Consider the following 144,179-nt stretch of genomic DNA (forward strand, 5'->3'; position numbering starts at 1 on the left):
GATTGTCTCCAACACTTTAGGTTTGGTGAATTGTCTCATATTCTTACACAAACATTCTATGGAAATAACAGAGAAGACAGTAAAAAATAAGCACAGCACAATAATACACACACCAAAATGAAAATGAAGATTCAGAGCCATGAAAATCCTAACTTTATTTCAAATCTAACTTCAAGTAATATATTTTCTAATGTTTCATTACATAATTCTGTATCACTGCCATCTTGACATCTGTGGCTCAACACCACTTACTTAACCAGTTCATGGACTATCTCTTGGGAAAAGGAAACTACCATTAGTCTTTCCTCAGAGGTATGTTTCTTCATTCATGACAGGACATCTGTCAAAATTAAACATTTTTCTTTTTACTGACATGATAACCTGGCATTGCTGATCATCTGAACCAACACACCTAGAATCTACAAAGACCCTTCCAGAGCCAAATGTCTAAGTCAACCTTTTCTAATGAAAAATTATGAAGCCTCCATCTCATCAACTACTTGCCAAAGCACTCCTCAAAGCAGTAGCAGTCTTTTCTCAAGTCTTTAACATTTCTGAATTTCACAAATTCTCCTGCAGTCAAGGAATTTTACTCTCATGAGTTATTGGATTACACACTATAGGGCAATTCTCTTATCTTCAAATTCTTTTACTTTGTGTACACAAAATACTAATTAGCTCTGAAATAACTTTCCATATCCCAGAGGCCTAGAGTTTTATCAGGTAGAGAATGGATAAACACTTCAGGGGAAATATAACATTTTAGGGTGAAGCTTTAAAATGTGTGCCAAACATCAAAATCAATGTTTGTCAATTTTTTCCTAGCATTTACACAGCACACAAGCAAGATGCTTCCTCTATGTATCAAGTATTCATAGAAGAAATTTAGCTACCAAAACCATGTAAAATAATGTCAAAGGGGTTTGCACAAGTAAAGCACACAGGCTACAACAGGTGAAATGCAATGCATGTTTTTAACATACCTACAAATGACGTGCAAGCAGGAAAACACTCCTCTGTTCAAAAATCACATTTCCTTTACATTTCTAGCATTAATATTCTCTATTTACACTTCAACACTAAAAAAATATATTTTGCAGAAATGCCTATCAAGGAAATAGAACTTAGAGTTCCCCTTAGGGACCTGATCTATAGGTGGCTCTATGCACACTATATATAAGGCACGTAAGCAGTCTTTGATATTTGATAGTCAACATTCATATAATTTAAGTTATGCATGTGTGTAACTCCCTTGCTGTACATGCTGTTTTGATCTCAACTCCACATACCAATAGGAGCAAATCAATAGCATAACACTTTATCTAAGTATTCCACACATCTATAACATCTTTCATCAAAGGATCTCAGACCAAGAAATAACCCTTTGCAGTCATATTTGTAAAAATACAAATATAAATATATGCTAATGTGAAATAAGATAAGATTTCCCTGAAGGTGCTAAATATGCTTTGGAGAGAAAATATTTTTCCCCTTTTCAACATTGCCTCATCTATTATACTGCCTCAAGCTCTATGTTCCCTATGACACTATATTGACTTGGAAACCACTGTCACCACAGAGCAAATACTTCAAGGCAGCTGCTGTGCAACAAAGATTGAAATAGTGAAGATGTAATTCAGTCTAAAAGGACCATGTGGAGGGCTGATCAGCCCTCAGACTTAGGCAACAACTAGAAAATTGTGAAGAGCATAAAATAAAATTGGCACAAGATTATTTTTTCTAGTGATCAATCAGAACTGAGATAAAATATCTGAAAAAAAATAAGCATGCTCTCCATGAAGCTTAAGACTTTGAGATCTTGTGCTACAAATAGCAACAGACATGCAAGATAAAAATTGAAATTCTATCATTTGGAAGACTTCCTTCTTTAGATAAGGAAGGAACCTGTGTTTATTTCTGTAAACAGTGACTTCTATGATTTGAGACAGTTATTGGTGACTTCAGGAGAGCCAGGACTGCTATCCTACTTGAACACAAAAATTGTCTAAAGAGAACTGGCAATCCACTTCCTTCCTTACAGCTCTGGATGTTCATTTTATGGCTTGCCACCACTGAAGTAATAATTTATATATCTGGATGAAATTAATGAAATACAATCCTGCAAACACAAGGTTCTGGTTAAATGCCTGCAAAACTGCTCAGAATGCTACAGATCCCATGTTAGCTTCAGGAAGGGCTCTCAGATTTGCAATATTTTTATCTTTATGTTGTCTTTTATAGATCTTGGACCTTCATAACCTTCATGTTATGGAGTTTTTGTAATTTTTCTTTTATAATTAACTTGCAATTATTCCCTGATTGCATGCATTTCCCTTTAAAACACACAATAGTGAACATTGCTGCTTGTCAGGAAAAGGCAAATTCATTTTATTTTGCCTGCATTAAAAAAATGCTTCAAGACTTTTGAAAAAAGGACAATTTCTCAGCTAAATCACATCTACAGAAGACTCAATTGGAATTTTAAATTAAGAAATTTTATTCTTTCACTAATTTTTCTACAAAAATCTTTCAGAATGATATCTACCACTCCCATAACTTAATGATCTCTGATAACCCTGTTATGAGTTTCAGCCAAAGAAACAGAAGATTTTTCCTCTCAGCAGTCAAATTGTCAGGTGAATTTCACTACTGTAATGTGATTCCAATTTGTACATATCTTCTTGCTTCAATAATAAAAAAAAAAACAGAAAAAACCCCCCACTTTTCTTTTCAAACATATGATTGGCATATTTACTGCATAATTGCAAACTACAGCTGTGGTTTCAGATGTTATAGCCCTGCACAGAAATGATAGATTAGCCTGCTCTTTACTTGCTTTGAGGTAAATGCTGCCTCTGTCCCTTTTTATCCAGACAAAAACTCTGCAGAATTGTTCTTTCAAGATGTGTGAATTTACATTTTATCCACTTCTAATGTTTATATATGAGTATGCATATGTATGCACAGCAACTAAAATATTAGATTGATTCAATAAAAAATGTATAATGGAATGGAACTGAAGATAAATTATGTATTCACAAAGTGTCACTACATTCAGCAAGTGCTTCACTGCATGTTACTAACAAATGAATATTAAAAAAATGTAAACCCCTAAATCCCAGTCTTCTTAACTCATGGTAAAACATAATATAAATAGATAAGAATGTTAAATATACTATTCCTTCCATATCATTGTCTAAGAAAACAGAAGAAAAAAAGGAGCAATGTCAGTAAGAAGTTCAGTATAACCAAGAGCCCAAGAATTTGATGGGCTTCTGGAAAAATTACCTGGTGCTATCAACACAAGACAAGAATCTTTTGACTCCATAGGAATGGTGGAAAGCATGAAAACATCTGAAACATTTGATGCTCAAGTGAAGCCAAAAGCAGCTTCAAAGTGCTTTTTGGCTCTTACAAATCTTACAGTCTCACCATAATATACAACAGATTTGATGACACTGAAGTCTGTATCCACCAAAGTCCATCCATCAAATATAATTTATTCTGGATTGATCAAGCGTAATATCCCTAGCATAGTAAGGAAAATGGACTTCAGAGCAAGAACAGAACCAAACTGGCATATGTCCATTCACAGAAGAAGTTAATATTAATGAATGAGATGAAGTGGGGAAACACTGGCTGGACAAGAAAGAAGGTACTGGGCACAACAGATTGTGGGTGTAGGTGAAGACATGTAAAACCACAAAGTCAAGAAGGAAGAGGAATATCTGAAGGCTGTCTTGATGTTGGGAATGTCTTACTTACCTACTCTTCAGAACTCATGTACAGTGTGAGAAGTCATGGAAGTAAAAAGAACCTATTTTTTTCCTTATAGTAAGGCAAACAAGAGGTGTGGTTTTTTTATGAATGAATGCATGAAGATCTGAGACAGGAATTCAGAATATGATACACTGGAAAAAACCCTAAAAAATACGAATGCTGCAGAATAAGCTGCCATGAATGCATTTGTATAGAACTGCTGCAATAAAAAATCAGAATCCAAGAGGATTGTGGATAATGGAAGTGCCTAGCTTAAGAAGAAACATTATTTTTGGGCATCTAATTATAATGAAATTATGCTGACTCACTGTGCAAACTTGGAAGCTCTGAAAAGTGACAACAGGCAAATATATGTCATCAGTCAGGAATTAGGTAGTGAAATACTTTCCAAGAAAAGAAAATAAAAGACCTGCTAAAAAAGCACATAAACCGTTTTATATAGTTGCTGAGCCAATGGATTTTTTAAAAAATCCCACATGCTAAATTGCCCTGAAGATAATGAGACCAGCACCTGTTGGGAGGAAGGCAGTTCAATTTCTGGCTAATTCCTTCTCTTTTGAAAAGTCTCCATTCCAAAAGCCTGACACCTCTGCATGTAAAGTGACTGTTCTGTGCATGACTTTACTGCTACTGCAGATATCAAGAATACCTGTGAAGTCATGCCTATGGTTTCCCATACTCTTATTGTATGACTCCTACTTATGGCTCCTCTGTAAGCCCATATGATCATTTTACTCCATTCCACAGCTGGCACTGGCAAAGCAGCCCAGCTGGCACATGAACTTTCATGCTTACTCCTCAGAAAGGCCTCTGTATGTGTTTTTCTTAGGTTCCTCTTAACAGAGCTAAGAAAAACCTGAAAAGCTGTAAATAAGCTATCTCCTCAAAGATATAAAAAAATTTTGCAGACTCTAAAGACTAGTAATTTTATGACAGCCTGCATATAAACCACTTAATTTTTCTTGAAAATGATGTCAAAGAGGCAAGGGTCAGGGCCCTGAATGTCCCCATCTTCAAGCTTGGATGACTGAGTTAAGGAGTCTAACTTGTCAAGTACAAACACAGCTCTTCCATTGGTAAGAGCTGTTACAAAAAAGCTAGAAGCAATCCTCTTCTCAACCCTCCTTTCCTTGTTTTGATTTGGGAGTGACTTTTAAGCAGTCTTTACTGTCGGCCTCCTATGTCTGCACCTGGTCTGAAGCCTCCCTGACCTTGACTTGCACCCACTGGCTTGGCTTCCTGCCTTGCCCTGGCACCTGCCACCTCACTAAGGTCTTGACAGGTAACCACCAGACTGTGCCTCCTCTGCCATTTAATGGGTATCAGCCCAGGGAATTTTCCAAACAACATGTCTGAGCCATCACGGCTTGCAGAAACACCATGAGACGAGCTGGAACATCCCAGATCCTTGCAGTAAATTGACTACCACTGAGTTTTACCTCTGGGTGCTGGTTCATAGTGGCTGAACATGAGCCAGGTGGCCAAGAAGGCCAACAGCATGTTGGCTTGTGTCAGAAATAGTGTGGGCAGGAGGACCAGAGGAGTGGTTGTCTTGCTATACTTGGCACTGGTAGACACACCTAGAGTGCTGTGTCCAGTTTTGGACCCTCACTTCAAAAAAGACACTGAGGTGCTGGAGTGTGTCATGAGAGAGGCAACAGGCTCGGGAAAGGTCTGGAGCACAAACCTGTGAGGAATGGCTGAGGGAGCTGGGGCTGTTTAGCCTGGATAAAAGCAGATTCGGGAGTGACCTTATCTCTCTACACTGCCTGAAACCAGGTGGGAATCGGCCTCTTCACCCAGACAGCAAGGGACAGAAGAGGAAATAGCCTCAAGTTGCCCCAGGGGAGGTTTATGTTGATATTAGGAAAAATTTCTTTACTGAAAGGGTTACCATTAAAACAGGATGCCCAAGGAAGTAGTGGAGTCGCTATCTCTGGAAGTGTTCCAAAGGTGTGTGGATGTAGCACTTGGGAAATGTAGTTTAGTAGTGCATACCGGCCATGCTGGGTTAACCACTGGACTCGATGACTTAAGAGCCTTCCAACCTTAACAATTCCAATATGATCCTATTCCAGTCTCCTCCTCCTAGGATTAAGGGAATCACCACATTTAAGCAGGTGTCCCCAGCCCTCAAGGCCCAGAGTTCGGCCCGATTTTCCCCCGGGGCCACTCGCTGTGTCTATTCCCTCACCGAGGCAGGATCCCCGGGCCGCCCCCGCCCCTCAGCGCGGCCCGCCCGCCCGCGCGCCCGCCATTTAAAGGGGCCATGGCGGCCGGCCCGGCAGTGCCGCTGCGGGCCCGCTCCCGCCCTGCTGCACCGCCCCGGGCGCTTCCCGCCGCGGCCCGGGTGTTCCCGCGGGGCTGCCGGGGCCCGGGGGAGCTTCTGTGGGGGCTCGCGTAGCGCGGGGGGGGCGAGCGGTAGGGCCCGGGGCAGGCGAGCGGGCGGGCGCTGAATTCTTTGGATCGCGGACGTCGTGGGCGAATAAAACAGGCGGGCGGGCGGTTGCGCTGTTGCTGCCGCGGGGGGCGCGGAGCGGAGCCGCCGCCGGGCCCGGCGCAGATGGAGCCCGGCAGCCGTGGCGCCACTCCCGGCGGAGTGTCGGTGTCGGCCGTGCTGCCGGCGGGCGGGAGCGGGGAGCGCCTGGGCGGTGCCACCCCCAAGCAGTTCTGCGCCGTGCAGGGGAGGCCACTCGTCAGCTACGCTGTGCGGGCCATGGAGAGGTAACGAGCCCGGCGCCCGGCCGCGCCCCGCGGGCTCCTGCCGGCCCTCGCCGGGCCCCGGAGAGCCGCAGGCAGTCCCGCTGCCCTCGCCTCATGCCCTGGGCACCAGGGCGGATCTCGTTCGCGCTGCGGTGTCTCTCCGTCCCTCCTCGCCCGGTCAGACCGGGAAGCGAACGAGCTGTGCCTGGGCCCCCTCACCTGGGAAGAAGTCCCGGGTGCGACGTGGGCGCTTCCCCCACCCCAGCCTGGCTGTAGCGCCGCCATCCCGGGTGCCTCTCCGCCCTCCTTCCCCAGCCCTGTCTGTGCTCGAGGCTGTGCCGCATTCTTTGGCTCCTGGAGATCACCTATATGTTCGAGCCACTCAGCCTCGAATCTCCAGGGTTTGTGTAGCTGCACTGTCTGGTTTGGTGAGCTATGAGCACACCGCAGCTGTTGGAAACAGTCACAGGACTAGCCATCAGCCCTGAAAAGAGATCTATTCTGCCATTGGAGATGGTCTTTAAAATGTCCAAAGGCTTCAAAAAATGATCCACTCCTCATGATGGGATGAATGAACTCACTAATGTACAGCACTGCATAATGCTCCACTATTGCCCATGGTAAAACACCTTGCATCAGCAGGAAGTTTGAAACAAAATCGTTTAAGTTACAGTGCCTGGACTGGAAGCTGATGGCTTACATAGTGTGAAGGTGCACGTGTAACTTCTCCGTGTTTATGTTGTAGTGATACCACGAGCAGTAATGGGTACAAATTGAAAGATGGGAAATTTAGGTTGAGTATTAGGAAGAAATTCTTTACTGTTCAGATGGTGAGGAACAGGTTTCTCAGGGAGGTTGTGAATGCCCCAGCCTAGGTAGCATTCAAGGCCAGGTTGGATAAGGCCTTGAGCAATCTGGTCTAGTGGGTAGTGTCCCTGCTTGTGGCAGGGGAGCTGAGGCTAAATGATCTTTAGGTTGCCTTCCAACCCTTAAAGTTCTATGACTCTATGTTGGAGCAAAGGATTAAAGTAACAGGATTTCTAAGCAGCCAGGCTTTTCCTTTCCATACGGTTGTTGAGTTCTAAGCATGTGACTGACAGTTAATATATTATTGTCAAATATTAACGTAATGTAAGTCTTGTATCTAGTGTCACTTGAAACACCATAGGTAGGAGCAGAGTGCCAAGGGGAATTCTGGATGTGTTGCAGGAACTTGTAGGAAGACAAACCTTTAGATTTTTTAGAGAGTATAAATGGGGAGGAGTGGAGATTGGTGAAAGAAATAAAATTGCCAGCATCTCACTAATTTCTTAACGCATGGAAACTTGTACAACTTCATAATTGGGACTCTTTTTCCATTCCCACCCAGAAAGGCTTCCCTCAGGTCACTTGTTACTTTATGAAAGAAATACTGCTTATTTTCTTTATTTAATTTTTAACAGCAGCCAGTTGCAAAGCTAAGCACATCAGTAAGCAAAGCATCCAATCCAAAGCTTGCCAGAGCTGTAATTTCTGCCAAAATGTCATGGGAAGCTACAGAGAAGAATTGTATCCTCAGTGTATTGGAGACCTGGAAAAGAGAACAGAGTGAGATTTGGGAAGGAAATGTTGTGCATCTAAGCTGCCAGTAAGCTCTGAGAAAATAGCTGTACTTTGAGTGACAGTATTATATTTGTCCTAAAACTGCAAAAAATTAGAAGGTTGATTTTGAGTTCTATGGTTCAACCAAGTTGATTGTGAGAATAATAACTTGGTGCTTTTGCTTAGGGGCTCAGTAACTCCTGCCAGTGCCCTGTCAGGCAGAGCTTCCTGCCACCTCTGCTGAATTGGAGTGTTGATTGGTATAGGTGTATATGAGGATCTGGGAACAGATGTACTCCAAAGCTTGGGATGGCTTTCATTTTCATCTCAACACTTTTACTTCTGGCTCTGAAACTACAAAGGATGTACCTTGTTCTTACTTTGTGTGTATGTAAGCACAAGCATGTAATATTGAGGAACTGCAGTTTATCACATAGTCTACCCAGAAAAGGCAGATTTTGTATTTTGCTTGACACTATCTTCTCATGTCTGTTGTTTACCTGATGTAATTGAACAGGTCATTGACTCATTAGCGTGTAATAACTTCTTTGGAACTGGACATCTGGGCTGGTGTGGCTATTTTGGAGCTTTTTTAAACCTGGAAAAGAGGGAGCAGTGTACAGACTGCAGAAATATATGAGCAGCTCAAGGGTGTGCAGCTGCTTTGCACATGCTTTTTAAAGATCAGTAGAAAAAGATTTTTATGCTGTTCAGCTGAAAGTAGTGGGACTTAAATATGAATGTGGAAAAATGGGCAGATGAGACAAGAGCAGACATGAATGAATAAGTAGTGCATCCTGTTGTATAGGAGAACAGCATGTAGAACACTGGCCTGCCAATAATAATCACAGTGATACCCTGAGGAAGAGGAGTTGAACAAAACTAGAGTGAGGAGAAATCGTTGGTTTTAATTGCCAGTGCAGTGGTACTGATAGGAAGGTCTTCAGGCTAAAATTAAAGTGTGTTAGAAAATTTAAATGTCTTTTTTCCCATTGGATTTGCTTTTGTTGAACTATGCAAGGGTTGTGCAACAAGTTCAACTGATTTAGAATGGCATTCCTTATTTTTGCTTCTGTTAAAACTAGCAGAGCTTTTCCTTAATTAGATTTTTTTGGTGTATGTATGTTTGTTAGAATAGAACCTTTTCAATTTTTTTTCTGAGGCAGGGAGGAATCTTAGCTCTGTATGCTCGTGTGTGTGTGCATATTTTACTAAATCTATAGAGAGGAAAACAAACTAAGGTAAAGATTGTTTTTAAAATCATTGTGGAACAAATATGCTGCTGCTATTCTTGCGGTGCTCATATTTCACCAGTTGTTGCAAGTACAATGAGTAGTTATAAAAGAGGAAAGCATAGTTAATATCTTCATTGTAGAATTAAAATTTTCCATAGAGGTTTCAGACAGCTTTGTTTTCTTTATTGTAGCACCTTAAAACAGGAGGTCTCTTAAAATCACCTGGGGAAGCTCCAAAGGGGCACCTCTTTGGAAGTGTCTTACATAGTTATTTGCTGTTTTTGTTTTGGTTTGGTTTTTTTGGGTTTTTTGTTTGTTTTTTTTTTTTTAATAGCTTATGAGCAAAAAGTAGTTGCAGCAAATTTTATGGAGGTATCTTTTTTATCATGTCTGACTCATAAGGAACATTTTATTTCTGGAAAAAATTGAATGGTTTCTGTACATGAGAGCCTCCAGATTTTCTTAATATACCATAAAAGCTTCCTGCTTCCACTTTTGTACTGTAAGACATACATTTGTATGAATATGTTTTTTCATATATCAATAAATTCATAACAAAGCTTTTATGGAGCAAAGGGAAGCTACACTTGCATTCTGCAGATGGATTTTGCTTTTGATTCTTCTTTTTCTCATTTGGTTTTTAGTAAGGTTAGCAAAAGTGATATAATGATTTATCTTGCACTTCTGAATGTTTCTGTGACAGTGAAAGATCCTCTCTAACACTGCTAAAGCCATCTCTGCAGCGACCTGTTGGTTCTGGCCTTGTTTTGCAGGTCTCAGTAATTTATATTGAATAGTTTTTTAGTGGCAGAGTGAGAGTTGCAAAAGATTGAGTGTGAGTATTTAAGCCTTTTATCAGATTTCAGCACTGGTTTCTATGTGAGTGAACTGGTAGAGGGTTAAATCTGGGTCACATTTGTACCTCAGCGTGCCATTTAGGTGATACAGTTTCAAAGTGGGCTTGTTTCATTTCCTCTGCAGCCTGTCTTTTGAAGGAACAGCTTAATCTGTTGCTGAGTTAATGAGCTCCCCTGCTTTCAGTTCTAGCTCAGCTAGTATAAGTGTTTGTACTTCTGTTTGAAATTTACTGGAACAATACTGTTTTTTACTAGGCAGTAAGTCTATATGTAGTGATGACGAGAAGGATAGCTGCAGGAAACAAACAGTCCTTTTCTGCCTCATTGTTTGCTTTCTGCTAGTATTGGGGTCCTCCCAGGCACTTGTAAAGTGATCCTAACTGGATTTGTCATTTTGTTTCATTTGGTCAGACTTGATTTCCACTTTGGAACCACTGCCTGTGTTGTATGGAAGCACTAGAGTTGTGTGTCCTTGAGGGTACAGCATTGTGATCTTTTTCATGCATTGTGCTGATTCTTTCTGAAGCTTGATCCAATATTACTATTACAATATTATTATTTATAGTTATAAAATTGAAATGGTGTTTTTAAACTGGATATGAGCAGGTCCTGAGCAGGTTATTATTTTTGTATGAAATCTTTCTGAAGGAAAGGATGTGACAAATTGAAGGAGGGTAAAAAAATTGTTTTCTGCCAGATTGAGTGTATACTGAAATCTTTCTACTTCTTTAAAACATTTTGCAACATTTCCATAAGCAGATCTTCAGACGAGCTAGCAAACCTGTGTGGTGCACAGCTCTCATTATTAGAATTTGTAGCACACTTTACTGGATGAGTACTTTTCACGAGTTTTAGTGGGACAAAACCTGAGCTGTAATCAATCTAGAGGATATCTTTATGCTCTTACATGAATATGTTACATCCCTAAATCCCAGCTCTAATTATAGAGCATGGGTCCAGAATGAGTTTAAGGACATACTCAAGTTTACAAATGTGTTTATGCAGACACAGGGTGGAGCTGTGACTGCATCCCGTCACTTTTTGGTGCAATGTACCACTGGAGGCCTTGAGCCATTCCACCCCCTCTGTGCAGAGATTTATCACAGGCTGGCCAGTACTTGTGTTCTCTCTTCCCTGCATCTCAGAAGATGCTGTGTACTACCCAATTGCCTCATAATCTGTTTCATTTGACTCCAGAAAGGGTAATGTCAGTGCTCTTACACAGTGTCAGTGACTATGCAGATTGTCCAGTTTCTGGGTACTGTGCAAGGTTACAGTCTTTCTGCAAATCAAAAGGCAGAGCTCTTGTTCTCATTTAGTGTGAAATAGCTCTTCCTGAATTTTGCTCTGTTAAATGACTGATTCTCGGTATTTAGAAGAAGAACTGAGATGAATCCAGTTAGTTTGCCCTAGTTCCAAATTGAAGTCATACAGAAGGGCTACATTTTGTAGTTAAATTTAAGTATATGCCAGAAATCATATGAGAGGTTTTAAAACCTTTTGATGGACCTGTGGTGAGTGACAAGCTGAAATGAAACTTGAAACCATATGACTTCCGGTTTTACATTTGAGCAACTTCAATAGTTAAAGATTGCTGAGAATATGCTGGTTTGGCTGTATTTTCTGCCTTTGCTAGTAGTTAAATGAAAATAAGGACAAGTATTTTTCTTTTGAAAAATGCTAATAGCACTTCATTTTATTTTAAATAGTTGTTTTACAATTAATTGAAATAGTTTTCCATGGAGTATTATTAATTATAACCCCCATGCCCCCTTACATAAGGTGGAAAATACTCTGTTGTTTCACATAGTTCTAGGTAACTGGTTTGTAACAGATTAATTTTGCTTTTGAAATAAGAATAGTTCCCAGGAAATGCCTTCTCATGTATCATTGCCGTTATCAGTATTTTGAACCTGTGTGTTTCTGAACTGTGAATTTCGTATTCTTATTTTCCTAACTGGAAATATTTAGTTTTTAGTACCTTCATTCTTCTTGTGTCTGCAATATTTGTTTCAGTAGCTTTGCTAGTTTTATTCGAGACATTGTATTGTACTTATTTCTCTCTCTCCCTAGTTGGATTTGTAAACCAGACATGGGTAATTTTAACATAGTAATTTTTTTTTTTAATCATTGGTCATCTGAGTTTTTTGTCTGGCATGCTAAAATGCTCTTCTGCCATCTGTGAAGACACAAACAGGGAACACAACACAATTAATTTTTTAAAATTTTCTCTACATAAGCATTTAAAAAATAAGATACTACAATGCATTTGAATTATGGTATTTCTGTTGTTTTGAAGTACAGTATGCCACATATGACTAGAATTTGTCTTCCTAGGTACTTTGACAGAAGTATGGTTTCAACCTAGCTTCAGTTATGATTGGTTTTAATCTTGTGGTCTATGGGTTTTTCATTTACCCCCTCACATCCCTTCAGTTATAGAGCTAGACTGATACCAACAGTAAAATCTACAAAAGATCTACAAAAATGTATTTTTGATATGGTGTTCTTAACTAGTACAGCTATGCTTTTACATTTTTCTAGCTTCCTATAGCAGAAACCTTTGTGTTTATAAATATATATATATTTTCAAACTACCAGTGTAATGTTTCCTGTCAATATATGTGTTAGTTTTAATTCATTGCCATTCTGTCAATTACTGCTCATGCCTGTTTTGATAGTTTCTTTGTTTCAGAATTTTTCTTGATTGTCTTATTTCCTTGTACATCATGGGCTTCACTGGAACATGGAGTATTCCAGGCCACAGAAGTTACCAGTGTATTAGAAACTGCAAACTGTCACTGATTAATTTAGAAGTTCTGTAGGAATGATGCTGGAATAAGAAGTGTTTTCAAGGCTTTTGAAGAGTTATCAGAATGTGCTTCTCTGCAAAGGGGTTGTTGGAAGCAAGTCCCTTCCCAGAAATCCAGTGTTATTGGTATAAATCTGTTAAAGCTCTCCCTTAAGCAGTGGAGTACAAAAACATGGACTTGAGTACGTTGGGAGGTGCTTTATTTAAAAAAAGCATAACGAAAATCTTGAATTTTTGTTGTTATGAATTTCTTTGTTTCATAGATCTCCACTTTTATTTAGTCATTCATGTCTACTTTTTCTGGTTTTGTACTGATTTTTCTAGGATAAGTTGGATATCTGACATTATTGTGGTGGTTTCTCCTGAAAATATTGAAACAATGAAGACTATCATTGAAAAATATGGCCACAAAAGAGTTACAGTAGTAGAAGGTGGAATAACTCGTCACCGGTCAATATTCAATGGACTGAAAGTATTTGCAGAGAATGAATTTTCCAGCCATTTGCTCCAGAAGCCAGAAGTAGTGATTATCCATGATGCTGTGAGGCCTTTTGTTGACGAAGATATTATTTCAAAAGTGGTTATGGCTGCTAAAGAACATGGGGTATGTACTATACAGCAATATTACAACTCTGTAATGTGCTTTATGCTGTACAGCTTAAAATCACAATTGATAAATCAGGAATTTTCTAGCAATTTTATTAATGTGTGATGAGTTGTTTTTTTTTTAGGAGAACAGATCCAGATTCCCTATTATGCAGAGAGGTCATGTGGGGGAGGTTGACATTTTTAAATGCTGCAGTTATTATTTGCTACAGAGAATAATTGTTGCCATAGAGACTGTCAGTAAGAGATTGAATCAGTCAGCAATTTGTTAGTTGAAGGGTAGGTTATGTAATGATAGTTTACCTTTTTTTTCCATGCAGAATTATCACCTAATGCTAGAGCAGTTCTGTTAGTGATTACTAGTAATAGCCCAAAAGTGCACTGCATTGACTTGCAAGCTTCGTGCTTTCATCTCAAACTTGCATGCAAGTCCTGAATAAGCAGCAAAAGAGTTGTCTCTGTATTAATGCTAAATTGTTCTAGAACCTGTAAACGTTTCAGACTGCTGGAAAACAGGGTAAATGGGAAGCCTCCAGCTGTAGGTTGGATAATTTCTTAATACTGCATCTGAGGGCTGGGGTTACTCACAGAAACCAAAAAGATTTCTGACAAAATAAGTGATATACAAAAGGGAAGAGTTGGTAGAGTTGGAGAGGCATGCACTAGCAACAAGATGAACTGCCTAAGTCAGAGATGTAAGAAATCACAAGTTAGCCATGGGCTTGTTTGCAAAATTTGCTGTCTTTAATTTGTTCTTGAGTTTTCCATTATTGAGAAGCGTAAACCTTCCCTTTTTAAAGGACATGGTTTGGGGCAGAAGTCATTAGTAATAGCAGATTGTTTGGGTCCTAGAAAACTAGAAAAATGTACCACTGCTTGTCTTTTCCAGAAAATGGGGTAAAAGATAACTGACAGGTGGTTCACAACTTTAACAGTGGAATAATGAGCCCGAAGGATGAACTGTGGTGTTTCTTTAGTGCTCCTACACCTTCACGGTATAGAAGGAGAATATATAGCTTGTTATTCATTATAAAAATCAAATTATGTCAAGTCTCTCAGAACATTATGTTGCAAATCTAAATATATTGAGCCTCTTCTTAGTAGGTCTGTAGTTTTGTAGATAGGCTTAATAACAAATGGCAATAGAAATTCTGCACTATAGTTTTTAGTGATCTAGAACATAGGTTTCCACTTACTAAAACTTAAATTCTGTTAGAATTTTAGTGAGATTTTTGTCCTTTCTCATATAGCACAAAATAGCATTTCGGAATTGATTCTCTGCCAAAGACTAAAATAAATCCTCTTTATAAATCAGTTTTAAATGTGGTTCTTTGAGAGTGGTAGAAAAATGGAGTTAATGGTTTTGGGTTGAAATGAGAGTGACTTTTCTGAATATGTTTGTGTTGCCTTTGCATGTTAAGGTATATCATATCTCATTTTAATTTAACTTGTTCACTTTTTTCTTGAAAGTTTTGTGATTTTAGTATAATATTCTCCTGGTTTCTTTTTAATTGGATATAAGGTATTTAAAACAGAAAAGTAGGGGGAACCAAGGCAATCTTCACAGACCTTCTCAAGTCAGTGTATTCTAGTTCATCTGAACTTCTGACCAGTAGATATTTCCTAACCTGGATCACTGAAGTATCATTTGATTTCAAAAAGGTGATTGTATGCATGTATAATAATCTATTCCATTGCATAACATTTGTCTGAAATATGTGTGGTGATCATTTACTCTGTGGTGGCTTTTTTTGTTGGCTGAGATCCACTGACTTCAGCAAGGCTGGGCCATCAGAGAGATGTGTGCTCAAAGTCTCTAAGAGGTGGGTGCTGTTGATGTTACCTGACAAAGTAATTGAATTAAGGAACGTGAGAAGAATTTTCTTTTATGTAACACATTGGTAAACCACCTTCCCAGAGACAGGTGTCTGTTTCCACCTGAGAACTACAGAATTCTGAAGAGCTCAATGGAAAGCTATGTCTTTCTCAAAACTGGTGTGCATGGTTTTGAATATCTGAAAAAAATTGATCAAGAGCAGCTATCATGTTTAGTTCTTCCTATGGTCAAATTCTTTGCATATCTAAAAGGATGTCAGTTCTTCAATCTTTCAGTACAAAAAGTAATTACTTCCTCTTGCATTATGTAGAAAGGTACAAAACCTGGCAGAAAACATCATATTAAATGACTTGTGTTAATAGGGCTAATGCTGCATTGTTATATGTCTGCATACCATATGGATAACATAATTATGAGAAGATTTAATGTTCTTTAAAATGGTAATTGATCAAGTAAGTTATTTCACTTCTAGCTGCCAATTGTCAGACAAATAAGCTGCTTTATTACACTTACTAATCAGTTTGTTATTTGCCTGTGGGAATAAAAATGTGTACCTTAACCAGAACTAATAAATTATGTCTTAAACCCCCCCAAACAACTCCTTGATTATGTCAAAATATTACTTTGTAACCAATTAAATTCCATTTATGTTTTTGGGGTAATTTTGCAATTAAAATTATATGTTTCTAGAAACAAATTCTTTACAGGAGTAGAAGTTGGGAAAAGTGGAAGCTTCAGAAGGCATCAGTCCAAAGCCTCTAGCAATATCTCATTGCCAACATTGCATTTTAAATGACATAACTAAAATGAAAAATGTTACATAAAGAAGAAATCAGGAAGGTGGGGGGAACTTGTCATTTCTGCTATTGAAAGTTTACAAAAAGAAGACACATCCGAAGACTTTTTTTTTCTATAGTTAACAAAAACTGGATTTGAAAGTACAGTATGTTATGTTGAAAGAACTAAGTCAAAGTGGCATCCTTAAAAGCTGGTTTCTGGAAGCTGTCTAACATCATTTCTTTATTCTGAGCTTTAGCAAGGACCTGAACAAAGTCTGCATGCCAATACAGCTGTACAGTGCTACTCAGTCTCGAGGACTCCTACTCACAGAGGCAGTTGGTCAAAATAATACTCCCAGAGAGAAAACACTACGTGTTGTGCTCAGTCTGTTCCTCTCGTGCCGCCATTATCACCCTTGCTGTAGCAGAAGGCTGGAGCAGAAACACGGACCTCTATGCATCCTGTTCTTTCACCCACAGTTTTTGCTATCTACGGTTGCTGAGTTAGCAAAACCTGGTGGGTGGCAAACCAAAAACCACCTTTCTTCACTGACAGTAGAGGATGACTTGGATGGATAAATAAGATGATCTGGCGTAGTGTACTTGAATGGGGACAGAATGCTGGAGTGGTTCTGCCCCTTCTGAGCTTTCTTTGCACTTTTTCTCTTGGAGCAATTATCTTTTTATTTTCTTATCTCCTATGGTTTTGCCATATATAGAATATCTTACATGTGGTCTTTGTCCTCTGTTGTATTCAGAGGCTGATTTTAGCCAGCTGCAAAGACTGCATCAGTGACAAGATCATTTTTGATTCGTATTTATACACTGGGTCGTCTGAAGTTATCCTCTGCCTATGTTCTCAGAAGTGACTTGCTTTCTTTGTATGCTTGACAGGCTCACTTTCCTGTCACACCCCTGTGCAAAATCAGAATCAAGAACTGATGACATATTTATTACTCTTACTATCTTGACATGGAGGGAATGAGTTTTGTACTTTAGGAGAGTGATAAATGTAAATATAAAAGTAATTATTAATGAATTATAGGGCTCTTCTCTGTTTGAGAATAAAATTGCTTTTTAAGACCTACATCATCTTAGCCTGCTAAGGCACAGGGAGGACATTAGAGAGTGCCACTATGGCTTTACCAAGGGCAAGTCCTGCTCAACTAACCTAGAGGCCTTCTATGATGGTGTGACTTCATCAGTGGCATAAGGAAGAGCTATGGATATTGCCTCTCTGGTTTTCCCTAATGTCTTTGACACAGTTGTCCACAATCTCCTTCTCTCTTAATTGGAGAAAGAAGGATTTGATGGGTGGACTGTTGAGTGGAGGAGGAATTGGTTGGATGGCTGCTTCAAGAGGGTAATGGTTAACACCTCAATGTCCAGCTGGGGACTGGTGACAAGTGATGTTCCTCAGGCATCCAGAACTCTTTAATACCTTCATCATTGTTGAAGACACATTGGAATGAGGTGCACCCTGAGCAAATATATAGATGGCACCAAGAAAATGTTGTGGTTGATGTGCCTGATGAGTGGATTCCATGAACAGGGACCTGGACAAGCTCAAGCAGTGGTCCTGTGTGAACACCAAGTGCAAGCTCCTGTATCAATAAAGGCTGGGGGCTGAAAGGTTTGAAAGGACACTTCAGAAAAGGACTTGGGGTGCTTGTGGATGAAAAGCTGGTCGTGAGCTGACAGTATGCACTTACAGCTGGAAAGCCAACTGTGTTCTTTGCCAGGAGAGGTGTGGCCAGCAGGTCCTGGAGGTGTTTATGTCCCTCTACTGCACTTTTGTGAGAACCCACCTGGAGTACTGCATCTCACACTGGGGCCTTCAGCATAAGAAAGATGTAGACCTATTGGAGCAGGTCCAGCAGAGGGCCACAGAAATGATCAGATGGATTGACATCTCCTACAATGAAGAGCTGAGACAGGGTTGATTAGCCTGGACAAGAAAGCTCTGGAAAGACCTTATTGCGGCCTCTCAGTACTTGAAAGGGGCTTATGTGAAAGATGGAGACAAACTTTTTAGCAGGGTCTGTTGAAATAGGACAAGTGGTAATGATTTTAAACTGAAAAAGAGTAGAGTCAGACTAGATAGAGACAAATACTTTTTTGCAGTGGGGTAGGTGCAACACACTAAGTTTTCCCAAGGAGATGATGGATGCCCCACCCTTGAAACAGTCAAGGTCTGGTTGAACAAGGCTGAGCAACCTGATCTCATTCAGAGTTTAAGATGTCTGTGGCCATTGCAGCGGGGTTGGACTACATGACCCTTAAAGGTCCCTTGCAACCCAAACTATTTTATGATTCTACATTATTGTAAAGATCAGGAGCTCTTTAGCAGCCCTGAATGTGTGAAGAAATGAAGTGTGCTTTTACTGTCATACAAAAAACAGTACAAAAAATGCATTTTTCCTTTTTAATGGATAACTATCAAAGCAGTGATAGTTTCCATAGTTTGTGATGTTTCCATAGCTTATGGCATTTTTCATCCCATAGAAATTAAAACCTTTTCAGCCAAATTGTTAATTGTTTTCCATGTTGAATGGAGGACTAATGCTTTGTAGTCTTAGTCCTAACAAGATGTAATGTTTGATGGTGGGAGAGCATTGGTAAGGGGAAAAACAGCTCTGTCATTTCCCAGTCTCAATTTAAGTGCTTTAGGTGATTCACCACATTTATTACAAAGGATACAGCTCACCCAACTGAAATACGTAAACCATAGACAGAAACTTAAGTTATAATCTCCCTTTTTTCTTGGCAGCATTTGTGTATTTTACTAACAGAACCAGCCTAGTTTTACCACATCTAGAATTTTTAAAAGATGGCTTAATCTACCATGTTTTAGTTTCTGTAAGTCTACACACTTTTTATTTTATTTGTTTTAAGAGGGTTAGTTTATCCTGAAACTAAATTCTGAGCATAGTTTCCTGTACTTAAGTGGTTGTTGGGGTCATCTTAATGTAATGCCTATAAAATGTACCCCCTTTAAATTTAGAGGAAAGACATATAGGTACTGCTGTTTATTTGAGGCTAGTTAAAATCTATGCTTTATCTGAGAAAACAGTATTACATTTGGGAAATGAAGCAGCCTTAAGCAAAGAAAAGTCTATTTAGCACTCAGATTTCTCTTTCCTGCAGCAGATAAAAGGTTTAGAGAATAGTTCCTTAAAATAAGGGAGATCTTATATTGTCCAGCATATGTGAGAAGCTGAATAAAGGCTTTGGATCATTCTAGCAACTCCTGCATGGCAAGATCTGGAAGAGGTTCTTAGCCATGCCTCTCTGACTAAGGATTAGACATGTAAATTTTACTCCTTTTCATCAATTACATTGATAAGAAAGATTATCTGAGTTTTCAAGCAGAAATGTTCCCAGCTGCATTTTGGCTGAGTTTGTAATCTGTGTGGTTGTGGCAAGGACAACACCAGCTCTGCAGGCTAGGTGAAGCTTCTGAAAGTCAACTTGGCCTGTTTCATAGGTTGTAATAGTTTGCTGGACTGGTTCTGTGCTTATCCTCCTGTTTCCAAGAAGTAAGTGGACTATAGTACAGAAAGAAATAAAAATGCCTTGAGGAGCCTTGGAGCATATAGGAGAGAATTCATGAGGTATCAAGTCCACACATACATGTACTAAAGTCACTATTTGAGCCAAACTGACATGGTAAAGTGTAATGATGCATTTTACAAGGCCCTTGATAACAGAAAGTGTCAGATGAAGCCTGTATAAAGAGGTTGAAATTTTTAATTTAATGGCCTGTAAGGGAAAGAAACTTGAGTCCAAGGTTTCCTCCAAGGAAAGGCACAAGCAGTTCTGAGAGAAGCAACTGAGCAAGTTCAAGAGGCAAAGGCATTTGATAAGCAAGTGCAGAGTTGCTTAGGGCACTGTGTGACCACAAACTCTAGAACCCGTGGGTTTGGTTGCTCAGGACTGTATGCGTGGGATAAGAGTCATAAATTAAACATGGCAATTTTGCATTTGGTTGATTAAATTGTGCAAGAGTGTTCCTACAACACATTGAGATTTTTTTTTCATTCCTCATAAAATGATGCAAATCATGTATTAAATGATATGCAGTGGATCAGTAGCCTTCACATCATGATGTTGGTTTTGTAATGATGCACGCTGTCTGGAGGTAAAATACTCTTCTTAAAGTATAAACTCCTAAAAACAATTTTAACTCCTGTGACACTTGCATCATGATTTCTCTTCAACTGTATACAAATGCTAACTCATCCTTATATTGATTTACTGTAATATGTAAAATCCTTTGTGGCAGAGTGCACACTCACCAATAGCTTTTTTGTAGGTAAATCAGTATTTGGGGTGTGAAAGACGTCTTGCTGACTGTAAGTTGTGCTTCATTACTTGTTAATGCAAGGTATTACTGTGCAGTCAAAGTAAAATAAACAGTCTTGTTGATTTTAGTGGCAAATTTTATGTCTTTCGTGTTTCATTAGTTTTTAGAGCAGATGTTTGGCTTAAATTTTGCCACCTAGACTTAAAGCATAGCATGAGTTAGAACAAGAAAGTGCTGGTAGCTCATGTTATTGTCAGTTATGTTGAATGAATGCCAAAATGTTAGGCTGTAAGTATGATTTAAAATGCTTCAAAAAATATTGAAAACTGATGGTGGGTTACTGGCCACGTGATTTGCTTTGAAATATTTGAACTGCTTTAACTGAATTATACATCTTACAGAATCCATTGTAATTTTGTATAATGTACAACTGAAAAGAATCTATAGGTCATAAGAAAGTCTTGAAACTTTTCACCAGCACATGCTGCTCTTTAGATGAGGGATGCCATGTGTGGTGTGTATAATATACTTAATATAGATTTTTAGTAGCAGACTATACCAAACTTTAAAATATTTTTAAAAAATCTATCTAACAGAAAAAAAATCTAGTCAAATGAGAGCATATTATTAAAAATTTCCAGTTATTGCACTGTGACAAAAAATTAAGTTAAATATGTTGACTAAGGTAGTAAGACCATTTTGTCTAATAATATGACAAAATATATTTTATGTGGTGTATTGTACTATTGTGTCTTTGGAAAACACTGTCTTACTTGACCATTCTTGAATTCTCCCAAGGAATGTGCAGATAAAGAATGCACTAGAAGAAATTTATATGGCACATTAAAAATTTATATATTAGTCTAATCCTGTGAAATTTTGTAATTTTATGCTTCATTGTTTTAAAAATTTATGGTAATTCATGATACAAGATAAGCTACATGATAAACATAATGGCATTCTTACAACTTAGTTTCAGTCTACTTTTTTAAAAAAAATCCAATTTTAATATGAAATCAAATGTTCAAATATTATGTCATTGTTTGTAGTATCACTCTTCACTTTTCCTTAGTGCATATGTATTTGGTTTTGCTTCTTTTCCACTTATGGTACATTTTTGAGCTTGCTTTCAGTGCTGTGTGTTGAAAAATTGCAGCCCATGATGCATCTAGTTCTTTGTCTTTACTTTAAACATCTATTTTTTTTTTCATTTATATATTCCTATTGTTCTGTCTTTTTGAGGGGAATCTTTTTTATTTTCCCTGAAAAATCTCATTTGTTCCACAGAATAACATTTAGAATTTAGCATATTGTTGATAAGACCAAAACAATATTTACTTATGTTTAGAAGTAAATGCTTTAAATACAAAAGAACAGAAATTATGTAAAGTAAAAAGGAACATGTGCAATCCTAATTTTTGAGCAACAGTTGCTCTAGCCAATCTAGTTTGCTCTAGCTAGTCGGGGCTCTGACATGTCTTGATGTACATGTGCTATCCCCAGTTATTCAGATAGTATATTCTGATAAAGTTGACCTCATTAGAAGAAATGTTTTCTTTTTCTTAAACACTGTCATAAATATACATTACATTTGTTTAAGGCATCCTACGTCTTTGAAGTCGTTTCAATGTACAACACAGTGTCAGCTCATTAACATTGGATCAAAGTGTGTATTAAATTTCTGATTAAACATCCCCTCTCTTTCAGCTAGGAATAAACACAATTATAACTTCTTCCTTCCTGGTGTTGGTTTAAGATTAACATGTGCCCAATTTTAGTGAGTTTGACTGTTGCTTCTAGACAGCTGGGTAAACAGACTTTAAGGAAAGTAGGTGAAGTTTAGCATACAAGCCTTTTTTCCTAGTGTTCAAAACTCCTTACATGTGTTCTAATTAACCTTCTTTTTGTCTAGCTGATGATTAGGTTTAATATCTGTGTAAGACTAGGCTTGTTTAATATTTCAACCAGTTCTGTCCTTCGGCAATTGAAAGCTGCCAGTGCAAATGTGTCAAGATAGCTGAAATTGCACTGGCTGGTGATACTGCCTACATAAAAGAAATTCTAGTGCTCACTAATGAGAATCAAACATGTTGTAGCCATAAGGATTATGAATTTTGTTTTTTGTTTTTTTTTTCTTTTCCCCAACAAAATTCAAAATAATGTAATTTAGAATTATTCTTTTTGTTAAAGAATATACAGGCAGAAGATACCCCTGCAGAAAGATGGTAATCCTTTTTCTTCAGACTTCATTTCTGATGGATACACAGCCCTGGTTGCAGATTGTGCTTGTTTATCAGTAGAAGGGAAAGGTAGAAGGAATCCTGGCCCCACCACAGCACAGTCACATAAGTTATGTCTATGCTCCTTGGGATAGTCTGGGTGTGAGTGTGGGTGAAAGTATGCTATGCCCTGGACTCACATTTATGTTTCTGCATGCTGATGAGAGTACCTCTAACTTTATTGTGGTGTGCTGTTCTTTACTGAGTCATCTTGCTTGTCCTGTAGTCCTGACTGGCTCTGTGCTGTATCTGGCCATTCAAGAGAGGTGTGCAGCTGGTTTAGGGGGTCTTTTGGACATGACATTTACAGAATGAGTTATGGGTGTTGATGTGACAGGTTTGAGTTGAAACCATGCAACCAAGCTGCTGCCTTGCCTTGCTATCCAGAAAGTAGGTAGGTTCTGGGTGCAGAATGAGGTTATGAACTCTGAGGACTATGTGCAGGCTTGTATTAGTGTAGTTTGGAAACTTGGCTAGTTTGGGCTTGAACAAGTGTTCACACCTAAGTTTAAAAAACTTTGCTCGCATAGTTGAATTGTTTTCACCCTCACTTCTGTATAGGCGTAGTGGCTTCTGGTTTCTGTCATGACTTTGTTCCTGCCTCCATCTTGTCCATTGAAATAGAGCTGGTTTGCTAGGATTTCTGTAAATTGGAAGAGGAAATACCCTAAATCTTCCGTCTCTGTACCGGAATCATAAAACTTTTCAGAGATTGAAACTTCTGGTTAAAGAAAAAAAAAAGTAGTCCTAGATAAGAGTTGGATACAAAATGCAGAAAACAAAAAGCAAAAAAAAGAAACATAAGATTTCTTGTAAGATATGATATTTTAATGTTATACCTTAAATGTGCATTAGAAGTCCTTCTCTAACTGCTTTATTTTACAAAAATGTTTATATGCCTTTGTTTTATTCGGTGTAGAAGAAATCTGAAAAGAACATCCTCTTATACATGTGAAATATCTAAATCTTAAAATTAAGTTTTAAAATTTTGTGTTGAAGGTTCTGTTTGATAAATTTGAAATAAGAAATCTTTCAGTAGAGACAATTCTTCTAACTTGAATGGTAATTACTGAATGTGTCTGAAGTATGTTGATTAATGTAGGGACAATTAGTTTGAATGCAAATGTCTGAATAGAAATGCAGGTTTTTACCAGTTTCATGCGTCAGAGATACTATGTTTATTTCTGTATTTTTTCATCCTGTAGATGGCTGTGAAATCAGCAGCTAATGTAGCCAAACTATGAGATAGCTGACTGTCCTAGCAGCAAGGGTAAAAGCCACATAGAAAATATGGAACGCATTGTTTTCTGATATCTGAAGCAAAAAGAACAGTCAGTAGATTCTGAGTTCCGTTTATCTCTGTTTTTGGTTTCTAGTAGAGAGAGTCCCTCTGTGATCAGTAATATGCATGACTCATTGCAGAGTGTGTCTGACTGCGTGTGTCTATGAGTGTGTGTGTGAGAGTGTGTGTGTCCGAATGTGTGATTGTGTGTGTGTGTCCCAGTGTGCCTGAGTGTGCCTGAGTGTGCCTGACTGTGTCTGAGTGTGCCTCAGTGTGTCTAAGTGTGTCTGAGTGTGCCCAAGTGTGTCTGAGAGTGTGCATGTGTTTGTGTCTGGGTGTGTGAGTGTGTGAGACTGTGTCTGAGTTTGTCTGGCTGTATCTGAGTGTGTCTGGGTGTGTATGAGCATGTCTGGGTTTGTGTTAGTGTCTATGTGACTGTGTGTGACTCTGTATAAGTGTGTGTGAATATGCCTGAGTGTGTCTGGGTGTATGTGAATGTGTGTGAATGTGTGCGAGTGTGTGAGAATTTGATGGAATAAAATGAGATGGATGTAATCAGAGCTTCTTTTGCTGGTTCATAATCAGACCTAATTTTGACTGAAATCCTTATGTGATGGTAGTGTTTGGAAGCATATAAATAGTCTTTCAACCAACAAAACCCACTCCAGGATATATATGTAAACTGTTAGATACCTAGCTTGTCTAAATTGACATTGTTTGTTATTGTTACTAAGTTCACCAATGTCCTAATGCAATCCTTGTCTTCACGGAAAAGCTAGATAAAATTGCTTGTATGTTTACCATGTTCACAATTATAAAACTGACTTTAATGGTGTTCCAAGATGGATATAGTTGTCCTACTAAGTGTGACAAGCCCCACAATCACCAGCATACAGTTTCAAAGAAGTTAGCTGCTTTGAAATTATGAAAGCATTATTTCTAATGTACTTCTATTTTCAGTGTATATGTGCAAGCAAAGCTTTTTTTTTTTCCTAAGGCAGGGTGGCTAAATTATTTGTGAGTCCTGCTTCAGTTCTATTTTGCTTGTCAGATTTGAAAACAAGTCTGAATAAAGAATTAAAATTTATAAATATGAATATTGAGAAAACATGTAAAAGCTTGAAAATAGTAACTTTCTTTTAAACTTAGCACTCAAAGGCTTGCTTTTCTATGTCTCATATCATGCCTATTCCTAAGTAATATTCAAACATTGAATTTTTAGTTGGGATGATTAAAATATTAAATAAATAAAACATAAAATATACCCTTACTTAATGGTACTAGATAGCTGGGAAGATAGCATAGGGAAAATAAATTTCAGGGGAGACAGAGGCTATGAATGGAGAAGAAAAGCACTGCAGATGTAATTAAAAAGTGAAAAGAAGTCATGTTAGAGAGATGGAAGGCTTTTCTCATTTATGACTAGACCCTGTAAAGTTTTAGGCTGTCATTCCCACGCACTTGAAGTTGAGGGTTCCAGGCTGGCTGTGCGAGTGGATTGTGTGGGTCTGCATCAGTAATTGGGACTTACTGGGGACAAGGTAAGTATGCCAAAGACATAGCATACTTTTTTTTAGTAGACCAGCCTGGAAGTTATGTGGTTATGTGAACTTGTTACCACACTGTTCTAAAACAAAAGGAATTGTAGTTCTGACATTTTTTGTAAGGATTTTGTGCCACTACAACTTTTTTTCTTTAGTCCACGTAATTCAACTTGTTGAGAATTGCAGCTATTTAGCATTGTTCTGTTTCAACACTGGCTACCCAGAATGACCAAATCAGCAGTGTGTGTTGGTTTCCATGCTCTTTTGGAGCTTTTGGCTCTTTGATAACGAGTTCTTCGTATGTTGTGCTGTAGGTGGAGTGTGTTGTTCTTGAGTGAATGCTGCACTGTGTTTTGGAGATCTGTAAGCTGGATAATTTGTTGCTTGTGATAAAAACTCCATCTCCTTCCCTAATCCTTATGAAAATTTTAATGGGTTCTGTTTGGATTTTGCTACCTAATATTATCTTATTATTGTAAATAAAGTTAGGATTTTAATTATTTATGGATACTCAGTATAAGTTGGCTTCTGTGATCTAAAAATTCATATTTCATTTTGTAATAAAAAATGTCATTACTACTTTTTTGATTCAGCAGTCCTTGAACTGATTGTGTTGTCTGATCTTAAAGCTTACCCTGGTTATGGATTCACTGAATACACACATCTAAAAAACTTCTTTTAAAGTATGATAAACTGAGAACAGTATGTTACTGTTTAGTTAAAATGGGGGTTAGTACACCTTGGATCCACTGAAAACACTTGTTATACTGGCCTTCCTCATGCATTTCATTATCTACATTTTTTTCAGTGACCATTGAATCATAATTCTTGAATGCATGTTGTGGTCCAGGCAGTTAGGCAAAAAAAATGAGCAAAAGACTTTTTGTAAATGTTTTTGATTTGTGCATTTTAAAATGGGTTAGAAAAGACACCTGTTGTTTCTAAAAGCCTCTGGAAGTGGGTTCAGTTTCACCAAATCAGTGGATGAGCTTGCTTCTGAGTGACACTTGCTTCTGAGTCTGTCACTTCCTGTGAAGTTGATAGAATTCTGCATTTTAGCATTGTTTTAAGGAAGTCATAGATTAGGTGGTTTTTTTCTTCTGATATTTTGTCTGCAAAAGAAAACTAATCAGTTAGTGGTGTTTGTTTCAATGTCTCTTATGCTATGAAGCAGTATTTTAACAGCTTGGTCCCTTATATTTGGATACTTTAACAAATTTTTTTAACAAAATATTCAAAAATAGGGGAAAGAAATGCATTTCCTGGATATACCAAGATTAGTGCTTGACTATGTTTGAAGTAGAGCAGCTTGAAGGCTGTAAAGTAGACATATAAAGAAATTCAGTTTAGTAATCTGTTGAGTATCCACTTCATATGCAGGAAGGAGGTTTGATGCATTTTCTGCTTGAGGTCTGGCTCAAAATTATTAGAAATTGGAAGACAAGCACACTTGAGTAGAGAAATGTCAGTATAAGACCCAGGCACTTGCTTTAGATTCACAGGATTTGTATTTTATGCTATGGTAATTCAAAGTGCAAAAAAGATTTTTATAACTTTAGTGACATAAGCAAGTACTTATAATTTTCAATGAGGACAGATTTTCTTTGTCCTTACCTGAGAGCTGGACCAAATACTTGTACACTCCTGACATAAAGAGCAAGTCAGTGCTTCTCAAATTAGAACAAATAAAATTCAAATACCTGAAACTCAGTATATGCTCTCTTTTAGTAATACAGAAATAATTTTTGTTACTGACATAACCGCAAAAACCAACACGGAAATCCCTTGCAAAGGTTAAAATTCTTGCTGTTGTAACTGAATAGATGTGGACTAGCTGCATGAGTGTGTTCTTCACTTACATCCCACAATTATCAGGGACAAAAGCCTCTTTAGCTACAATACTGCCTTATTGTATTGTTATCCCTACTGTGCCCTAATATTTAAATTTTTGAATGAAAAAGTGTAATCTGTAGCCCTGTCTTAAATACCTAAATTCCCCATTTAGTTCATTGCAAGGCTGCTAGGTAGAATTCAGAAAGTCTTTGTCCTTTTCAGAGAAGGAGTTTGTGCTAACCAGAAAGAAGTACTGCAGAATGAGCCATGCATCTTAAAAGTGTGCCCCTCGTTGGCCTGAATATAAGACAAAACTCACAGCTCAATTCTTTTGATTTTACATGCCAAATGTTATGCCTAGAACATGAATGAAGATACAATGAGCCATTTTGGAAGCAGAAGCATGTGTGGTGAGGTCTACGTAAGCCAGCATGGGTTTGGCAACTCTGTTGGCTTAATCTAGCTCAGGGATGTTGCCTGCAGTACTGCAGATGCAAAGTTTCCTGGGTTTGAGACTCAGCTCTCTTGTGCCTTAGGGAAACAGTGCAGGGCCACAGTCCAGTGTTTTCCCTTTCTTGGTCCCAATTTCACGCAGTCTGAAAGTGGCCTTAGAAATTAATGTAGTTTATGTGTCACTGGGTTAATAAGTGCCACCCTGGGCTGGGTCACATCACGTGGTTGAGAGAGCCCATGGGTGTGAGACAGAGAAAGGTCCTGTGGGAAGTGAGCCGGTAATGAGCAAAACAGACAATCAGTTTCTGTATCTTGTCTCAGGATTTTTAGGTATTGACTCAGTGATGCACCTTAGCAAGTATGCTCAAGCTCAGCTTTTGGGGCTTTTGGACTGCAGCTCTCTATCATATGAAGGCTTTCTGAGCAGTTGAAACTTCTTGGCTTTACTAAGTACCAGAGCTCTCCATTCTGCTTGCAGTCACAGACTGAGTTGTCCTTTTCTGGAGTAAAAGCTGGGGTTTTCTTTTGAAATCAGATGACTGCTTATTATCATGTTTCTGCATACACAGAATTTCTCTCCTTTCCATGATTGTAAGTCAGCCATTAATTTTATTCTTTGTATTAAATTTAATGTTTTCAGTTGGTGTCAGGTATAGTTTGAGTGGACCTGATATGGAAAAAAATCTTATTGTGCCAAATTTGTGATTTCTTATTGAATTGGCAGGAAGAGAGGGGAAAGACTCAGCCTGCCATGCTGGACTCAGTTATGGGGTATTGTAAAAGAAAGCTGTAGTTGTTTGAAAAATGCACTTGTTAAGTGCCGTGAAGCTTTCAATTACTTGAAAAGTTAATTGCAGAGTTTTAAAAAAATGTTGCATTTGGGTTTAGTAGAAATTAGGTCTTTCTGAATTGTTTGGAAGAGCTAGGTCTCAGCAGAGCAGGAGTTGTGGTTCAGTATTGTCACAAAGATACCAATACAGATATTCATAATTTTTTATTGTGCAATAAACCAGATGGCAAGAAAACAATGTGTTTCAGAGTCCTTTTAAGAACATAATTCTGAGTATTCAATTTTATTTAGAATTGCAGTTTGGTTTTTTGTTCCTCAGAGTGCATGTTTCACTTGTGAGATTTGGTTACGCAAGTCACATTGTATTCTTCCAGCCTGTTTTATGCTGAAAATGTAACATGACAGGATTGTTAAAAACTGTAATAAAATATTGGATCAGCCTAAGGAATCCTCTTTTGCTAAATAGCTTTCTGGAATGGTAACTGTTCCAGAAAAAAAAAATTCAAATATATAGCTAATTACAGAAAAACTGTGGGTAGCATGCTGCTCTCTCTCTTTTCCCATGACCTTCTAATTTTATAATTTTGTATATGTGTGTGTGTGTGACCAATTAAAATATGACAGCAGAGCAAAATAACATAGTCCAAATGCCCAGCAGCTGGGATATAGATGTAATAACCCATGTCCTTGAATCATAGGAAATAGAGAGGGGACAAGTTGCAGATAATTTAGTCTCTCTACTTCTGCTATGCACAGCTTTTGCTCTAAGTACATCTGTTAAATTTACACCTCATTTAATACACTGACATATTATTAAAATTATAGTGGTGTTTAGTTTTCTCAGTTTGTCTTTTCTATTACAGAAAGAAAATTGATCCTACCTAGGACAGAAAGGTGGCCTAGATGACTTGAGATTTTTTACAGACAGTTCTTATGATTCCATAATTTTTACTTATCTTCCTGTACCACATTTTGCCTTTGGACGATAGTGTTTTGCTCCATGTAGTTTTTGTATAGGTATCTCTTTCCATGTATTGGAAATTTTCAGACTTTGAGAGAGTAGTTCAGGTATTTCTCTTCTCACATGTATCTTTTGAATCTTTTCCTTCACCCTGCCCTAGTTGGTCATGCATATCAGAACTCTTTGGGCATGAGAAATTGGTTGACATCTCTGTATTTTTTCTGTAAAAAAATGAACTGAGAAACTGTAATTTAGAGCTCATAAAGTGCTCAACACTCTGGCTGCATTCACCTTTTATTGTTTGGTAGTGTAAAAGGGGGAGGAAAGAGAACTTGTTCTTTCTCTTCTGAGAGGCCAAAGCCATTTTTGTCTTTTTCTGCCATTTTATGCTTATCTGAGGTCAGAAATCTTCTAAGAATGGACAGAACTCATGTATTAGGGTGAGATTTGCCAACTGAGATAAGTAAAATTGCTCATATGTGATAAGGGACTGTAGTGGTTTTTTCTGTGTCAAAATTCACTAAACCTCAGAAAATCTGTGGCTGCAGTAAAAAGTACCAGAATTCACCACTGGGAATGATTTTCTAGGTATACTGTTTTAAGATGTTGGATAACTCCACATGTTTTGAAACAGCATCAATTATTCTTTATAAATTAATCTTAAAAATTCATAATAAGCAGTATAGTGTGAAGATGCTGTTGTCAGTGGTTAGCATTGATGGAGGGCATGTTTTTTGCCCTGTAAGCAGTGTCCTGCCATTGCATTCTTTTCTTCATTATTGTGTGGATCACTCTCATCCTAATTGTCTTAAGCTACACCAAAGCACGTGAGCATTTGATAAGTTACTGATGAAGTGTAGGTAACATTCTAGTATCAAAATGCCACATAGAAGAGTTCTGTTTCAGAGATGCCACAGATCTTTAATACTATATATTGATGAACAAATCAAAGGTATATGTTTAATTTGTTTCAAACCTAAACAAAACTAAAACTGAAATATAAGCATTTAAATATCTGTTCTGCAGCACAGTGCTGCTGGATATTGAGTACTTTCAGATGTATGTGCTGTGTTCCCTCTGATTTCACTGGTGAGTGTGGTTACTTGGTATTTCACAGGGTGAATTCAACACAGAGGAGCAAGCTCAATTTTCTGAAACTTTTCTTGTAGCTTGGTTCTGATCAGTTTAGATCTGTTTAGATCAAGTTGGGATCTGTGAATGCAATAGGTGTTGTGGATTGTCAAGACTTCTCAGGTGTCTGCTGCTGTTTGCTACCTGAATAGGTCCAGAACTGTCCTCACAGAAACTGCCTACTATATATAGAGAAGAAGATCTGAAGAATGAACATCTTAGATCTGTACACCTATTTGCAGTAGATGTTTATGAAGGACTTAAGATTTCTTTCTTTTTTTGGTAAATTGTCCTTCAAAGTGTTCTTATACAATCTTCCATTGCTACATTAATCTTGAAAGTCTCATACAGATTAAGTAATATGACTTATGGATTATGAGAAATAGAAAAGATAAAGAAGGAGACACAATAATTTTCAAGCTGTTTTCAACTAAAGCTTTGTAATATAAACTAATATTGATAACATTTAGGTTGCTCATTGTGTTTTGTTCCACAGGCAGCAGGAGCAATCCGTCCTTTAGTTTCTACTGTTGTTGCCTCTGCTGCTGATGGCTGCTTGGACCACTCACTGGAACGTGCCAGGTACAGAGCAAGTGAAATGCCTCAGGCTTTCTTGTTTGATATAATCTATGAAGCATACCAACAGGTAAGATATTAAGACTTTCTAAGACCTTTTTTCCATTTACTTCAGTTAAAAAGAAAAAAAGGTAACTTTCTTTCTCTTTTTTCAAGAATAGAGCTTCAGCACCTATTTCAGACCACGTCAAACTGTATGCATATTGCTTATGAGTCTTTTAAAAAGCCTTTCATTCTAATTTATTAAATTTTTTGATTAGTTAACTTTTAAATACAAGAATGGGTAATGGGTCTAAATGGCTGGAAAGACAATTTTGCTTTAATTTTTATCATGCATGAAATAAATTATTTAAATGAGTGGGTTTATATGTTACAAGTTACCTGTCTATGTAAATTATATACTGTTGACTGAGAGTATCAAAGGGTTTTGGATGCACAGTGTAATAATGTCTTTTTATAGTAATTTAGTGGGATACAGGCTGTTCTAAAATACTGAGATTTATATATAACATGCTACATCTAGGTAAATGTTTATTTTGTTTCTTGTTGTATGCATATTATGCATACTTTGGTTAGTGGCTGAAAATAATGTTTACTTGTCTCTGTTGTAATTTTCCATTTTTTCCTAATAGATTGCTTTGAAATTAACTTAACTCAGGAAAATTATGTGGATAATGTATTAAACCCTGACTCTTTTGCCTTAATTTGCCCTGAAGACTGCTTTCATTTGCCCCACCCTGCATTCACAGTTTACTGGAAACATTCCAGCCTTTCTTCTCAACAATCTACTTCCTTTTCATTCATCACCTTGTGGAAATTGCCTGTCCTCCAGGTATCTTCCAGACTGACTGGAAGCAGAGCATTTCTTCATTTGTCACTTGGAAGGAATTATTTTTCATGTTGATGCAGACAGTCATGCTTCCCATCAGTCTTTCAATTCTAAACAAGCCCAAGTTTCTGATACTCCCTTTCAGAGAGTGCAGTACTTAGAAGTCACTAACAACAGAAAAATCTGAGGATAGGCAATGAAGAAGCTGTTACTTAATTGTTCAGTAATTGTTTTCCTTAGAAGTGTTGGCATAAATTCTATGTCATACCCTTCATGCATCATACTTCAAAATATTAGATGCTCAAGATGAAGAACTACCCAAAATGAAGAGCTACTCAAGTGATTGGACTGGCTTCAACCTTTTTGCTTGTGATAGGAAGCAGGGGCTTGATCTTATGTATATGACACACAGCTGATACTTCTGAGATTCTACCTTGAATGTAGTGGGTATACGCATAAAAAATGTAGCCTCTGTATGCACAAGAACACATCCCAAGAGACAACTGCTACTGTTGGTTGTACAACCCTTTTTGATGTGTGTATCTTTTGGCAAATTCCATGTTTATGTGCTGTTTCTTGCAACCACCTTCCCCCCATCCCCCAAACAACCCAGTACTTTTTCTACTGTGTTTGCTTATAATTTGCAAATATGGTAGAGCTGGCAAATACATAAAAAGCTCTTGCCCTAAATGTCTCACTCAAAAGACAGCTATATTTGCAGTTCCTATGCTCCTCTGAATAGAGTTTTTTTCTCACATATGCATTCCATCAATCTTCTTTTTTGTATCCCTGCTCTTTCAAGAACAAGCCACCAAAGTTGTTAGAAGCAACCAAGGCTATGGTTTCTTGTCCTCAGTTTCCTTTGCTTTGGCTAAATTCTGGTCATTTTAATGCTCTGTGCGTGGACCCTTGGGAAGTATAACACTTTGCAAAAATCTCTCAACTCATATTGTTTCCTAATTATTTATGTTTCAATGCTGTCTAGCTGTCCAAGTCAAGGATTAAGACCCTATTGTTCTGGGAACTGTACAAACAAATAAAAAAAGACAGATAATCGTTGTCCTGAAAAACCTAGTCAAGCTACTGTAGGACAGATTTTTGTAGGAATGGATGCTGCTTATGATCCTTCCTAAATATTAACATATCCATAATCAATTCCCACAACCTGGTGAAGGTAAGTATCATTGTACAGATGAACAAAGAAGAGAAAATCATTTTGTTACTCATGTTGCAAGTCATTCATTGCTGGGAATGGAATTCGTTTTGGCTGGCTCCGCCTGGGATCATGATCCCATGCCTGTGTATTTTATACAGTTGTGACCTTTATGCAACAACAGTGTGTGGAAAAACAACCGTCAAACATGCATTCCTTGGAAAGAAACTGTCCATTTGAATTAGTGCTTCGAGTAACACAGGCTTTTCAGTTACACTGGGGTAATGTGGACTACTGCTTTTAAACTCCATCTCTATTTAAATGCCATCTGATGTGAGTAGATAGATGTAAAGTGTTTACTTCCATATGTGTTTGTGAATGTAACATCTCTAAATATATTGACCACAAAGTTTTGGCATTCAGTTGAAGAACAGTTTTCTGACTCTTACAGGTTTGCCATCTGTAGTCATTTTTGTCTCTTCTTGTCTGGTAGCAATCTGGGCAGAGCAGATTGGAAGTCCTTTTCCTTTTATGACTGTTTTAAATTTATCTAGAACTAGAACAGAGTAAGGTATTAACACTATTAAGATAAGAAAAAAATATATTTGTATGATCTTTATCAAATTAAGTAATTTCCTTAGAAAACATTTTCCAATTCTTGCTCAAATAAAAAATAAAAAGATGGTATTGATAGTTGAATCTCCTCTAGAGAGAATCTCCAAAGATTAATTTACAATAGTACCTTAAAATATATGTGTACTACAAGGATTCCCCTTTATATTTGGCGTCAAAAATCCAGGACAGATTTTGAGGAATTCATCCAGGTTGTGATGCATTTAATTTAGTTTTCAGTCTTACATCTTCCCTGTTGCCTAAAACATGTATTCCAAAAAGGTCTTTGTTCAGATATATGTTACTTTCTGATTTATAACTGTTATGATATCAAGACTTCTGATTTCATAACTATTAACTTTCAAATTTATACAATTTATAAGGTTTATAAAATTTATAAAAGTTACAACTTTTATTTGTACAGTGTGTGTCTGGCTCAAGGTGGACAAGTGACCAATGCAAACAACTACAAGGGGAGAAAGAACTGTATTTATAGTGTGTGTGGATCTTGTGGGTGGGAGGATTTATGTTAGCCAGGGGTTTTCCTTAGGATTTTAGGTAAAAGGATGTATAAATTTGTTAAGGGGATAAATGTGATATTACACCACTACTCTTAGTTCTGGTACGTCTTAATTTGTGAGTTCTCATTTCCTGCACAATGTAATGAACCACACTAAATGGACAAATTAAAAATTTTAAAATAAAAAATCCAAACCTTTAATAACTAGTAAAACCTCTGGAAAATTTGTAAAAGTGGCAGAATCCATTATTTACTTCAATTCTGAATTACCTGGGACAAAATCAGCCAATTGAATTTTTTAATTTTTTTTTTATTTGTTATGTTAATAAAAAAATTCTGGTCTTTAAAATGCCTGTTCCTTTTTCATTTTTATCAATCCCAAGGAAAATCAGAAAGTTTAAGTGTTAATTTAAAATCCACCCTTTCCAAAGGTAGCAAATAAGGGATAGATTCCTTAGACCAGACTTGTTCATTTTTGCTTAAGGTAGTTTCATATTTCTGTTCCACTTCTTATTTAAGTAGGAACAAATGTGAAGTATGATCCTGCAAGCCTGGGAGGAGGTGGGTGGGGGAAAAGACTTCACTTACCAGAAGTCAAGTGTTCCCTGGAGCAGTACCTTTTAAAAGAATTAGAGTATCAGGAAGTCAGATAGACTACCATTTTCCTTTAATCAGAGTAGGCTGAGACTGATTTCTGTAATACTTGTTTTTGACATTTTGTGAAATGTGCAAAGATCTCGAAGTTTTTTTTGTCTTTTGCACAAAACATCTTGTTGTATTGTGTCACGTGTTCTGTACAAACAATCACAATATATAATGACTGAAATATTCAAAGCATTGAACACTTGAAATGTACCTGCTAAAGCAAGAAAGGTAGCAGGAACATTTTTACCATTTCATGATCTGGAAGAGAAACAATCAAAAATGGAAACAGGAGTGGTAGGTAGAAGATTCTGACCAGCTTCTATAACAGATGTGTAAACAAGCAGCCCTGGTAAGATGATACAATGGTTAAGGGGCTGTCAGCACAAATGTGAGGAATACCAGAGAGTTGCTCACCACCAGTCCAGGGAAGCCGAGAACCTTGTGAGAACGAATAGCCACAAACACCTGAAAAAAGAACAGGACATATTAGAATTCTGCAGGAATCCTTCATATGTGGATGGTATGGCAAAGTCTGATCACTAATTCAAAATTAAGAGATAGCTTTTTAAGAATTATTTTTTAAAAAATAACTTTTTTTTTCTGCTGATCACTTATACATTACAATTTTCCTCAAGATCTGCAGAACTCGTGGAAATCTACTGTAAGAACTACACACTTCTTGGGGAGGGTGGGTGTTTGTATTACATATATAGTTTAATCATCTGTTGATAGTAAACCTTTTGCAGAGTATGGTAGTTTATATTTAGCTAACCAGAACAATGAAGCTGAAGTTAAAGAAAAAAAAAGAAAAAGGAACAGGAAGTAGGACTCCTTGTTGAAGGAGAATGAGCTTCAACATGTTTAGAGACATTTCTCTGGTTCTTGTTTATAACCTCCTTACAGATATCCACGCAGATGAGTCTGATCTTGAGGATTCTATCTAGTCTGTGTAGAAAATATGTATAGATTAGTACTTTTTGGGACTACACTGAATTAGTGTATCTGTTCATAGCCAACATTAACCACTCTTTGAATATTAAGCAAATTACATTTACTTATGGGCCATTACAGCATCTGCCTGCATAGGAGACAACAAGCTATATATAAACATAGTAATGACAAGATACAAAACAATAGTGTGTCAGAGAGAATCATGCACATACTTTGATGCTGAATTCTGGGAGGCAGATGTTCTTCCACTCCCCAAAAAAATCATTGCAAGATGTCCAGAGATTGGGTGGAGATGGGGAGAAGAGATTGTCTGCAAACTGTCCAACCTGGTCATTAGTAGAAGAAAAGGAAGTCCTAAAATGATTCTCCTCTAACAAACCCCTAGAAATGTTAAGGGAAGATTTTGCCAGAGTAAGAAAGGAAGTTGGCTATTGTTAGGGCCATTGTAAAAGTATCTGCTGAAAGTATTGTCTTTTCTGTATGTAAATAATAGGGAGTGTATTCCATGTGGATTTTGTGAACTTCTAAAGTACTTTTTGAAAGGGCACAACATTACTGGGATTCTTTTTCAAACATGTGTGAAGCATTTTGGTATCCTCTGTAGTAGGGAAGTGGAATCAGCTGTAGCAGTTTAGCAATATTTTGGCATAGGTCAGGCACAGTCCTTCGAGGCAAAAATGTCTAGACTGATTTGGGGATTTTCCTGTGGCTTCATTCTTTGTTAAAAACATCAATGCCTGTCAAATTATTATTGCCAGGAGCAACAAGTGATTAGATGAACGGTAGTAGACAAATTGTTGACTAAAACCTTGGCAACTTTGGGAGAAAGGGTCAGATTCAGAAAAAGGACTGAAGGATCAAGATATAAGCAAGACAAAATTTGGCATTTAATTCTAGTGCTGGAATCCTGAAGAAAACCACTGCTCATCTCCTTGCCAAGACTAAAGATATCTGAATCTTGAAGGCACATCAACCTTAATTTTTAACATTCACCAAACATGAAACTTTGCATATATCAAGGCATGTAAGTTGTCATCAAGGTTGACCAACTTATTATTTTATCTCCTGTAAGCATTCACTTGGAGATAATTTTTTCATCTGATTCTATTCCATCATGAATTAGTGATATGGGTTAGAGCTGTTCATTTCTGTAATGTAGAAGCACTGAAAAAGAGATCACCATTGTTTTAAACATATGACAAATAGTGCATAATATATATACATTTTATCATAAGTTGTACTGGGTTGTTTTTTGGTCTTTGTCTTTTTAAAAAAAACATCAGGAATCTTTTATTAAGTGTATTATGTTGTAAGATGATCATTTAACCTCATTTTCATTCGAATGGATTTTGCAGTTTCTGTATGCTCTCTGTGTGTGTAGGTCCACTTCCTTTTCCACATCTCCAGGCTCTGGTCACACACTTTACTTTTGTAGTTTATAGTTAAATACTCAGGTCTTATAAATATTTGCCATGTAACATTATTATTGTATTTGTCCTAATTCTGCATTCCAGTTGTGTCTATAGGTTTTCTTCCTTCTCATTAAAGGTATTCTGAAATACTGAATCAAGAAGTGATTTGTGAATTAGGCAAGAGCTGGCTAGACTAATAGTAATCTTGTAGTATGATTTGTATGAAGACAGTACATTGTTCTTCTTTGTATGGAGTCCTAAAGGCAGCATTCTTCCCTCTGCCTATATAACAGGTAATTACAGTTTTAGTGCAACTACCTACTTGGTTGGTCCAAGCAAGCTGGATACTTAGCTGAAGGTTTTTGAAATTCCTATCCCTAATTTTAATTATCTGTGTACTATGAAGATGGCAAATATCTGTGACTTTTTCAATGCACATTTTTTTTTCAAGCATATGAAATCTAACAAAAGGACGCCTTTCTGATTTGTTCATAGGTCATTAGGATTTTAGATGTGATGGTTTGACAAGGAAATCTGTGTACTCCTAAATGTTAGAAGAACATCTATTTCTTCTTACATGAGAAATTTCACATTATCAACAGTATCCTTTCACTGTTGTTGTCCATTTCAGCTTTGAGTTTATAACTTCTTTTAGTCACATTTTAAAAAAATTATTTTTTTGGAACTTCAATAGAACTTGGATTCTGTTCCATTTAATGCACACTGAAAGCTGGTAAATTTTTTCTTGTTTTGACGCAAAATTGCTATGGTGCTAATTTTTTAATAATGCAGTTTTGGAGACGTTCTTCATTTCTCCCATTCATTGTCAGGCTGATGCATGCGGACTGTTGTTTAACTACAGCCTCACCTAAATGAATATCCTAACTTGTATAATCTGCAGGTTGTAGCTCTGAGGTATTTTCCGAAGAGATCTATTATTTCATCTGACATCTTTTTACCCTGACAACTTTGCCCTGAGGAGCAGGGAGGAATAAATAATTTTTCCTATCCTTAAAGCTTACCCAATTCTAAAGAATGCTTTTCAGGGTAAATATGCTAAAAGAAATTTTGTCAGTAATACTTTCTTTTATTCAAAAAGTGAAGCTAGATTGGTGGTCTGGAGAAAACTGTGCTAGTTTAGATAGCTCTGTACTTGATTAGTTCTTTGGAGCAATGATAGAGCCAGGATATTGTCTGAATCCCCACCTTCCCATAATTAAATTCTGCCACAAGAATGTTTGGAGAGATTCTAATGCCTTGCACAAGAAAAAAAGTATTTTTGCTAATGGGATAATTACTTCCATTTTATATCACTCCTCATCCTGTAGGATCTCAAAGAACTTTGCAAATTCACATATTAGCTCTTGGAATTGTTTGCTGCAGTGGTGCAAAGCTTCTACTCCATGGGTGAAATTTGGCATCCCTATGGCAGTGAAAAGGCATTTTGTCTTCAGATATAATTTGGAAGGTGTATGTTAAGGAGGCACTATGCAAATATTCAAGTTGGAAGTTAGATTGGATTATGAGAATACTGTTGTGTTACTGGATTTACCCTGGTAAGTGTCCTGTATCCATGAGAATCACCTTTTTGGCACAAGCTCAGAACATTCTGAATACTGAGTGAGGATCCTGGTATCCTGCATATGGGAGACCACCCATCTAAATGTCATCTGTTGATTGTTCTGAGATAGTAACAAAGAAGACAAACAGTGAAGCTAGAGGTTTTAATCTCTTGTTATTGACAGTTTGGTGTATTGAAAGACAAGGAATAGGACCATTTATCATACTGCATAATTCAAGAGGTGATTTTTCTGAAGTAAATTGTTCCAAGAGTGAATAATCTTATCTGTTAAAAAAAAAAATTAAATTTAAAAATGCATTTTAGCTTGGTCTGAATTTGGCTTACCTCTGCTTCCGACCTCAGTTAAATTATCTGTTCATTTCTTAATTTTATAATGTCATGTATTTAGAAATCTCTTTATTGGGAGAACGTGAACAATTACATCTTCAAATTTTCATAGAATTACCTAAATAATCTACATTTTCTACATTGGGGCAAGATTCTTCTTGTCTTTGTCTTGTCCAAATAATTATTTCCCAAGTATTTTTCCAATTTGCAAGATAATTTTAAAAGTTTAAACAATGAATCCTAACACAATGTTCTGACTACTACTCGTGTCACATAGAATATTACTATTTTCTTATTTCTTCATGTTGTAACTAAAATATGGGTATTTAGTGTACTTGGGAAGCAATATGAGTATCAATATATTCCAGTGAGCAATCAGGAAGTGTTCAGTAGTTTAATGGTAGATTGCCAGGAAATCATGTACAGAAAAGGCACTTGCAGTTACTGCACTGAAAGGTGTTGGGATACAGATACAGGTCTGTATAAAAACAAGCTTGCTTCATTCTGTTAGGGAGTAAATTGCTGTATCTTTGTTCTCTTCACTACTACTGCATCTGAATGTATGTCACAACAGTTTTAATAATTAACTACAGTAAAAATAGTTTCAGAGATGAGATAATCTGGTTTTACATTGATCTCAGTATTTCCTCAGTCATGTTTCCTCCTTCTGTTTGCTGCTTCTGCTGTCTCTCATTTAGCTGTGGCATACTGATGTAGGCTGAGTGCTTGCTGCAAGCCCTCTGTTGGATTCAGCATTTTTTTGTTTCAGTGGTATAGAGCGTGACAAAAAAAAAAATCTTTATAATATATGATAAAAATAGTCCAATTCAGGTTCAGTGAGAGCTTGTGTCGTCTCCTTTTCTTAACTCAGTAAAATGTTCCTGATGATGAGTGTTCATGATGTACTCTGGCACTTCAGCAGTGGAAGCTTGATTTGCCAGGATCTGGAAAAATCCTAAACCTCTGCTATTGTTGATTAGTTATGTATTTTAAGTGCAAGTGTTCTCATATTGTTACTGAATGGATTTATATGAGATAAAAAAATGGAGATGCTGCTGAGAGTGGAAAAAGTGTAAAGATTACACTGTTAAGAGTTACAGAAGTATAAATCCTGGCTCTACAAAGGCTATAAAGACACCAGTGTAAAGGAGCATATCTGAAAATTTTCTTTCAGTTAATGCATAAAAGAATATTTTGTGTCTTATAAACTAAGGAATGATGAAAATATTCGAAAATAACAGTCCTGTATTGAACCTACTTTTTATCTGTGCTGGGTTTGTTGTATAGTTACCAGCTCCCATAGAAAGATACAGTAAATTAGTGTTCAAAGTATTGTATTGGAAGGAAGGAAGCATATGGACTATTAGTAAATATCAGGGAGGCACAGACTGCATAGCTGCTCTTTTCTCTAACCTCTTATTCTATTTATATACAAGGAACAACAACAAACCTTGCATTTTAGGAAGTAGTTGTATTTTTCAAAATGTTTTCAAACTAATTTTGGGGGGAGGAGGAAGAAGACTTTGTGTAATGCTGAAATCTGTATCTCGTTCCACTCGTAGCACTTTATTCAAACATCCACTCTTGGAAAACAAACAAAGCCACCCACAAAAAAAGTGTTCCCAAAACTACCTAGTAGAATTTCTTTGAATATTCAACAGTACAAAAGCATTTTAAGTGACATATTTTCTTCTGTGCCATTTAAAGAGCTAAACTATTATGTTTTCTTTCTTTTGTGGATGTTTTGTGCCAGTATTTCCAGCTGTTTCCCTCATTTCAAATCTGTGGTCTGAAACTTAAACTATGTCTATTGTTTCACAAAGCTATGTGTGCCTGTCAAGTTCACTTAACTGTATACTGTCAAACTTATGTTAAAAAGGCTTTCTGTAATAAAGGGGCTTTAGAAAGGGTAAGAGTTTTAAACAGATTTTTGTCATGTAAATTGAATCTAGATGTACACTGAATCACATACAGAAGACTTAGGATGAAAATGGTTGTATACCTTGGTCAGTAAGAATTTTCTTCACAAATATTCTGGAATTTTTGTAGAATCATAGAATATCCTGAATTGGAAGGAGCCACAATGGTCACTGAGTCCATCTCCTGGCCCTGCAGAGGACATCCCCAGTAGCTCCACCACCTGAGAGCATTTTCCAAATATTTCTTGAACTCTGTCAGGCTGGGGGCTGGATCACTTCCTTGGGGAGCCTGCTCCTTCCCTCTGGATGAAGAACTGCTTCCTAATATGCAGCCTAAACCTCCATGATACAACTTCAGGCCAATCCCTTGGGTCTTGTCACTGATCACCAAAGAGAAGAGATCAGTGTCTGCCCCTCTGCTTCCTCATTAGGAAGTTATAATTGCAATGAGATCTCCTTTCAGTCTCCTCCAGGCTGAAGAGACCAGGTGATCTAAGCCAGTCCTCATACAGCTTCCCCTCAAGGCCCTTCACCATCCTTGTTGCCCTCCTCTGGGCTCTCTTTAACAGTTTAATGTCTTTTTTATACTGAGGTGCCCTTACACTGCCCCCAGCACTCGAGGTGAGTCCACCCCCAGAGCAGAGCAGAGCTGGACAATCCCCGCCCTTGACTGGCTGGGGATGTTGTGCCTGATGCAGGACCTTTTTTTATAGGTGCTCTCTAATAATGCTAATTTGTTAACTGAATTTCTTAGGTCAAGATAGAAACTTTTGAGTTCCGCACTTTGAATATGGATTTAAAATTTCACATGTGAAGATGTTTAGCAGGAGATGGTATATAAGCAGCTGGCCTTGTGCTGCTACTTAATTTCATTGTTTTCCTCTGACATCAGTGTATCAGACTTGGGAGAACAGTACACTCTGACAATATGTTTAGGTTGAAACAATTACAGATAATTAGAGTGGTAAATGTCATGATATACAAGTGTTAGTGAAATATGTATTTCATTATTACTTTGCTTTGTGTCATATTTCATCCCTTGAAGCAAGCAATACTCTCAAGATGCCTTAGCCCATGGAACTTCTCCACTCCCTTCTAATTATCTGTGATTAATACCTTGCTAAAAATTTGGAATTGCTTAGTTTTGCCCTAGCTGCATTAATTATCCATATATTTAAAATTGTTACTTAATTTTATTTCAAAGTAAATTCTTTTACAGCTAAATTTATTTTTGAAATTTTGTCTTCCCTTCTGAAGCAAAAATAAAAATACATGGGTTCTAAAAATTTGTATGTTACCCATATTAGTGAAAAATAGTTTGTTTTCTACCAGAAAACTTTCCTTAAAAACAAAATGAAAGAAGGAAACATATGGAATTAAAAGCTACCAGGCCATTTCTGGTTTTATTGCCACTTTACCTCCATACCTCTTTACTTGAGGGATTACTGGATTTTTATGTATTTTGGAGATAGAGTTCTCTAGTCCTTTATCTTTTTTTGTTGACCTCTTTTTGTATCCTGTTTATTTAAATTTCTGCTTAATTTAAAAATGTTCCAAAGTGGTTTTTTGAAACCCCTTTCTTTTTAAGTTACTGTATGTTCTTGTGTCAATTCTTTTGGTAACTCAAGCTAAAAAACTATAGAGAAAAATAACATTTAAAGCGTTTTTCTAAGTTGGCTGACAAGCTAAAATGACAGAATTTACTGATTTAAATAATATAAAAGTGATAGCTATGTTTTTCTCTAGGATGTCTGCATGTATAAGTATTGCAATTCAGATGTGTAATGACAATGAATTCTTTGAATTCCACTGATACATTATAAAACAAGAATAAAACCTAAAAATCTTTCTCATCTGTTTAAATAAACTTCTTCAGGAACTTAATAAGAAGAAAGGCAGGTTTATTGCAGTACTCTCTTTTGGTTCTCCTTTAATCCACTAAAATTTTTACATACTTGACAATTTCGGTTTCTCGAATCCTGAAGGGTACTGGAAATTACTGAGCACAGTATCTTTGAAACGTGAATTTGTAGACACATGATTAAATTTGACACAGTGGGATTGTTTGTAAAGGAAAGCTTATGTAATGGAGAGCTAATTGTCATTCTTTAAGGACTTTACTGGCATCTTGTTTGAGGTTGATTTAGGTAATAACAACTTAAGTGTGTTAATAAGATGTTTCACTGAAGCTTTTACTGAAATCTCTTGAAGGAAACTTCAAGATTTGGGATAAGAGAAGGGACTTACCAGAGTAGATTATTTGTTAGAAGATAAGAAACAAGGACAAGTGCATGACCAGTTTTCATTTCAGTAAATCACCACTGTTTCATGATGGTATATACTGAGACATGTGCAGTTATTTTGTTCATAAATAATTTGGACCAGGAAGTGGAGGTACCCATTTTTGTCCCCTGTGTAGTAGAGATGAGAGCTAACTGAGAAGGTTTGTAGAAGAATACGATAAAATTCATAGATAAGTGTAGGCAAATAGAGGGTGAAAGGATTGATCAAAGTTGTTAAGTAGTTTCCACACATTAAATGACTGGATAGATATTGATCTCTTTATCTGTGGAAAGTTGTGAGAGGAGATGTGGTGGAGCATTTTGAAGGGTTCAGAAGGTAGTTTTTCAGTCAGAATAACAGATCATGTGATGAAAAGACTGATGAATGAGATACTCCCTGCTACAGTTGCTAAAAAAATACTGCTATTCAAAAAAATGATTGGGTGAATTTAGGAATCCTGTAATTCACTGAGTGCTGTTAAGGCAGTTGCTTCTGGTTCAGTGTGTCCCTCAGGGAATTTTTATTATAGAGATTTCTGAAGCCAGAATAATAGCTTTATATGAGGCAAAGGGAGCATTCTGGGAAGGTAAAAACATATTATTTTCTTGTTCTTTCTTATTTATTGTTGGCAATTCACTCTGAAATAGAGACTGGATAGTGTGCTTGCCCACCTGTGATCTTCTCAAATACCTCCTTTTTAAATAAAAGATGCTATCTTAATTATCCTTGTTACGTGGAATTTGTGTTTCTGGATGGACCAGTAATTGAGCAATAAGAAAATAGAGTAGAACTTTCTTTTCTTAGTTAGGCTAATTCATCTTGAGGTAGTCCTGACTGATAAGCTCCCAGTTCCTACTTTTCTATCTATGAAGCCTAGAAGATTCTTCTTCCTACTCAGTTTTTCATTAATGAGGTTCTTGTAATCAGTGTCAATAGGAAGCCAAACTGCTTGGGAAAGGTGTGTCAAGAGAACATCTTTTCTAGATAACTAAAAGATAGATAAACCTTTGTTTGTTGTGTGGGGGTTTTTTGTTTGTTTATTTCATTTTTTTTTTTTCCTCTTTATCTGTAAGGATCATAGAGCAGCATGGGATTGCTATTTTCTGTGCAGATAACTGGAGAAAAAGATAGAGGGAATCACATAAGGAATACAGAGGTTCTTAGTTACTACTACCCCTTTTTTGATTCTGCCATAACCAAAACAGTATTTGAGGATCCATGTTTCTACATCTATTAAATTGTTCCCATACTCTAAAGATTTGTCACTGGAGGATCAGTGGTGTCTATTGGTGAGTCCTCTCTCAACTCCATCAAGAATTTTTTTATACATAGCATACGTGTATCTTCTCATTCATTTATTTAACAATGTAGAGGTTTAGCAAGAAACTTGCAGCACCTAACTGAATTCATCTGTGCTTCAAAAGTGTTTTATTTACTTCTGAAGGACTTTGTTGAATAGCCACAATTTGGCATAAGCTTCTTGGAACTATTTTATTTCTGATCCATGCTGAACCTATGTGCCTAATACAGATGTATTACTGTCAATAGGACTGTTGAGATATAAGGTTTAATTAATGAAAGAAAATGTGCTGTTGCTTAGAAGTATCTAAGACTAATTTAGGATATTTTTTCATTTTTAATTACTACAGTGTACAGACTATGACCTGGATTATGGAACTGAATGTTTGCATCTGGCTCTGAAATACTGCAAAACAAATGCCAAACTTGTAGAAGGAACAGCTGACCTCTGGAAGGTAAAGAAAATAATAATAACTAGTTCTATCTATATAATTTTAAATGAATAAAATTTGAATATTACTATAAAAATTTAGATGTGTTTTCAATTGTAATTTAGGCTTTTCTGTTTCATCTTTCAGAATTAGTTTTGTCTGAGCTCTTTTTAGAGCTCATTACTGTAGAGAGACTTGGGCAGGTCTTACTTGAAAGACAGCATTTTCCTCTAAATAGGAAAAACATATAGATATTTGAACAACCTGAGAATCTGTAAAACTATAAATCTGTAATCTCCAAAACTAATAATTTTCTTTTATGATATCAGCTTTCTCCTGCTATTTCTGTGTATTTTTGCCTATTTTCCTCTATTTTTCCTATGAGGACATCACTTTTCTTTCTGATGCCAAACACCTAGTTATCAACAATTTGATTTTTAGAGTAGTTAATTACATTCAGTAAGACTGTACTATTTAAGACTTCTTCAAATAATATTTTAAAATTTTTTAAACATCATTTACCTTGTCTGGTAATCTGATAGGTTCCTGAAGACTGACCAAACAGCTGTGTGTACAAGTGCCAAAGTAGTAGTCCCTTTTACTTCAAAGTATCACATATCATTATTTTGGATGGTGCCACATTATTTGTTTGTAGTAGCTGTTGTGTCAAGCAATTTTGAATTTTTTATATTTTATTTTATTTATATTATTTTATTTGTTACCACATTGAAGGATCGGGAAGCAGCTCAAATCACTGCACCTGTCTTTGAGAGTAAATTTCCTCCAATGAGAAGTTATTTCTAATAGTATAACCATAAATCTTACAAAGAAAGGCAATTTCCTGAATCTGCAGTGCAAGTTTCTTGTGCAATTTAACAGCGAAATTTATTTATGCATTGGTTGCTTACAGAACTTCTTTTGATATCTTGTTGGGGACATACAATCTTTCTGAAGCCGTATATGATCTGTTTTCCTATTTAGTCTTCTGAGGGACAGATTATGTCATGCATATTTACATAATTTTTTTGATGGCTTCATTGTCCACATTGCAAAGCATGGTATTTATATGAAAGGTAGCAAAATAAACCAGTAATGCTCTTTTAGCTGATTATAATGTTTGTCTGATTCTTTGCTGTCTGTTGATACTACTGATGTCCAGTAGATAAATGTAGATTAGAATGACAGAATAATTAAGTCTGAATGAAATAGATAGATGTCATCTAGTCCTACACCTTGCTGAAATTGGGATCAGGATAGTTATATTAAGTAGTGCAGGATCTTGTCCAGCTAGGTTTTGAATATCTCCAAGTTGGGAGATTTCACAGGCTCTCTGGAGAAGACAATTCTAATGAATATCACTTTGTATGGGGACTTTTTCCATGTTATTTCATCAACATTTACCTTACTGCCTCTTGCACAAGGAAAGGAAGAAAGGCCAACAGAAATCTCTGCAAGAAAAGTCCAATTTATTCTTCACTATGGCTATTAATTAACGCTTTCCCACCCTTCCATCTTCTGTAATTTGGGCTGAACAAGCCAAGTTCTCTCAGACATCTTAGCAGCCCTCTACTGGCTTCTGCCTGTTCCTCTTTGTGTTATACTAGGGAATGCAAAATTCAGACACTACTCTGGAATGTTCTCTGGAGGGCCAGATACAGGGGAATAATCCCTGTATTACCTGTAATGAGTACTACTTCCTTACTGAAGTAAGCCCTGTTGGATTCCTTTTCTCCACTGCTCCCCACTGCTGACTCATGCTCAGTTTGTCTATAAGATCCTTCTCTATAAAGTTGTTTTCTGTATTTCAGCATCAGCATGGATTGCTGCTGCCCAGGGTCCTTCTGTCCCAGATGCAGGATGCTGTATTTATATGTTTGTTACAGACTACAAAGTTTTTCTCAGCTCCCTTTTCCAGACTTTCAGAATCCTTCTAAATTACTGTGGCACCCTTGAGTATTCATTCATATTGAATGAATATTTGTTCATTTGTTGCCATCTACTAGTTTTCTGAGGGTATTTCCCCTTTCTCAGGTTGTCAATAAAGGTATTAGACAATATTGTCCCTAGTATGAGGCCCCAAGGAATAGCATTAGTAACCAGTTCTCAGTTTCATTTGGACTTGAACTTGTGCACATCTCTGTTCTAAAAGAGACTTGTCGAAGTGTCATTGTCCAACACTGTTTATGAAACAAAATCCTGATGCTGTTAACTTTACACCATGTGGGACCCATTGCAGTAGCAATGGACTTTAAAGAAGCCTATAAACATTTGGAAAATGATCATGTGAAAAGGGAAGGAAAGGAAAGTCCTCCCCCTATGGAGGAAAGAGCAGCAAGGACATTGTGTGATAAACTGACTGCAACCCCTATTATCCCATCCCCATGTGGCACTGGAGGGGAGGAGGTAGGGAAAACAGGGAGTAAAGTTGAGCCTGGGAAAAAGGGAGGGGTAGGGTGAAGAAGTTTTAATATCTGGTTTTATTTCTCATTATCCTAGTCTGATTTGATTGGTAATAAATTAAACTAAATTAAACTAATTTCCCTGAGTTAAGTCTGGTTTGTGTGATCTCTCCCTGCTGATATCTTGACCCATGAGTCTTTTGTTATATTTTCTCCCCTCTATTCACTTGAAGAGGGGAATGGCAGAGCAGTATTGGTGGGCACCTGGTATCCATCCAAAGTCAACCCAGCACAGTCTCAGTGTTGACAGTGTTGTGTAGAGTGTGACAGTAGCAAGAGCACCCCTTTATGTGCAGACACTGTGCTGCAGGAATTGTAGAGCAGTGAATATTTTACATACAATAAACACAAGGATTCTGGTGCCAGGTCATTAAAGTACCTTCTCACATCCTGTGCCTCTAATTTTGTAGCTAAAAGTCGTTGATGTCTTCTGTGGCTTGTAAAATCATTAGAAGTGAAAGGCATAAAAATGACAATGTCTGTGAAATATTACATTGTTTCTGCAGGAAACACTCATTTATAGAGCCTACAGAGCAATACAGCTTCTTCTTGAGTAGCACCTGGTGTTAGTCACTGTGTACCATGGTGTTTGGCAGGTGGCTTGGAGCAGTACCATGAAAGAAGAGAACAGTTGTGCTTTGTCTGCAGTTTCATGAAGTGCAGAAGACTGCCAGTTTTCTCAAGTAGTGCTTGCTTATAAAATAATTAGGAACTATTGCTGTTACTAATCAGCTCTCAGAAACACAAGTGTCTTTTCTTAGCTGTCATAATACTGTAATTTGTAATATATTGTTATTATTTTCTGCTAGGTTTTAAATGCTGATCTAAATGAAATTTCATATGCCAAGAACTGATGTTTTCTCAATGGCTCCAGTCTTATATTTTCAACACAAGGCAAAAAGATATTCTATCCAGATAAATGAGAACTGCAATGATCATTGTTCAGTTGAGGTTTCAGAGGATGCGTAACAGAAGGACTGCAGTCAATTAACAGCTTCTAAAGTTCAAGTATTAAAAGCCAGATTCATCCTATGTGGACCTTCAATCTTTAAAGAGCACATCAGATATTTGTAACAACTCAGTTTATGCATGAGGTCCACAACCTACATAACATTAAATGACTCAAAGCTGTGGGAAAATGCTGTGTGTTTATATATTATCTTTTGAATTAACACTTATTATTCTACCTGAGCACTTGTACATTATGAAATGTAACATTTCAAAGTCAGTGTTGGAACTAAAGCAGTAGAAAGATTGTTTGTTTTCTGGGAACAAATTACAAAATTAAAATAATTCTACTTAGTGAAAACAACCAAGTAATTCAAATTACTTCAATGTTATAAATATTTATAAGTTCTATTTTAGAGATAGTTATTATATAGCTATGTATAAGATATTTGGGATCAGGATGGCAAAAAAACCAGAAAGTTTCTAGCAACACCACATTTTCAGTTTCTCTGTGTTTCATACCTTGAAAGTAAAATGATCTTAAATATTCTGGGGCAATATTCTCTTGAAGTGTAAAATCAAGTAACAGAATGTATTTGTTGTACTCTAATATGTGTGTGTATGTACTGTGGATAAAAATTCAATGTAAGAACACTTCTTAAAAATTTTGACAGATTTACAGACAGTGTTGACAATGTGAAAAATCCTTACTATTTCTAAAAAGCAATAGATTATTTTCTAATCCTACAAAACTATCCCATACAAAGGAGATCTGTACAATGTCTAAGAGGGGAAAAACTTCATTAAACTGAAATGCAGTACATTTGTTTACTTGTGTGATCATGATTTTGTTTTATTTGTTGAGTAAAGAGTTGTATTTTTGCATTTAATATACATTTTTGTAAGTCTGAACCATTCATCAGACTATATCAGTTTGAAGAAGACTTTTAAACATCACATGGAAGTAGTTTTCGGGAATAACTTCTAAAATATCTTCGTAGGCAGTGAAAACTTGTATTCTGACAATTAACAAAAAAAGGCACACAGGAAAACAACCTTGTCTGATTATTTTCAAGGCTTTATTAAACAAGTACAATGTATTATTTATTATACAGAAAAGTAAAGATGTTTAATAAGTTCTGCCTTTGCTATAAGCAGGTCATGTTTTCATGTTCTGTAACTGTGAGGTATTTGTATTGAGTTTTAATATTTGGCCTAGTGATACTGTGGATGGCAGCAATAACTTTCTGAAAATCTTGGACCACTGGATGTTCAAGAGGACAAAATGAAAAATAATATTATCACAGGAAAAATGAGAATTTGAATAATTTGGAGCCTATGAGTTTGTTATCGATCAGCAAAATGAAAGAGTGCGCTGGTACAGGCAATCTTGATCGATAAAGAGTCATGGGATTAAAGTAATTAATGTTAACCAACATGGAATTTACTTATTTTGTGAAATTGGCTTCAAGACTCTATTACAAGCCTATAATCTTGGCTGATAAAGATGGTAGTGCTGTTGCAACATACAACTGGCAGAAGTTTGACTTGTTACTACATGACATCTTAATTAAAAATAGGATGACTGTAATTATACTAGTTCTTATTAAATAGATGAAAAATTAGATAATTGATATATTTCAAAAGATAATTCTCATCATGTCTCACCAGTTTCTGCAGAAACTGTTATTGTCTCTAAAGTATTTAACAGTTGTCTGATAAAGTTTGCCAACAAAGATTTAAGGATTTGTAAATAAAAATATAATTGATCAGAAGTAACCTATTTAATAAGGATTACTTAGCAAACATTTTCAACAAAGACTATGCTTTTCATTGCAGCCAAATATAAATAACAGATTTTAGAAACAAATGAAGTATATTCTAGTATATTTAGTAGATTGTTCTTGGAAGGCAGTGACTTTGAATGTGGTGTAGGCGCCACAGAGGGTAAGAAGTTTCCACCTTGTGTGGGCAAAATACCATATGTCAGCCATGGCTAGAGAAACAGGAACATGAAATTAGAAAAGAGATGTAGTATTACAAGTGCATCTGGAATGCTATGGAAAAATCTGGGTTCAACGTCTGTGGAACTGTTATAAATAGGGACCATTCAGGGAACTGAGTTTAGCATCTTAGTCAAATTGAAAGAGGTGAAGAGAAATTCTCCCTCCTTGACTGGTAAGGGGTCACAGATGGTATCTGGAAGAGTTTTTCTGTGAACTCTGCAATTTTCACGAAACTTATAGGAGCTTGTATCTAAAATGTAGGATCAAAGATTATGAAAGGAATGAAGCATTTAATAGGGTCTTCAATGATTTATTTCTCTAGAAACAAAAGCATTTATTGATGTCTGTTTCAGAACTTCAGAAGAGATTTTTTAAAGGTTTGTTCTTAACTTTATTCTCCTGTGCTGTTTTCTTGAAGACTACACCTACCATTTTTTTAATCAGACTGTTTAAAAGGTTTTTAAAAAACTTTTGCACCACAAAGAGACTGTAAATGTTAGAGTAGGAGACCATTTCTAACAGGCTTCAGTCTTGTTTCTTGAAAAGTTTTGAGATTATAATCTGTTACACTTTACTGAAAGTTCAGTATAGCGGCCCTCTAGAATCTGGTGAATAGAAAGAAACTTAGCAGCAAAATCAGTCACTCAATTGGTCACTCTATCCTTAAATGTAAGTTCAAGACATTGATTCTTCCCAACAGTAAGTAAAAATGTAAATGTCTGTATGTAAAGTCAAACTCCTAAGATTAAGCAGGACAGATTCATTCTCTGGCTGCTCCTCCTGCAGGACAAATTGTAGGGAAGTTAGTTTAAAAAGAATACAATGCATTGGGGAAATCATGAGATGTTATTCATCTGTGTCTGATGGAGACATAATACAGAGTTTAACTTATGAGATTTAAATGAAAGTGGTTACAAGAATCCTTACGTTAAAATCAGATGATCACTTGGAAACTAAGATGCTGATACTGTTAGTGGTGTCCTGCTGTAAGATTTACCTTGCAGCACTAAAGCTTTTGGAATTCTGTTCAGTTCATTTCAAAAGAAAGAAAAAATTTATTCAGACTCTGGAGAAAAAAAAATCAGAAAGTCTAGAAAAATTTTATTTATCATAAAATGAATTTGCAGTGAAAACAAATACAAATATTTAAGATTCATGGCAGTTCAAGTCATTGCTTGTCATTGTGAAGACATTGCTAGCGAAGACTGTTAATGTCTTGGGTAGATGCTGACTTTAATTTTCTGTTACTTTATTTGCAAAGCCTATTATTGCCACTGTCAGCCACTATGAGCGTACAAAGACAGATATGAAGGGTGTTTTTTGCAAGTACCAAGTAAATATTCAGCATCTTATTGTTCATCTAACGTAATCTGATTAATGTCTTCAAGAGGAATTTGATGTTTATTAATTCTCTGAAAGCTCACGCAGTCTACTTGTAGTCTCACTGACTCCCCCTGGTTAATTGGACTCTCATTAGCAGTAATAGTCTTTCACTACTGAAAAATTGCACCTATATTAGTTAAAGCAATAACAAGGTTTCTCCCTTGCTGTCATTTTTATGATCTCAAGTCATGATAAAATTTAATCTATTTGCAATAAAATTGGAGTAGAGTGGATATGTAAAAAAATAGATGCATTATCATGTTTTCATGATTTTTCAAAGGATTGAAATGCTTTTAGGTTTCAAATGAGTTCTAAGCAGATCTAAGTGTTTGGAAAAGGGATTTTTGCAAGTCTCCAGTAGTTTCTGCAACCTCTGTTCTCATAAATTGCCAGAAATATTTTACCAAAATTAAGAAATTGACAATATCACTTGTTTATGGTGTTTAAAATGTAAAGAATTGCCTTCAGGGCATTGTTTTATTGGTTTTACATTCCTTCCTGCTGTGTTAAATCTAATGAGGCTTGTCTGTCCTTTAGGTGACCTACAAGCGGGATCTGTATGCAGCTGAATCAATCATTAAGGGTATGTGTTTGTCCTTGTGACTGTCAGTTTGCATATTCCTGATTCTAATTAAGAATTTGTGTGTGATAGTTTGAAATGTCCTTAAGAAAAGTTATATAATGGATAAAATGTGCTTAGGCAAATTGTTTTAGCTTGTTTACTGGAATATTTGTATTATGCATATTTATCTTTATTTACTTCTCTCAGAATACAGACCCTTATAAAAAGCTGTGTATATTACAGTCAAATAGAGATTAATTTTGGAGGGCCTTATAAGGAATAAACAGGGTTTTTTTCCTTTCATTTGCAGGTAGATTCTGAATATGTTCCATCTTTCTATTCTACGTAGTAGAGTGAAAATTAGATATTAACTCTTTAGGGCTCTTCACTGTTTTACATAAAGTCAGTTGTTGCCTAAATTGATATAGCAGTTATGAGATACTGAGGTATATCATTAATCTATGAATATTTTGTTGAACAGTTTGTTAACCTTTTTTTTTTTTTTTTCCTGATGGTAGCATTTTCATGCCAATTTAACATTAAGACTGCATTTACCTAGGTGGACTCACTCTAAAAACAATGTAGGAAGGAAGAATTCTCAAATACTCTGTAATGAAATGGTTGTTGTAAACTGATGGGCAGTGATTAAAGGGACTCTTGCCTGACTCCTTGTTGACAACTGAGGGATAAAACCCCAGAAAATGTTGAAGAGAAAGGAACTTCCCTTTGGATTAAAAATTCCTTTCCAGAGAAAAGAATGCAAGAAAATCAGAGCAAAACCTCTGTGATCTTGGTGGACAGTGAGTGACTGGCTAGTTGTTCACTCTCGTTATTACAGTGGGCAAATATTTCATATTAAATGCATTGTTAAAACTACTTAAATTATTTTTTTAGGCACAAATCAAAAGTATAGAACTGGGAAGCCTGGAAATTTCTGGTTCTGACAGGCAATGGGCTCACATCTTCATAGCTAGAAGCCTGGAATTTTTGAAAATCCTGCTTTTTATAGGATTCTTAGAAGTTCCACACTCCTAGCTTTCAAGGTTAGGAATTCCAAACATTTTGAAGGAAAGAGGGTGGGAGGGTGGTTGTGCTGCCATTAAGAAGGTCCTTGGCAGGGTGGAGAAGTGGGTGAACAGCAGTCTCATGAGGTTCAGCAAGGGGAAATGCAACTCCTGCCCTTGGGAAGCACCATTACAGGTTGGAGACTGACCAGCTGGAAGGCAGCTCTGCAGAAAAGGCCCTGGGAGGTCTTGGTGGACAAGAAATTTAACAGAAACTGTCAAGGCACCCCTAAATTGAACAGGGGCTGGCAACATGCCCTTATGGCAAAGAAGGCCAACAGCTCCCTGGGCTACAGTAGGCAGAGCATTTACCAGCAGGCTGAGGAGGATGATTCTTCCTCTATGTTCAGCACTGGTGAGCTCACATCTGGAGTTTTGGGTCCAATTCTGGGTTTCCACATCTGGGGAGAAATGGTTGTTGAAGAGAAACATGCAAAGAACCATGGCAATGATTAAGTAGTGGAACATCTGTCAAATGAGGATATGCTGTGAGATGCTTCTCCAGATATGTGTCTGGAGAAGAGAGGGCTCACAGAGATCTTAGCAGTGTGTATAAATGCCAGATGGGGCACAGTGAAGAAGATGGAGATGGAGCCAGTGGTCAAAAAATTGCAAATTTGGAATGAAACTAACGTTCATCCAAATGAATTTCCATGCTTCTGTGTATACAAGGGCTTCAATAATCTCATAGATCTTTAAAGGAGATTAGTTGATATATTAGTTTATATGACCACCTTCATGGTGGTCAATCAGGCTCAACCAGGCTGATTCCTTTCCTTATCTGATATCCCTTTGCTGTGGCAGCATGCAATATATATGCTTCAGTAAGTGCAGTAGTCTTATTATGATGGTCTCTATGAAAATCTGTACTTTAAGATTGTTGAAGTTTAGATTTACTTCTTGCTGCATTGCTTGTGTTCAGGAAGCAGAAGCCGTATATGTTCTTTGCTTGTTATGCAAGCAGTGTAATGAATCCTTCGTAGCAAATTAGAACACTGGATAACAGAGCTATCTTACATAATTAATTATCTTTAATGGGGTTTTGAATTGGCACTGTTAGTTCTCCAAGACAGCAGTTTCAAATCTATGCCTTATCTATTTTGTGCCTTTAAAAGGCTTAAAATCTCAGACTTTCAGGTGGCTATAGCATGAATTATTTTGGTAGTGGGCAGTTGAACCATGTAAATTAATATTGGTGAGATGATTTACTACAGTTCCTTCCACACTTAAAGTGTATTTAAGAGGAGAATATATTTTTGTCCTTTGGAGCATCATCCTGATGTACCCCTGTATGGCATCATTTTACAGAAGAAATCTTGTTATATTCTGCTGTGTTGTGCTGCACCTATGAGAAACCTTCAAGGACAGGTCATGAAATGAGAATGGCATGCTCAGTTAGTCCTTTCCTGCAAGCTGGGTAATTGACTATATCACAGTGTCTGCTTTTCTTGAGAGTTCAGAACCAACTATGTGGTGCTATATTGTAGAACCACAGAATCATAGAATGGCCTGGATTGGAAAGGACCTTAATGAACATCTAGTTCCAAGCCCATGGCCATCAGCAGGGGCATCTTTCACTAGGCTGGGTTGCTCAGAGTCCCATTCCACCTGGCCCTGAACACTTCCAGGGATGGGGCATCCTCAACTTCTCTGGGCAACCTGTTCCAGTGCCTCACCACCCTCACAGTAAAGAATTTCCTCCTAATATCTCATCTGAATCTAATCTACTCTCAGTTTGAAGCCATTTCCACTTGCCCTATCTCTACATGCTCCTGTAAGTGAGGCGCTCCTGCTTATCACTTTTTGTGTCATGTAGGGTGCCTGAGGGGGAAGTCCTACATGTCAAGTTGAGTTGCAAGATGCCAGCTCTCTAAATGCCATTTTCATGCTGTAAGGGTTCTCTGGAGATGTCCCAGAAGCTGAATGCATGGACTAGGAGGGTGCTGGGTACTAAGGGCTCTGGCCTCACACTGCACCCCACTGCTGTTTCAGTCTTCATGGCTGATTTGCTTATTATTGTTACCCAATTTACTGTGCTGGATGCACATTTTATCTCTGGATAAATTCAGTAGTGATGAAGAACTTTTGAGTGTACACATTTAATTTTGTGACTACAATTCCAAATTTTATGTCATCTGCAGTTTGTATTTATTAAGGATCAAAACTTTTGGTTTTCTTCAGGAATTCAAGAAGTTTCAGTTTGTTAAACTTGACTCAGGTGGAAGTAAGAAAAACATGCATCCCTTCATGCATGTGTTTTACCTTAGATATTTATATGCATGAATATCATTCAAGGCAACACAAAGAAACATTTCACTGATGTAAATAGACTAATGAATTCTTTTTCTTTTGAGACTATTTCCTTAAGGCATTTATTTTTAATTTCTTAACTTCCTCAATTCTTTTTTATAACTTTTATAAAAAGCAAATTTAATGCTTTTCTTAGTTAAGCAGGTACAAACTTGTAGAGTATGCAGACAAGGTGGCACACGCCTATTTTTAATAGTCTTGAAGTAAGAAAACATTGTCTTACAATAGGGGTGACTCATCTAGAAATGTAGTTAAGATCAAGCTAATACAAAACATCCTAAAAAAATTCCATTAGGATTACTGCCCTCAAGGTAGATAACTTTGAACTCTAGTTCCAACATGTAACTTTAAATGGTGCTTCTCAGAAGAAGTTTGTAACTTACAGTTTGACTCTCTGGCCTCCTCCTCCTTCTTGTTTTTCTTTTCTCAAGGGCCTTACTTTATAAATTACTTTTTCACAAGAGCATGCATTTGCAGGTTGGATAATTTGCCCTCACATTTGGCTAAAGAAGTATCTGTTGATGTAGATAAAATGATGATTTTTGCAAGTGCTGAAAAAAATATTGTCATGCCTTCAAACTGTTTATGACTGTTGGGAGCTACATATTATGACTTGTGCTCTGTGAAGAAACCATGTGACTTTTTATAAAAATAGAAATTGAGATAAGCCTTGTTTAGCAAAGGACAGAGATATTATGTGAGGTAGGTTGCATTTTTGTGGGCATGCTCTTGAAATAATGGCTGTTCTCTGCTCTGAGCCAAAGAAATAAACTGGCATGTGGGGAATACTCCTTGGATAGCTACTGTTAGGTGAAAACAACCCTCATTTCTTGCCTTCTACCACAAAATGTTGCTTTCTTTCCTGTATACTAATATTGGTAGGATCAGTGTTAAGTTTGATTTTTAGTTTTTGTGTCTACAGAGACATGGGGAATGGGTAAACAACAAAAAGAATTGTTTGATGTTTTTGGTTAACTATATTATTCAAATTACAATTTCAACAGTTTAATTTTTTTTTTTTTTTATGTTTACAGTAGTAGCATCTCATAACAAAGATGTTTCTAAAGATGCCAGAGGAAACCATACTGAATTTCTAGACCAGTCAAGCCATCGTTATGTAGAAAGTTGCAAATGGATTTCTGATAAATTAATTTACTACTTGGAATTCACTGCAAACTTCAAAAGCATTTTGATGATTAAGATGTGCTTCTAAAATAATTGGAATTGTAATAGCAGACTTAGAATAGTGTGGCATACTTGTTTCCAAAAACAAGTGTATGTACAAACACATATGCAATTAAGAGAAAAAAATTTATGTCTGTAGGCTAAAACCTATTTGCCATTCAGATGCTTTTTTTTTCTTACGGTATTAATTCTCTAGGATATGATATTTATTATCTTTATTCAAATAAAATACTATTTTAATTGCTGCTTGTTTGTGGCATGCTCTTCAAGGTAAACTTCTAAGTCTTCCATTACAGTACACTTAATACATCATCTAACTATGGCAGTTTCATAAACAGGCGTGCATTTTAATTTATAATTAGGTATGATCCTAGGATAAAGACTGTGGCAAGTGTTGCTGAATAATAATGTCATCTAAATCTTTCAGGATATCAAAGAAGGGTGTGGAAAAATTGAAAATTATGTTTTCTGATGTAGAAAAAATAGATTTAATGGACTAATTCTGAAATCTTGTATCAAATTTAGCTTTAATGAAGAAAACTCCTGATAGGGAAATTTAATGTTCAAATTTGACAGTGTAAAGATAGGGAAATTTAATGTTTAAATTTGACAGTGTAAAGTTTTAACTATTTTTTATTTAATGCAAAAAATATGCTCTGAGTGTATGTTAAAAGTTTTAAAAGGGATCAAATATAATGCATGTGAATAGGGAATACTACTCCATTATCAGGTACAGCTGGAATGAAGCTGGCAGTCAATGGGTGATGTGTGTTGGGGAGAGGAAATTTCCAAGGAAATAATAAGTTTAAATAAGTAAAGGAAGAGGAGGCCAAAGTAAGGTAGAGTCTGATATGTAATATGATAGTGAGAGAACAATTTTAAAAAGCATTGAGCAGATGAAAAGAAAATTATGGCAGCAAGTAGTTAAGTAGAACTGTGGTTCATTGTGGGAGAAGAGGAGGAAACACGAAAACCCAACCAAGGGAAGTTCCAACTCGATAAAAGTTTCACCCAAGTTTCAAAGTTTCAAAGCAGTGAACAGGTTGCCTGGAGAGATTGGAGTATGCCAGAGCAGTAAGGGACTGAGTGACCAGGCCTGACCTCATGGGTGATCCTGCTTTGAGGAAGAGTTTGAACAAAAGACCTGCTGAGGTCCCTTCCAACCTCAATTATCCATTGGTCCAATGGAAAACAAAATGTTTTTAGCTGAGTGTTAAAATTCTTTGTGACGTGGCCATGTTGTGGCTTTCCAGAATGACTGTTTCATTCACCCGAATAGAATTCTGAAAACCAGGAATGAAATGCTGCAGAGAGTCAGTTTTACTGGCAGGCAGCAGAACTGATGGAATCTGTGGAGTTACAAGCCAGCACTCCACTGTGCTCACTTGGGTTCAGCATGACTGTGGTGGGTGACAGAACTCCATCATCTTAGCAGTTTTGGGAACGAAGGCTCCACTCAATCTTCCTTCCCACAATGCAGCAAGGATGCAGTCTAAATTTACACATGGATTTGGCCACTTGAAATTGTTTGGATTTAAATGGAAGTTGAGTTTCAAACTTCAACTAGAACAGAATCATTGCTTTACTATGGTGATTTTATAAATTATTATTTACCAGACTTCCTTTACTCTTTTCCTTGATGATTTAAAAGCATGGAGCATATTTTCAATGTGTGTATTATCATTACTTTAAGGGTCTTCTACTTTAGTAACATACTTTTCCCTTACAACATTATGTTTCTTCTCTGGATAAAAAATAGAGTTTTCCACACTTCATTGCTTTTTCTCTCTCCTTTATTAAACTCAGCCTGCAAATCTTAGTTGCTTTTTTGTATTTGTCTCTCCTTTCTCATTTATATTACAGGAAATTAGAGATCTAAGAGGGCTGGAGAGAGTAGTGAGATGGGTTTTTATAGCTGCAGCCTTTGAGCAGTCTTTTGTGAGAATACTTCTGACGCTGTTGATTACAGACTTCTTTTTAAAAAGAACTGTTTGAGCCTAAGTTATGGTGCCTTTTTGGATTCCACAGCCTTCTTCCACATGTGAATTTTTGTAATAGCTCCAATCTGACCTTCTTCATTAAATTACTTAGTTCAATAGAGTCTGAGTTCTTGAAATCTGATATGCTAGTCTGGTTTATTATGTATATCTATCTTGTATCTGCACTTTGTGTACAGTACTAAATTCAAGTGGCTCTTGCTCTGATTTCAATCTACCCATTAGTTTCTTTCTGCTGATAAGAAATTAATTCAATATGGTTTTCCATTTTTCAGACTGTAAAGTTATTCTCTGTTTAGTAGAAGCCAACTGTGATGCATGTTCAGTATACTTTTTTACCCAGTGAATCTATGGGAAGATAATTTCTCCCACAGTTGTGGTATCCTCTGATTTCCAGTCCTGTGAGAACTGGCCATGCATTTTTTTAATTCTCGTTTCCATCTGGTTGTGATGGTTTATAAGCAGATGTTTATTGTTCTCTCCCTTTCTTCCTCCCTCCCATTCTTGCTAACTTAATACAAAGTCAGTTGCCACCACTTTTTTTGTTGCCATGTTATAAATATTGGAGATAATAAATATCCATGATTCAAAAAATCATTCTAATTATATTTTGGAATTCGCAGTGGTTAATTCACTTTTCCTGCTCACAGAAAATTGCTTAAAAATCACAAGTCACTTTCTAATAATGTTTATTCTACAGCAGCTGTAAAATTAATTTTCAGGTATTTTTGTTTATTTTTATAAAGAAGTCTGCGGGTTTACAATAGAAAGTTTCTGTACTACTGAAGTTGTGCATCTGATTGAACATACTGTGTGGGATGTAATTATAGAAATAACTTTCCACATGCAACAAATATATATTGTTTATATCCAGACTTGTTTGAAGATCAGTTTGCCCATATTTTTATAATTTTTCTTGTCTTTCACTCCTAATTTATTTTGTGGTGGTGTTTGGTATATTTCTGTCTCTGTAGTTTCATTGAAGTCTGCTTTAAAATTAATTAGACTTTACGTGTGTGAAATTTCCAGTTGCTTATGGGATGGCTACGCCAAAAACTTTGGAAATCTTGTGTTTTGTTCTGCGTGTTAATTCAGCATTTAAAGGATGAAGTCCTGAATTAGACTTGAGGGTTTCAGACTTGAATTTTGACTTATTGGCTTAAAGAAAGGAAAATATTCATTGAATCTAAAACCGGAACTCAATAACCAGAGAAATTACTAATTTTCTGAGATACTGGCTTTGTGGAACAGATCAATAACTTGAACTGTTGTTCTGGATAGCAACAACATACTGTACTTTGCCCCATCAGTAAAGGATCTAGGAAGTTGCCCAGGCTCAGATCTTTGTCACTTCTTTGCTATTGAGGTGAACAGTTACATCTGCTCTCTCCTTAGACGGTATCATAAATAAATTTTTTTGGCAATTTTTTTAGTATATGTTTTTGGGAATAGGATTTATGTTATCTCCTATTTTTTGGGATTTTTTTTGTTTTTTCTTTTTTTCCCCCTTTATTTACTCAATATTACTGACACCGTGTTTAGTTATCTCTTGAAGTGATAAGAGGGATAAAATTTTTAAAAATTTTCTTGATTGTCATCTAGTGTCAATGTGGACCTGAACAAATATCTTTTTATAGATATAAGTGGGCTTTAGGGACAGGCCTTATGAAATGATTTCATGTTGTACAAAATCATTTAAAATATAATTTGAATTTTGAGACATCTATTATAATAAATTGCATACTTACATTAGTTGTACCTTGTAGCCTTTGAATTTACAGCTGTTGAAAATGTTCTGTGAAGAAACAATATGTGGATTGAAGGTACTGTTTAGCAGATTAGTAATTTGGATTAATTTATTTTTGCATGAAATACTAAGGTTTTTTTATTAATCACAGACAACCTATCACAACAAGTTTGTGTTATCACCAATGTGAAGGAAACTCTTGCACAAGTAGGTTTTCTCCTTCCCGAATCTCTGAAAAGCCAAATAAAAGTAAGTACAACTCTTTACTCTCAACCGATTAATTTAATGTTTCTGGTCGACTCTGCTCCTAAGAAATGGTCTAAATGATGTGAAAACAGAAACTGAGACTTCGTGTGTCACTGTAGTATTTATTACAAGGGATTAAGACCAGGTGTGGAAGTTACCAAGAAGGAAGCATCTTCAGCCCAGTTGCGCTGTAGAGGGGGATCTTACAGATCCACTTAAAATGTCCATATTAGATTAGAGGAGAAATTGAAGCCAGACAACAGAGAGGCAATTTTCTTCAGATTTTATGAATTCAGTAAGCCCAAATTATTACAAATATGTTACAGAGGAAATGCTTTTGTTACTTTGAAGTCTGACTTGGAGTTTGAACCAATTAAATAGTATTGTTTTCCTGAAGAGCTGTGAATGCAAAATCAAATTAATCAGCCTTTTTGTAGAGGGATAGGGGTACATTTCCCTCAGTGAATGCTCATAAGAGCCTCTGCCTTAGGATATTGATGGAATGTTCTACTGGCATTTAACTATCTTTTCCTTTTTCATTATTCTTTCTAATAGAGCTATCGTATTTCCGTTTTCTCAAAGGTGATTAACATTTGGTAATTGCTTAAATTTAGACTGGTGTTGGGGTGATTCTTAATTATATCTTATGTGATGATATCACAAGTTCCTGTTACCCAGGGAAACAGACAGGGAATAACTGTTCAAAAATACAGGTATTCTAATTTGCATAATGTTACTTCTGCAATGGTTCTATTAATGTCTATCAATCTTCTGCATGGTGTGTTAATTATTAGAAAGATATGTTTCTGTACCAACCTGTATTGCTGTTTTATATATGGAAATGTCATTTGACATTGCACTTAAAGTTTTTATTTGGAAAGAATTGTATTTAGCATGGAATCATGCTTTATGTCTATTAAATGTCTACATCTAAAAGTAAAAAAAAAAAATTAGCAGAGTTGAATAAAATCTTTTCTTGCCTGAATAGCTCTAGTATGATGGGGCAGAAGTATATGTCCATTTCACTGACACCAGATGCATTGCTGTTTCTCTTTTTCATCCCTGTGGAAACTATTCTGCTATTAGTAGGAAGACATCACTCATCCATATACTTAAAAAAAAAAAAAATCTCTGAGTTAATTCTTAAGTTTACCAATATACAGAATTTCTAACCTTAGAAAGAATTTATGCACGAGCTTATTTGTTCTCAAATGAAGCACAGTGCCTTGTGTGAGAGAGAAGTGATTTTGTAAAATAATTGTTTTAAGCGATGTAAATGTACTGCACTGAAAGCTGGCTCTTTTCAAAGGGATGATTGGAAGATAATTGATCTAAATAAGAGACCAAATGGGGATCATTGAGTAGACTACATATTATCAGGGAGCAGTACTTTTACATTTTAGATACTTTTGACATTCCAGTTCTCAGTAGCAGCCATATTTATTTGTGGAGTGTTTGTTAACTTCTACATATATCCTTAAGAATTAAAAAGAAATTTTCTTAGAAGGGTTTCTGAGAGAGGCTCTAATAACATGGTAATATCAATAACAGAGGGCAAAAAGACCTACAAATTGAACTAATAAGATAAAGGAAATGAAAAGAAAATACTTTCTAAAAATTTTTAAAGACTACAGCTGTTCCTTGTGAAGTACTTTAACAGTACTCTGTACAGTGTTACATTAAACAGTATGACTAATGAATGAATGTTTTGTTAGAGATATCATACTGTGGAAGACACAACTAGAATTTTTCCTTGAATTTTTTATTTAGCCCTTTCTTTTGAAGCAAAAAAAACCAAAATGGGAGCTGAAGATGTTTTCTTCTGGGACTGGAAATCAAGTACTCTTTAGTGTACATTAGTGCTGCTGTACATGAAATGGAATCAACTGGGTGAAATTGTGTATCGCTTTTGTGACTGGATAATTATCCAAAAGTAGGATATAAAAATATTTGGTGGTTTTCAAATAGAAAAAGAATTAGCATTTCACTAGCAGAAATTCACCAATTTCTTAATGATTGTGTTGTTCATCTACTGCATTGGTGTTAATTGTGATTTTTAATTCTGATATAATTTAAATAAATAAATTAAATTTGCAGGTTCCAAATGTCCTGGTATTAGTTTTTGATTTTATGGAAGTGGATGTTGAATTAACTTGAAAATTCAATAAAGGGCATCTGATAACTGAAAAAACATTAAAAAATATCAGTTATTACAAGGACAGAAATAATTAAGCAAATCCATATACTCCTTTTTATTTAAACACTGAAACATTATGTGAGAATCACTTTTTACCAAGGTGGTGTTTTTAGGTAACTTTTGCTCTCTAATGTAGTTGATAACATTGATTAATAATAATTTTAATTTTAAAAAAGTACCATTGCATAGGATATTAAATATAGAATAAGAATTGATTTTAGTTAATTGATGATTTATTGAAACTTCAGTGTAGGCAGTTGTATTTACTTTTCCAACTGAAAAATTTCGATTTAATTTTTGCTGGATAATACGGTTATCAAAAAATACCAGTGTGTTACATACTAAAATTGTTGAAGGTCAATCAAAATTCCAATACACTAAAGGAATTTTGAAATGTTCAGTGACGCTTAAGCATCACATATTGTAATACCTCAAAGGAAAAAAATAAAAGTATGCCTTCTGCTTTGGATCATGTTCGTAGTACCTTCTGAAAAAACGCTGGCTTGCAGTAGGCTCATGTTCATTGAAGTATGTGCAAGGTTGTAAAGGTACCAGGGATTTCTGATTTTACATCTTCAGAGGTTCAAGCCAGGTGAGCCCTGGTGCATTGCATTGTCCAAGTATTTTTAAGTAATTCATACCTTCTGTGACTTTTTAAAAAATCTTAAAATATTAAATGTCATCTATTTGTGGCTATGCTATCAATTTTTGAGTCCAAAATGTTTCTAAAATCTTTAAAGCATAACTACCAAATTCTTTGTTTTAAACCACCTTCCTTTGCAAACAAGTTAGCTCCTGATTATTAAAAAAATAACAAATGCAGCTCTACATAACACTGCAAAACCTTTTTAAATGTTGTATCTGGTACTTTCGTTGGATTGTGGCATTTTAAGGGAGTGCAGCTGCATATTACTTCTGTTTCTTGCTATGATGCTTAATATGTGTTTTGGGAAGAAATAATGCTCAGTTTTGCTGTGAAAAAGTGGGATTTGTTGATTTAATGGTAGTAACACAAAGATTTTTTTCCTCCTGAATTTCAAGATTTTTTATTTGCTTCAAAGTGTTATCTTCTCTTAGGGAACAGATTCACCATGTGCTACCTGGTGTACTGTTTTACTTAAGGCAATCCCAAAGCTGATAATGTAGTAGAATCTACTTTTTATTTTTTTATTGACTGGGATACTTAGCTTGTGTTAAAGGTTGCAATTTAAGTATCTCTGTGCCTAAAAAATTATTTTAAAATATTTGTTGAGGAAATTATTTCAAGGAGAAACTCTAGATGAGTCTTGTACTCTTGTTCTGGACAGAATTCTGGAATATCAGTGCACCCAGTCTTTTATGATATTAATTTATTTTATTTTTAATTTAGAGGAGACAAAATGTATCTGAGTAATGTAATCTGAGTATTAATAGTAGAGGATTTCTCAGAATTAGAGGTCTAAAATCGTTAGATGGTTTTATGGACATGTTTTCATCTCTTGAAACAGTTGAACATCCTAAGCCGGGCAGCAGCACTCATGTCTGATGCTTACAGTGCTGTTTCTGGAGTGGCTACCCTGAGCAGTGTATATACTTCAACATATGTTGGGCTCTGTGCTTCACTGTTGAGTGCCCCAAAATTTTGAGTAATTTTCAGTTTTGTAGTGGAAATAATAATGGCCAGTTTTAAATCATTTGAATGAACAACCTCTGCCACAATGGTGGAAGCTTTAGCAGATAGTTACGTCTGAATTAGATTTTTTGACTTTTTTCTTTTTTGTCTAATCAGGTTGAAGCTATTTCAGTATCTCTAAGCAAAAATGATAGCCATCTACAAAACATCATTTCAGGAAAGTGCTACAATTTTGTTTGTGTAAATGTAAGTAGTGAGGATGCATGCTTTTTATTTTACACTTAAACTTACTAGTAATGGTAAATAATAATTAAATATTTGAGTAAAAGTTTGTTTGTTATTGTGTCCTCATGTACTGAGTCCATTCTGATTTTGGTGTTTCTGATGTGCACTAAACTAGACCTTTGAGATACTGGGCAGCTCGTTCTCCTCTTGTTCCACACTTCTGTAACAGTGTTGTTAACCAGCCACGAATTCTTGAACAAGAGGGATAAAATCTGAAGTAGTTTAAAATTTGTTTTCATAAGTGCTGTATTGAAGTGAATTATTTTAAGGAGAGGCCTGTAATACGTGAAGTCATCTAACTGTGCATTCATTTCTACAGTGGTCTAAATTGGTGTTTCCCATTCTGGACATGTGCATGCCACGTGATCTGTATTTGGGTCCATGTATGGGAACAGGCTGGTTTTAGATGAACCATATCTGAGACTAATTAACACCCTTAATATTTTTTTTAATATATATGCATATAAAAGTTATTAATATTATTAATCTCATTCTTTTTCAAACATCTATAACTTTACTAGACAATACCATAAAAGTACATTAAAAACAATCAGCTAATCAACCAAACTCCTTCAAAACTGAAAAAGTGAAGTATTTTCTTCTTTTTCGATAAATAACTGAAGTAGATCCGAATAGATCTTTAAATTACATTTTTATGAAATAATTGTTGCTTTCAGTAATTCTAAGCCTTTATTTTAATTTAGGAAAAAAGGTATGCCCTTCAAGAAACCCAGGAGCTAGTGGATATGTTGGAAAACTCAAATATTCCTCTCTTGTGTCCAGTTGTCCTTATTTTGGTAGGTAACTCCTGTAAGTTACCCTAGAAGACATCTCATTAATTATTTTAAATTAATATTTAATATCAATGTAAGTAATATTTAATATTAATATTTTTAAAGATAGACTAGGTTTAAACTGCTGCTAACTCAGAATAAAATTGTAAATTCAAACTGTGAATTGGTCTTTAAAGAAACTCATTTACACTTCAACAAATGTACTGCATCCTGTCAGGAAATAAACTGATACTAGCAAATGACAGTTTATTAGTCATATATATCTATGGAAGGATCATTGTGGCTGGCTGGTTGTACTGAACTGTTAACTCCTTCCTTGCTGTTGTGCTCTATCTCTGCTGGGGATGCTGCAAAGCACGTGCTGTGCTGGAATGTTCAGTTGAAACAGAATTAAGTGGCTTTCTTTTTTCCTATGCCTGTGTGATCCTGATGGCTGCACTGTTTTAAATATAATCCAGGGTGCCATTGGCCTTCTTGGCCACCTGGGCACGTGGTGGCTCATGCTCAGCCACTGTCAACCAACACCCCCAGGTCCTTTTCCACTGGGCACATTTCCAGCCACTCTGCCCCAGCCTGTGGTGCTGGGTATGGTTGTTTTGACCCAAGTTCAGGACTTGGCACTCTGCCCTCTCAAACCTTATACCCTTGGCCTCAGCCCATGTATCCAGCCTGTCCAGATCCTTCTGTAGAGCCTAATCTTTCATACCTATTATATCCTCACCTCTTGTATGCTGTTCTCTTGGACTGGCTGACTGTGATTCTGTGAACATCAATATTCAGCACTTTGTTTCTAGACCATCTTTTTCTCTTGACCCTGTTTCTGAGAACTTCAGAGTAAAACTTTATTTTACTGAATTTTCAAAGATAAATTACTTCTGTCTTTCATAATTAGAGCAATTACGTGTCTTCAATTCTGTTGGTCATTTACAAAGCCACTGGATGAGCAAAATGCTTTTTTCTGGGCTGAAAATGTTTTCATTAGTCCTTTATCAAGAATATAAAAAAACATTTCTATCTGTGTTGAATTTTGAGGGTGAAGATAAAGCTGGCATTGCTTATCAACTATTAATGCTAAGGTGTCAAAAGCACACTTATTTTGTGCCCAATTGATAGCACTTTCCAGTCCAGACTTTCAATTAAATGATTTTTTTAATGTGATGCTAGGAATGTGAAAACTTTGTTTGGTAGTGGTAGCTATAAACATTCTGGTCTTAGAATATCCTAAGAAATAGAAGTGCAAATAATTCTTACACAATCTCCCCATGAAGCTTGGGTTTTGCCCCTGAGATAGGGCAAAAAGTCTTGAAGTCATTATAGAACCCAGAACCATTTTTAATGAAAGTGTACTTGCTTGAGCAGCCTGAAGCATGCACAAATTATTTAGGTGGACTCCTTTCAAAATAGCCTTAGGAGAAAATAATACATTTAATCCTTTTACTATACTCCAGATTCATTGGTTTCTAGCAACTACTTGAAATTTCTAAGAACTAGACAGCAGAAGAAAATCTCATAACTAGATGGGAATAGTTGCTAATATTTAAAACACTGATAGATATACATTTGTTAAAATTATGTTGCCTAATTGCACTTGGGCATCTGGTGGAAGTACCACACTCTCTTTTAGAAATACGAGAAGGGAAGAAAAGGAGATCTGTTTTAAGTGACAAGGATTAGCTTAACAAATCATTATCTCATATTAATCGCTAAGGAAGTATTGAAGTACTTTAAACTTCTGATCTCTAAAACTCATTACAGATGGTATGGGGGACAGAAACTTTCTTTAGCAGTCTTTGAATTCAATGTTGGATGTCCTCTTCAGTAAGGCTCATGACTGGGATTTTCCTTAACTTTATTTTTTCCTATATATTTTTTTTTACTTATTACCTGAATGAATTGTTCATGAAAAATCCTGTAATACACTTTCTTTCAATGTAAAAGGACATATTAATATTTCTCAGACAAATGTGAATGAGAATTTTAAGGAATATGATGACATTTAAATGCATAGGTCTTAGGTACCAGCTGTAGGGGAAATATTATGTTTTTCTCTTCTCAAAAGTAAAATGCTTGAAAGAATAAATGGGAGAGCAGCTAACTGCTTCCATTCTAAATTCATAACTAGGACCAGTCTAATGTCATTTGATTTGGTTAATTGGAAAGTTCTTATCTATTCTTTGATTTCATGAAAAAGCAACTTTTTCATAATTATCTGATAGTTAAGAAAAAAAAAAGGATTTTTTCCCATCTAAGGGTCATCTTCTTTAGTTGTAAATATGACAGGTGTTATTATTGTGCCAGATTCTCTCTTTAACCAGTGCAGTAAGCATTGATCCAATAAAAAGATGAGCTTGCACTGGACACTATGACTTCTGTCCCTATTCCCACCTATCAGTTGCCACAGATTCAAAGTCTATCCTTTATCCTGGTGCCTGAATGGATTGTTTTTGTGGCATTTCTAAGCTGAAGCAACAATTGGATTACTGTATCTGGATGAAAGGATAGATTAATGTTACAGGAGAAATAGGCATCACAGAGATAAACTTCAGGCAATTATTTGGTTGCATCAAGCCAGTATCTTCTCCAATTATGCTGTAATCTGAGAAATTGTGTTCTTAAACTGACATTACTTTTTTGAGCATTACATTTTCATGTTTGTAAATGGTTGGATGAACGGATTTGGTTTTATGTTGTTTCTTTGCTTAGGGTTAGAAAGAAACTACAGTTCTGTAGTTGCAATTATTTGCATTTCAGTACCAAAGGTAGCTTGAGAAAGATCTCTTTTCAGAGCTGTCAAAGAGGTTAATGGTAAATAGGAGCTAGGTTAAGTTCTCTCAAAATAACAGGTTTTATAATTTCTTGTAAATAGCTGTAAATGAGTAGTACTTAGCCTTGTTTTGGGTGGAAAATAACAAAATAATTAGTGTGTGTGAAAATTAATCTCTGCTTGTGTAGTAGAAGACAATATCTTTTCTTCTGGTAAGTATGCTTTTAGGCAATAAACAGCTCTTTTTAAAAAAGTGTTGCAAGAGAAAATGGGTGAAGACCTGTTTTCTGTCAGTATAAATGGAACATAAAGTAGAAAGAGAACTTGAAATAATTTTCCTAAGCACTGATCTCTGGGGTGATCTCTATGACCCTACCTCTGCGTAGTAGTTGCAGAGAAGTTTTATATGATGGAATCATTCAGTCAGAAAAGTGCTTTTCCTTTCTTTTAGGAATAAAGGTACTTCTGCTATTAATAGGCCCTGAAACCTTATATGTACAAATCATCATCCTTAATTTTGATTTCTACAGCTAATAGAAGCCTTGTAAGGGAAATTGATTAAAATGTGGAATACGTAAGGTTTGGGAAAGGATTGAGCTAGTTGATACCTTCCTGGAAACACCAGTTACAGAAGCACAGAATATTCTGAGTTAGAAGGGACTCACAATGATTATTGAGTCCAACTCTTGGCCCTGCACAGAATACCCAGGGGAGAATTCATAGGCTCATAGAATATGCCAGGTTGGAAGGAACCCATCTCCTGGCCCTGCACAGGACACCTCAAGAATTGCACCAAGTGCTTGAGAATGTGTCCAAATACTTCTGAAACTCAGTGCAGGTTCTGCTCAAGACCTGCCATGTTTGTGCAGCATCCCTGATGGAAATGAGACCTGCCTTTCCCTGCCCAAGAGCTCAGGATAGTCATATCTCTACTTTCTTTTGAGGTAGTTTCTGCGTTTTAAACTCGAAGTATTACCTTGAAATTAATGCAATTTAGGCAACTAATATGGTATACTGAAAGATAATAAATTTCCTATTAAACTTCAAAGAATTCAGTTCTGTCTTTAAAACCTTCAAGATTCTTACGAAAGACGTGTATTCTATATCCCTCTGATAGTAAAAAAAAAACCCAAAAAAACCAAAAAAAACCACCAAAATCTCCTGTGAAAGTCTAGAGCTTATAAAAGCATGTTGTTTGTTTTCAAATTTAATTGAATATTTTTAAGATGTATGGCATGTTCTGGCATACTGGTTTCTTCTGCTTTGAAAAAAATAGTTTTCATGTCCCTAAACATTTAATTAGTGGAATTCAGTAGTAAATAGAAACTATCTAAGGAAAATTTTTTTTAATCTGTATTTTTATGTGTGCTTAACACATAAAAATGAGATACTGAAAACCATCAGTCTAAAATGGCACACTATGGAAAAAGTGGATTTTGTTTTTTCATCTGTTGTTTTGCAGGTGTACTTGGATATTTCAGAAAATAATTCTTTCAGCATTGGGATGGAAGACCTAACTACCATCAAGAAATTTGCAAGAGAAACTAAAAAGAAAAACATTTTAGTTTACGGTCTCCTTATCCAGTATAAGGTATGTAATTATCTTTCTGTGTGCAAATTATCTTCTTTTGCAATTTATATGATTAATGATAGAATATTCATTTAAAACAGAATCAAAGGGAAATAAATATGACATGAAAAGGATTTTTTGGGAATATTCTTGCCTGTTCTTGTTCAAAATTCAAACAAGCCTGTAGTTATACACAAAAAGTGTAAGCTTTTTTGATTAGAGAGGAATAAATGGTAAACATTTTTTAGAAATCCATGAAAACATCATGACCTTTTTTGTTTTTCTGCTTAGGAACTTGCTTTTTTCAGCATTGGAAAAAGAGAAAAATAGTGAAAGTTCAGCGAATCAGTGATCTGTAGTATTTTATGTCCCTCATCAAAACAGTTTGGTACTCAGGTGACAGGAAGGGCATGGAGTATAGGTGTTGAAACAGTGTCTGTAATAGTAGCAAATTGCCTCAGCTGGAGGCAAAAAGAGTTAGCACTCCAACATACTTTGTTCTCACAAAAACTATTTAAAAAGAAACCATTTGCCTGGGAAACATGTTCTGTCAACCAGAAGAGTGGGCTGACTTGCCTCCAGTGCAGATAGAGTTTTGCAGCTTCTTAACTCAGTAAATAGTGAAGGAAGAAGCAACCTAGAAATTTTAAAAAGAAGAATAAGTGTGATCCTAACTGCTTTTTGTTGGGAGGTTGAATTATGTATTTGGGGTTATATATAATTGATTAAATGTGGCTTTAATTTTATATATTTTTCTGGTATACCAAACAGTTGATTTTTCCCATCTAATTCTATTGCTTTATTAAGAGCTATCAATACCTATACCTATCAGTTTGTGCTTGTATAGACTTTTAATGCTAACACAGTATGAATATTGCTATTATATGACATTAGTTTGTCTTGTTTTTGTAAAACACTGAAGGACATGCAGCTGTTCAGTTTTCTTTCTGCTGCTATCAAACCCCATTTTTTCAGGGTGAATTCTGGCTTTTTTTGGTATAAAATAATTCGAATAACTATGGAAATATAGCTTTAAGACTCACCTTATCATGGTAAAAGTAACACTTTAAATATTGCTTTAGTCTAACAGCAGGTTTTGCCTTTTAGACTTTGTTGTGTGTATATGAGTTGGTATGCAGGTGAATCAAATAGACATATGTGGATAGCAACAGTTACTAAAGCTGACTGGAAGAAAGAAATTTTATAATCTTTAGTGGATTTTGATTTATATGGCACCCAGATATTTTAATATTAATGGGCACATATAATAGCAGTTGAGATTGGAGTGGGAATTCTTGATCTGTGGTAATAAGAGGATTGCAGCAGACTGCTTCCTTCATTCTTTTAAAGCAAAAAGCTAGAATCATTATGTAAGATCACTGCAGGCAGAATAATCGCTTGTAAGCATGGAGAAAGTCTTATATAGAGTAAAACATTTCACAAAGTAAGTAAACTATTTCTAGCTGTCTTGTTTTAAAATGACTTTCAAACATGTCCTTGCTTACAAAGGCATATAGTCTTGACTTCCTGCTGTCTAGTTTGATTGAAAACAAAAGAATAGGCTGTACACAACATTTGTATATATGTGATATATGTATTAAGTTTAATTTTGGCTGCAAATCTATACAGAACATAATCGTTTCTAGGTAAAGACATATGGAAAGACTTGACATATGAATCTAGAAATTACATAGCCCCAAATTTACTGCTGGTCTGGGTGGGACTAAGAGACTGTGAATAAAAGCAATTTGTTGCATGAAAAAGCATCTTTAAAACAGTTTGTTTTTTCTTTTTTGATCTTAAGTCCAAAGCATGATTTGAGAATCACCAAGGCATTTTACTTCTAGTGCAAGCCATTAATAGATGAACCTGTATGTGAGTTCCATGCTTCAGGTTGGAATTTCATATAAGCATAATTGGGAGTCCAGAAGAAGCAGAAACACAAAAACCACCTGTCCTGCTAATGCAGGATAACCTATTATTGCAATAACTTCTGTCACTAGATGCTCTCTTGAAGTCCCAGAAAGCTATAGTTTAGTTCAGGAAAAGAGTGATGAGGTTACTTCATGGAGCTTTTCTCTAGCTGACAGCTTTATATCATCACTACCAGGTTTACACAGTTGGTAGGTACACACTTCCTAATAAAAAAAAAAGGAAATTTATTGGCTATGGTATTTTTCATGTGAAATTATATTATGTTTAGAAGGGTTATATGATTTAGTGGGTGTAAGAATATGTTGATATAAAGCAAAATGGGGTCAGTCTTTTGGATTGTGCATTAGAAAGGCAAATTTTTTGAAATAAATACATTTTGAAAATAAAGTTGTTGGATTTTTTTATGTTTTGGAAGTGGAAATAAAATGCTTTTAGAACCAAGGAGTTCAGTTTTGATGGTATTGAAGGAGCTGTGAAGCCCTAAGAAAAAGTATGAGCCTTTATTTCACTTCTTAAATGGAGTGTTTGGTATTTAGAGAAGGATGTCAAGTATTTTTATGACTATTTGATGCACCAAGAAGGTAACCAAGAGAATTAAAGGAAAAGGCATTAATGTGCTGTGGAAATGACCTGCTTTTTACCTATAACAAGTGCATGCTCACAGCTGGTGCACAAATAGTTATTTCTCTTATAAACATCATGCATAGGATACCACATTACTGATACTGATATATAGATTGGATCCACTTCATAAAATCTCTAGTTTGCATCCTGAAAATCCTGTTAATTTAAATGGCATTTGTGATTTTTTTTTTCTTTTCTAAAACAGTTCTGCAGTGTTTGAAGTGTTTTACACATTCAAAATACAAAGAGTATTCAGTATCCAGAGTCTGAACTTATGGAATTAGTTTTTGACCATTTTTCCAATGATTTGAAGTAAATAGCTGATAAGCAAGGTGAATTAAAAATACAGAGAAAGGTCCATTTCTTTATGGACAATATTACTGGCAAGTGTTGATGAAAATTCCAACTCCTTAATTTCATGACAAGTCCACTTTGAAAATAGCGATGACTGGCATGATATTATTATATATTAAAATAAGAATCTTTGCTTTAATTATGATCAAGCAGGATGTAATGGAGAAAGCAAATTCTGAATATTGGGAGGAAAACCTATAAAAAGAAGCCTATTATTCTTAAATAAACAGAGTTTTACTTAGAAGGAGCTTTAAGAACTGCTAAAAGCCCAAAGAATATGAAAGCTAATGTCAGTCATTGCATCCATGAAGGGCTGGACATCTATGAAAAGTATTGATTTATATCATTGGAGCCACAAGATTTGGGAGGATATCTCAGCTGCATATTTTTTTCCATGTTCTGAGCAACGGAATAATACTGAAATTGGGCCTCACACACACGCACACATGTTATTACTTTAAAACATATTCTAGGTAGTTAATGGGATTATGCTTGAATATGACAGTAATGTTTTTAAAAAACCTTATTTTCTCTATATACTGCTCTTCTCCCTTTAAAAATTATAATATAATAAAAGTTGTCATTATAATAATGATAATGATAATAATTATAATAATCTTATGACTGAATTACCCAAAAAATCAGTAAAATAATTAAAAGAGAATATAAGAAGCATTTCTTAGCATGGGAGTTCAAATTCAACAGCTTGTAAATGTTACAGAAATAAATTCTTGGTCTGTAGGTTTCAGTAATGAATTCTCTACAGTTCACAGGGAGTAAAAAGGAACAGTAATCATCCAAAATAAAGCACATTTGGATGAACATAAGAAACCACAGAAAGCTTTAAAATAAGAAAGGAATATTAGATATCTCAGTTATAGAACTGTATTAATTTAAAATAATCCTAGTACAGAGAAGCACTGACAGAATGTTGTGTCAGAGCAGCAAATATGTGGTAAGGCTTGCCTAGGGTAAGGTAAGCCCAAATACTTTTCCCTCTGAAACTTCACTGACTGCCAGAAAAATCACAGTGCCTACATTAAAAAGAGACAAATGACACAGTAGAATAATTGTTATGAAGCTGCTTGAAACAAAAAGGAACCTGAACTGTGGGTGATTTCTTATGCAAACATACTGGACACTTACAGTAACCTTAAATACTTTTTGAAGACAAGAGGCCCATCTTCAGTGTGGTTGATGGCTCAAGAAATACTTGGTGTGCTAGGAGTGTTTTATGTCTGTTTTGGTAAACCGCAAAGGTAAACATTTATGATTTCATTTTCATCAAAGATCCCTTAAAATAGTATTATGGGTAAACATTAAGGCAGTGTTTCTCAAGAGAGGGAACACACCCCTCAATGGGATAATCCACAAAGTAGGAGTTGGTTTGGCAAACAGTAGTGAGATAATGAACCTGGAGGGCAAATGAAGTAAAATCACAAAATAAAACTTTGGAAACTCACTAGAAACAAATAGGTTCTCCCCTACATGACCCCCACATACTTCTCAATTCACTTAATAATCAGCATAGAATTGGTCAAATGATTGCAATCTGATTTAAATGATTGGGATGCTGCCTGGAGACGTCACTTTTCTCAAAATGACTTTTTTTTCATTTCAGCTGCAGTGACATAATAGATTGCAATGAATACGGAAATTTACATTTATTCTTAGAAATCCTTAAGACCAAGTAATTACTGTTTAGTATTTTCAAGAGGCAGAAGTTGAACTTTCAAGTATTGTGGTCCTGTGGACTATTCATTCTTTCATCAAGGAAAATTGTACAAATTATGTGATGACCCAGAGTGGTCTTGTTTTCATAGAGTTTGGGACAAAGAGGAAAATCAAATCAGTCTGAAACTTACTCTATGGATAGGCTCATAAAAATCAGAATCTGTAGGTTTCTTAATACAAACTCATAGCCAGTCATTCAGAAGTAAAACCAGAAATTTTTATTTATGGAGACTTGACACATTTTTATCCTTAATTATTAGTACTATCTGCAATCAGTCATGAATGCATATTTTATAATAAATAGAACTGACACGATGAGAAAGATTTACAAACATGGCTTTGTACTTTGAACTGAAATCCATTTGGTCAAATTAGCCTTTTTCATCTGTTTTGTACCATTATGAGAATATTAAGAAATTAAAAAAGAACATTTCTCTGGCACATTAGTCAATTAAATGTAAGTCAATTAAATGTAAGTCAATTAACTGTATTAGTTCAAATTTTACCAAAATGTTGGGGAAGTTTAGGGCTTAGAGTCAGGAAAGGTTGTAAACACAGAACTTTGCAACCTCACTTTTGCTTGCAACACTCTGGTGCCTGACACTGTGGGAAGCACAGCTGCTTTGCTGGGCTGCTGCTCATTTTAGTAGATATCCTGGAGCTTCATGCTGGATAATATCGGTCAAAAAATTGGGATTGCTACTCTTTTATTTCAGAGTTTTAGTGTGTCTACCTTGAATGCATGCATACATGTTCTTTTATTTTTTTTGACACCTTTCTCTGTTATTCTCTTGTTTCCCCTCAAGTCTTCCTCCTTTTCTAGACAAATAGGTAACAAACTAGTGGATTTTCTACAGATTTGCAACTCTTCTAAAAGCACTCAAATGAAAATTTCCACAAACTAATTTCTCAGTGAAGTACCAAATTCCCAGTATGAGGAAGATGGGCTTTTAAGAAAAATAATTGGTAACTTTTGGGGCTTTCATTGAATGATAACTGTGTAGGTTTTTATCAGAGAAAGGTCAGAAAGTTGCTAAATTTGTCTCTGCTATTACAAGTTCTGTGAGTTTACCAAGCTGCACAGAAAGCTGTGAGGTTAATATTTTATGTCTTTTACACATGACCTTTTTATAACTTGTTTCAGCTATTTATTTAACTTATAATTGGAGAAACCAGAGTTCTTCCATCAACTTGTCAGTCAAAGTGATGAAGGCATATAGACACATTCTAAAAGTCATTACTTCATAAAATAGCCTTAAACATCCTTGCTCTTATACCTCAGTTCAGCCATTCTGACAGTGTTAGTCAATAAATGTTGCCAATTGTTTCTTTTGTGGATATTTTAACAGTATAAAATATATTTCTCTAAAATAGCTTCTTAGCATGAAGAATTTTGGGGAGCAAGTAGAGTTAAGGAAAACTACCAAACTCTCTAGTAGAAAGGAAAATATATGACATACAATATAGGAGCTTAGAAAATTATGGCAGTATTAATTTTTCTGAATACTTTATTGTAATAGGAAATAAACATTGAATTGGAACCATTTGTAAAAACAAATACTATGAGCATCAAATCTGAGTTTTATCTTCAAATCTGATAGTATGAGTTATTCTGATTTTTATTTTTTATTAAAGCTTTGATGTTGACCTCTTATCTTTTAATGGAAACATAAACATTTAAGATGAAAGGATTTTGACACAAAATCTTGTTTGCAAACAAATGGCTTTTAACTTCTTTTTCCATCGTTAGCCTGCCTGACAGAAGCCTCTGAAGTCCATTGCATCTGTTTAAGGACAGTTGTACTTTTGAGTTGTTAGTGCTGCAATTCTCCACTTAAAGCGATGTTTGTACTCTTTTATTGTCTAAATTGGGCATCAAAAAGTAATCATCTCACTTGGCTTCCATGCTGTCCCTCAGAGGCATCATTTAGCAGCTAAAATACCTATAGTACAGAATACTACTGTTTTTTTTCTGGCTTAGCTCTGATTACATAAAGCAACAGTAACAAAGAAGCTTTCTAGAACTGTTCTGTGTGCTTAAGATTAATTTTGAAAATGTTAACAGCTTGCTGTTGTGTTAGTTTTCTAATGAGGTTTTGTATTTTGAGTGCACTTTTTCAATTAACATGAAACATTAGCATCATTAACATCATTAACATCATTACTATTACTATTACTATTACTATTACTATTACTATTACTATTACTATTACTATTACTACTACTGAAATTCTTCCGATAACTTTTCCAGTTTCAATGCAAAGTTTAGTTTTATAGTGAAAGTATGCAAAGGTTTTAGCACATTTTCATCACTAGATTGGACCAGGAAAATGTAGGAGGTTCTTCAGCCACTTAAACACAAAAATTCCCTTTGAACTGTACATTGTAGTGACTGTAAATATTGTGCAGGCTTTTGCTGCAGTCCTTGCAGTGTGGTAATTCCTAAAATTTGTGCAGCAGAGGCAGTAACCATCAAATCTATATTGGGAGTATTAATTTCCTCTTTCATCCTCTCCTGCAGGATGAGAGGATATACTAGCAGGAGTCAAGTATTCCAGCCTTAGGCTAACTTTGGGATATTTCTTTGGAAGGGCTGGAAGACCTGTGGTTGGAGTTTCTGTGTATCTTTGAGACACTTAGCCCCAAGTCTTATTTGTTGCCTATGGATGTTTGTCCAGTGAAAGTCATCCATTATTAATCATACCCAGTGCTAAAGTATTTAAAAATAATATGTGATGTTACACAATGCAAAAGCCCTATAGTGTCAAGAATGAAAAATGCACCAGCCTATGCACAGCCATCAGATCCCAGTGATACCCTGTCTATCCTATTACCTACTTTTTGCACTTGAACCTTATTCAGATTTGTCACCCATCTCCTCTGGAAGTATCTGTCCTGATACATTCCAGGTTTGGGTTTTGCTGCAGTGGGATTTATTATGCTGCAATATATCACCATCGAAGGTGGCCATAATGGACAAGATCAGAAGTTTATCTAAGTCATTGTCTTGGGTCCAGCCATAACTGTAAGGAAATCCCCAGAAGTGAATCAGATCAGGGCAAGCATATATGGCACCCCTAAATTTTCTCTTTACACTCAGCAATTGCCAACGTACGTGTTTCCTGAGCCTGACAGGTTTTCTGTGGAACGATTAGCCCTGATGGATTTCTGTTTCATGATCCTGTCTACTGCGATCTGGGTAAACTTTTAGCCTCCACTGTGTACCCTAATGAACAATTACACAGACTGGAAAACAAAGAAAGAGGAAGGGTTCTTCACAAATTAGTGTCTTAAGCACAGGGGATTGCTTCTAGTATGCTGGGATCTCATAATTTAAAATTTGAAATACAGATTAATCGTGTTGCATTCACTGGCGTTCAACTTCATTTATCATTTTATTGTTTAGTTACTCAGTTTATAATGAACTTCCTGCATTACAAGTCAGCCACTACCCTAATGGACTTTGTATCACAAGCAAACTCGTTTTCTTACTTACTATTTTTTCCGATTTGTTTATGAATGTGTTGAACAACACAGATCCTATAGCAAATCCCACCTGATCTCTGTTGGTTCTGTTCTGAGGACTATGCGTTTTCTCCTACCCACTCTACTCTGTCTTTTGAGCAAGGATTTATCCCTTGCAGGTCTTCTGTCTTAAGTCCTGGAACCTTTGTTTTCTTAAAACCTTTGGGGAGGAATTTTGCTGAAAGTCTTGGAAATCCCAGTGAATTCAGTCAACTGTCACCCACTTCTTTGAAGAAATAAAGTGAGAATGTACATTCAAACTTGAAAACAAAGACATGTTGACTTTATCATCATCTTAACTTGCTCTCTGCTATTACTTTCAAGTATTTAATTGTTAATTTTTCTGATATGGAGTTACACCTTTCTGTTCTGTAATTGTCTGTATCTTTTCAGAATTTTCTTGTTTTAAATTGGAAATTATTACCATGCTGTTGTGCCTAATAAGGCAATTTTTAAACTAGAGATGATGCACACCACTAGGAACCTCTTGCTTCTCTTCATTAGTGATAAGGGCCAGAACAATCACAGTGCATTCTGTGCTGGCTTGTGGTTGCTGAGGGCTATTTATTTTTTAACATTCAAAGATAACAGGAGAAAATCTCATGGCAACTTCATCTCACTAATGTTAAGTTTCCAAACATTTCAGCTGTCTTTCATCTAAGTATGTTTTGGAACATCTGAATATGAAAATATATTTGTATCTCAAGACTATGAGATGCAGAGCGTTTGAAGTTATATTAAACTGTTCTCTTAAGAGATGGAAATGCATGGATTGAGGCTTAACAGAAGTCAGAAGAAGATCATAGGAAATCTTCACTGGATAGTGATTTTCATCTGATTTTTTTTGTGAAGTATTTCCTGGAAGTTATTTTCCAGTCGAATACTTGGATTGAATAAAAGTGGAAAGTGTCACCATTATTGATTTTCCAGCATTTTCAGTCTGAACTCATCAAATTTGATTTTAAAGCATTCTTTGAGGAGTTGCTTTCCTAAGCCAATTTTTATTTATCCTCCTAACTAATATTGTAACCATATTCCAAGCCTTACAGTGTACTTTCTCACCAGGTCAGAGGTCATATTTTCTATTGAACATCACAGCCCATTATTTCACAATGTACTTTTATAAATCTTCTTGATTTATAACTGTTTTGCTCTTTGAAGTTTCTACCAAGCAGAATCTTTTAAAAAATGGGATTGTTTGCATTTGAGTTTTATTCAACCTGTGTGGTACTGGCAGCAGCATGAATGCACATTTTTGGCAGATCCTCTGCCTTCAGCTTTTTCCTTGACTCAGTCTTTCCATTCTTATGCAGCTATGAGCTCAAGTGTCTTTCCCTTGTTTATTTAATTCCAGTGTTCTGTGCTTAAATTTAGCAGACCAGACTGAATTTTGTAGGCAAAATTTTAGCAAGTGATATGAAAGATGGAGATAATGTGTGATTTCTACTTAAACAACAGCAGTATAATGAAGTATGCTTTGTAAGGCTCACTACATACCAACTTTTTTTTAACTGACTCCCAGAACTGTGCAATTTTAGATGTTTTTCCCTGTCCTATGAGATCTTTCATTATTCAAAATGAGGTCAAATGGGTTTAGAACTTTCCTTTGACCAGGTCAGATACCAGTTCCATAGTTCAGCTTTTGACTTTTGTCCTCAAAGTGTGCTCTATGCTTGCTGTGTTCAAGGCACAAAAATTCTTGTGGAATTATGGCATAACTGTGTTTACAAGCTCATGAAGTTAATAAACTAAAATAGTTGATGGTGTCAAAAGGGACAGCATGTACCTTTTCCTCTGAAGTAGAGAGTGGACTTCCTTTCTTTTTTGACTCTGCCTTTTGAAGCAGAGGGATGTTAGTTCCTTCTGTAAAAGTTAAATTTCTTCTTTCAAGGACTTCTAAAGGTGGAGGGTCAGGGTGAAGCTCCATTTCTTGTGCAGACTCCTGTTTTTGTGCAGCTTTTCCTCATTCTGTAGATAATAAATTTCAATCTGAACATTTTCTCTCCTTCTGTACTAAATGTGTACGTATACATATATATGTGTGTGTGTGTGTATATATATATGTATATGTGTATGTGTGTATATCTATCTATCTATATCTATATCTATATCATCTATATCTATCTATATCTATATCTATATCTATATCTATATCTATATCTATATCTATATCTATATCTATATCTATATCTATATCTATATCTATATCTATATCTATATAGAGCATTGGAACTTTTAAGTCCTTGTTATATATACTATGGGAAAACAGTTACCCAGAGTAGAGGTAAAGCATCCTGAGTTCTGCTTCTTAAAAGTAGTGACAGTAACTGAGGAGGAATCTGTCTTTCAATATTAAAACTGAAGCAAAGGTATTGATGTTTCAGAGTTTGCATTTATTTTGTGAATTTTTAAAATCATCCATAAAATGCCACAGATGCTTGTGTTAGTCAGGACTGTAACTATCATTTTGCTTCCTGATGACTAATTAACACAGTGACATGAATGTGGCCTAAAACTTATTACATTTCTGCAAAGAGACTGAAATATTGAGGTTCTACAATCAAACTTTGCCGATTTTGATTTTTCAAAACTTGTTAAATAGTGGTTGGTATGAAGGGTCTAGTTAAGGAAGAGTATTAATATTTGATACATGGTGTAGAAAATTTGTATACGAGTGTTTGATCCTGTAGGAGAGGGTGAAATAAATGAAACTCTAAACAGAGCATGGTTCTAAGTCAGTTATCATGGGAGACACATGTAATGCTGTGGATCACTTTTCAGATCCCATCCTTCATCTCTGCCTGGGCAGGTTTGGTCTGACAGAAACCATGGCTTTATTTGTATGCATAAGGGTAGATGATGAGTTATAATTACTCTAATACTGAGGGATGTGCATTTTAGGAGCTCTCTACTTTGAGTGAGCAAAGTTGAAGCTTCAGTGGGACTGTGCTTTAACTAGTGGAGTTAAAGTCTCTAGGCTCAGAGAGTTGCAGTCTGTCACTGATACCTGTACTGAGAATAAACTTTCAGCAGGTTTAAAACTGACATTTTTGCTACATGTCCTAATTACTTAATTTTTAAGAGTTTACTGGTGAAAACCTACTTCTGAACAGCAATCCCTGGTTGGTATTAGTGGTGTGCCAAAATCAGAGAATTTTGTCAGTGCCTTGGGTATTGAATAAGGTGTTTTAAAGGTAGTTTGCCCAAATATTTATTGCAATACATGTAGGACAAGAGTAAATTCAAGCCCATTCTCATAAAGCCATATCAAATCCTTGTTGAAAAGTTATATTTAAATTTACTGTTATGCTTCTATACCCTCTACAATCTTCTTATGAGCATAATTTAAACCAGGATTTCTCTAGAAGAAATAGCATGAAGAGCTAATTTTTCATGGAAGTACATGTTCTCTGCATGTACTGTTTCTAAATCTTTTGGAAAAAAGATGAGTCTGCTTTGTTTATAAAGCTTCAAAATGTTTTGAAGTGATTTACTGCACTTTGAATTTCCATTAATCATGTTTGTATGTCAAAATTCCACTTCCTAAAGTTTACCCCAAACCAAATTTTAATTAGTTAGCTGTTACTAAAAAAGGGCTAACTGTGCATCTACATCCAGCTGATGTGAGATTTTGCTGATTAACTTACTGGTAACTCTTACTGGCATGTCATTTCTCCAGATTTTACATAAATTTTGCAATAAATAGAAATTTTGGACAAGGCAACAGCTATCTATAAGTGCAGCCTCTTAGCTTTTTGACATTCTACTAAAGCTTGTTTGCAGTTTGTTTAGGTTTTTTTCCCTTCATGATAGATAAAAGTGCATTTTACTGCCTAGAATCATCCAACAAATTATTAATTATGATCTTTCTAGAACTTATTGAATAATTGGCCCAGTGAACTGAGATGATTTTCTCATTTTCCTTAATTCCTTATCTGACTGATCAAAGTTTTGCTGAAAGGTACCTTGCCACCCCACTGTTTTCAGGCATGAATTAAAAACCTCTCTTTCTATCCTAAACAATATAATCTCTTTGCTGAAATAGTTCATCTCAGGACTGAGAGTGGGAATGAAATTTAATGGTGTAAAAAAACAGCCGCTGAAAGTTTGTGTGTCAGTCACAGCAACAGCAAAGATAAGTTGGCAATTCTGTAGCTGTACTGCTGCTTTGTTAACAGAGTTTGCATTTCTAGTGAAGGGGCCAGTGTGGTTTCATGTGCCAGCAACTCCTAGTAACCTTGTCTGTAATACCTTGAAACTGGTATGTTTCTAAAAGAGATGGATTTCAACGTCATTGCTAAACAAAACAAAAAGCTAATAATGTTGCTTTTTCTTCATGCATAGAAAAATAGGAATTAAATGACAGAAAAAAATGAGCATCCAACTCCTTCATTCTACATGCAATTTTATTCCTTTAAGCAAACATTGCTTTCTTTGCCTTCCTTCTATATTGGTTCTAGTAACTTTATTCATCTTGCCTACGTGACTTGATAAAGCTCATCTAAAACATGTATTTGTGTTGTATACCCATCTATTTCAGCTATTCACTGCTTGGCAAACATTGTTATGTAATTAACTCTGTATATTTTTCCTTTTCTGATTCCTTATGGTATGAATTAGGTCATTTTATCCTTCTATTTGACAAGGGCATATTTTGTACTAATCAATATTACAACATTAAGAGAAACTGCTTGGAGACTCACTGGCTCCATGCCTAATTACCACCTACATATTCTTGATTAAGTGGGACATGAGCAACATCTTTTAGAACACAGAGACATAGAGAAATGTGCAGGGTTATTATTGAAAAGCAACTGCCCAAATCACAGTAACATACTTCTTTTTTTGTAAGTCAGGATCTTTCTTCACATTGCCTTTTGAAAATAATGTTCAAATGTTCAAATCAAAGACCACCACAAATTAAAGTGCTGCAACAGGGCAGAGCTAAGATAACTTTTTATTTACAGAAAAAAGAAGTGGGAAACTTATTTTAAAATAAGACTTTTTTTCTTAAAAACTGAAGCATTGGTGAAACCATCAAGAGTTGGCCTTGGTTTTCTTTCCCCCAAAGATTCTGTATCAATATTCCATTTTGCTAGAAGCAGTACAGCTGTGTTGAAGAGAGTACTTGCCAGTATAATTAAGGATGTGAAGGATCAGATTCATTTGGGATGGGAACATTGGTCAGAGGACCTCGGAGTGCTAATTTACAGCATAAGTTTGCACCAGATTGTGCCAAAATGGAAATCATATTCAGTGTCCATTCTAAAACATTGCTAAGACATTACAAGATCAGTTTAGTCTGAAATGAAATGAAATTAAATGTTTGCACATGGCTCTTGACATAATTTCCATACTGAAATGCAGCAACAGTTTAATTTTAATTTTAGGGCAAGTGTTTTGCCTCTGTATCCTGATAATGTAGCAACTATTTTTCCTTGCTGATGTTTTTCAGCTAAAGAACACAGGCATTCAAGTGTATGGGCAAAAGTGAAGCTATTGCAGAGAAGCACTAGAAACTTTAGCATTTTTTAACTGAAGGAGAGTTTTTTAGGTTAAATAAAAAAGGTTTTTACACTTGGGGTGGTGAAACACTGGGACAGGTTGCCCAGAACCCAGAATCATTCACAGTTAGGTTGGACAGGGCTCTGAGCAATCCGATCTAGTTGAAGATGTCCTGACTCATTGCAGGAGGGTTGGATTAGAGGACCTCTAGAGGTGCCTCCCACCCTAACCATGCTGTGATCCTATGATTGTGTACTTTGGCATTGGGCTGAGCTAGTGCACTTCAATGGTACTAGTCCAATGAATCCTTTTATTCCTGTGATTTTATCATTGGTAGCAGCATGACTATTATTTCTACAAGTTTTAGTAAGCACTGTAACTTGATATCCTTATAAGTTGTGTTTACTCTAATTCATGTTATTTGTAGGATTTTACTTTATTTGGTAATCAATGTTAGTACAAGATGAATGTAAAACTGAACAAAAGCTTTCCACTTAAAAATAGTATGCTTATTTTGGTGCCATTAGGAAAGACTCTGTTGGCCATGCATAGAGGTGGCTCTCCAATTAAGAAAGGAATGTTCTTACTTTTATTGTTTTCTTAGAACATGAAAGTTTATTTACTCTATGCAGAGTTTCGAGCTATGTGATTTGTTCACTTACTTAAAAATACTTCTAGCCTGTCCTAACATTGTGCTTTGTGAAAAGTGAGCAATGTCTTGGCTGCATATGCATTAGGTATACTTTCTTTTGTATCTGATGAACTCCTCCTTCTATGCAGCCACTATAGTGTCCTAGCTTCTGCCCATTCACAGGGATCCTTGATAGAGTTCCTGCTAGTGGAGACTGTCCAGTCTGAGCAACGAGCCAAGGTGGGATTGGAAACTACAGTAAATGGATTAAATTTAATTGTAAATTCTTCTTTCCCATTTTTTTTTTTTTTTTTTTTTTTTTTTCCCTGAGGAAGGTAAGCTGCCTTCTGGCTGGGAGAGACAACATAATATTAGGAATATTTTTTACTTTTTTCTTGAGAGACAATGCTTTCAGGCACATGATGTAATTTTGGGGGTTGTCCTGTGTGTTGGACTCAGTGAACCTTGTGGGTCCCTTCCAACTGAGGTTATTATATGATTTGATGATTAATCCAAATTTAGCCAAGTGATTCAGCTCTATAAACGTCCTCTCTTGCACATACACTGTTGATGCTAGTGAAAGCTACAGCCATGAAATTTGCAGACATTCCTCTGTATTCATCATGGATTATTGTCCCTGGGTTTCAGCTTTCTTTATGGCTGCCCTTTCCACAAAGACTTTGAACAGACCCCACACAGGCTTTGGCATTTTTTTCCCCATTTTTTTTTCCTGGGGAAGACACTGCAGCTCAATTCTCCTATTTGGTGGTGGTATACAATGTGTTCTAGTTGCAGTAGGGTTTTCATCCCTTCATAACCACCTGGTGTCAAGAAGATAGAATAAGGGGTAAAGAGACATTTTAGTGGGATGGGGAGAAAAAAGGCAAGACAGGAGAAAACATTGCAGAAGAGAGAAATAAAAAAGACTAGGGGCAGGGCAGCAGCAATGAACTTGGCTTTTTATGGCATGGGTGGAGTAGACAAGTGGAGTCCATGATCATTTCACCAGTCTTGGTAGTTTGCCACACTTGTTAGTGCTGTTCCCAATGGGTCTTGTGGGGAAAAAAGTGAATAACCATATGCTATTAAAATGCTTTATGCAGAAATATCCTGAAATAGTATGCACAGAAACTCCTTAATTATTTGAGTTCTGACACTTGAATTAACTTTTGTATTTTAAAAATGAAAACTGATACAGTGAACAGTTTATTTCCTCTCTATTTTCTCAGAAAGGCATCTAATGTAAAATTAATTATAAGCTGGCTCAATTGAATGTAGACCATGGTCCACAACTCTTCCACTGAGAACAGGAAAAGCATTGCAATAACCACATCATCTCTGAATGAGGGAAGGCTCTTCTGCTCCTACTGACAGAAACTCTATCAATACATACTTCATAAATATAGATGAAAATGCTACTCATATTTTTAATCTTTCTAGAAGATCTAAAGCATTTAAATTTAAATTTGCAGTTCAGATGATGTATCCCCATTTGGCAGCTGTAAAATAGGTCTACTTTTTAATATTCACTCCAGGGATATAATGAAAAAAATAAGATTAAAGATATGATATTAAAATAAGATAAGAGGTTTCTGAGGGTTGTTCTTTGTAGGCATGTTTGGAAATATTTTCTCTATTCTATTGAGACAGTGTTTTACTACATATGAAAGCTATCTTGAAGATGTGATTTAGGACAATGAGCATGCATTTTACATAAACATGTTTTATCCAGTAAAGACCAAGTATTGCCTTGAATTGATGTGTTTATTATCATGGCAATAATATAGATCATAGTAAAAAGATAATACAGAAGGAGAAATCCAGAAGGATTAATCACTGCAGTCCAGAGGTGAGTTATTTTATACAACAATGAAGTTTTATAAAGCAGACTGGATTTTTAATTGACTGAGTATAAAAAAGTGTTGATTTGCAATCCCTGAAGCATAAATAGTACATTTTTTCATGAGTCAACAATACTTTTATTACTATAATTAAAGTCAGAGGCAGTAGGATTTTAGGCATCTTTATCCAGATGATGATTATATATTTATTACTCAAGTTTCTAATATTTATTTTAAAACAAGACATTGCTAAATGTGCTCATCCATGCAGGAACACTCAAGGCCTACCAGGAGTTACAAATGCACTCTATATTGTATTAATGAAGAGTATCTGTTCATCATGCCATAGAGGAGGCTAAAGTGCTAAAGTGGGAACAACTACAAAACTGTTCTTTTTTCTTGATCAGTCAGATATAAGTAAAAGTACCAGTGATGCAGATTCTTGTTATTCCATCTTTCCCACTTGCTAGAGGTTATCAGCATCTTTCAATAGAGAATAAACTAGGATGCAATGTTTTTAGTATAAGCAAGGAGGAAGAGTGAGCTGGAGTAAAAATTCAAGTAGCAGAAAGGAGTTGTAAAAGTCAGAAAATAGTGTTCTCTGCAAAATTCCTGTGAAATTGGCCTACCACAATCCTTAATTTCTGTCCTTTTCTCCACCCTGGAATTGACATCAGTATCAAGTTAGCAAATAGTTAGTGGCTTCAGCTGAAGCATTTTAGCTGGACTGCCCTTGTTGAAAACACCATGGGATGATGAATAGCAGTTTTTGAAAATGCAGTGCAGTTAATTCGTAAATCTCCTCACAGACACCCTCTTTCAGACGTATAGTAGCCCCAGGCCAGTATCTGCGGAGGAGTGGAATGCGAACGGATTCACAGCTTTACTTCACAAGTTCTTGTGTGATTCCACGTTTTCCTCCCCACAGCATTTTGTGTCTTTTAAGTCTATTGTGTCTCCGAGTTTTTGAACTGTTCATGCTATTAGTTTTTTCTTTCCGCACCCTGTGATAGGTGAATAGTCTTCTGCATAGATCTTCATACATACTATTGCAATTATTAATGCTTTCATTGTAAGTGAGCATTATTTATGAGATACTTGTAGAGTGATTTGTCTCTTTTCAAGTATGAACAAGCTATCAGGTTTAGAAATAAGCACATTTATATTCATTTCTCTGCATCTGTGATTGATGACACGACCACTGATGCTATGCTCTGTGTGGGGGAACACATTCTAGGGAATGCTGTGTCTGGCCAGATCTGGAGATACAGATCTTAGTCTCTCTATCATCTTTTGTAAGACGATCTGGGAGGAATGAACATACAGGATCAGATTTGAGAGAAAGAAAAAGTGGTGAGGAATTCTCCATCATAAGCTTGGAATAGAAAGATTTTGCCTCACTCTGAGCTTTTAGGCTGAACAGTGGGGCTTTGGTTTCTTTTTTGTTTTGCCAGTTTTTTTTACCTCGTAAGATTTTGATTTTTTCCATTGCTTTGATATTCCACAATTATGGTTTTTAAGAAAAACACTTATTTAAAATATGTTCTCTTCGTGGCATGCAAATTAATTATACATTATTTTAGAATTTATTTTGATACCACATTCCATTATTTATATGTTGTTTATAAACAATGTGGGGTTTGGTTAATTATATTCAAGAAAGTTGAATTTAAAGTAGGCTGGGTAGAAGCCTGGAACCTGTGAGTCCTAGGAGAATGAGGGGTTTGTCTGCATGTCTGGTTTTGAGAAGCAGGATTTAGTTAGTGTTACAGTCAATGTTGGTATAGCAATTTTTCAATATCTTGATCATGGATAGCTCAGGAGCAAGAGTTTGCACAGGAAAGTGGTGGAGATTTCCTCCAGTTTTATGCTTCTATTTACAAAAATGTAATTCATAAAAGCTACTCAATTTTGAAAATGATTGTGCCACACTACGCATCATATTTCCCTGCATATGCATGTTAAAAAGCTTTCTTCAATGACTGATTAAGACGTTCAGTAGAGACCCAATTATCATCTGAGATGCTGAGGGAAAAATAATTTCAGTGTCAATTTCTGAGTTCTGCAGTGATGCTGGTATATTCGATTGAAAAAACCCCAACACCCCACTGTTCTTGCAGACTGGTTGATAATGCTATAAAAATTAACATTAGCAGAGTAAAACTCACTTTGAAAGACAATGGAAAGTTTATTATTAATGATGATAGCATTTTAAAGTAAGATTATAAAAGTGACATAAAGCAATGGCAGGGCCATTTATTCCTTTGGAATTACAAAGTAAAATTTAACTCCCAAAATAAATACACAGATTTGCTAAGACTTGCAAGAATAAGAAACTTCTCCCATAAGGCTTGTAGATATTTTCTGGACATTTTAACTGTAAAATTCTAGTTTTATCCTGTGATTCACCAGAACAGGCTTTGGAGAAGCTTTTTAGTTATTAATTACTGTTTTAGGCTGCCAAATTAAAAATATTTTCAAGCTGTGTCAATACTTGAGCAGTATGGAAGGAAGAGCCTCAGATGGATCTTCCCAAAGTCATCCTCTGGTATTAGTGTTGTAGTACCTTAGCTTAGCTGACAAATGTTAAGTATGTTAATGGTGTTTTGCCTTTTTTTGTTTTTTTGTTTGTTTGTTTTAAGTTGCAACACTAGTATAACAAAGGGAACCACTGCGGAATCATATGACATTCATGTGGAATATACTACTGAAATATTCTGCTCATACCACTGACTAATAAAACCTCATTGTCTTTTCCATTGACATCACTGTCAGTAGTCGTTGTTCCCCCAGGACCAGTTCCACTGGAGTTTTCATGAGTAATGTGAACATCTCTGGGTTTGAGACTTGATCATATCATACTGCTTCATGTGAGGAAAGATGTTGTCCATATAGAGTTACCTATGCACTTTCAAAAAATACTGTTTGAAAAACTCCTCCAGCAGTCTTGATTACACCTTTGCCTACTGTAACTGAAAAAAAAAATTATAGGCACCTGTAATTTATTATGAGCATGTTGATATCACAGTGCCAACTCATAGCAGAAGACTTTGACTGTAAGCCTTTGACAGTATCCTGAAGTTCTGTGTGTGCTGTATGCTTTATCCCATGTCCCAGGATGATGCAGTCTCATCCAGAGATTCTGGTGCCTCCAGCTGGCACCAGACTAGAGTCAAAGCAGCAGTGGTGCTAGAGATTCCTAGAAAAAAATTCTCTCCTCAGACTCAAGTGGCTCCATGAAGTCAGTTCATCTGGGGTATTCTCACAAAGTATCTACTTCAGATGGAAGAGTGGGAGAGGGAGGGAACTCCTGATGGCTTTATGGTGGCACTTCAGTGTAAGGAGAGACAGGAAGACTCAAAGCAGAAACAAACAGACTCCATATATGAGGTTTATAAAGGAGATGCATGTCACTGCCTCTGCCACCTGGTGTTACCGTGTCTGACAGCCAAAAGGATGATGAAGGATGATGAAGTGCTTCACTGAATATACACCTGATATATCTACTCTTTGGAAACCAAAGATTTGTGGGATAACTATCCTTGGAATTTCTGATGTGAAAACACTTGATCTGGACCTCAGGTTTGAACTAGACTGAAGTAAAAAACTGCAAAATGTATATTGTATAATTACAAGGTCCTCAGCAGCATCATTGCATTGGTATGCTCTAACTGTGCTGCTCTACTTGGTGAAGACAACTGAATTTAGGAAACTCCAGGATACTCTTTACCTGGGTTCTCTGGGTTAAAATATTGACCTGGGCTTCTGTCCCTCCTGCACTGGAAAGCAGCAGCAACTCTCTTCTCCCTACAACAGCTGCTTGCCTTTTTGTCTTGCCAGGCAATCTTCCTTTCTCCTGTCATCTTTTTGGTACAGGAAATTCTCTTTTCCTTTCACTTGCAGCAGCAGCAGCAGCAGCATCTTTTTTATAATCAAATAGTACCTGTCCCTTACTTCCTTCAGCAATAGAATTAACTGTTGCTTTTATTATTTGCTCTAAATTATCTTCATTTCCCTTATTTTCCCACTTCTGTCCAAGTTTCTGCTCAGCTCCTATTTTTTGACTACTGGTATGGAGCAGAAGTGGTCTGGAATGGATGTTTGGCTCAAGACAAACCCAAAAAGCCTGGTTGTTCTTGGGAGGAGACATCTTGCAGCCCAGTGAGACACCCACCTGACTGACCTTTTAACCTCCATGCCCCTCACACAAGTCATCTGTCTGCCTCAAGAGCATCTGGTGTTCTGCGCAGATGTTCTGTGACTCTTCTGAGGGATCCTGTGCCAGATGGCAGGATCCACAAAATGGATCCCTGTCACTCTCACTCTCTGTTGTTTGACTTGAACACAAATACAATCTAAATGCAATGTTAATGAAAACAGCATTAAACACAGCTGAAAGACACACTACGCAATTTATTCTTTTACTAATTGCATGAACTCTTTGAATCAAGATTTTTATAATCTAAGCAATAACTGCCAAGTCTTATTTTTATTGCTTTTTATTACCTCAGGTGAATATATTATTTTGATATTTAAATAATTGGCAACAGAAAGTTGACAGTTACTAGAAAAATTATAACCGTGAATCATCAAGTCAGACAATAGCTTTTTTTTTTTTTTAACATGGGTGGGTGATATAAAAGACTTCCAGATGTTATTTTATTCATGTTCCTCATCAAAAGAGGATATTCTGAACAGGCTGGCCCGAGCAGGTAGTATTTCTCAAATATTGATAATTAGAAATTCTTCCTGACATATCCCAAACTTCACTAAGCACTCTCCACTGGTTATACATGGCAATCTGAATCATTCTGCAGTCTACCCAAGAGCAGCATGATCCTAAGTGGAGCTGGTGGTTCCATTTCTGTTCATATACTTTTACAGTGAGATGAGCAGCCTACACTGACCCATATTTGCTTCGGATGGTGGATTTTCAGGATTGTGCTTGGTACTGTAGTTAGGAGGAAGACAATAGTGAAGTGCACAATAGTGAAGCAGATAGAGAAGGTAGTGTGCCTAAATTGAGTGCAAAGCAAACTGTGATGGGAAATGTTTCATGAAGTTTAATTCATAATTCACAAAAAAATTTAGGTACATAAGGATCTTGGTAGGAACAGAGTTCATCATCTGCTTTATTTGTGGCAATTTGTTTTGATAGACTGAAGATGAAAAAAGTGTGAAAACAATAAGCATTGTTATTGCTCAGTACTATTTTGGTCATTAACTAGAGAATGTTGTAAAATTTGAAGTGATGGGGATGCAGTTACCAAAAAAGTATTTTGTCACAACATGCAGAGGCATTTAAAGCCAGCTGGTATTAACATAACGACTTTGTACAGTTTTACACAGTCTGCTTGTTGACTCTAATGGTCAGAGTTCAGAATGTGATTTTCTATTAAGTGTAAACATCTATCTCACAACATCTACAAGGCAGCCAACCTGCTGGTTTGATGAACAATTATAAGGCTTGTCTGTGAATAGTCACAGAATCACTCAGGTTGGAAAAGACCTCCAAAATCATTGAATCCAACCTGTGATCCAACACTATGTTGTCAACTAGACCATGGCACTAGGTGCCACAACCAGCAGTTTCTTGAAGACCTTCAGGAATGGTGACTCCACCACCTCCCTGGACAACTTTTTCCAATGCCTGACAACACTACCTGTGAAGAAATTCTTTCTGATGTCCAATATGAACCTCCCTTAGCACAGCTTGAGGCCATTTCCTCTCATCCCGTGACTTGATTGCCTGAGAGAAGGGGCTGACCTCCACCTGGCTGCAACCTCCTTTCAGGCAATTGTAGAGAGTGATAAGGCCCCACTTGAGCCTCCTTTTCTCCAGGCTGAATGTCCTCAGCTGCCTCAACTGCTTCTCATAGGACTTGTTCTCCAGACCCTTTGCCAGCTCCGTTCACTGGACACACTTCACACCTCAATGTCTTTCTTGTAGTGAGGAGCCCAGAACCAAACACAGGGTCTGAGGTGTGGCCTCACCAGTATCTCACCAGTACAAGAGGATGAATGCTGCCCTGGTCCTGCTGGCCACAGGCAGCATCAGTAATAACCTAGTAACAAGCAGATAATGTGTTCTGTCAGGTGCTTGTTAAACACCTTCTACATAAATGCCATTTAAACTCTGTTGCTGTTTGCTGATATAAAGTTTTGCTGAAACACATGCTGCAACTTAAGCAAGCAGGACTGTGTTTGATATGAGATATAAGAGTATACACCTCTATGCAAAATAACATTCTAAAAATAGGTAATTCCAAGAGGTATGTTAAGAGAGCAGTGAGGATGTATGTGTGCAGTGGTTTCACTGGTGCACTGAGATGTGAATTACAGCTGGGAACAGTGCTGCTTAGAAAGTATGATAATGAGGTACATTGTGCTTTTGTATTGGTGTTTTGCCCCCAGCTTGCTTCATTTGCTGGTAAATGTTGACAGTTATACCTGCAGGTTGATGCCTGTTTACAGCACTGTCAGGAGGTTGGAAGGGATGTCTTGAGATCTGAGCAAGGATTTTAAACTGAGGAGTAGGAAAGAAATTCATAGCCAGTGGAAGCAAGGACAAGTAACCTTGTCAGTGTAGAGAGATGCAGTTTGGATGTATAAGGATGGGGTCAGGAAACCTAAGGCAGATGGAACTGGGCTTGACAAGGGATGTGAAAAATACTTCCTGAGAAATTATTCAAACTTTGAAGTATGGGGAAACAAGGTATGGCACAGGAAGAGTCGAGTTTCTTTCCTCCAGCGTGTTTGCTTCCAGAAAACTTGGAAAGCAAAAAAAACTTGACTTCAGGCAACTTGGAAGTGCTCTGTTAAATACAGATTGGTACCAGGGTTGAGCAGATTGAACTAAAAATTATTTTTTATTAACAATTGTCTTTGCCTAACTGATTGGGTGTGATAGGTACTGCTTGGGAATAGACCAAATAAACTCATGGAGTTACAGGTAATGCAGCTGACATTTTTTGAGCTCCTTTGTTCATTTGTTAAAATGAACTTTTAGGTGAACTGGCAGTATCTGTGTGTTACAGACAGTGTTGGTCATTTATCTGTTGCTTCACTGTATACCTTCTATGAATTAAGCAACAGTATCTGGCAGGCATGTTTAATGTTTCTGATATTTTCTGTCATTCATTTATTAAATCTAGGCATTTAGCAAATGAGACCAGCATTAGGTTGACCCTCACTGAAGCTTATGGAATTTCTCATATCAATTATGCTCAGGTGTTAGGAGTCTTAAATGTTCATGTTTAAATAGTTTATCTTGAGGGATAGGTGTAATAAATACTGCAAGCAGAGACTTCTAATGTGCAGGCTCACTCTTTCTACTAACCACAAGAAAGAATCTAAGCTTTTTCCAGTTTAAAGATTTTTATCTCCATCCTGCTATTGGGATATTTCAAATTCTGCTGAATTCTTACTAGATATAATATCTAGACCTGTGTTTTCAGTTATAAAATTTTCTACATTCAGTTCATCAAAGTTGTAAAAATAACACAATGAAATATAATACATTTTGTCTAAGAACTCTAATTTTTTTAGAATGTAAACTAAACCACTCTGTATTGGAACTTAATGCTTTGGATTTTAGAACCTTCTTTGCTACACTGAACTATCTTTGGAATCAAGTAGCCTGGCATTTAAATTTACTTATATTTGTGTAATATACAAAGATTCTGAACAAAGTAATTTAATTGAAGACAGACAATCACAGGTCTTTAAAAATATATCTGTTACTTAACCTGTAGAACTTTTACATAATTTTTGTCGCTACATCTACCCCTATAAGCACTCAGAACTGTTTATATTATACAGAAGGATACTTTTAAAACCCTTTATTCTAAAGGATTTTCCATATATATTAGATCAAATTATTACATAGGGTTTGTTAGGGAGTATTTATGAATTGTATCTACTCAGTGTTAATCCTTTAACTTTTTTTTGCCTTCTCTCCTAAATTCTATTGCAAACTATTCTGTTCATGGGCATGGAATAGTAATTAAGAAAATAATCCCTATGAAATAAAGGTGATTTGTATTCCAAAGTTGACTTTATTCTTACTATAAATCAATTTATCTATTAACCTATAAGACATTATATTATCTGTATTGGTAAATTCTGCTGACATTCAGTTACTGTTTATAGATGTACCCCAGAAGGCTGTAGTTCACTGTTACTTTTACATTAAAAAAAACATAAAAGAGTACCTCTGACCTGTGTAGAAGCTAGGTTTCTCACCTTTTTTGTGTTGCCTTTGAAATCTGATTCCTACTTTTACTTTTATTTCTGTAATCAAATTCTATAGTTTGCTCATTTAGCTTCACAGTAATATTCCACCTTATGGTTTTCCTTACTTTTCATGTGATGTCTGAAGCCACAGTCGAAAAGCAGAATTTTCCTGAGAGAGAAAGCAGTAGACAGGTAGCAGAAGTAGTGAACAAAATGTACTTGGGGTGAACATGTTGTTCATGATGATTTTTCCTTTTGAGGCTGGCATTTGAAGACATAGTTGAAATTTTTTATGCTAGAAAAAATGGTATGTATTTTGCATGTTTTATCAAGACTAATTTAAAATACTTTTGAGGTGCAGATTTTTGTCAATAATGCTTTGGCTTAAAACCAATAAGATTTAGAATCCTAGATTAAGTACACTGTGGATATATTTGTGACAAATGAGCAATTCATATCAGACATAGTCACACCTTTCCAAGAAAGCTTCAAACACCTGAAGAACATGGTGTTTGTTATGTGTGTGATATCAGAAAGTGTAAATCTACCCACTGAAAGGCTAAGGGAGTTTGTTATTGCCAAAAGCCTCTGCAGGAACTTGGTTTCATCCAATGAAATAAATGAAGCCAAGGCTTGATGATCTGTTGATGTTGAATCTTGGATGTGTCTCTTTACATAAGGTGGAACTGGCAATCTGGGCAGTATCTAGCTAATCTATTCCGGTGATTTGTGATGCTTTTTTTGTTTTAGCAGTACTTCTAAGAGAAGGAACTGATTCCAAAATAAACTTTAGAAGATTCTGCAAGTTACAAACCTAAGTTTGAAAGTGACAGTTGAAAGTGACACAGCAGTTTGAATTGCCTGACTTAAATACAAGGATTCATGGACTGTTTTTTAATGAATGCATGCAACTTAAACTTGAATTTTGACTCGTCATGAATGAGAAGTATTCTGTATACCTGAACTTTAAAAAAATCTTATTTTCAGATTCAGTATCAGAACTGTAAACAGTGGATGCAGATAGAATCTCACAACTGTGCAATTGTTCTGCTTTGTAATGCTGCTTATGAGATTTTTCTAGTTCTTTTCATCTGAACTGTTTTTCTCTTTGCCTAACACTTTAAGAAATTGAAAAGTAACTGATAGCAATTGCTGTTATAAATAGCTCCAGTCTTCTTGATAAAATTAATGTCCTGGAGCTGGTGTGCAATGACATCATTCACAAATCAGTCTATTGCTTGTTTTCCTTATTTTGAAGTTTATTTTCCATTTTATATCAGTAATATAATCCAGGCATTTCAGTCCAAAACAGTACTTCTTGGGTGGTAAAACTCAATAGGTATTTAGTCCCATGCCTTATAAATCTACTAGAGGCAAATTATAATTGTCTTGAAATACAATGCTTGTCATAACTTATTACAGTTTATGTATTATCTATTGTGTAAATACAGCATTGGTTCCTTTAAGCACATACTAAAGTCAAAGCAAAATATAACATCACAGTGGCCAACACAAGGACCCTGAGAATTGTCTGGGGTCTATGACAGCTTTCTCAGAACATTATCAATTAAGCACAATAAAGGATTGCTTCTACTGAATGATTTGGCTTGAGAGCTCCTGGTATTTACTGACTGCAGAATATGAATTTGGTTGCCACATATTTAGATATTAGAAAAGAAAATGTTTCACTGAAAGAGTGGTTAGATATTGGACTAAGTTGCCCAGGGAGATGGTGGAGTCACTGTCTCTGTAAGTGTTCAAGAGGTGACTGGATGTGGCGCTTGGGGGATATGACATAGGGATAGTTGTGGTGGTGCTGGGTTGATGGTTGGACTTGCTGGTCTTGAAGGTCTCTTCCAGCCTTGATGATTCTGTGATTTATTTACTTAATATGATGGTAGTTGCAGAAACAAGGATTCATATACAGTGCTTTTAAAATTTATTACTTCCCTAAATGCATCCTAATAAAGTAGAATAAATCCAGAAATGTTTTGGGAAAGATGATTTTTGACATAATTGTTGTTTATTTTATAAATAGCTCTGAATTTTAAAATATGTTCTTTCTGATATTTAGGTTGATATTTAGAGATTTCCTGATTAATCAGTTTAAATGTCATTGCAAAATTGTAATCCCCTAACTGATCTTTATTTGTTACAATGACATTTTTTATTTTTGAGTTTGCTTGAACAAATTAATTTTAGTGTATATTCATAAAGCTTTGAGATTTGTCATAAATAAATACACAAAAATTAAAATTGACACTTCAAATTTCCATCCTAGTATTAGAATCCTATAAAAATATATCAAAAAAATTAAAAGGAAGAATAAGTCAGATAATTTACTCTCAATAAGAATAATACTCTTGGCTTATATATGCATTTCAGTAGTGAGTTTGGACTTAATGACTTTCTCTGTAGAAGTGAGACCTGTGTCTTAAAAATATAGATTTTGTAACTCATTGCTTATATTGTCAAGGATATTGGTAAGATAGCAAATATTTAAAAAAAAAAAATTCAGGGAAGACAGGAAGTTTTTTTCTACTGCATGTTTCTATAATATTGTCTAGTTTATATACTGTAAAAAATGTCCTTGCACCATCAGTATTATAAGAAGAGTGAATCACTGATGCATGGACACAAGAATATTTTTTCAGGTGAAGATTAGGCTAAACAATTCAGGAAATCCTTTCTGTAGTGTCTGATCTGGTTATAGGAAAGGGTATGCAGAAACCAGTGAGAAATAATCAAAATGCAGTAACTTAATATTTTAAAGTCCCATCTTTGGGCTGGAACAAATCCACAGAAAACCTCAAGCACAAGACAGTCTGTGTTTTCCTAAGGGACCTTGAATGGAACGTGTTGCTGTTAGATTTTTTGACTGGGAGAATAGAATCTCATTTTCATGAGATTAAAAGTGTGTTAAGCAGCAAAAGTTAATGCAGAAGTTCTTACCAGGTAAGTTTCAAGCAAGTAATGGCAAGATAATCTCAGTAGTTTTTGTGAAGGGGACATTGTGACTGAGGACAACTGGGAGTGTCAAGAGAAGAGGCTGTGGCACGTCTGTACTGCTGCAGACATAATTCTGCTGACTGAATAGGCAGCAGATTTATGGAAGCAGAACACTCAGGGTAAAAGCTGAGGCCAAGAGCGGGCACAAGGGAATACAGTTTGTTGAAGACAAAAGAGATATTGAATCAAGAGAGGATTTAGTGGAAATGGAGTCAGAGATTACTTCTTTTGTCTGGAGGAAACTTTTAAAGCATGTCCATGAAAAGCCAAACCACGCATTTATCTAATCAATACAGGCTGAGGAGATGAACAATGTGAAATCAGTGCCCATGTAAAAAGACACATGCACTTCTAAATGCAGCTGTGAACTTGGAAGCAAATACTGAAGCTGGAAGAAAAAAAAAAAAGAGTCAAAGTCAGAGAAAAAGTAAAAGTTGTGCTTTCTAGTTGAAACTAACACCTAAATTATTTGAACAGCAGAACTGGTGTTTAATTCTGGATAAGGCTGAAACAGAGCTACATTCCTTTCCTTTATTACCAAACAAATCTATGACATAATAGCTCTGCAGGGTCTCATAACTGAACTCACATGGTGAGTGCTGGGATTCATATCTGTGCCATCCAGTGTTCCCACTTGACTAACTGACCTTTTTGTGAGTATTATTTCCTTGGTAACTGTGGATACCAAGACCAGAACTCCACAAAATTAAGCTACTACATTTTCCTTAAATGTAAATGTTATTATTATACAGTTTCTGTTAAAAAAAAGTATTGACTTAGAAATCAATTAAAAATTCCTCAGCAGTATTGCATTCAGGATCTCCAATGGTTAGATGGTGTCAAATTTTTTGCTATGAGGGTGGAGGCTACTTAGTGTTCTGTTTGCTTTCATTTTTTACTTATATTCAGAGAATAATCAAACTATTTTGTTAAACCCTCTAAATTATTCTTCAATTTGTTTTAAATATTGTTCAAAATTATCATATTTTAAAATACTTTAGACATTTTGCAAGTGAATTATACAAGTCTCATGATTATCATGATTCTTGCGTCACTTCTAAATATTGGCAACAGTAATTTAGATGAATATTCAATTTTGTAAGGAAAGGTGAAAATCAAAACCATTACACATGCAGACAGTCTACAAGAGTCTGCAATATCACCTCTTCTACAATACTATTTTGTAAAAATGGCAATCCATTTTCTTATGAAAAAATGCTATTTCCATCCATCACCGTGAAAATAACATTGGTCACTTGCTCAGTGCATGGATTTCAATTAGCTTTGGATGACCCAAATTTTAAAGTGAGGACTGAGTGATGTGATAAACTCTTACATATCATGTTTAATCATGCCCTTGAAAACTTCCATAGATAGTTTCCTAAATGCCTAGTACAGAAGGTACTAGGGAGAACCAAACTTACCTGTGCAGCCAGTCACAGACGTATTTTAAGTGGCAAATAGGCACAAGATGGTTTTAGGATTTTTGAAAGGAAACTTTGGTATCAGTTTAATTGAAAGTGTTAAAGGCTGCAAAACAGTCTCTTCTGTTATGCAACTCCAGATACACCATATACTTGAAGAACAGACTAAACACTGAATGCTAATCTCATAAAAACAGAGGTGTTCATAGCTATCAAAATATTTCATATGCCTTATTTTTAATAAAATATCTAATTATAGAGTAAAATTAATTCATCTGCTAAAGCAGGACTCATTCCTTTTTTAAAATTCTGTTTCTTTTTAAAGCTTTAAAATAGCCTTTCTTCTAAAAGCACATTTTTTTTGTTATTTTACAACAGTTTTATCACTTGGATATATTTTCATTTTGAGTGCTTTTTTTTTTTTTTTGTATAAAGACAGGCTATTGTGTTACATGATTTGGGCTGATACTTGTTGGCAGAAAGAGAGAGAAGTCTGTCTTGGCAAACCCTGATTTTTGTGTAAAAGAACATCTGTGAGTCCTATATTTGTGGTGTAGCTGGACCCTCATAGCCTAAGAGAAAACTAGAATCTAAAAACAAGCACATCATTCCCTTATAGCTATAATGCTTTTACATTTTGACTTGAAGGATAAGATTTTCTGGTGAGCCCTGAGGAATGCTACTATCTGCTTTATCTGTTTGCCATGGTTCTGCTGCAAGGCAAGTTATGTGCTTTTTCCTGCCTTCTATCACTGAGCTTGTACTCAAAATTTTTTTTTGAAACTAGCTATTTACCCTCCAGCTATGCCATGGTTAAATCAGTAGCTAGTGGCAGGAGATATTCCTCCACTTAATTTAACAGTGAAGGCATAATGAGGTGGGGGTGAGACTCAGAAGAGCCATCACACAGGAGCACTGAGGTTGGAAAAAGACCTCCAAGATCATCAAGTCCCACCTTTGATATAAAACCACAGTGCCCACTAAATCACATTGCAAAGTGCCATGTCTACTAATTTTTTTAACACTTCCAAGGATGTGGAAGGCTACCACTTCCCTGGTAGCCTGTTCCAATGCTTAACTATTGTTAAATTATTTTTCCTAATATCCAACCGGAACCTCCCCGGATGCAACTTTAGGCCATTTCCTCTTTGTCCTGTTACTGGTTGCCTGAGAGGAGAGTCCCCCATTTGGCTACAACCTCCTCTCAGGAGGTGTTAGAGAGCAAATGGCCTTACTTCCATCCACACATCCATGGGAAGATAGAGTGTCTGGTGCTTGCCATTCCTCTTGGCTACTCAATGAAAAGAGAGCACTTTGCCATGGTGGTTGCTTACTGTGTTTTTATATTTTCCTGCCCCATCTGTTGGATTAGGTGAAGACTGTTCACTGCTGCTTTCTGCTCACACCAGATTTTAAGACTCATTCTTTCTTTGAGATTAATTCTTCAAAATTCATATGCTCCCACCATTGTTTAGCTGAAAACTTTAAGAAGGACAGACACTCTATTTGCACTGACTTTAGACTAAGGATGACAAAGAAATAAAGAAGTGAGAAACTGAGAATTTGGATCAACATTTTCAGAAATTATTATTCTTATTTGCTTTGTCTTCTGAGTAGGGATTCATTCAGTTCATGTCCTAGAGTGCTGGTCAGATAAGCTATCCAGTCTTAAGTGAGTAGGTAAACATTGTGTAGGCAAAATACCTGAAAGAAAGCAATGAAGTGCAAATGCACTTTCTCCATTTGCAGAAGTTTTGAGTGTATTTGAACATACCTGTGCTCATGGAATTATTCATGCTTGCAAGAGATAAGTTCCTTTTCTTCTTATTACATTCACTGTGTGAAGACTGCTTTGGAGCTGGAACAAGTTTGTGTTTTGTGCAAAAGAATGTTGAGAACAATTAGAATTACTGCAAAATTGATGCGTTAAAACCTAATATTGGTGTGAGAGACAAAGGGAATAAATCTTATTACTAAATTCTGTTGTAACTTGTTTTCCCCCTGCTGACTCCGCTCCTCTTACTCTTCAAGGAGAGGTGTCACCTCATGTCTTTGTAACCTTTTGTCTCATTTCTGGATGCTTTTTCATCAGGGTTTTTTCATTGTTGGTTTTTTTTGTTTGAGATTTTTTGGTTTAGTTTGTGTTCTTTTGTTAAATGTAAACTAGCTTGGCCTTAGATGAAAGTTTTGAATTGGAAGGAATTTATATTTTTGCATTCCAGTAGGGTGTAGAGCCTCAGCTACAGACAGAAAAAGACAGAGATGAACATAAACTATGCCTTAACATCACAGAGATGCAGTCAGAGAAGTAGAATGTGAGTGATAAGATGAAAGCTGTAGGAGTTCAGGTAGCTGTTTAGGTATGATTCAAAGATTTTTTCATATTTCAGTGTGTAACTTACAAAGTTTTAAGGATTTATTCTGTAATCAGTCCCTCCTCACAGAATGTTGAGATGATGCAACTTGAGAACCACTTTGCATGCAACTAGCTAGATTCAATTAAAATATCAAATTAGGGAAATCTGTGATATTAAACAACTAACAATGAGCTTCTGAACAGCCACTCTCTCTCACTGTGTCTCACTCACTGCCCAAAATACTGACATTTGAGTAACGTTAAAGCTGCTTTTGAAATTTTGAGAGAGCAGTGTAAAACAAATTATGTATTAGATCTGCTGTAGCAAAATACAGAGCTTAAAGCTGAAATTCAGTCTCTGCAACTGCAAAATAGCCAGGCTTGTAATACTGTCATTACTTTGGTTTGTATTTCTGTAACCAGGATTGGAATGTGGCCTTTACCCCACTGAACTGATTTTATCATCCTAAAAGTTTGGAAGCCACAAGGCTGGATGTGAACAATAGCCCAGCGCATGTCTATGCATACTTTGTCCCTCAGTATCTCTTGGGTTTTGTTTACTTCTTTCCCCAAAGGAGAAATTTTTTTGTTGCTTTTTAGAAGGCCATATGGTTTTTCCTCTGAACTATCTCAAATAAATTATCTGTAATCATAAGGAATGTTTCCAATCAATTAGTTACTGCAGCAGTGTGCTTATATTTCAGATTATTTACAGTCTGTAGGAGTTGTATAATGAAGATTTTAATGACTGAATGTTGGCATGTGTCCATTTTAACAAATGGACACATGCCTCTTAATTTTGGAGATCTGGAGGTCTATTAAGCTTAATATTACATATAAAGTTAGCACTTATAGAAGGGAAGAAAGATGTGTTTTAGACTGGAAGAAAGGAAAAAAAAGCTCACATTTCCTCTGCACTGATTTTTAGCATCCCCAGGAGATTCAAATACATTGCTCATTCTTTCTAAAAACCTTACAATTTTGTTAGTCACTAATTAAAATTTGCCCAGTCTTTTTCTATAACACTGATAGTCACAATCACGAATTGTATGTCACAAAGTATATGAAACTGTTGCAGAACATTTGTATGCAAAGTTCTGTAACCTGTGATAGCTAAAGCATTTCATGTCTTGTACTACATATTATCAACTTAAATGTTTGTGAACTACTGTGTTCATTTTTTTCTTGAAAAGTGACACAACCAATCTATGTTGTCAATGCAATATGGTACAGAAAGGAAAAACTTCTAATATTGAAATATATTGTGTTAAATATACTGTAAATATGTACTTTTTGTTTGTCCTAATTAGGTAGGTTTTTGGAATTTCTTTACTTTTTTTCTATTGTATTACAATTACACAGATGACCCCAGATCTCACTTGACTTGCTCTCCTATCACTTCTCTCTGTCTTCTTCACATACTCATTTTTGCCTTCCTTCTTATTGCCAGCTAGGGCTAAAACAACAATCATTAAGTGAAACAGAGCTTGAAAGTGCTGTATTTCTCTGTTTCTAATAGGAGAAAACCAGCTAAATTATTGTGAACTGCTTTAGCTTTGCTAATAGCCCCATGTGTCAAGTGCAGTCATACAGGTCTGTAGCTGCCCTGTCTTAGCTTGGTGCCTGGAGAAGTGCAGCAGTCTGTAAATGATTTGCATGACTGGGGTGTTGTGCAGGAGGCCAGCACCTCTTAACCCATTTTTTCTCTGTGTGTGCGTGGTGGGTCTGTATTCCTGGCTAGCTGCAAAAGTTAATGCTGCAACCCATTAAAGTGTTGATAGACTCTCACAGTGGAAGAGACAGCAGAGAATCCCAGCATACAAACACACTGAGGGGAATGGTGTTAAAACTTCTTCACAAGGGGAAGTGCAGGAGCAGACACTGATCTCCTCTCTGGTGACAGGACCCAAGTAAATGGCACGAAGCTGTGTCGGGAGGTTGAGGTTGGATATAAGGAAAAGGTTCTTCACCCAGAGGGTGCCTGGGCACTCAGGGAAGTGGTCATAGCACCAAGCCTGGCAGAGTTCAAGAAGTGTTTGGAAAATGTTCTCAGGCCCATGGAGTGATTTTGGGGGCTATTCTGTGCAGGCCCAGGAGTTGGTTCTTCAATGATCCTTGTGGGTCCCTTTCAACTGAGGATAGTCTGTGATTCTATATGCTGCTGCTGCTGTGTGGAAGGCTGATATCCCACTTCCACTTGAATTTGTTAATGCTATCAGATTGATCCACAGCTTTCTGAAGACAGAGAAATGACTTGCTATTGCTTCAGTCAGCTTCAGACAAATCTTAAGATTTTCAGCACATCACAGAGTGCAGGTTTGTCAGAGCGGAAAGCAAGGTTCCTCTGCCTCTGGAGCATTTCCTGTACTGTTGACAAGAATGATTTTTCCCTTCCTCTTAAAATCCCTAATGGTGTTTTTTGCAAGGTTAGCAGAGTGACACCTCATAGAGCCTGTAGGTAACACAGTAACATATATTAATTTGAAAATATTCCAAACTATAGAATTATTTGGTAACATAGTATATTAAGAGACCACCTCTAAGAAACCTCAAACACATAATATGGTTTTGCAGGAAACCAACCAGTCTGTTAAATGGCCTATTTCTGCCAGTACTTTTGCACCAGTCCCATACAGGTGGCAGAACTGGCTGCTAGCTCAAGTATTAGGTAGCTTTTGGAGCAACTTACAGGGCAAGATGATTCACTGGTATTGTGCTATCACTGCTGGCACACTCACTCTTGCAAAGAGCTTCAATCAGATAGTGGTTAAGTGCTGAATGAAAACTCTTGCCTAAGCTGCAGTGATTAAATGTACTGAAAGTGTTCTTTATAACAAACTATTCAGAGAGGTTTTTTTAACCAGGACTTTTTATTGATCATTTGGCATGATCACACAATGTTGTTTTTGTTTTTTTTGTTGGGGGGGCGGGGAGCGGTGGTGAAGATTTGGAGAAATGAAGGAGGAAACTGAACCATGGTCACCTACATGCTGTAGAGCATGTAGATAATGGACCTATTTTAAACCTGATGACCTAGGGTGAATCTGTCTATTCTTATCATACTAAAGAAAGGAATCCTATATGAGATTTTGTTTGTTTGTGCTGTTTTGTTGGACTTTTTTAAACAAAAGAGTGATGTTTACCTTCAGGTTTAAATCTGTCAATCTTACAGGAAAAGACAGAAGCAAAAGCACTAGAGACTTAATCCTCACAGATTTAAAATATTTGTTTGTTCTCAGTAGATTCACACAGTCATTTTAAATGTTGATGGCTCTCAATTTTCTTTGTATAAACTGTAAGAAGCATGGCTGATTAAACATACGACAGTTACAGTACAGTTTCATGTATTTATGCACAATTTATTCAAGTTTGGCTTGATTAGCTTGAATGTATGACCATTTAACTGCAGGGAGTTAACTCTCATCATTCAGAGTTCACTCATTAAGTGGTCTGCTAAACTACATTAGCACGGTGACAGCTTGGTTCTTCCAGTGCCACATCACTTTTTTTCAATTCTTAATGCATCCTTAGTATCTAGATTTCAAAATTATTTATATCTTGAGGAGTATCCACTAATGAAAATTAATTCCATTTTCTTAGTTCAGAAAGGAAAGCTGTGTGTACAGAGGTTCAATTATGAGCCTGCTCGAGCAATTTTGAACCCAGCTCCCTATCTGAACTCAAGTGCTACCTTAATTACTTATGTATTACTTGAAAGGAAACTTAAAAATATTCAGAGAAATGCTTTTCTTATCTTTTAGAATGATCTGCATAGCTGTCTTCTTTTTGAGATAAATTGTTGCATTGATATCATGTATGAGATGACAATTATCAATAGATCCTTTGGCACATGGATTAAAAATGTGATGTGGAAGCATTTTAAGAAGAAAGGAGAATTCAGATTAATTTGTACTATTACAGAAATGGAGGTTGCTTTAATATGTAGATGCATGCCAATACATATCTTGAGGGGTTGAAAATGCCTCTTTGTGAATTTACTGATGAATTCCTCATGGTGTGATTAAACAGCAAACTATGTTAGATCATTGATTTCTGGTAGTGGAAGAACCTCAATCCCTCTTCAGACCAACTGTTTCAATTAAAAGTGTTCATTGAAGAAGAAAATGTCAAGTATTGAGGTTTTTGAGGCTAGATCCTCCACTCAGTTTCTCTGAGTGGAGAACATAAATCAAACACTCAGTATGTGATGTCAGGCGAGTTTTGGAGGGACCTGCTATAGCCTTAGTATAAATTGCAGCATTCTGTGGAGTTTTAAATTAGCAGCAGCTCCTCTTGTACTGCCAACATAATCTTTTGCAAGATGACTTCCAGAACAGAGACTGTTTCAGCACTTTTCTGCCCATTTCTCCTGGTGTACCTGGTGAGCACCCATATCCACACTGTGAAAAGGAGCAGTGGGCATGAGTTCCCTCTGTTGGCTCCAGTCTTTTTCCCTAAGGTAGCAGGAATGTGCAGTACAGCAGAGTTACTGTCTTCTAGTATGATTAATCTCTCTATTCTTCTCTGTTTTAGTGGGAAAGGTGTCTACAGAGTAGTTAGTTTTCATATTTTTCATGACTGTGCTTATGTGATAGCAACATGGAATTTGTCCTCAGTCTGGGGGGCACTGTTGATTGTGGTTCTATGCATTCTTGACACGTTTGGTAGGGACAGAAATGCTCAAGTGTCACTTCCCCGTGGTACATAGGCTGTATCCATACTGTTAAGTAAAACAGGCCAGGGATGGTTTTCTTGTCCTAGGGGTAAAAGCACAGCATGCTCATCTCCATATGGCTACATTCTCACTTCCCAAAAGAGGGAGGCCTCATTCATCCTGTCCCTTGGGAGCATTCTTTGGCCTGTGCTGTCCCCTGAAACATGCCCAGCCATTGTCTGGAAACATGTTAGCTGTCAGGAGCCAAAACTGTGCCAGGGTTTCCAGGCTTACAATGGAACAGCAAGGGCAGGAGCACGCCAGCATGCCAGCACATGCTCTGACCCTCTTTTTGTTCCTGATAGAAACAGAACTCTGTTAATACTGATACTGCCTAAGTTTAGCAATGTCTTTAAATCCAGTTTTCAGGCTTTCTGTCAGCCATATAATCAGGACTATACAATTCTATTAATTTTAAAAAACTTTATTTATTGGAATGTCAAATAATATTACAGCAAGACAGAGTGCAAATAATGGAACACAGCGGTTTTATTCTTTCAGCAGTATAAGACAGAGGTAATACCTGCAGAGGCCTTCTTTTTTTGAGCTGAAAAGGATAGGTGTGTTTTTCAAACTATTCTTATACTGAGCTAGTACTTATGTAAATTGAAAATGCATATGTGTGAAGTTCCAGTTGGGGTAAAAAGTAAATCCTAAACAGATTGAAGAAAGGAAATGAATCGTAAGGGAAATGTCAGTAAATATTCAGATGCCCTCACAGTTCCTTAAATAAATGCACATTTGTAAAATATCAGATTACATATTCCAAACACAACTATAACTCTGTCCCTGTAGTCCTTCCCAGTCTTAGTCTGCAGACCAGAGAACCCCTACAGTCAGAAACTCTACATCAAATAAATTCTGACTATGAGTTACAGCCATCACACAATATGGTTACACTGGAATACTTTTACTATTTAATAACAGACAAAGTAGATATTTTATTTTGGAATCAAAGTGCTGTTATGTGGATTTATGGTTTATAACATTGGCAGTGTTTCTGAATACTTTCTTTTCCAAAGTACATAAATATAAAGTGGTAAAAGTTTTGGTTTTAGTTTATAAATGTAGTTAATAATCTGCTCAAACAATTAAAAAAAAATCTCTTTATTAATGGCCAAGAAATGTTTGGGGGCTTTGGTTTTTCTTTTTACAGAAGGATCATTTAAATCAACTGGATGAAATGACTAGACAGTGAATATCATGAAGGTTTGGGAGGAGTTCATTGCACATCAGTTGATCATGTGGAACTTCAGTTATTAATCCATTAAAGTCATTACTGCCTCCAAGTCTTCTTTAAAGGTCACAGTCTTTTTTAAGGATTCGGTTAATGAGGAAAAGAGCTGTTCTGTTTGATGAGTCCAGTGTGCAGGGCTGTGCACTCTGAAGGATGTTCTGTGCCTGGAATTCGCAGTGCTGGGCTGTGGGTGGGCAGTAACGTGCGAGAGCTCCTGTGCTGCTGAGGATTTGTATTGATCCTCCTGTTCTGACATCCTGGGCTTTATCCTGGTTACAATGTAGGCAGACTCGTCAGGCAATTAAACATGTGAAGACATGGTTCTGCTCGATTATTTGACTTCCTGCAGCTAATAATGAGATTTTTGAAAGATTTAGTATTATGCCATTGAATATAAAAGAAGTTTGGAGGCCTGTATGTGCAATGGAGTTAGGTGTGGTAGATTAAGTTTGTCCTGGCATCCTTATTGAAGCTTCCCTGTAGGCACTATCAGCTGTAATCAACATTGTTGCCAGAAATAACATTGCAGTGTCAAAACCATGAGTGTTTTAAGGGTATAGTCAGAGGACTTGAAGTGTTCACTTGTTTGTTTAACTGTAAATTAATAAAGACCCACAGAATTTTTTTTCTGTTCCTGGGTTGTTGTTGAATCCTATCATTTTTTGTTTTCAATATTCTTGAGAAAAACTTCTGGTGTTCAAATTACATTAAAAATATCTACTTGCAGGCAGAGTAATGGCAGAATAAAGTAAAGGTAAGTCCTAGGAGGATTTGGAAGAGAGAAAGAATATTTAAGATATCATTTAGCCATTGCATCAGTCATTGTTATGCCCACACGTTGAACAATGTGTTACCTTTCTCTTGCTAATTTTTTTTCTGTGGTTTTGTTTGGGCTTTTTTGTTTGGTTTGTTTTTTGGGTTTTTTGTTTTTATGGGAGGGTTTCTTTGGTTTTGTTTTTTGGTTTTTTTTGTTGTTTTTTTTTTTTCTGGGGTGGTGGGAGGGAGGTTGGAGGCAGTTGTGATAATGGTTAGAAATGATCAACAAAAGTTTCGAATTATGCCCAGGCAGTGACCATCAGATACTACAATAATGATTCCTACCATTAGAGTGAGTCTTGATTCTCAGAAAGATTCAGGATAGACAAGTCAAAACTCCTGGAGGAGTCCAGCTCATCATGTTATTTGCTACTTCCATCCAGTAAGACTGTGGCTGTGAGAAAAAGGCAAGTTAAAGTCAAGACATATTTGACCTCTATGAAACTGATTTCTCCTGCACTTAGAGGGTGGCTCCTGGGCCCAGGTGCTGAACACTCTTCAGTGAATGGGTGACCCTGAGATCAGAATGGGATAATATTACTGGGATGGACCATCAATACAAATCTAAAATTAGTAGCTCCTACAATAAATACTTTAAAGGCGTGCCTTATTGAAATCCTCAGTATATACTTCACAAGCTAGTTAAACCATCAACTGGAACTGTACTTAGAATAGGAATATATTTTCTATTATATTTGTTATCCTAATTGAGATTATATATATACACCCTTAAAGAAAAACATTTCTGGTTATTTCCAAAAGACAGACTCACAGTGACCAATCCTAGACAGGGAGACTTATAATGATAGTATTAATAATCGGATTATTAGAAGTGAATTAACTGTAAAGGATGCAGGTTTAATTTGTGCTGCTTACTTGCTGTGCTTCTGTTTTTGAAGCAGTTTCAGTTCAGCAGCCAGTTTCAGTGATTTTTAGACATCTGTACACATTACTCTGCCACACTGCCTGCCTTGCAAATATTGCTCATAATTCTTTGCATGTCTTTCCTTCAGAACATGGAAATTGGCACTAAAGCCTTAGGTTTAGCTTTAGAAAAGGCTTTTTTCAGTCTAAAGGAATCTTATGGTGTCACTTTCAATCTCTCCTGTGAAAGTTAAATTTCTTTTTCTTACTTCCTTTTATGTTTAGAAACTATAATTTATTGCTGCAAAGGAATGTGTACCAAATCCAGTAACCAACAGAGGATGTGGAAAGATTTATTGGGAGAAACATTAAGAGCATTCCTGGCCAGGTGTATTTTATTTCTTTCTGTGAAATGGAAAAAAAATACTATACACCTCCAGCCAACTTCAGATATGGCTGGAAGCCCATTTGGAAGAGAATATCTGTGATTGTAAAGTGCTTCTTGAGATAAACTGAAGAAAAAGTGATGAAGGGCACAAAGAGATTTGGCATTGCTGAATAGCAAGAGCTGTGTTGCCCAGTTTTGAAATCAATTGCAGTGTTTGCCATCTGAGTGAGTGTGCAAATGACTTCTGCTCTCCTTGTACTTTATCCAGCAGTTTATACCCATGGAAAATCAGGGACTGAACACTGCTGAACCACAGCAGTGAATTCTGAGTTTGCCTTTGCACCCTTGCTCCATGACAAAAGGTTCTGAAGGAACAGGATCTCAGTAGACTTCTGCACTCCTTGATTAACTTAGAAGGTGTCACTCAGTGAAAAGCAAGGCACATGTCATGAAAATTTTTATTCTACCAGTTTTTTAGAATTTTAATAAATAATTTTACTGCATATTGGAATATATAACATGAATTTGTGAGGAGTATAATGTTTTGCAAGGTTACAAATTGTAATTTACTTATTTGATGATATTTAGGACAAGATTCTAGGCAAATACAAAAAACATTTTTCCAAGAATGATAAAAAAAACCAGTTATATACTAGCTATTGCTAATTTGATCCAGTTACCTCTCTGGCATGTTTAATTTCATTTATGTAAGTAACAAAGTTAATAAGAGCATTATCATAGAATCATAGTTTGGTTTGGAAGAGTCCTTTAAAGTTTAGTTGCCTACTCCAACCCCCCTGCAGTAAGCAGGGACATCTTCAACTAGATCAGGTTGCTCAGAGCCCTGTCCAACCTGACCTTGAATGTTTCAAGGGACGGGGCATCCACCTCTCTGGGCAACCTGTTCTATTGTTTTACCTTCCCATCATAAAAACTTTCTTCTCTGTATCTAGTCTGAATGGACTCTATTTTACTTTAAACCATACTCCTTGTCCTGTCACTACAGACCATATTTTAAGGTCTGACCCCATCTTTCTTGCAGGCCCTCTTTAAGTGCTGAAAGGCTGCAATAAGATCACCACAGGGCCTTCCCTTTCCCAAGCAGAACAACCCCAACCCTTTTAGCCCTTTTTCATAAAAGAGGTGCTCCAACCCTCTCAGCATTTTTTGTGACACTCCTCACACTCCTCTAGACCCTTTTCCACACTAAGAATGTTCCAGGGACACCTTTTCCCTTGCAGTTTTCCCTTCAACTGCAACTTCTTAGTCTCCAGTTCCCCTCTGTGCTAGCTGAATAGACTGGTCCCTTCAGCAGTTGCCTTATTTATTAAAACCAAGTTTTGATCTTGTGGTTTTGTATAGGTTGTGGAAATGGTTTCTTCTATGTCCATTAGTCCAAATTTCTTAAGTGTTCTCTACAAATTTTTCCTTCATGCAGCATCTTAGAAAAAGAGATGAAAAGATATGGAATTAAACTGCTCCATCCTCCTGTATCCTCTATATAACATTTTACATGGATGTGATTCTCATGTTAAAGGACCCTCATGATAAGTTTCCTTGATCTGTCCAGTAATCTCTTCCATTGTATACTAGTCCTTACCTATTGTTTCCATCATGGAATAAATGGAATAAATGGATAGATAAAACCTATTGTTTTATCCATCATGGCTACAGAGAACAGCTCTTGATTTCTCTTAGTAGATTGTCCCTACCCTAGAGTTTTGTAGACCTTTTTCTCAGTTGCTTCACAGAAATTTTTCTCTCCTATTTCTCACTCCAAGGATGTCACCATTCCTGACTATACCTATTGCTATTTTCCCAGTGCACAAATGGAAATCTTACTGGTAGCAAAAGGCCAACCTTTTGTAGACCATACAATTAAGAAAACTTGGTAATTAGACAAAAGAATCTTTCAAATGTGAGCTGGAGTGCTCAATTAGAAAAACAGAATCAATGTCTCATTCTATTGCTGTTTCCTGTGTTGGTTTCTATACTTGCCTATCAAAACCAGACTACTTTTTATGTTATTTGATACAAAAATTAGCCTAAACCATTGACATCCCAGTGCTTAAATGCCTTTGTGAATTCAAGTACTTGGTAGACTATAGATAGGATTCAGTACATGCTTAAAGTTGCAGGTCTTTAACTATGCTAGTTGATTAAATCCTGTATTTTGGTCCATGTTTTCAACCCCAAAATATTTATTGCCTTTTAGATTTTAAAATTCAGTAAGGAAGCCAGTGAGTGAATCAAGTTTTTGGTGGTCTCTGAGTAGATAGAATTTCAGCAGTTTTGCATCAAGGAAATTGGAGAAAATTGTTATTACTATGAAATTACGCTTCCTTAAAATAAAAGAGGTTTAGAGGTTCTTCTTCCAATAAAGATCTTTGTTTCTTCAGCAATCATATGGTAATTTGGTGTAAATGAAAATTGATCTTAAATATTTACTTTTTCCAATTTTGTAAATACATTGTTTTCCATACTCCCTCTTTTTTTTCCTTTTCTTTTTGTTCCAGGACCCTTTGCTGCTTCAGGAGACAGTAAATTCTGCTGCTGCTCTTATCATGGCATTAATAAAGGACAGAAACCCGGAGCTTATTGGCCAGCTGTTGGTAGCATAAGACCATAAATCATGTGTAGCTTTTGGAAATGTTAGTCATCATCTGTTCACCAAAGGTCTTAAGCCATTTTATTATTTTGAAAACTCTGGATTTGTGCCACTTATTATTATGATCCTTTAACAGCATATTTTTGATATTTAAAATGCAATCTAATATTATGTATAAAGTGTAAAAGGAAATACAAATGATTCTGAGATACACTGGGTATATACTGTGAGGAATGATAATGAAGTGTTTTTTAAGGTACTGATCATTTTAAAAGGAGCACAGAGGACACCAAAGCAGAATTGTCTTTAACTATGTGTGTATCCTGTACTCTACGATGGCATGACTGAAGTTTTATTTTGGTTAAATTAATCCTAAAGTACAGCTCATCTACTTTATGTAAAATTATTTAAAAATTGCTGCTGTAATACCTCTTAGTGAATGTAGAGTTCCTTAAAGAGTGTATCTTTCCTGACATAAAGAGAAATGCATATTGCAGGAAGTTGGAATTCTCTGTGGAATTAAGGTAACCTCAAGTCAAATAAAAGATAGGCATGGGTACAACGAGGTGCTAACCCCTGGTTTTCCAGATGCAGTATGCTCTGGCTGTAGCCTCCTTGGTGCGACACTTCTTCCAGTGCCCATGTGCCATCATTCAGAGCTCCTGTAGTTCCATGAAATAGGAAGAGTCTGCTAATTCATGTATAAGAATACAATTCTCATCTCTTGCTGGTTAGCAGATGTGTGTAGTAAATAGCAGCAAGGAGAGCAAGCATTATGATTTCAAAGATACACTGCATTGATAGTCAAGTGTGGATCTTTGGGACAGGAAGATGAAATGATGAATGATTGTTGTGTGGAGTATCTCCAGGTATTGCAACCACTAAGAGCAATATGAGCAGTCTCCCTGAAAACACGTCTTTCCATATACATTAGGAATTTTATCTCTGCTGCAATTTGTGAAGGGGCTAGGTTAGTGTCTTACATACTTGATACAGCTGGAATAAGGTCTTGGAGAAGTATCCCCACCAGAAGTGTCCAGTGAATCCCTGATTCAGTCTGTCACTGTCAGTTCAGCAAGTTTCCCTCTAAAACAGCCTCCCTCCCCTTACTCCCATCATGTTCCACTCTCTCTGATTCTCAGACAAAACTTGGGATAACAAGCTCCCTGCTTGGTACCTTTCCTCTTTCTCTTCATATGATTATTTATATCTCTGGTTTAAATCTCTTTTAGAAGCTGATCTTGGTACCAAACTTCTTTCATTGCACAATAAAATAAAGAGTTGTTAGCTGACGGTTCTATATCCAAAGCAGAAATTTTTTCCCACATACAAGTCATGCAAAAGTATCTAACAAAGTTCTTGTGCATCATCTGCTTTCTTCTTTGCTTCTTTCTTCTCTCTACTTTGATTAATAATTTGTCCTTTTCTGACATTGTACAGCATAAGCATTCATATTAGCTATATATATATACAATAGGCATATTTTATTCATCCATATATTCATGTCTGTTCATATGCAGAGCACACAAATAAATTAAGCACTAAAGAATTTATTACTGGTATTCATAATTTAACAGGACAGCTCTCACAAATAAGTTTTCTGAATGTGCTTTTACATTAATAAATTTGATGAAGGAACTCGTCCCACAGGCTTTTAAAAGACATGATGAAAGATGTCTCTTTGACTGTATTTTGTTATTCTTGTTTGCTTGAAGACTAAAATGCAATCTGTGATGTGTTTTCCCCAAACAATAAAAAGGTGAATTTGGAAAATCCTTCAGGTTTTCTATCCACTCTAATTTATACACTGTGACACTGCATTAACATTTGTTTGTGTATAACATCATTTGTTTAAACAGAGCTTTTATTTTTTGGGCTTGTTTTACTTACCTCATTCTCCTAAGAGGATTTCAGTCCAATTAAAAATGATACTGCAATGAACTGCTGTAACAAAAAAAAAAAAAAATTATAGTTGTTTATGGATTTATTTTTAAAAAAGAACAGACAATGTACAAGAAAAAGTAAGTTTTGGGTCAACCAGTATACTTAGTACTAATCCTAAATGGAAGATAATAAGCTTTATTAATGTACTGTTAATCATTGCGTTATTCCTTTTAAATCTTTAGTAATCTTCTAAAATAATTTACAAACATTGGAAAGTCCATTTTGCTGGAAGCAAGTACACCAACAACAGAACTACTAAAACAGATCACAAAATACTAAAACTGCAGTAAAAAAAAAAAAGAAATTGGCCTGTGATTAATGCTATTGTGTATCCAAACCAAATTTAAATGGGTTTTTGGGTGATTGTTAGTACTTACAATGGGAATAAAGATATAAAATAAAATTAAGAAACTGGCTGATTGTTTTTTGTCCGTGCATAGCTTCTCACAAATAGCAGTATACATGAGAAACTTGGCAGCCTTTTGTACACACATGCTGTTTTGAATTTAACTAGTGAATCAGTCACCACCCATATTGCTTTGAACATTTGGACAGAGATAACAGAAAGTAAATAGAAGCTCAGACTCTGCCAGCCTTGCTTACCTTACTCCTCAAGTACTCTAATTAGTATTCCTTGGGTAGTGTTCATAGAATAGAGAATGCAGAATGCCAGAATGTGCCCCTAGAAATGCTTTTCAAAACTGCAAATTTGAGTGAATTAGATTTGTATACTGAAATTAACCGACTTCATGAAAAATCTGAAATCTGTGTTATTTTGTCTTCAATCAGTTAGGTAGAGATTTTCTATTTAGTCTTTTTTTTTTCTTTAGCTTTTCAGACAACCTAGCTTGAAAAAACAGTGGCTTGATGGTCCTCTGAAGAAGAAAGAAATGAAAAGGATAGAAGATGGTGGCATTAATAAACAAAAAACCCCAGCACTCTAAAACTATACCAAAAAGCAGACAGAAAGAAAGTGAGATGTTACCTATGGTAACCAGTGGCATAATAGAGTCAACTTTAGTTGAGCTCATCTTAATAATTAATGTAGGCTGCAGAACAAAAATTTTCTGGATGCCATGGAGCCTTTGGTGTATTCAAATTTGTATTTCTATGTGACACCCAAGTCTCATCATCTCCACAGTGCTGTTCTAGGTACCATCCAAACAGAAGCTTCCAAAGACATAACGTTGCCAATTAATGTTTGGCAATTTCTGAAGATACAACTTTTCCTGTCTGTAGATCATTCTGCCAGAGCAGGGTCATACTTTAGTTGCTCTGTTCTCCCTGTCTCAGACACTTGCCACTTCTCACTTCTTTTTGTTTGGCTTTTATTTCTGAGGAAGAGCACATTCACTTTGAGCATGCAAAATTTTTTTTTGTTTTGTATCTTCTTCCTCTTGATCTGTAACTTGGATCTGAAAAATTCTAGTTCATCTTATCAAGCATTCATTGATGTGCAGACAATCCCTTCATTGTTCTTGAGGAAGGTTTGGGGGTTCCAGAATAAGGTTAGGTTAACAGTGTTCCTGTAAGCCAGAGTTTGGGGCAAGATTATTCCTGCCCAACTCAATCCAATTTGCACCTGATTTTGAATAATTTGTAAAGGCACATGGTTCAATGACTAATTCCCTGCTCTGGTGCCTACAGTGAGACATCAAAGGCAAAGTGTGAAAATGGGTTCAAATCCTTGTGCCCCAGTGCCTGTACTTTCAACTTCAGACTGGTAATTTTTTATGACATCTGTCTCCCTCAGCCAACTTTCCAGACCAGTTGCTTACCAGAATTCAGTATATCTTGTGTTTCTGGCAAGCACCAAAGAGAAGAAGCAGTCACTGACACTGCATTTTTCCCAGTGTAGGTTGATTTTGATTGACAGGGCTGTACAGCACTTGTTAAATATACATTTTCCTTCATTATTTCTTCCAGGAATACTCAATTAGTTTAGAGATCTAAAAAACACCATTTCAGCACCTGTGCTTAGGAAACAGTCCCAACTATGAAAATACTTTTCGTGATAGAATAAAGTCACTTCTCTTGCATATGTCAATCTGAGGAGCAAATGGCATTTCTTAATATATTTATTCCAAGGTTAATTTAAGTATACTTCCAATATTTATATTGAAATGGATCTTGTCCTTCATCCTGCACCTATTCCTGTCTCAGAAACTAAAATTTTAATTTAGTTTAAATGCCACAACACTGAATTATAACACAGTTACAAAGATAAATGACAGAGCAAGAGACTTGGACAAGAAAAAAAGTGATGTGAATTTAAATAGTGTAGAGAAACAAGGAGGCAAGGGAGAATATACCAGAGCTCCACCAGATGGCAAAACCTGCAGGGGAGACCCCTTGAATGGTAGGATAGGCTAAGAGCTGTAGGCAGGAATGGTTTCCAGGTTCAGTAGCACTTCAGATGGCAGCTCAGGAAGGCATTTCTCTCTTTAGCAGCCATTTCAGATAACCTTCTGTCTTGGGTTGTTGTCACTTCTGCATCTCTTTCATTACTCTGCCTCCTTCCTTTTGTTTTTGTGCCTCAGACTGGTCACTTCAAATTTCATACTTCATTTTCATTTTAGCCATTCCTGTTTTCTCCTGTGCTCTTTTCCAATCCTTTTCTCCATTTCTCTTGCTTATTCTTTCTCTCCGTATTTGCCACTCTTTTTCCATTCCTCCCAGCCCACCATCGTTGAAAGAGATGATCCCCCCTCCCTTCCCTTGCAAGCCAGGCCGTGGTCTGGCATCAGAAACCCTTCCTCGCTCCTGGATCGAGAACTGAGGCGCTGGGGCTTTGGCACCTCCGTGCTGCTCACAGCTGGGACTGAAAACAGATGTCACTTCCGCTGCCAGCTGCCGGCAGATGAGCAGCAGCTGCCCGAAGGGACAGACCTCCTGCATGGCAGCTGCTGGGCTGACACTGATGCTGCCTCTTAGCTGGAGTCAAGCTGTAAGCAGAGCCTTCCCACTGAGGGGGAACAATCCACCCCAAGGCCAGACCCCCTCCCCCTGCTTCAGTAGCCAAACTAGGGTTTGTAAAGTCAGCACCTAGTCAAGGAGCCAGATTTGCAAATCTATCAGACTGGCAGCAGCAACAAAGAAGTGAAAGAAGAAAAAGCCAAATCCAGGTATGGCTTACAGTCCTGGTGACTGGAAAAAGTGTGTTTTCACTTAGTAACCAGTGGTTTTGCCAGGAGTTGCTCAGAGACAAAAAAGCAAGGAACCCCACGATGCTGTGCTAAGCAGTTCCTTTCCCCAGCAGAGGCATGGCCTCACTGAGGCCCCACTGAAGTCAGTGGGACTGAAATATCCTTGCAGTGCACTCAAGAATGCACGGCATCTCCTCCCTCCGGCCATCTCCAGCTAACTCACACAACCATGCTGCTTATGCTAGGGGCTTATTATTATTATCATCATCATTATTTTTATTGTGCTGCAGTTCTAAGTGTGTATTTACGCTGTGCTCAACTCCCTTGCCATTTGGTAGGGAACATTCTGGTCTTGATTAATGCCCACTATGGTTTGGAATTTAGTTGTAACTCCAGCTTAAGCACCCACAGGCCTGTGGTGCGTGGGGTTATAGGGACACTTTTGAAGGGCAGTTCAGAATTTAATATCTGTCTTTGAGTACTCACTCTGAATCCAGTGACAGCACAATAAGCCTAAAAGGATGATTTTGTGCAGGACTAGAAAAGGACTTTGTCTCTATTGGACACAGTATTTTGTCCCTCTCTCCTGTATGCTAGCATTTAGGGTTGTGCTGTTGTGTAGAAATTCGGACAAGGAAGCTGAAAAACTATTACCTGCCTGGAAACTAACCCTGTAAAAAGGCTAGCTCTCAGCAGTCACCAGGTGGGATGCCTTTTTGGGGAGAAGGTACATTGTGATTCCTGCTGCAAAGGGATGTGCTGGAGGCATGCAGGGCTGCAGCAAGAGAATCACAGATTCTATTTGCCTAAACGGTGACTCAGCTGTGGGGCACTGTTTTCTTAACTTTGCAGTTTCAGGTCCTTCCTGTGTTGAGGGCAAGATGAATATTTGTTATTCTAACACTGTTGTACCCCTTTGGCAGACAAGGTCACATAATATACATGACTGAAGTGCAGGGGTGTCAGACTCTGGATGTGGCTCCTCTCTTTGGCTGTCGTGTGCAGTCTTTGTTAGCAGTAAGTAAGCCTGGTTGTGTGTTGTAACATGCAAACCTCTCTGAAAATGATAAATCTGAAAATGCTCAGAGGTGAACTGCATTCCAGACTGGTAGGTCAGGATAAAAAAAGGAAGGAAGGAAACGAGGTGTCTCTCACCCCTTCTGGGAGTGGCTGCTTAGAACAGATCAAAGAAGTACTTTTATGATGGATATTTCAAGAAAAGCTGCAAAATGCCTTGAGTGCACAGCAGAAAATACACATTACTTCTCCTTGGTTGTTTGGTTTTTTCTTAATCTTTAAAGCAACTGGCTTTGCTCGCTTTGGTCTTTAATCCTGCTTCTGATTGTGCACCTTTGTGTAGGCAGCTCCACAGCTTTGGAATGTGCAGGATTTGTCCAAAGCATTGCTGCACCATGGTTACTTACTGTTACTTACAGTATAAGAATGGTCATTAAAGTGGCAGCAATGCACCCTCTGCTGGTGTCCATCAATATTTTATCCAAAATCTTCCCCAAGTTAACTAATCAATAAATACTAATGGCAGAGGAAGGGCCAATATTTTTCTCTCCATCTTCTCTGATTCCCAGCAGTGATAACCTAAGGTGTTGAGATGAGATGAAAAAACTCTGGGCATGATGTCAGCTACAAAGTGAAGAACAAAGATGCAACCACCTTCAAGAAGAGGCTGGAAAACACCCTTAGCATGTGGGCTAGTGGAAAAACGGGGATTCATGCTAATCAGGCTGTGTAGGTGGAGGATGGCAAAACATTTGTTATCGTCTGGGATGGCTCCTGCCAACATGTATCTGCCTCAGGCTGAATTTTTGGTAGTGGCTTTGCAGACCTTTTTCATTCCTCTCAAAACACACACTGAGTAAGATTAGTTTCAGCTTTCAGGAAAACCCTAAATTACAGAAGAAATGAGCATTTGAACAATTCTGTGTCCAAATTATGAATATTCAAGTGGTTTTTTTGAGTGCTAATTTGCACTTTAGTAAAAAGCTCGTTGTTTTTTTTTTTTTTTTTTTTTAATGACTTTTAAGCCAAATTTTATAAAAACCTTAGAAACATCAGAAAAAAACTAGAAAATATTAACTGTATTGCACTGTGATAGATGTGTTTCATGACTCAAGTGAGCATTAATGAATGGCTGGGCATAGTGGCAGTAAGTTGGAAACAGGTGAATGTAAGGCCAGCCTACACTACCAATCTTGCGTGCAAATTTAGAAAAACCCTGTTTTGAGTGTGAAGTAAAATGGGAAAGAAAATCTCAGTAAGAAGAGACATACACTAGAGTCAGTGAGGATAACAGAATGATTTCTAGTCCGTGATTATCATAAAGAAATATCCTTTAGAATGAATCTAATAATTTATGTTCTTTATTAGATTTGTATTTTTCCACAATAAGGCATTCAGATGGATCCTCAGAAAATCTTTCAGGACAAAAATGCCGTTTTGTAGATATTCAGTGTGGAAAAATGTCAAACTTGTATAAAATTATGTTGAAGGTAATAATGCCTTGGATGTAAAACACTCTGCTCTTCAGTAGCTCTTTCATGCCCTCTGCAGTTAAAACTCTGTTTTGTGTCTGTGCAGTCAATGTGCTTTTCCTGATTGCAGAATTCAGTGCCTAAGGTTAAGGAAAACTGTTAAACTGTAAATATTATTATAAATTTTTTGGGGTTGCCTGTAGGCTAGGTTGTGACTTTTATTGTACACTCACATTTTGCAAGCATTACAGTAACACAGATGATCCTGTGCTTTTTCCAGTGGTGCCTCTTACACAGCAAGAGCTGAGAGCACAGAAGTAAACAGAGGTGCCTTCCTATGTGAGATCTTTGCTGGTTTCTTTACATGCAGGCATCCATCTCCACTCAGGTCTGGAGTTTCATGCATGTTTGCTGTCAGGTAGAATTTATGTACAGACGACAGTATAAACTACTTTAAAGCAACTGTGAGTCTCATCATTACATGTAACTTCTTTGCTTTCAGAAAATGCTGATCATATTTTTGCATAGAATCATCTGAAGTGATCATCCTACCCAAAACAGTTATAAAAGCAGGTGAGAAAAAGTGTCTTATTTCAATTGATTGTACCTTGATTGTCTTCAACTGATTTCAAAAACATGTCTAACTTATGGACATACAAAATTGTGAAATAATGTACCATAGCCCTTCTACTTATGTTTGAAGAGAAGTGTGTAAGAGTGCATAAAAATCTCATCAGATGAAAGAAGAAATGGTCAGTTTCTACAGTGCCAAAGGTCATTCCTGAAGTATCTATAACAGGACTCTTGGGGAGGAAAGAATAAGTATGATGAAAGTATCTCTGAAGAAACTAACATATTGCAATACACTAAATGCATTACTTCGGGTTCCTGATCTTCACTGAGACATTAATGTGCCAGCCAGTTTTAAAACAGTGACTGTTCTCCAAGGAGCTCCACAGCCTAAATTAACCACCCTAGGAGTGAGGCTGGACACAGATGCTGTAAGAGGCTGGGGAAGGCCAAGAAGCCAGGTGCAGCTTGAGGAAACACAAAACCCCAGAATGGTGAGGCCAGTGCCAGATCACAGAGACCCTTTAGGCCCCCACTGTCTCTTGCTGCCCTCTTTCCTCCCCATAAAAGAAGAAAGGGAATATGGTGCACATGGTCCCATCTTTCAAAAAAAATCAAGGAATCTGGTTTCCTGGGCACTCGTACTGCTCAGGGAAAAGGAGAACTGGCAGGTTGGTAAACTTCGCTATGCTTCAGCCTCTCTCTCTATGCAATATGAATAATGGCTGCTCCACAGCAGCATTTCTTACAGTGAATGTATTCATATTTATGAAGTATTTTGTAAATTGAAAACCATAAATGCTTGAAGGAGCTGTCTTGTAAAATTTATTACTGCTGAGATGATACTCAAGTGCCTAAAACCACTCTGTGTATTAGGGAACCCCTGATTAACCAGTTGAACAGTGGAAATCCTGTTTTGCTTGCATTCATTTTTCAGTGGCTCTAGAGATAATAGATGTATTATTCATGTACCTGAAATATAGGCAAGGACCTTGGACCACAGAATTTATCAGTGTATTAAATTTACTCAGCCATGTTTCTCATTTGACTCATTTGATGTCGTGCAGTAGATTTACGAATGCTCATCCCAATTTATGTTGTTTATCAGCAATATGAATCAAGCTGAAATCCTTCTTGGACAGACTCATTGACACTATGCTGTTAAGAATTGGGTTTTTTTGAAAGCATTTAATAGAGGACTGGACTTTCAGGTTATGTGTGCAGCGCTAGGGGAGCAGGCTGGCCCATGTGTGTGTAACCCTGCCAGCCCAGGCTATGACACTGCAAGCAGAGGTGGGGCTGGGGAGACCTGAGGAGAGGGCTGGGACAGGCAGCTGTTTGGCATTCACTTCCAGGCAGAGCCTTCTTCTTGATCCCTGCACAGACCTTGCTGCAGGTACATTGCACCCTCAGCCCAATCCTGGTGCCAGCTCAGCCACTTCCCAGCCCAACAGCCCTGGGGATGGTGGCTGAGCTCAGGACCATCTCCCCCAAGGGACCATCAGCAGGAAACATCCCCACACCCTCTTCACTGCAGACTGCTCTCTGACTAGGCTGAGGCTGACATTTGGTAGGATGAGGAGGAAAAAACACTTGGGAATATTCCACCTGAATGAACTTTTTGGAAGAAAACACATCTACTAAGTTGAAGTGATCTCTGGAACCAAATTGGAATAAGTCAGGGTTTTTATCTTGCTTAAAACACGCAGACTTCAATAAATTCACCAAAGCCATGGCCTAGCATTTCTCTATTTCTATGCTGGCTTCAAAGGAGAGCAGAGCAAGGTCTTGTCCCCACCTTGCAGCTGTCCTCTGCCAAGTGCCTGAAGGACAACCACCCTCTTCTTCTGAGGCACTGAAGCAACCTGCAGGCACACAGAGAAAGCTGGACAACTGAAGTTTTTGTGAAAAGTGTTCAGGAAGAATACTCTATAGGCAAGATGTGGCATTAAACAGCAGAATATTCCTCCCATGGGACAATACGTTGTTATAGGGAAATGCAGTTTAATGCAAAAATAAAACAACGAAACAAAGCAAAGCATTTTAAACAAGCTGCACTTGGATGCCAAACTGTTTTATTTTGATTGAAAATACTCAGATAGATGTTTCAAAATTTTCCTTTTCTATCGCTACTCATATCAAGAAAAAAAAAAGAAAAATGCCACTTTCTGGCCTTGGTATATACTGAAGATATTCAAAGGTCTCTGGAAGTACCTGAGAGCCATAAAGAAATGGTCTGAAACCCTAAAATACTGAGCAAGAGAAGAGAAAGTAAGCGATGCTGAGGTTAAGACTGCTCCTGCGACAAATGCACAGTGTACAGCCTTTCCATCCACTCCTGATGAAGGCGGCGGTGAGTGGAGGGGGTCTGCAGGGGTCAGGGAGCAAACACGGCCGCAGCCGGCGGAGCGGAGGGGCTCGCCCTGCAGGGGGAGTCGAACACCAGGAATGGGAGCGGGCGGGAGCGGCCGCGGCTCCCGGGGCTCCTGCGGGCGCTGCGAGAGGGGGAGCGCGCAGAGCCCGGGAGCGCGCAGAGCCCGAGGAGCGCGCAGAGCCCGGGGAACACACAGAGCCCGGGAACGCGCAGAGCCCGGGAACGCGCAGAGCCCGGGAACGCGCAGAGCCCGGGAGCGAGCAGAGCCCGGGAACGCGCAGAGCCCGGGAACGCGCAGAGCCCGAGGAGCGCGCAGAGCCCGGGAACGCGCAGAGCCCGGGAACGCGCAGAGAGCCCGAGGAGCGCGCAGAGCCCGGGGAACGCGCAGAGATCCCGAGGAGCGCGCAGAGCCCGAGGAGCGCGCAGAGCCCGGGAACGCGCAGAGCCCGGGAGCGAGCAGAGTCCGGGAACGCGCAGAGCCCGAGGAGCGCGCAGAGCCCGGGGAACGCGCAGAGCCCGAGGAGCGCGCAGAGCCCGGGAACGCGCAGAGCCCGAGGAGCGCGCAGAGCCCGGGGAACGCGCAGAGCCCGAGGAGCGCGCAGAGCCCGGGGACGCGCAGAGCCCGGGAGCGAGCAGAGTCCGGGAACGCGCAGAGCCCGGGAACGCGCAGAGCCCGAGGAGCGCGCAGAGCCCGGGAACGCGCAGAGCCCGAGGAGCGCGCAGAGCCCGGGAACGCGCAGAGCCCGGGAACGCGCAGAGAGCCCGAGGAGCGCGCAGAGCCCGAGGAGCGCGCAGCCCGGGGAACGCGCAGAGAGCCCGGGGAGTGCACAGAGCCCGGGGAATAGACACAGAGCCCGGGGGACACACAGAGCCCGGGAGCGCGCAGAGCCCGGGGAACACACAGAGCCCGGGGGACACACAGAGCCCGGGAGCGCGCAGAGCCCGCGGGACACACAGAGCCCGGGGAACGCGCAGAGAGCCCAAGGAGCGCGCAGAGAGCCTGGGGAACACACAGAGAGCCCGGGAGGGCACAGAGCCCGGGGAATACACACAGAGCCCGGGGGACACACAGAGCCCGGGGAATACACACAGAGCCCGGGAAACACACTGTTCTGCTCCTACCCAACGCCTAGGCAGCTTAACCCCATTAGCTGTGGTTTATGTGTTGTGTGTGATAGAGCTTGGTCAATGGGTTTAGCTAATGCAAAATACTTTATGATATTATGAGGTGGATGTGCGTGTAGGGGGAAAGGGCATCCTCCTGGCATATACCAAGGTTCAGGTTGTAGGCTTCCAGCTAAGGAAAGACAGCCTAAAATCTCAGCCCTCTGATGTAGTCAGTCAGTCCCAGGCTCACAGGTACCTCCATTATACCTTAAACTGTATTTAAGCTTTTGAAAAGAAAGTATATTTTTAATCAAATCCTATGCAGAATTTTTTAAAATTACATTTGTGATAATTCATTGTCTTAAAAATAATGTGCAGTCACATATTAATGGCTAAGGATAGAATCAGCAAAGGCTGAAGATAAATATCTGTTCCATACCAAAGTACTTTTACCCTGGTTCTCACTTGCCCTCTTTCTTTAGGATAGTGTGTGCAGGAGGTGTGGGCTCTTCCCAAGTGGGTCCAGGGCAGGTTCGTGAATGACAATCTAGAGCCAAGGGAGCTGCACCTGGTATGTAGTTTGGGGAAACAATTACCAGCTCCTCAACAACTGCCAGAGCCAAGCAGGGCTTGAGGGAGCTGCAACAGCTCCCTGTGATCTCTGTCTGGCAGACACGGAAAGAACGCGCACATGCACAAAGGCACGTTCGGAATTGCACCTGCACACGTGTTAATTTATAGGTCCAGTGTTTAAGCCAGGGCCGGTCACTGTTATTCATGGCTGTCATCAATCTCTTTATTCTTTTGCACTGTTTGTTGCATCCACTTGTTTTAGCACTAGTGCTGGAGGTGCAGTTAATAAGTGCCTCACCCCAGCTCAGAGAAGATTCATAGCTCCAGCTTGATTGGACTCCTTTGCTCAATGTCAAAGTTGTCTAAAGACCACTTACATGTGAGATTTTTGAATATCCTGTACATACCAGATCTTTTTACATACGTTATCCAATCTAAGTGCTGGCTGTTATCAGTGCAATACACTTAGACAATCTCAGCTGTATCAGCTTGCTGTATTCTTGATCATTCTCATTAGATTAAATACAAGCACTAATAAACGACAGATTCCCTTTCTCTTTCTGTGAACACATCACAGTTTTCATGCAGACTTTTTTCAGATTTCATATATTTTACCCAGTCAGCTTCTTCCAATTATTCTGATCTGTTTGAGACTGAGATCAAAGTTATTGTTAGCATTAGCTTAAACAAGTACACAATAAAAATTGATTTTCAGTGGCTTATGTGTAACATTTTGCATGGGGAGATCCCCATGTAATTTATAAACATCCATTAGAGGTGACAGCAAGCAGTGTATAATAGCCAGGGAGAGCTGTTCCCATTTTGCAGAGAGACACAATTTCTGAGTCTTGATTTACCTCTAGCCTTGACAGCAAGATAATGCAATCACACTTCCTGACAGCAGCACACCACCAAGAGTTGCTGCTACTTCTGCCCCCACCTTTCCTTACAATGTGACCTCTCCTCATAATAGCTCATTGGCCATTTCTATGGAAGACTGTGACAATCCAGCTGTTTTAAAGGATTTTACTTGGTGTGCATAAGACACTAACATGACTAATTTTGGTTCACAGGTACTCCAACTAAAATCTATCTTGTCCACACTGAAGATCAGCAGCTTACTCCAGATAGAACTGTAAAGCAGCATATGGTTTAACTATCTCTTTCTGTATGCTACTCACAGAAAGAGAAAACAGCTGTTGAAATTGCAACTCTTCCTTGTACTTTCAGTCACAGACAATCCAGTGAAGCTCCCCTGAAGTTGGCAGTGTTGACCACCTGGAATCAACTGCACAAATTATTCATGGAGTGAACCTGATCTCCACACTAATACAAGGACATATTGAAAGCAACTGAGGAATCTCATCTGTCTGTGTGAAAGGCCAGAAAGGGTGTCATTTAATGTAATAGCTGCCTAACTGAGAAAAATAGATGGAAGCAGGAAAAAGACATGCCTAGATATCCCCATGGAGGTCCAGCCATACTTTACAAGGTGTTTCTTCTGGAAATTGTAAACATTATCCCCCTCCAAAAATCAACCTCCTGCACATTGTTCTGGGCTTGCCTTTATAAGCACTGCCTTCTGCCAATCTTACTATCTCACCTGCAACACAGGCCTGGCATGACTGTGTTAATTTGATTCTTCTATCAGCCTGGCTTCTGTTCCTTGTGATTCCTCTGCAATATATTCCTTTTCATGGTATAGAAGGAAAAGGAGCAGATACCAACAAACAGTTTGTTGCACAATCCTGAAAAGTCTCAGGAGTGTCTTTGTGGGGATGTAATTTAGAAGGACATTGATACAATGAATAATTCTGAGTTTTCTCCTCAGGAAAAGAGGTTCAATCCAGTCCTTATAAATATGCAATGTTGTTTGAGAGAGGTATTGATTTCTGAAACAGTTTCTCCTCTTTGGAATGGTCCAAAATCCTTGAATGTTGGCCAGTTTCTGAGGTCCTAAAAGATAACAAGAGCAGAGGTTTTGATAAATTGTCCAAGGTAATTTATCAGATTTCTTCTGAGGAATGGAGACAGAGAAACTATATAGCTCTGTAGTTGCCAGAAAAAACTTTGTACTCTTATCTTCTGAACTGAGACAGGATTTAAGTCACAAGTACAACCTGTGGTAATCTCCAAGCAAGTTGCTATAAGGACAGCCAAATTCTTAAGATAAAGAGATAAAGGCTCTCATGCATTGTTTTGGTTGCCACACTGTAGGGATTTCCATCCTTTAGTGACCTGTGTGCAGTTCAGGGTTAGAAACCAAGGTAGCTTCAGGGAGGGACAGATCTGGGAGCTTGCTGCCAGCACTTACCACTGCACACACTTCTCAGAATGGTCAAGGCCTTCTGTCAGACTCCTTTCCAGAATCTCAGCCCCAGCTGCATGTCCTGCTGGCCCAGCTCCCTTCTGCTACCAGAAGCAAAGCTTCTCTTCCCTTCATAGGCAGCTACTCTCAGCCTCAAATCCAACATCTCCAGCCCCATACTATCATGAGCTTCACATGTGCTTTTCCAGTAGGAAAGGCCACTTTCCTACTTTGGATTACTTTTTCCTGGTCTTCCTTGAACTGACAAATCTCACCAACCCCAGTTTCCACAGGAGACCAGAAGTCTCTGTATATCCCTCTTCTGTTTCCTAGAACTACCTGCACCCTTTGTTTTTTCCTCTCCTGCTCTATAATATCAGAGGCAAAGCTTTTCTTCCCCTTTTTTATACTATCTTCCTCCTCCTGGTACAGCCACTAACTTACACACATGGAAAGGGTCCTCAATTACATGGTGCTCTGAGACTGTGCTGCTCTATTGTCAAGAAGTCTGTTCTGGTGTTAAGGAAGTTAACAGAGAGATCAGGTACTGTTATAATTCAGAAATATTCAGTTTTAGAGCCAAATCTTCATGAAAAAATATATGCTCAAGGGTTGCCTATATTATATATATATTGTATGCACTTGTATCTATCTATCTATAAAATCTGTAATCTATATATAAAAAGTATCTAGATGCAAATATATACATATATAGTATTCTATTTTTTTCATTTGAATGTCCATAGGCCTAGGAGAAACACATGTAAACAATATGCAGTTTAGGGAATAAGAACAGAACCTGTCAATATTTAAGATGTTAATGCTTAAAACCAGACTGCAGGTAAGTAATAAAAGAGGCACCTTCATCAGATGTGTTCACAAATATAATGATAACCTAAGTTTGATTAAGCCAGATGTCAAACATGAAAGAGCAGGCAGGAAGCTTCAGGAGGCTGAGAACAAACACGAAGTGATGGATCTGAAAGGCCATGAAGAACAAACTATGTTGAAAACAAGATGGTTAAACCTGAGTTACACTGAATAAGCTCCAGTTTCTTATTTGAATGCATTTGGGTGGACCAACACAAAATGCTTACTCTCAAGACTTGGCAGACTGTTATCTTTCACCTAAGAACAACTTGCTGAGACATTTAAAAACAGCACTGAACACTGAGGAGATAAAGTTGGCAAATATTTTTCCTCATTAGTAGTTTTTTTTTTTATTTTTTTTTTTTCTCTCACTAGTCCCTAATGCTGTCATATTGTTTGCAAAATGAAGAGGTGTGTGGTGTGGTCTGGCACAGTACTGTATTATGGAGTCTATTTTAAAGTTTTATCTAGATCTAGATCTAGAAAGATCTGAAAAGCTAAATTCCAGGTATAGTAGTAGACAGCTGCATGGCTCTGAAGAGCTCTGCCTCTGTACCCCTGTATATGCTAAAATAGCCTATTTATCATACACAACACTATGTTTTCCTTCCTATACATTCCTTTCCATTCATTTATGTAACCCTATAAAATGACAAAGATTTAAATTAATACTAAATAAGTTTTAGCAGAACTGCAAAGTATAAGACAGTTTGACTTCATGAAACTTTATTTGCTTGATTAGGGGCTTTCTACTCTACCTATATGGAGGACTCAATCCAAAACCCCACCTAAGACAGTGGGAACACTTTCCAAATCTTCAAAGGGTAGCAGAGCAGCCCACAAGGTGAGCGAGATGATTAGCCTCAAATTCAATGTTCTTGTGCATACAAACATTGGTTTTCACTTCTACTGTCTTACAATGAGGAAAAGTCTCTTAGGACCAAGTGCCTTGATCAGCTGATAAAATTTCAAAGACGGAATCCTTTCTGTTTAAACTAATTTTGCATTTCTCATGTACACTTCCAGATGATTCTTTGCCCCTATGTTCCCCCACAGGTTTGGTTAGGAGGAGCACTGCAGACCCCTGTTAGCACAGGTGGTGTGACCCCAGCCTCCTGCAGCAGGAACCACATTGCTGCCATGCAGTGCTGTGGTCACGACAAGAAAAATGTATGGGATGCATGCTCCCTAAAATCCTGGGAGATTTTAGGCTCAAGGAGAACAGAGGGGAAGGCTGAGCACAAATGTGGACACAGAAAGACAGGAAGAAAAAAAAATGCTGAAAACATCTACATGAACTTACAGAGACTTCAGAATGGATTAATTTCAAATGGTGGGCTCTGTTATCTAGTACATTCACTTCTTTGGTTGTTATTATGCTGTCACCATGATAATGAGTGAATACTTTTTTTCAGCATTTGTCTTAATGGTCCTGTCCCATTTCAACTACCTAATTTCTATATCCTCTTTTTGTATATAATAATTGATCAAGAAACAATTGGAGAGCTCTTTATGTTACTTAAATAGCGTTATTTTGCAAGTATGATTTCCTTAGATGCATCCTGCCTTATTTTAAATCTAATCTGAGGTCTGGATGAAAACATGTAAGCCCCCTCCCCAGCTATCTCCTACTGCCAAATTGGATCACCTTTATCTGGTTTTAGGAGTTTTCTTTTTCACATAGCACTAATTAATCCTAGTGATTACTTAATAAAAGCTCCTCTCCTGCTTTCTTTTCTACCTTATGTCTATCCACTAATTTGTATCAGGAATAGTCTAATGGAATGATCTGTCAGAGACTACTAACTGAAGAAAGCTGGTTCATCGACTCTAGAACTGAACACCAAAGGCTTTGCATTTCTCAAAATCTGAACAGCAGAAAGTCAAGGTGGAAAAGTCAATGGCTTCACAGGTTTGTGCATCAGGGCTTACCCCCAGCTGGCTGGAAGCCCTTCAGGTCCTGGCCCTTGGTTCTTCTTTTTGTCCCCAGTGCCTGGGAGCAAAGAGCCTGTAAGTGTTTGGCTCAGACAAAGCCTGAGGAAACTGGCTGGGTCAGGAATTCCTGCCAGGTTGCAGGTTCTTTCAAGGAACCCCAGAAAGTACCAGTTAAATGTGAGATTTTCCCTGGAATACCTGGTCTGAGTCCTGATGACCCAGCATAGCTATTAGTGAAAGTGATGTTTTTCTCAGTTTTATAGTTGTTAAAATAACAGCTTAAGCCAAAGGAGAAACTTCTTTAAGGTACACCCCCTCTGTAATTCTTTCTAATGCAATTTTTTATAATATCTGACTTGAGAAATTTGAAAAATAATTATTCATTTTTATTTGAGCTAGATCCAAGTTCTTGAAAAGTCTTTCAAAGGCAGAATCCTGGATTTTGGCCATTTCTTTCTGGGTGGTAAGCAATATTCAAATTAATGATTTCAAATTAGCTAAAAATTATCTTGAGCCAAAACCAGCACAATTACAAGCATATGGATAAACAAGGACAATGGGAATTCACAATTTAACTGACAGCTAGTTATTTTAAAACACCTCTGGTAAAGGAAAAGCAAACCAAATGATTTTTAGGGAATATTCAGTGGGGCAGTGTGATTACATTAACTAGAGGCTGTGAGATTCACCCCATCTGTGACACTACTGCAGGGACTCAGTTGCCCAATAGCTCCCAGGACAATCACAGAAACAAAACCCTGTCCAGTGGTAACTGCAGAGGGGTGCCTTGAAAATAATTTCAGAGCTTTATACTTCGTGAATTTTTACCAAGAATATTGTCTCTGACACAAAAAAAACCCCAAACCCACAATCCTGCCTCAAACAGTGGTAGACTCTGCCTCTCCTTAAAATAATGTCTCACTGATGAGAATTGTCCAGGCCTATGGATGGGCAGCTGGGACATTCCCAGAGGGTTCCCAGGAGCCAAGGCCAATGAGTACAGGGCAGCCAGCTCTGCTCCAGTAAACACTCTTATCCTTCAAAACCATGTGTCTGCTTACAGATTGTCTTTTGGGAATGGTTCTGGAAATCCCCTGCTTCTGATTTGTGCCTGGGAGTGGTTTGAAGGGTAGCTGGCAGCAGCCTTGAGGCTGCTGGGGATGCCTAACTCTTTAACACCATAAAATAACATAATTCAATGCCCAGGACTGTTCCCAGGCCCTGTTTATTTCACAATGATACATGTAGACTGAGAAGAAAATTAAAATGAAATATTTGGTTTGTTGAGTATAGAACTGTCATGTTCTACAAGACATCTATTACAGAGATGGATTAAACCAATGTGATACTATTGCCTGGTGCAGAACTAACTACTAAACTCACAGAAGAATCCTTTCAGTAGCACTGGTATTACTTCAGAAAATCCACTTGTGTTTAGGGATGCTGCAGCATTTTGCAATTGCAATCTTAATTTTGCCAGCAGCAGCGAAGAGCCAAATTAATCTGCAGCAGACTCTAACATGACCTATGGACCATATTGAAGCCTTGAGAGGCTACCTAGAATAAAGGCCAAACAGTGTTAAAGGAATAAAGCAGGTATTTATTAAAAGTCCTTCAAAGGATACACCTTGGGCAGTGCAAAAGCCCAGCTGTGGCTCCACCCAAGATGGATGGCATGTCATGAGTTTTCACACTTTTATGACTTTGGGTCCATTTACATATTGGGGTTAATTGTCCAGTTACAGCTTCAGGATATGAAATCCCATCCTCCCAGATTGCTCTCCTCAATTTGCTGTTGTTTACATTTTTTGGGCCCGAAGCTTGGTTCTCAAGCTGGAAAAGGATTTTTTATATAACAACTTAACTGTGAAGAGAACTTGCTAACACTTTATATGATGCTCAGAGTTATATACCAATGCAGTACAGAATCTGGATAATATGAAAGGTAAAACTTAAGGCATCAATATAAGTTGGGTTTCATTAGTCCAATGAATGACTGTCACAAACTGGGAAGCATCTGTTAATTTCTTCTCTTTGTACATCTCTTATCAGTCCCTCATGTGATTTGATTTTTGGAAGCTGAATTTCCTTGCACACATACCAAAATGCTCACTTCAATCTCCTTCATAGTTTATTATGAAGCCCTTGATTAATGTGGTAAGGGCCAAACCTGCAGAGGGACAATCAGTCCTGACTGCTGCTGGTTTCCACCAGCTGAAAACAAAGCTTTTAGACAACACAGAGAAAGTCAAAGCCTGCAACACCTATTTCAAAGATTATCCATCAGTGTCAGCAACAGAAAGTACATTCACCTCCACAATCCTCATCTGTAATTTTGTCTGGGTGGGTGAAAGGGAATGAGAGTACAATGGTTTCACCTCTTCTAATTCTTAATGATCCTGCCTTCCCCCAGTCAACCTACGCAGAGACATTTACAGCCATCAAATGCACAGACTGCCAGACCTAGGTGTGTTGGACTGTGCCTCCAGGGATCTTAACCAGATGGAATTTTAGGAGAGGACACAGTTCATTTCAGAGCAGTCCGAACGAGCAGCTTTCTTTTCTTTATTACACCATTGCATTTGGCAGCAATCCACCAGAGGCAGATTCTCTGCTCTCTAAGGAATGATCTGCCCACTCTGTCCATTTAACAGGACGTTCAGCTCAGAAAACCCAGTCGCTGATCACACATGTGGAGCAGATGTGCGAGCATGCGTAGCAAAATAAAAAATAAAAAAATCCCAGCAGTGTGCTGGGAGAAATGTAGCGTAACTACTGAAAAACAGTGACACAAAGGCTCTGATTCTGAAACAGTGGTTATTGTTGTTGTAAGGAGGATTTTTCTTATTACTCTTTCTTAGGGAGGAAAAAAAAGCATAATAAATCCTTTATTATTTTTCTCTTTGGAGGTCAGGGAGGATTATTCATGTTGTACTAATGTGGCTTCTTTGTTCAATTTCACAGACTTCTCCTTACAAAGATATGATTCTAACTATTTTGACCAGACTATCTTGGGGCCCTACCTCTCAGGAACTGAGTGCTGGAAAACTTCCACTGGAAAAAAAAACACAGCCCTTTAAAAGAGAGGATATCAGAAGTATACATCTTTTATCCATGCCCCACACACTTGCCTGTAAAGGGAGAGCACCAGCTGTTTTTCTCATGGTGAATAAGGGTTACTTGGGGAAATCTGACTTCCTGTTTTTACATGGACAGCTACATTGTTGCATGGCCAGTTAATTTTGGTTGGGTCAATAGAGCAAGTTTAATTATTAGACCCTACCTTATTCACTCAAGCTTCACACTGTACAGAAGAAAGAGGGATTTCTAGGAGCTCCAAACTGCACAGAAGCTGAAAAGCTCAACTTAATTGCATGGCCCTTGCTCAAACATATAAACCCTTTTATTTTCTTTTTCTTTTTTTTGTTGAGGGTATGGGGGCAGCAGAGAAGATGGGATTTGCTGAATAGTGCAGTTTGGGACTGCCGACAAAATTTCTATCTTAGTTAAAAATATCCTGAATAAAAATCTTACAGAAATTAATATTTTTATATATCTTCATATAAGTATGTGTATATATGTGTGTGTATATATATATATATAAAATAATCCAAACCACCTAAACTCCACAAACTCCCAAATTAACCTATTTGAAACACTGGGAGCAGCATAACTACTCCTACAGATGTGGTGGGAAAATGGTCCATTTTGTCCACAACAGCACAACTCAAAACAACAAAAGCTTGCAGAGTGTTGAGCACAGAGAGAAATCCCATTCAGTTGCAGGAGGTACTATGGAAACACATCTCTCAAGCTGTGGCTCTCATAACCAGGAACACTGGTGATGGTGGCATGAAATAGCAACTAATCCTGGGTACAATCCCCTAAGAAACCAGGAGTATTTCTATCACTCTATGATGTTCATTTCTAATTTACTTTAACTGGAATGCTTAGGGTTTTTTTTTTTATTTAGTTCAGTCACTGGCTAAGCCCCTTCCTCCATTTCATATGGTGTTACAAGCTATGGTGGATTTCTAAATCTTGGTCTTGGTTTATGCATCAAAGGACATATGGGCTGATTTCCTTCAGTTTCTCATAATATACATGTAGCCAGCTGCATGTTATTACATAACTTTAGACTTAAAGCAACCAGATCATTCTAGATACCATGATCTATTTCTGTGTTTTTGATACAGTAATATTACAGTGGAAGAAACTAACCAGTGCTGTTACAAAGAAAGTTTGGATTTTTTTAAAATTCATATCCTTGTTCTTAATAAACATCCCAAAGAAAAATATTCAACAGCAGCAGGCAGTAATAAAGAGGCAAAAAATGGCAAAACCACAGTACTGAGGAAACCTATGTGAAAACACTGGTTGTGTCTTCCTGGTTACAGAAAACAAATAGAACTGTTCAAAGTGCTTGCCAATAATGGCCTGCCAAATAAAATATTGTTTTATGAAGTCAGGAAAAAACTAATTTTAAAGGTTATTGTAGGTTATTTGTGGTCACGTCTTGTGTTCATAAAACATGATGTCATCTTGAACCCTTCACTATTTTTATTTCAGCCCTATAGGTCTTTGTCTGAGACACTATCTCAGCAATTGTAGAAATTTAGAAGTTATTGGAAAATACTTACAAGAGTCTGTTCTACAAATTTAATAGGAATAAAATAAATTTGACACAAGCCAACAGAATGCAAGAAACCACCACTGCAGCATTATTCTAGGGGAGTTTATTTCCCTAATCCACTAATTTGGAATGATGAGATCACACTAGTGGCATTGAATTGTAAATGAGAGATTTGGAGAATTGTTTTCCCTACTCATGTTTGTTTCAAATTAGATTGACACCACAAAACTGCATCATGGCATCTAATTCTCTGCCTTGTCCCTGGAACACTGGGGGAATGATTATGAAGATCACTAGGATAAACATTATGTCACCTTCTGCTTTTTTGGTGGAAAGAATTTATTCACCTCGATGAGTAAGTCATCCCAGGAGCCAATCTAAGGTACCTAGATGAGGTTAAAAGTGATGGAGAGGACAGAAGTTAACTAGATGGTCCTAAGGAGTTAAAGACTTTTCCTGGCCACCATTAAAACTTTTGCCCCATTTCTTTGTCTCTGTTCTATCTGACATTCACTGACCCATCATAATGCCAGATGGAGTACATGGGATTTTGGTTTTTTTCAGAATCAGTGCTTCCTATAAATGGTTTCTCCCATCTGAAGCTACCTAATTAACTGAAGCTGACTCAGGCCTGAACACTTCCTTGAATGTTGTGGTCACTTTGGGGATTTCTTCTTTTTAGCCACTGACAGCCTCCTCTCTGGTGCTCTCACTGCTAAGACAGTTTGCCAGAGCAAAGAAATGCTTACGATTTCCCTTGTGCCCCTCTGGGCTTGTGTGCCTACTAATTTTTTCATTAGGATAAGAATATCCCTCTAGTTCTCCTTGTTTCATTTAGGCTTTTTTTTATGGTCATGGGAAGTAACTTGAACTAAGTCTTAAAATATGAGATTTTAAGATAGGGGATGAATTTTTCTTCATTTTTCTTTCTGAAGGCCCTGACTCTATGGTATCCCAATGATGGTGGAAGCAGCCTGTACATGGAAGAAGCTGTGTGCTGGGACCTGGCCCAAGGGGAGCAGCTCCTTCTGGCTTGGCTTGTGGTGGGAAGGCAAGGAGATTCATGGTGGGTGCTATGACATTCTCATGGGATACCAGAGCACTTCTGGTGCAATTTCTGGCTTTATTATTCTCACTCCTTTTCTCAAAATATGCCTGTCTTTAAATTTAGAGGATACTCTATGTGGATCTTAGTGGCAGTGAGGGGTGAAGGTCTGTGTCACCTGCCAAAGAGCACAGGACTCCTACTCACATGGGAGGGAGAAGTAAAGGCAGTTTTAGCCCATTTCATCCCTCTCTCTATACCCTAGGTTGCTGCAAGCACTGAGGCAGTTTACAGATTTTTGCCACAGCTAATAAAAGTAAATAATGCAGTATTTACTATAGGAAATTGTGAATTGCCATCCTGGTGTGCCACAGAAGATTTGGTCTAGATGATCTATTCCTGTCATGGGTATAAGTAAATAACTAACACTGCATAATTCAAACAAAAAGCCTAGCATTGATGAGAAAAATCCAGCCATTTCTGAGATAAAATATGAGAACTCATCTTTTGCATTTCTGACTCTGTACTTTTCTGGGGCAGCTCCTTGCAGAGGCTCCTTAAGGTATAGGAACTCTATAGCAGATATGAAATCTAGCAGTACTTTCTGCCTCTCTTTGGAGAAAGTATAGATCCTGTAGAAAAAGGCCCACTTTGATCCTACCAGGAACTGGCCTCCCTGACCAGTCCTATGGGACATTTTCAGGATGAGGGTTGTTATTAAATTCACTGAGATGGACCCACCACTGGCCAAGGCTGAGCCAGGTAGTGACAGTGGGGATAACAGGTATCTCTGGGATAACAGATTCCACAGAATCACACAGTGGGTAAGGTAGGAAGGCATCACTGGAGGTCATCTAGTCCAACCTCCCTTCTCAAGCATGATCCCCTAGAGCATGTTGGTCAGGTTTGTGTCCAGATGGATCTTGAATATCTTCAGGGAAGGAGACTCCATAACCTCTCATGGCAGCCTATTCCTGTGTTCAGTCACCTGCACAGTAAGGAGATTCCTCACATTCAGATTCACTCACATTCCTGTGCATCAGGTTCTGCCCTTTGCCTCTTGTCTAATTGGTTGGCACCAACTCAAACTGGAGAAACTCCACACCAGAGCTTTTTTTCCAGGACTGCACAAGCAAACTGTGTTGGTTTCAGCCTCCTGCATACTCAGGGAGAAATTCAAATCAAAACCTAACAGCTATAATGCTGAAGGATATGACTGAGTATTGTTTGAGCTAGCTCGATATTTCTGCAAATAAGTTGCAGCAAGTGAAGTCCTGAAAACATATCACTCTAGTCGGAAGATCAGCATGCAAAGGAGAAGATGACAGCAACTTCCTTTGACTAAGTTGAGCTAATTTTCCATAAATCTTTTTCTGAAGGGCACTCTTGGAGAGCATCTTTCCCAGAAAAACCAGAAAAACGAAAACCCCTGCCAGGCTGGTGGTAGGACAAAGGGAGACGAAGACAAGAGAGGAAGTTCTGCTCCCATCTCAAGTCAGTGGGACAGAGACAGTGAGGGTCATAAAACTGGGACATTGTGACAAAATGCACAGAACTTGCTCTGCATCAGAGCCTAATAGTCTCCTAAGAAAGCCTGTCCTGCAGTTCACACACACAGGTGCAGTTAATTTCATCAGGATAGACAAGGATAATTTAGCCACCCTGCCTTTGGTGTGTAAGAGTCTGAAGGACAGAAGGTCTCCAGCTGTGGTCCTGCTGCCATCACAGGAGACAAATCAAAAACCTCATCAAGGGACTGGTCACAGTGTGAGACCAGAATGCACCTTCACTGTGTGAAGTGACTGTTTCTACACAGCAGCACAATTGCATGCACCTCTGTCTTCAAGGAGGGAGTTGTGTCCAAGCCTGCTCTAAACAGCCATTTCACAATGATGTACTGAGGCCTGATGTGTGATGTGATGACATTGCTCTGAAGACAGAAATCCTTTTGACAAGTTCTATAACTAAGTCATAATTAGACATTATGTATTATGAAATCCTTTTTAAGACTATTTCACAAGTACTCAGAAAGGGACAAAGGCACATATTATTAATTCATTTAGTTACAGTAGCACAAGGAGGAATTAAACTCAAGGAGAGATATCTATCTATCTATCTATCTATCTATCTATCTATCTATCTATCTATCTATTCATCCATCTCTCTCTCTCTCTCTCTCTCTATCTATCTGGGTGTATGTATTTATTAGATCAAAGACATCCTTAAAATATTCAGCCAAGAATGCTATTTCTGTTATTTGACTAAATCACTGATTATTGTACAGATGTAAATATAATTGCATTTCTATAGGGTTATTGTATATTGAGAATTTGTTGTACAATTTTCATTCTTCACTGGGATTTGTATGTGGAGCAATGAATAAGAATACTTCATGATTCATGATTGATAATGTGATATTTAATAATTTTGTCTCTTCATCACCATTCTAATGAACATCTGCCAAAATGCCTTATTTGTAAATACTATTCTGGGACTGTGTGATGAAATCTGCCTTGTTCTTGTATTAATCTCAAATACAGGTTGTACAGTGTGGCAAGAGTAGAATATTTATGTGTCATAGATAAAGTCATGGCACAATGGAATTCATCAAAAGATGCTCCTGATTTTATAGATAATTTTTTTTGATCTTGTTGAGAATTGTTCCACCACTGTAATGTTGCAAACTCTACATACAATTCAAGGTTGCCATAAGCTTTTGCCCAAGTCAGTTCAGAGTTGGGTCAGTGTTGGGTGGGAGTGTTGATCTGCTGAAGGATAGGAAGCCCCTGCAGAGGGATCTGGACAGGCTGGATCAATGGTCCAAGAGCAATGGCATGAGGCTCAACGAGGCCAGTGCTGGTCCTGCACTTTGGTCACAACAGCCCCAGACAGTGCTGCAGGCAGGGGGCAGAGTGGCTGGAAAGCTGTCCCATGGAAAAGGACCCAGGGGTGTCCTTGGTTGACATGAGCCAGCAGTGCCCAGGTGGCCAAGAAGGCCAATGGCTGCCTGGCTTGTACCAGGGATAGAGTGGCCAGCAGAGCCAGGGAAGTGATTCTTCCTCTGTAATGAGTACTGATGAGGTCAAATCAGGGAAGGTTTAGTTTGGACATTAGGACGAATTTCATTACAGAAAGGGTGATTAGAGATTGGAATGGACTGCCCAGGGAAGGGGTGGAGTCACTGTCCCAGAGACATTTAAGGAAAGACTGGGTGTGGCACTTACTGCTGTGGTGTAGTTGACATGGTCATGCTCTGTCATTGGTTGGACTCTATGATCTTGGAGATCTTTTTCAAACCAATTGGTTCTGTGATCTGTGATTAGGACAATCTCAGTAACATGTTTTAGCAAGCCATCCATCCCATTTACTCACTTCTTATTGCATATTTGTAGCCCAGCACAGTCTGCTCTGTTTAAAGAGGACTTGTCTGAAGATATAAATATATTCATATATATGTGTATGTGTCATTAACACTATTGTTCTGAAAGTAAAGGTGTTAATCCCAAGCAAGTAACATCCTGTATGAGTGGCTTTGTACAGCTTCTGCAGCTCCTTTGTTTCTCTTCAACTTGACAGAGAATTGTGACACAAAGTAGGAAAATGATCATTGCCATATTTGTAAAGCAAGAAATACTTAGCGATTTGTAATATTTAATGGGAATATCTACTAGTAAAAATCATATTTTTAAGTCATCCAAAGTAAATCTAGTTTGTTCTATTTATTATACAGCTGAATACTTAGCCTGTGGACAGATGTTCAATTTGCAGACAGCTGTGTTAGTTTAAGATGTTACTACCCCCAGCTGTTTGCAGCCAGCATGTTACTGAAGGCCCCTGTCCATAGAGTTCTGCATGTCTTTACTTGGATTTCTGAGACTAGCTAGGGCAAGGTCATTTGGGCTAGTTCAAACCATCTGCAGTAGCCATTGCTGTTAAGAAGTGCTGAAGGCCATGAGCTATTACTGCTATGGTGTCTTTACTGTAGCAGAGAAGCAATTTCACAGTGGTGAACCCCAAGCCTTCCAGGAGCAGACCAAGTCCAGTTACACATAATTCATGAATAATCATTTCCTTCATGGATCTTGGATCTTCAGTGGGATGAGGTCTTTGGTATGTAGGAAGCAATTCAAGTACCCAAAAAAAGGTATATCTGATATACATACAACTATAAATATCTAATGCCATTTCACTTTTTTTTTTTTTTTTTTTGGGGGGGGGGGGGGCAGGTTGTTTGTGGTTTTTTTGTTTTGGTTTTTTTTTTTTTTTTCCAAGTGTATCTGTCTTTGATATCATAGAGTTAAGCTGGCAGGAGACACCTATTTTTAGTAATCAGATTCCCCCCCCACTGTGTTGAATAGCTCTCGCTGACCAAGGGTATTTGTTTTGGAGAGATACTAAAACATTTTATACAGCACAGTCTGAATCCAGTGACCTAAAAAGTCAAGGACTACTTTAGTGATGTTTAAATAATTTGAAATTCTGAATTCTTTGTGAGGAAGATCCTTAAAAGAGAGTATTATAAAAATAATGTCTCTATAGACATAATAAAATATTGCATTATCCAGACCTTTTCCTAGAGGAAGTAAAAACAGTCTTTCTTGGTTAGAGTCCTGGAGATCTGTTTCTCATAATGGGATATTTAGGAGCAGCTATGAAATGTCAATATTGATGCTTGTATCATTCTAATTTTACAGATAAAAAAAACCCTACACCACAAAAGTTGAATTTTTTTCTCATTGTCTCATACACAACTGAGAAAGTTCTGTGCCTGATAGCAGCGTGAAACAGAAGTGTATAGTCCCAGCAGAGGGTTGTTGAGATTGTCATATAAAAGCAAATGGCTCCTAAATTACTGGTCTACACTTCTCAGATGTGGGATTGGGTCAGTTCTTTTGTGCAAAACCCTTTGCTTCTGGACAGAGCATTCATTACCTTTACTGTCTGGATTGGACCTGAAGTGGTGGAATCTTTTAGTTGCACTGGAATTTGTATCAAATAGTTGGTGAAAGGAGAGGTGTAGATATTACACATTTACTGGCCACTGTGCTCTCTATGCAAATTTTCTCTACCTGAATATATTTCAGAAAGCTGAGGCACAGTCTTTACAATATCAAGCAAACTGAGTTTTAACTAAGTGTTTCCACATGGTGGTTGAGAAAGCCTCTATATTCACCTTTCAGTGCACTAAACTTACAAATCATGCTCATAAGACCTTTTCTTTCTGTTTTTGACCTATCACTTTAAATTCAATGTATCTATTTTAGCTGCAATTTAAAACAAATTGTCCCAGTCTGATGAAGACTACTTACTTTCAGTGCCAGAAAAGGGCATATGTCACAAGAAATAGTCTGCACACATACTTCAGTGTTGCTTATTTGACAGATGACCTTGATGTGGATCTCCACTGGGGGCTGAGGCTGCCTATGTCCATGTTTGGTTCAGGTTGCCTTGTTACTATTTCCTTCAACTAGGGCAAAGATACAAAGTTCCTCTAATTTTTGTCCCAATGCTTCTCAGCATTATCCAGCAAGAACAACTGAGTTTTTAAAGGGAGGAATCTGAGACCAGAGCTCCCATTTGTTGTGCACTCATTTTTGGTGTTTTACAAACACCCAGAATATCCTAGCCTGTACTAAAATGGAATGAGACTCAGGAGGTACAGAGACACTGAGGAAGCTACTGTATATTCCTGTTACCTGGATATCTGCCTAAAATACTAGCAAAAAAAATAAAAAAGATTTGTATTAATATGGATAATCTTTGGGTCCCATGTTTCTCACTTCAACCATAATAATGAAATAATATTACAATAAATGATAGATATATAGTCCAATACAGAGAAGTGAACTATTTTTTTAAGATACATGTTCTGTGTCCCTTCTTCAGGCATCATGGGACATGAAAAACTGAGTCTAACAGAACCATGGAGGATAAGCGAGGATGGCTGTGTTGCTATGGGGTCACAGATCATGGCTGTGGACTAAGAAGAATATAATTGAGTTTTCACTATAAAGCCACTGAAAATAATATAAAAATTCTATGTATTCTCCTTCCTTTCTCCTGTCCCTTTCTGCTCGCTGCCTACAGATTGTCCACACTTATGAGAAAATAAAACAATACTTCTGAGTATTTTCATACAAATTGATAACAGTATGACCTAAATTTAGGTTAACTCACCTAATAGCTAAGACATTTTTATTTTGATGGCATGAGCAAAGCAAATAATAGAGAAACACATCTCTTAATTAATTGTTTCACCTCACTAATGTTTTATTATTTTTTCCCACTGGCACCTATAAACTGAAGATATATGTATATAGATACAGATATAGATATAGATATAGATAGATAGATATAGATATAGATATAGATATAGATAGATATATTCATATATATGTGTGTCTCACCTATAAGCAGGGCAGCCACATTAATGACACTATTTTATTCCAATCATGTGTTCAAGTCTTTTTGGGGAAAAATATTCTTTTCATATGCTAAGATGGTTTAAACCAAAACTTTTCCAGTTGCTAGATGTTCAAGAATCTTGAGTTACATGGTATTTTTGTTAATTTTTAAGTAAACCCACATTTTCCACAATATTTTAGGATGCTTTTTCTATGATACTGTGTGTATGGTATTTCATACTGGGATGACAGCATTGGGAACACATTCAGTGTCTGCTTAAAACTTTATCCAGACAACAGCTCAAAATTATGCATTTCACACTATTGAAAAAGAATTACAGAGTCTGAATGGGATTCTTAGAGACCCACTAGACTAAAAGACCTTTTTAAAAATTACCCTTAAATCAAGAATATATGGCACTTTATGAATGCTTTGTATATGCTGTTGCTAAGTTTTCATTATAGAGGTAGAAAACTACATTGTTTTCTTTGCTTATTAGTGTTTACTCTGTCTCCATTTTGTTGCATACTTGGGCCATGATTCAGCCCCTAGAAATAGACATATATTCTTCTGGGCTTCTAATGCTCTAACATCTTGGCTCTCACAGCAAACAAACTTATTTAGCACCAAGTTGCCCTACCTACAAAAATAATTTCTGAAGGTTTTGTGATTTGGAGTTGCATTAATCTGAATGATAGGCTCTCCTCAGCCTGCTTAGCATTATAGCTCATTCAATAGACAGTTTAATGGATGATCCACAACAGTGCATAACATTTTTGAGCTCTGGGAATTACTCTGCACAGCTCAAGATTTGGGACTGGATTTGGTGGCTGAAATCCAAAAGCTTTTTCCTTTTTTTTTAAGCACCAAACATTGCCTCTTGCCAAGTGGGATCATTTTCCCATCTGTTGAAGGGTTTTCTGCCCTTGGTAACAATATTCAGTTTTTCTGGCTCCTTTATGCTCCCACTAGTACAAAATAGAAGAAACAGAATTTAGAAGTAATGTCAGTAAGAAACTGAAATTAAAGGCATCAGGGAATCAGACCTATAGGTGTGAAGGACCAAAAGAGGGCCTGTCTGCATCTGGAGTGGCTTAATATAACCTCCATTTTTTCTACCTCCTTAAAATAGATGATATCTCATCTAAAATTGGTTGAAAACTCCTCCTGTGATGCTTTCTTGACTAACACACCAGCTGCCTTTGGAAAGCTGAGAGAAGGATGAGCTGTGCTGGAAGCCTTTGAGAGCAGAGTTTATGCCAGACCCCTAAGGAGTCCTGGGTGTAAACCCCCAGTTTTCAGTGTGGAATGTGGCAGGGACACAGCAAAGTGTGCCCTTTGAGAGTGCCCAAGCACTGCAGCTTGGATTGCCTGACCTTCACAGTGGCAGTGTGAGTGCAGGGAGAGCAGGCTGCCCTGGGATGGGCTGGTGACAGCCGAGCTCAGCCAGGCACAGCTGGCTGGGATCAGCCTGGGGGACACCAGCTCAGCACCAACCCGACCTGCTGGGACCTGCTAGGACCTGCTGGGACCTGCTGAGCTGAGCTGAGCACTGGACTTGCACAATGCAGTCCTGACAAGATTGTTTGATCTTGGATCCTTAGAGCTTAAATCTCCACTGTGGTAGAATATGCATTAAAAAGGGCTAATGTGTATAAATATGGATACTTAGATGTACAGGCTCCAAAGAAATGACTCCTGCTGTTATTCTCCAATAACTGGAAAATGTATTTTAAAAATCATTTTGTGTGGCTATTTTTGTCACAACACATTTCAGAAAAGCTGTCATAACACTGGGAATTTACTTCCACAAATATGTTCCAAAAAGTCCCCTTTATCTGGCAGCAAAACTCAAAAACTGAGACTACAGTGCACAGAGCAATATTCCAAATACACATGATAAAAAAAAAAATCTTCTGGTTATTACTGGGTTAATCAGAACTGTTCTGGAAAGTACCAAAAATTGCATGTAGCTGTTTCAAAAATCACAGGGATATTTTGAACATTTCCACTGGGTCAAAGCAAAAATAACTATACATCCTTTTTAGGTGATTATATTTAGAAGACTGGTCTTGCTAGAGTGACTTAACACATCCATTACTGCAATTGTAATTTAGTGATAATTATTCTGTAGAATTCCAATGTTCTATTACCCCAAGTGAGGGCTCATGGAGGAAAACAACACCCAGCATCTCCAGGGCCTTGGAATGAGTGCCTGTGATTTTATAATTTCCAGACTCATTACACTTAGTTTGGGAAAGGCTATACATGCATTGTGTAGGTTAAGAGCCCTCTCTTTGCTGATTAAAATGAAGTACTGTCATTGACTTATCAGATCCAATATGTCTAATTAAAATGGAAAATAAGTTTGACCTTACACAGGTTAAGACAGATGACTTCCTTACACAAGTTCTAAACACTTATAGGCATTGAGCCAAAGCTTAAAAGCAATTTGTGTTTTATGAAAATCTATTTAAGGTTCCCTTCAAATAGAATGAAGCAAAACCAAAAAACAGAAAACAAACAACCTCTTCACATAATTC

The 144,179-nt window shown here is 37.2% G+C and overlaps 1 protein-coding gene across 1 annotated transcript; it reads left to right on the plus strand.

Annotated features, from left to right (window-relative positions):
• The first annotated feature begins 6,284 nt into the window (after positions 1-6,284).
• Positions 6,285-114,485, plus strand: CRPPA (CDP-L-ribitol pyrophosphorylase A). Its single transcript, XM_056484348.1, has 10 exons — positions 6,285-6,504; positions 13,293-13,572; positions 31,266-31,415; positions 45,228-45,332; positions 52,642-52,687; positions 61,121-61,218; positions 65,181-65,270; positions 66,014-66,106; positions 70,330-70,458; positions 112,146-114,485. The coding sequence occupies exons 1-10, from the start codon at positions 6,344-6,346 to the stop codon at positions 112,248-112,250; spliced, it is 1,257 nt and encodes a 418-aa protein (XP_056340323.1). The 5' UTR covers positions 6,285-6,343; the 3' UTR covers positions 112,251-114,485.
• Positions 114,486-144,179: the final 29,694 nt, after the last annotated feature.

Source organism: Oenanthe melanoleuca, chromosome 2, assembly GCF_029582105.1.
Source record: "Oenanthe melanoleuca isolate GR-GAL-2019-014 chromosome 2, OMel1.0, whole genome shotgun sequence".
NCBI classification, from domain to species: Eukaryota; Metazoa; Chordata; class Aves; order Passeriformes; family Muscicapidae; genus Oenanthe; species Oenanthe melanoleuca.

Coding starts and splice junctions, on each gene's coding strand:
- CRPPA (XM_056484348.1), top strand. CDS start 6,344: ATGGAGCCCGGCAGCCGTGGCGCCACTCCCGGCGGAGTGTCGGTGTCG. Junction 45,333..52,641: donor GAACAGCTGACCTCTGGAAG/GTAAAGAAAATA, acceptor TCTGTCCTTTAG/GTGACCTACAAGCGGGATCT. Junction 61,219..65,180: donor CTCTGAAAAGCCAAATAAAA/GTAAGTACAACT, acceptor TTGTCTAATCAG/GTTGAAGCTATTTCAGTATC.